General features: G+C 39.7%; 4 protein-coding genes across 5 annotated transcripts; all 4 read right to left on the bottom strand.

The window, feature by feature from the left end:
* Window positions 1–6296: 6296 nt before the first annotated feature.
* On the bottom strand, window positions 6297–29088 carry fnta (farnesyltransferase, CAAX box, alpha). The gene is made up of 9 exons (XM_013132270.3): window positions 28851–29088; window positions 26951–27036; window positions 26587–26701; window positions 26311–26415; window positions 21899–22025; window positions 19080–19228; window positions 18792–18854; window positions 18454–18625; window positions 6297–7751 (listed from the first exon to the last, which is right to left on the bottom strand). Exons 1-9 carry the CDS (start codon window positions 29063–29065, stop codon window positions 7581–7583), a joined length of 1203 nt encoding a protein of 400 aa, XP_012987724.1. The 5' UTR covers window positions 29066–29088; the 3' UTR covers window positions 6297–7580.
* A 1578-nt stretch (window positions 29089–30666) lies between these two features.
* gstp1 (glutathione S-transferase pi 1) lies at window positions 30667–36027 on the bottom strand. Its single transcript, NM_001304128.1, is given in 7 exon segments — window positions 30667–31257; window positions 32632–32733; window positions 32839–32942; window positions 33060–33147; window positions 33684–33790; window positions 34879–34914; window positions 35982–36027. Coding segments are annotated over 7 exon segments (627 nt in total). The 5' UTR covers window positions 35983–36027; the 3' UTR covers window positions 30667–31068.
* Window positions 36028–37981: 1954 nt separating this feature from the next.
* LOC105006793 (glutathione S-transferase pi 1) lies at window positions 37982–49571 on the bottom strand. Its single transcript, NM_001304130.1, is given in 7 exon segments — window positions 37982–38368; window positions 38505–38606; window positions 40040–40143; window positions 40230–40317; window positions 41245–41351; window positions 49166–49201; window positions 49409–49571. Coding segments are annotated over 7 exon segments (627 nt in total). The 5' UTR covers window positions 49410–49571; the 3' UTR covers window positions 37982–38179.
* Window positions 49572–57593: 8022 nt separating this feature from the next.
* On the bottom strand, window positions 57594–112286 carry trpc3 (transient receptor potential cation channel, subfamily C, member 3). Of its 2 annotated transcripts, XM_010865476.4 has the most exons (13): window positions 112013–112286; window positions 98311–99085; window positions 97943–97993; window positions 90769–90954; window positions 82076–82240; window positions 79993–80209; window positions 73461–73694; window positions 71125–71389; window positions 69747–69942; window positions 68812–69021; window positions 61092–61175; window positions 60917–60992; window positions 57594–60187 (listed from the first exon to the last, which is right to left on the bottom strand). In XM_010865476.4, the coding sequence occupies exons 1-13, from the start codon at window positions 112165–112167 to the stop codon at window positions 60039–60041; spliced, it is 2763 nt and encodes a 920-aa protein (XP_010863778.3). In that variant the 5' UTR covers window positions 112168–112286; the 3' UTR covers window positions 57594–60038. The 2 variants fall into 2 exon arrangements, with proteins under 2 accessions (XP_010863778.3, XP_019901713.2); XM_020046154.2 differs by lacking the exon at window positions 97943–97993.
* Between the last annotated feature and the right edge of the window lie 31893 nt (window positions 112287–144179).

The following is a 144179-nucleotide window of genomic DNA, read 5'->3' as shown; positions in this document are numbered from 1 at the left end:
GATCTTATCCTATCAAAAACACTTCAAAATATATACAGTATCTCACAAAAGTGAGTACACCCCTCACATTTATGCAAATATTTGATTTATAACATTTCATGCGACAACACTGAAGAAATAACACTTTTCTACAATGTAAAGTAGTGAGTGTACAGCTTGTATAACAGTGTACATTTGCTGTCCCCTCAAAATAACTCAACACACAGCCATTAATGTCTAAACCACTGGCAACAAAAGTGAGTACACCCCTAAGTGAAAATGTTCTAATTGGGCCTTATTAGCCATTTTCCCTCCCCGGTGTCATGTGACTCGTTAGTGTTACAAGGTCTCAGGTGTGAATGCAGGTGTGTTAAATTAGGTGTTATCGCTCTCACACTCCCTAATACTGGTCACTGGAAATTCAACATGGCACCTCATGGCAAAGAACTCTCTGAGGATCTGAAAAAAAGAATTGTTGCTCACATAAAGATGGTCTAGGCTATAAGATTGCCAATACCCTGAAACTGAGCTGCAGCACGGAGGCCAATGGCTGTCGTCCCAGAAGGAAGCCCCTTCTAAAGATGATGCACAAGAAAGCCCACAAACAGTTTGCTGAAGAAAAGCAGACTAAGGACATGGATTACTGGAACCATGTCCTATGGTCTGATGAGACCAAATAAACTTATTTGGTTCAGATGGTGTCAAGCGTGTGTGGTGGCAACCAGGTGAGGAGTACAAAGACAAGTGTGTCTTGCCTACAGTCAGGCAAGGTGGTAGGAGTGTCATGGTCTGGGGCTGCATGAGTGCTGCCGGCACTGGAGAGCTACAGTTCATTGAGGGAACCATGAATGCCAACATGTACTATGACATACTGAAGCAGAGCATGATCCCCTCACTTCGGAGACTGGGCCGCATGGCAGTATTCCAACATAACGACCCCAAACACACCTCCAAGATGACCACTGTCTTGCTAAAGAAGTTGAGGGTAAAGGTGATGGACTGGCCAAGCATGTCTCCAGACCTAAACCCTATTGAGCATCCGTGAGGCATCCTGAAATGGAAGGTGGAGGAGTGCAAGGTCTCTTTCAAATCCACCAACTCCGTGATGTCGTCAAGGAGGAGTGGAAGAGGACTCCAGTGGCAACCTGTGAAGCTCTGGTGAACTCCATGCCCAAGAGGGTTAAGGCAGTGCTGGAAAATAATGGCACTTTGACACTTTGGGCCCAATTTGGACATTTTCACTTTTGTTGCCAGCAGTTTAGACATTAATAGCGGTGTATTGGGTTATTTTGAGGGGACAGCATATATACACTGTTATACAAGCTGTACACTCACTACTTTAAAAAATGTGAGGGGGTACTCACTTTTGTGAGATTCTGTAGCTAGTGGGTCATTTGCAAATGACATCAGTGACCACTGCCCTACTGCATGTATCAGAGACACTTGGCTAAATTACCCTGACCCCCGTATTATTCTAAAGAGAAACAATAAACATTTCTCAGAGCAAGTCTTTATCCATGACCTTTATCACTCAGACCTTTCATCCACAAACATGACCCAGTTTTAGCGTTCTTCTTTTCATAGATTTTTATCTCCATGGCTGAAAAACACACCACACTAAAGCAACTTTTTTAATTTCCAAAAATCACAGTAGATGAGGTCATATTGGCATATCTGCAGTAGATTCTAAGAAATCGTTAGGCACTGACAATCTAGATGCATATTTTCTCAAGTGTACAGCACCTATCACTGCTAGTGCAGTGACGGACATCTTCAATCAAACACTCGTTGTAGGAAAGAGTCCTAAAGCTTGGAAAACAGCTTTTGTTTTACTACTCCTCAAAGTAGGTGATGGCTGTGAATTGGATAATTATCGCCCCACCTTGTTTGGCAACAATTCTAGAGTAATTGGTGAATAAGCATTAGCAATATAATTGACTACAATAATTTTTACAGTTAACAATACTCTTTCTAGCAATCAATCTGGCTTCAGACCTAAACACAGTACCACTTTAGCCACTGTTTGTGTGGTAAATTATATTGCTAATGACCTATATAATAGAAAGTACCGTGCCACCTTGTTCATAGATTTGTCTACAGCTTTTGACACTGTAGACCATGCAATGCTTTTGGGTACACTGTAGTCAATAGTATTGGGATCAGAGGCCTGTCGTTGTTTCATGACTATGTAAAGGATAGAAGTCAGGCCCTTTGAGTTGACGGCATCCAGTCGGAGCCACTGGAGTTGACTGAAGGTGTCCCACAAGGTTATGTACTTGGTCCATTACTGTTCACTCTCTACATACAAACAATATCGGTGATGAGATAAGAAAGCATAAAATGATTCTGTATGCTGATGAAACTGTCATGTTCTCTATTACTTTAACTGCTGATGACACTGTCATGTTCTCTATTGCTTTAACGGCTGACCAAGCATTATCACAACTGTAGATTTTAAGATACTACAAGGGTATTTTTTTACAGCTTAAACTTGTTTCATATGCAAAGAAAAAAAGTTAATGGATGGTAAGTTGGTTGAAAATACACTTTCACTGCAGAGCTTAGATGCCTCTTTGGGATGTGGCTGGATTATAAACTTTTAAAATGCATGTTCATGAACATTGTAAATGGCAAAAACTCAAGCTAGGCTTCTTATATAGAAACAGGACTTGTTTGTCCTCCACAAATATGAGACCAATTGTGCAAGCTACTTTTGTCTGTTAAAGGTTTTGGGGCTGTTATCTACATGCATGCTATTGCATCCACACAAACCGCTGGATGATACTTATCACTGCACACTTTATTTATCATGGGTGCTAGCTACAGAACTCACCACTGTGTTTTATATCAAAATGTGGGTTGAACTTGACTGTCCATGAGACAAGAAAAACATGCTGTTTTGTTTGTCTATTAAGCACTTCTGAAAAACATACCTTCTTACTTACCATCACTAATCAACATTAAAATTATAACTCATAAAACCAGGTTTCCAGCATGAATTACTTGAGGCCCCTGTGATTTTCACAGAGTTGGGTATGACTGCCTTTTCCTGTACGCCCCTTGCTTATGGAATAGCCTGCAGGCCAAACTTAAATTTGAGACTCTTGTCCCCCCTGCCCATATTTTTATTTTTGCGTTGCTTGTAACTGCTTCGGGTAATGCAAGTTCTTGTCATATCAAGGGAATAAACTTTGTGTAAATATAACAATCTGCTACTGTATTTTTTGGCGCTATCTGTGATCGTTTTATTTTGTCTGTTTTGTTTAATTTCTTAGTCATTGTGCCTAAACTGTATATGTAAACATGTATACGCAGGGCCAAGCTGTATAAGAGACCATGGTCTCAGTCTGTGCTTATTATTGAAATAAAGGTATAATAAAAAGAATACACAATATGCTCACAGGTGCATAAAACCCAGCTCACAGCCATGAAATCTCCATAGGCAAACACTGGCAGTAGAATAGGTTGTATTGAATTGCTCAGTGGAATAAAAAATGGCTTCACAAAATGGGTTTCCATGGTCGAGCAACAGTATGCCAGCCTCACATCAACAAGCACAATGCCAAGCGTCGGATGGAGTGGTGGAAACGTTCTCTGGAGTGATGAATCACACAAAAGACGAAGGTGGGTGTGGGGGATGCCAGGAGAACGCTACCGGAATGCATAATGCCTACTGTAAAGTTTGGTAGAGGAGGGATAATGGTCTGGGGCTGTTTTTCAGGGTTTGAGCTTGGCCCCTGAGTTCCATTGAAGAGTCATCTTAATGCAACAGGATAAAAATACATTTTAGACAATTGGGTGCGTCCAACTTTGTGGCAACAGTTCCCACAGAGACAGTCCAAATCTTGTGGAAAGTCTTCCCAGAAAAGTGGCAGCTGTTATAGCTGCAAAGGTGGGGGGACAACTCCATATTAATGGCCCTGGTTTTGGAATAGGATGTCAAATAAGCTCATGGGTGGGATGGTCGACTGTCCTCATACTTTTGGCCATGTAGTGTATTTTCCTCCAGGAACTTCATATATGTTGCTCCATCTATCTTACTGTCAATCATGACACCTTTCCCAGTTCCTAATGATGACAAGCACTCCCATGACATGATGCTGAATATGACAGTTGTGAAATTAATTGGACTATGTACTGTAAACAGTTATGGTCATAGGCTAAAATTTGTATAAACCATTTTGATATTAATTTGTTTTGTTACTGTCATTTCACACCCTTGTAAACCATTGGCCTGGCTGTGTTGAGTGTACCTAAAAATCACAAATACAATTGACTTGTTTTCTTGGTCTTTACACACTATTAAATCTAAATAACACTGACATTCAGAAAATTATAATGATAAAAATGAAGATTTTTCTGGCCTACAAAGTGATGTCACAAAGTTGATGTGATAGATGAATGTCTTCACACCATTCCACCAGGAAATCAGGGCTGCATATGTAAATAAAATCGGTTTCCTCATGCCCACATGATCAGAGCGAGAATTTTGAGAGCCAAATCTGGCACAATTAAGTAGATTATGAAAAACGATATGTGGCTGCTGGGTTTTCTTTCCCATTAAAAAATGCACACATAGGGAATTATTAGACTAACATTGATGGTATAAAAATAAAAGACCGCAAAGGGACTTGTAGACTAATTAAATCAGTATGAAGTAGAGTGCAGATCATGTAGTTTGAAACACCTGAGATATGTTGGAATCATAGACTGTGTGTCATCAGTGTAGGAAATTAGCCATCCACATGTAACAATGCTGAGTTTATATTTTTAGATCATTCAGCTGGATCAAGGGCGGGTTATAGACCATACTTTCAGCCAATCAGGGCGATATATGTAAATATCTTTATATTAGTTTCCTAACACCTACACTGAGAATCACACACTATCAGACTAATCATCAAGCACCAAATAATTCTACAGAGAGTATACTGTGGAGATACTGTGTATACATGATATACACAAACAAAATGCATTAGTCATACAGTGATTATTAAACAACTATATAAAAAAGAACATGAGGACTTACATTGATCACTAATATCCTGAACTGGTTTTCCATAACAGTTTTAATAAGGTCACATCATTAAATTAGTTATAAAAGGGGATATAAAACATTTATTAAGATAATTTATTAATCCATTGTATACAAGTTATAGACATTTAATAGGAGAATAGGGTTTTTGAATGTGGATCAATACAGATCATGAAACCAACCTATTCTGTTCTGTTGAGTGCCAGTGGATCACAGCCAAAATCCTGAAAGTATTTAAGGTTCAGCTGTATATCCACTGAAAAACCTAATGATGCACAAGGATTTCTCTAATACACATCTGTGTACACAAAGCTCTTGATGAGCTCAATCAAATGCGCTGTATTTCTTAAATGGTTAATAATTTTAGGTTGTATTTCTAAATGGTTAATAACTGGTGGTAGCATTTCTAAATGGTTAATCATTTTAGGTTGTATTTCTAAATGGTTAATAACTGGTGGTAGTATTTCTTAAATGGTTAATTATATTTATTTCGGTAGCACTTTATTTGGCAGGATGGAAATAATGAGGTAATAACTAGGTTAATTCCAGGAATTAACACAGAAACAAAGAGGAAATAACTGGGTAACAACACAGTAACTACACATCAATAGTAAGCATGTTTTTGCAGAAAATAGTGGATAACTGCTATGAAAGTTGTAGAAAAAAATCTTGTAACAGAGACGACAACATTAGGTAAGGGCATGCTAGTCACCCATCATTTGTTTATGCTGAAATAACAAACAAACTGTAAGTAAAGTTCCACAAAACAATACATCAGAATGTGTCAATTACCCATTGACAGTTGATATGTTGCACTCCTGTTCTTCATTTATTTCCTGACATTACTGTTATTTCAGCACAATTCAATTGTTAAATTCCTGTGTACACAGTGTAGTTTTACTGCAATTCTGTTGTAGTATTAACATGCAATTCAGTATTAGCCTTCCCCCTTTTCAAACGTTGTTAAACGTTTATTTCATCTGTATTTCAAATGCACCTACCGGTTCCTTGGATTTTAATTTTTCTTTCTGCACACATTCATATTGTTGCCGTCAGTAATGGTCTGAATTTTACAGTTAATGCCGCTGTAACTATCCCCTTTACTTACCTGTTTTGTCCATATTACCTTGCATAGTTGCAATGCAAATGGAGGTCCTCCAACTACTATGCAATATACCAGTATTAGCCTTCTTTCCACTTAGCACTGTGAAAGCCACACATAACAATGCTTCTGTTCCTACTATGGGTTGTCCTTGGAATCATATTACAGATTGGAAGCATCTGCAGTTAACCATTTCAGAGGCAAATCCTTTATTTCTTGTCATGACTTGATCTTCCTGAGATAGCCTGGTGAAACAGTCCATTTTCAAATCTAGACTTCTTTATTGTTTCACGTTTGACTAGAAAATACAGCTAAACACCAATGTTTGGAGCTCCTAGGTCGAAGTATGAAACAGAGATAATCTAACAACAAAATCACTGTTGGCCAAGTGTGAGTTAATATCCTGATGCAACAGTATTTTAGAGCTTTTGATGCAATGGCTTGGGAATCAATCAACTAGAAAGCCCCGGAAGCTATACACCCCCACCAGCCTCTCCATGTAATTAGACTCTTTAAGCCTGTGATTTATGATATGCCTTTTACCATCCTAACCTCTTAGATATGACAGCTTAGACAAAGTTAAATAAATAACAGTTTACCAGTATGGGGCCTGAATACATTTGTGGAAGCCATTGTGAATGGATCATGCATACGGTGCATACGGTGAAATAGTAGATCAGTGGGGACATTTTAGTCATTCGCTCGCTCGTTAGGAGGAGCGAATCCAAATGAGACATACTGCCTGAACTCCAAACACAGGCCATTACGATAAAATACAGTGAACAATAAATAAAACTGGGAGAGATGAGGAAAAAAAGTGTTTAAGTATGTGTGTTAGGACTGAGAGAAAATAGACACAAGCAACACTTCCTTGTTTACTATCATTATATAATTAGTCCTAGCATACAAAAGACTCTGTAGCCTACAGCAGTGCTGAGTTCGGTTATACAGTGTTTTGGCAATGACAGCAATGTAAATCTACACAGAGATTTGTTAACGGCTTATAGGCAAGAAGAAGCAACAAGTCTTCTTAGCTACAGTGCTCCATACAAATGTCCCTGTGTACTGTGCGGCAGAAGATATCCAAAGCAAACATCGTTCCTTTAGATACAGTATGATCAGATAGCCAACACTGAAGGTAATAACACTCGTGCTACCACTCTCACCCCATTAACACCCAACCTAGCTCACCGATGGCTACCAACGATAATACAACACAACATAAACAGGCATCCATATCTTGAAATCCAGGTGAAGGTCTGACCCTGAGTCGCGACACTTATCTAGAGCAAGATTCCCATCGTTACAGTAAGCTAAGATCGTTTCTTTTGTTGCTTTTTTAATTCTTTTTTTCATACTTTACCAATGTGGTAATGCTGTGCTATTACCAAACTAACTCAGGCTGGATGAAAGCGATTGCTCACTCAACTCCCATAAGGCTGTTTTTGCAGACATTTTTCCTTCTCAGCTGCTGCAGGTGGTGTCCTGGTAAACGGAGCCAGGGGCAGACGCCCGGTCGGTTCCCGGGGCACTACTGGTGGAGCTGGGGCTGTATTTGGCCTGCAGGGACCGGCCCACGTAGCTCCAGTACTCCCTCCGGATGGTGTCCTTCTCCAGGGCCAGGAGCTCACAGAGCTGGGGAGGGAACAGGTGGAGATGGGGAAAAGACAGACAGATGGGGGGGGGGGGGCAGAGTTAGGGCAGTAGCAGGATTAAAGGGCGCGAAGTACTGACAGACATAGACGCTAGAGATCCATTTACACAACAGAGCGGAGTGAGTGGAAAAAAAACCCAGACGTTTTAAGTGTTCACTACACAGACTGTAACCAGAGAACTAGACAGACGCTGATCCTAGATGGAAATTCTTTCAATTCAAGCGTTCTGAACTTAACGGTCAATATCCTGACACTTAGAATAACCTGATCATGGGCTGGGGTGGTCAATCTTCTACAGAACTGGTTTGGAATCTAGGACACTGCTCTACCTTTTGACTTTAATATGTAATAAAATCACAACATGTGAGAATATACAGTATATAAATAGGAATAACCAGGTTATTTTTATCCATTACCAGCTCAACAAGGTAGGCGAACACACCGTTACACCTCATAAGGTTGGTCTAGCGATGAGAAACATACATTTCAAGTATATATATATATATATATATATATATATATATATATAAACTAAACATTCAAGAGAGTACTGGATATTAGCCTTTTAGCAACCAGGTGAAGTGACCTCTTCCTGCTCCATGCCTTTACGATGAGCCGGAATTCAAGTCAAGTATCCCAACTCCTGCAGTCCCTTGTCTCTCTGAGAATGGCACGTTGATTATAATGAGCTTTGAATACTGGTAGATTTCTTTTTCCACAAGTAAAAATAGCAGTAGAAAAAAAAATAAAACTGAAAAAGAAACACCTCCCAAGAAACCTAATTAAATCTGACTCAGTGGACATGCACATCCAAGCATTTAGTTGCCGAAAATAGAAGCGACATACAAGCTGTCCCTCAAACTGCCAGGTAGACTGTCATTTGAGACTTTGACAAGCATGCTGGAAAATCAGTGCGATAACAGAATGCGTTTTCCCGGCACAAGGACTCGTTGAATAATTCCAACTGATTTTCCCTGTTCCTCAGTCTTGAACTTTTGGTGAACGGGTTCCTCTATACTGATTGACTCGGAGTCAATGTTTTATACTCAAGTTGAACAAAGGAAGAAAATGTCTCAGCTATGGTAAATGACTCAATTCCCATTCTACACATGCTGTTGCTAAGTTTTTCAGCGTAGAAACCAGTAGCACAATGTTTTCATGGGAGATCCCCAAGATGAGATGTGCACATTTTGGTTCATAATGAGTAGTAGCGCATTTGATTGAGCTCATCAAGAGCTTTGTGTTCAGATGGATCAAGTGTATTAATGCTGGGCTAGGGGGAAAAGGTGCTCTCCCTTGAGATGGCACAGGAAATGGCTTCAGAAGCACTGATCTAAAGACACTACGCTGAGCGCAGATATCCACTTCGGAAAAACCAAATCTTACTTCTGCCACCATCTGTTTCAAAATATGTTTGTCCATATGCCTGTAAAAAAGAATGTCTTCAGTCAACTTACCAGTTTAATTAAGAGTAAAATAAATACATCACTACTATTGGGAAATCGCAAATATAAAATGTGATTTATCCAAACAGATATAAGGGTAACCCTAAAAAGGGTAACAATAAATAAATAAAAATCATGATAAAAAGAACAACTTTCTTCATGCACTGAAATCAGTGGACACCCATCCTAACTGCACCACATGTTCCTTTTTCCATTACCCAATCGCATCACACATCCCTGGTTAAAAAACCCAGTCAGATGGTTCTCCCAGAGAGACTCTTTTGCTTTACCCCACATGGACATAGACACTCTGGAGGTACATTACCTTTTTTGATAGAAAGACACTTTGTTCATTAATACATCACTTAGTTTAACACCTACATCTCACTTTGTCCTGTTTCATGTGAGTATGTATTGCTGTGGTGTTTTGTTTGGTGTTGTCTAGTCCATTGTTTGCTATTTATTCCTTTTTAAACCAGTGTTTTTTTGTCTCTGTGTCACTTAGCAAGTTGCCCTTGGGCATACACAACCCGTGGGAAAACGTTGTCTAAAACAACAGTTAGAACTGAGCGGACCACCCACTGTATTTTTTGTATTGGTTAGTAGTCAGCTAAGTGGTTCTTGAGGCAGGCAAGTTAAGTTTAGGGGTGTTTGGACTATATTTCATTTCTTGGGTACAGCTCAGCCCCTTTTCCCTAACCCCTTTATTGTGTGTTTTATAATAAATGTTTTATGTTTGATGGTAGCTTTGGTGATCTGTTGGGTTTGTTCTCACTGTGCCTTTACACTACACTAATTTGCATGAGTTTTATGTTACTGGTCTCTGTACCATCCATCCTAGACTGCAAGAGCCACATGGTTCGTAACAGTGAAAAACAGTTACATTTAGATGTATTATTTTAGATCTTTTGACGACTGGAGAGCAGTGCCTTATGAAAACGGTGAAACAATTAGGCTCCAAACTGTCTCCCTGTTTATACAAACTGAAATAGTCACCATCAGTATAAACCGCCAGAAGGCCTAATAACAACACAAGTTAGCAGACAATTTAGGCTGTTAGTTTCCTTCAGTAAATGTCCTTTGTATTGATATATAGTCTACATTTCATATCATTCCATTTTGGCTAATTCATTAATTTGTTCTTTACCTTCATTTGCTTCATCTGTGAAAAAGGCTTTTTTTATGGTTTGCTGCGGATCGAGGCACACTCCCATACCTTTCCAATGTGAGCCAGCGAATCACGGCGACAGCGGTGCTACTCTCTGAGACCAGATCTCCCAGCGACAGTTGAGAAATTTTCAACTTGCTAATTTCCAGCTAGTGGGCAGTGATGGAGTACTGCAACGACCAACGGCAGAGCAGATGTTCTCTACATCTTGAAGTCTGTTCTCTATTCTATTCATTAGCTAAAAAAAAAATGATGAGAAACGTATAATTGAGAGGTCCCGTTTCCCCATTATATATGATGCTCTTCCGGATTCATGCTGAGATATAATTCTAAAAATGGATGCATGGAATGTTTCAGAGATCGTTGGGATCACGGGTGAGTGATACATGCATATCGTAAAATTACGTATATTGCTATTTGAACATTGACAGATCATTGACTTAGCATCGTCGTAATACGTTTTTAGTGGTGGAATCACACAAATACGAAATACTTATATTTGCATAGATTGATGTTTCCCCTATACTGGTTAACTGGTTGTCGCTGGCACAAATTTGAAAGATAAGCCCCGCCCAAGCGGGCAGTGTGCACGCTAGGGAAGGCTCAGCGACAACTCGCCAGAGATTCAGCGACTTGCGAGTTGAGCTAGCGGACAGTTGTTAATATTGAACTGTATAAAGCCATTCATTAAAACATAATGGAGCGCAGTACAAACCAAGCAGTTGTCTGTGTGTTAAGTGCCTGCATGAGGTCTGAACACCCACTACTGAGACATGTGTAGGTAAGATGTGCAGTCAAAAACCTATATAAACCATAATGTATAGCATATATTTTGTGCCGGTACTAAAACAACCTATAAAACTTCAGGTTGAACTACAAACTTCTACAACCCAGTTTCCAAAAAAGATGGGATGCTGTGTGAAATGCAAATAAAAACAAAATGCAATGATAAGCAAATCATTTATCCCTATATTTAATTGAAGATAATACAAAGACAACATGTCAAATGTTGAAACTTGTATTGTTTTTGGAACAATAGATGGCCATTTAGAATTTGATGCCAGCAACACATATCAAAAAAAGTTGGGACAGGGGCATGTTTACCACTGTGCTACAATAAAGAGTATTGTTATTTTTTAATTACTAAGTGTTTGGGACCTGAGGAGACCAACTGCTGTAGTTTAAAGTGAAATATATTCCCATCCTTGTTTGACATATAGGATTTCAGCTGCTCAACAGTTCAGGGTCTCCTTTGTCTTATTTTTCATTTCATAATGTGCAAAATGTTTTCAATGGGTAACATGTCTGGACTGCACGCAAGTCAATTTAGCACCCACACTCTTTTACGACAAAGCCATGCTGTTGAAATATGTGCAGAATGTGGTTTGGTATTTTCTTGCAGAACTAAGCAAAGGCCTTCACTGAAAAATATGTAATCTGGGTTGCATATGTTGCTCCAAAACCTGTATATACACTCACCTAAAAGATAATTAGGAACACCTGTTCAATATCTCATTAATGCAATTATCTAATCAACCAATCACATGGCAGTTGCTTCAATGCATTTAGGAGTGTGGTTCTGGTCAAGACAATCTCCTGAACTCCAAACTGAATGTCAGAATTTTGAGCGTGGCATGGTTGTTGGTGCCAGGCGGGCCGGTCTGAGTATTTCACAATCTGCTCAGTTACTGGGATTTTCACGCACAACCATTTCTAGGGTTTACAAACAATGGTGTGAAAAGGGAAAAACATCCAGTATGCGGCAGTCCTGTGGGCGAAAATGCCTTGTTGATGCTAGAGGTCAGAGGAGAATGGGCCGACTGATTCAAGCTGGTGGAAGAGCAACTTTGACTGAAATAACCACTTGTTACAACCGATGCAGCAAAGCAAACCTTGAGGCTGATGGGCTACAACAGCAGAAGACCCCACCGGGTACCACTCATCTCCACTACAAATAGGAAAAAGAGGCTACAATTTGCACGAGCTCACCAAAATTGGACAGTTGAAGACTGGAAGAATGTTGCCTGGTCTGATGAGTCTCGATTTCTGTTGAGACATTCAGATGGTAGAGTCAGAATTTGGCGTAAACAAAATGAGAACATGGATCCATCATGCCTTGTTACCACTGTGCAGGCTGGTGGTGGTGGTGTAATGGTGTGGGGGATGTTTTCTTGGCACACTTTAGGCCCCTTAGTGCCAATTGGGCATCGTTTAAATGCCACGGCCTACCTGAGCATTGTTTCTGACCATGTCCATCCCTTTATGACCACCATGTACCCATCCTCTGATGGCTACTTCCAGCAGGATAATGCACCATGTCACAAAGCTCGAAACATTTCAAATTGGTTTCTTGAACATGACAATGAGTTCACTGTACGGAAATGGCCCCCACAGTCACCAGATCTCAACCGAATTGAGCATCTTTGGGATGTGGTGGAACGAGAGCTTTGTGCCCTGGATGTGCATCCCACAATTCTCCATCAACTGCAAGATGCTATCCTATCAATATGGGCCAACATTTCTAAAGAATGCTTTCAGCACCTTGTTGAATCAATGTCACGTAGAATTAAGGCAGTTCTGAAGGCGAAAGGGGGTCAAGCACAGTATCAGTATGGTGTTCCTAATAATCCTTTAGGTGAGTGTATTGTCCAGCATTAATAGTTCCTTCGCAGATGTGCAAGTCACCCATGCCATGTGCACTAATGCACCCCCATACCATTATGGATGCTGGCTTTTGAACTGTGCGCTGATAACAAGCCGGAAGATCCCTCTCCTCTTTAGTCTCGAGGACCCAGCGCCCATGGTTCCCAAAAATAATCTCAAACTTTGATTAATCAGACCAGAGGATAGTTTTCCACTTTGCCTCAGTCCATCTTAAATGAGCTCAGACCCAGAGAAGGCATCACCAATTCTGGATCTAGTTTATATGGTTTCTTCTTTGCATGGTAGATTAACTTGCATTTGTGGATGCAGCAATGTACTGTGTTCACACTCAATGGTTTTCGGAAGTGTTCCTGACCCTATGCAGTGATCTCCACTACAGAAACGTTTCTGTTTATAATGCAGTGCCACCTGAGAGCCTGAAGATCATGGCCATCCAATATTGGTGTTCGGTCTTCTCCAGATTCTCTGAATGTTTTAATGATATCATGTACAGTAGATGAGATCCCAAAACACTTTGCAGTTTTATGTTGAGAAATGCTATTCTTAAAAAAAAAAGTCCCAACTTTTTTGGAAACAGGGTTGTATACTTAAACGAACAGTTCAGTGATGAGAACTAATTTAGCACAATCATTCTCCTGACACAAAAATGACGGAGAAAGCAGGGTGGCGTTTTGGTCCGACTGCAGCTGCGGGGAAACCATACTCCTCTCCCAAGTATTCTCTTAGTGAACGTCCAGTCACCAGACAGCAAGCTGGACCAAGGCAGGAGCAGGCTAGCTTTCCAGTGGGACATTAAGAACTGTAACATACTGGTTTTCACTGAAACATGGCTAGAGCCCTCAATCCCAGATGCGGTAATTGTTCCGAAAGGGCTATCCATTCATTGGCAGGACCGAACAGCAGAGTCCGATAAAGGGGGGAGGTTCTGCTTCATGGTAAACAATCTTTGGTGTCGGTATGCGGACTGCATTTCTTCTGAATGCTCTCCTGATCTGGAGCATCTTGCGATTAAATGTCACCCTTACCATCTACCCCGGGAGTTTACATCAGTCATTTAAACAGTTGTATACACCACCCCCACCCCCCGAAGCCAACGCTGGGGCTGCGCTCAACGACCTTTTTCGAGTTATCAATAGGCTTGAATGTTTACACCTGAAAGCTGCCTTTATTGTTATGGGCGATTTTAATGGCGCCAATCTGAGGAAAGTCCTGCCGAAGTTCAAAAACACATCAACTTCCCCACACGCGGGAAAAACACTCGACAATGTATACTCTCCATTTCAACATGGATATAAGGCCCTCCCCCGCCCTGCTTTCCGCAAATCAGACCATGCTTCGATACTGTTGCTCCCCGCTTACAGGCAGAAGCTAAAACAAGAGAAGGCAGTGACAAGGTCCATTCACTGATGGACAGACGAATCGGACGCAGACTTACGTGACCGTTTCCTCACTACCGACTGGGAAATATTCCGATAGGGCGTCTGGAGGCAATATCCACGAATACAGAGGCCGTGACCGGTTTTATTAGCAAATATATCAACAACGTTGTACCACGTACAACTACAAAATCATTTCCCAATCAAAAACCGTGGGTCAACAGGGGTATTTCATACCATGCTAAAGGCTCGGACTGCAGTATTCAGCTTCGGCAGCAAGGACGATTATAAGAAATCCCGGTATGACCTTAGGAAGGCAATAAAAAAAGCCAATACAGAGTCAAATTTGAATCTCTCTACCAGGGCTCCAATACCAGGAACATGTGGAGTGGTCTGAGAACCATCACTGATTATAAAGGCAATACAGGTAGTGTGGGGGAAGTGTTGGCTTCTCTCCCAGATGAACTGAACTCTTTCTACGCTTGCTTTGAGAACATCATCCCTGGCATGGACACTCAAATGGACCGAGGACGGCTGCCCTTTACAAATGACCAGGGCAGACGTTTGCAAAGCCCTAAAAAGGATTAACACCTGCAAGTCTCCTGGACCAGACAACATCTCAGGCCATGTTCTCAAGGTATGTGCAGACCAACTTGCTGATGTCTTTACTGATGTCTTCAACCTATCGCTAAGTCAGTCAGTGGTCCCCACCTGCTTCAAAAAGTCCATAATTGTTCCTGTGCAAAAAAAGCAAAACGTCCTCTGCATGAATGACTACCGCCCTGTACCACTCACACCGATCATCATGAAGTGCTTTGAACGACTAGTTAAAAATCACATCACAGACTCCATGCCTGTAACACTTGACCCACTGCAGTTTGCCTATAGACATAACAGATCTACAGAGGATGCCATTGCTCTGACCCTCCACTCCGCACTCTCTCATCTGGACAGGAGGAACACATATGAGAATGCTGTTCATTGACTACAGCTCAGCCTTCAACACCATTGTGCCCCACAAGCTAGCGGTGAAGCTCAGGGATCTGGGTCTCGACCCCTCTATGTGCAGATGGATCCTGAACTTGCTGATGGGCAGACCCCAGGTGGGGAACACCATCTCCTCCTCCTCACTGACTCTCAGCACTGGCTCCCCCCAGGGCTGTGTGCTGAGCCCGCACCTGTACACTCTCTTCACCCACCACTGCCTGGCAACCCACGTCTCCAAAACCATCTTTAAGTTTGCTGACACCACCATCATAGGCCTGATCTCTGACAATGACGAGTCAGCCTATAGAGACTAGGTAAGGTCACTGACTTTGTGGTGTCAGGATAACAACCTCCAGCTCAATATCAGCAAAACGAAGGAAATTGTTGATCACAGGAAGCAGCGGCAGAGAGGCCACGCCCCCATGCACATCAATGGGTCTGCAGTAGAGAGAGTTCACAACATCTGGTTCCTTGGTGTCAACATCAGTGATGACTTGACCTGGTCTCATCATTCTAACATTGTGGTGAAGGAGGCCAGGAAACGGCTCTTCTTCTTACGCCGATTAAGGAGATTTGGCATGGATTCCAGGATACTTTCCAACTTCTACAGATGCACTATCAAGAGTATCCTGTCCGGCTGTGTCACGGCCTGGTATGGCAGCTGCACCACCTTCGACCGTAAAGCACTTCAGAGGGTGATTAAGACAGCAGAGAGCATCACAAGGTCTGACCTGCCATCCCTGCAGGATCTCTACACAGAGAGGTGTAGGAGGAGGCGCAAACTGATCATTACAGATCCCAGCCACCCATGCCACAGACTGTTTACCAAGCTGCCGTCAGGCAGAAGGTACAGGAGTATTCCGTCCAAAACTAACAGGCTACAGGACAGCTTCTTTCCTCAGGCTGTAAGGCTGCTCAATTCAGGAACCCCTCCTCCCTTCCATCCATAGTCCCATACACACCTGTCACTTTATATCATGTACACCTGTCACTTTATATCATACTCATCTGCCAATCATATCTTGCACACCTGTCACTTTTACATTGCACTATGGTTGTACAGTTGTAGAGTTCTTACTATTGATGCATGTTTTTTGTATAGTGTTATTATTGATGGTTTGTGTTATCTTCTTATTTATATATTATAATTACTGTTCCTTATTAACTTATGTGCATATTCAGTTTGATGTACTGTATATCCGGCAGCGTAGATGTGGTTAGAAGTCACTGCAACTCAACCAACCCATCAGCCCCCAGTATGTGTTTTCCATGGCATGAGCAACATACAAATGGGTGATAAATGGAAGGAAAAACAAATGCTGCTGCTTCCATACAGGTTTACTTCATGGTACAATTAAGCAGTTAACATCACACCTTGCTCTGTGGAATGTATATAAATGAGCATGCCCATTACTTTGATTTTGGATCAAGATGGCAAGAGGAAATGATCTACAGTGACTGACATTGAAAGTGCGTTCATTATGGGGTCTCTTGCAGGATGACAATGTACCCATCCACAGGGCACGAGGGGCCACTGAATGGTTTGATGAGTATTAAATGTGACTCATGCAATGGCATTTGCAGTGAAGAGATCTCAATCCATTTGAACACCAATGGGAGATTTTGGAACAACATGTTAGGCAAACGCTTTCCACCATCAAAACACCACATGGGGGAATATTTTATGGGAAAACTGTGTTTCGCCCCACCAGTGGAGTTCCAGAGACTCGTAGAATCTAGGCCCATTGAAGTTTTTCTGGCAGCTCGTGCTGGCCTTCCAACTTACTGAGACACTTAGATTTTCCTTTCATTTGTTTGAGCGAGAGGTCTGCATGACGTCTCTGAGTGGTCACGTACCACTTTCATGACACAAGGAAAGTGTCTTCAAATACAGGACAATTTTCTTTTCATTTCAAGCTTTACTGTTGAGGAATTGAAACAAGCACACAGTTTCTTGTTCAGAACACAACTTTGCTTCCCCCACCATCGCACAATTACTGTTGCTGTTTACACAATGCAACCGCATTCTATTATACATCTCAATCTGGGTCAGGTGGGCATAATTTGAAAGCTTGTTAAATTCAGAAAAAGATCTCACAGAGTTACGCTAGGGATATATTGGCTCATCAAGACAGTACAGCGGTAGCATCGGTATTTAAAGTGCAACGAACACAAGCTTGAGAAAATAAAAAAATTAATTATTCAAGTCAGTGAAAGTCAGCGAATTTGGATGCATAAATCAATCCACAGTTCTTCGGCAAGAATATATATTAAAAGAAGTGTATTCTGGACAATGAATTAGAATAACAAACAACTGTTTGTATTTTAAGCGCTGCTTTATTGGCTATTGCCACATCATATCAGCCGATTTCATGTTTTCACTAATGTCAATAAGTTTCCGAGGCTCAGAGGTAGAAATTAAAACCCCACATAATTTCACTGTAGTAGAACGTAGCTGCTCTGAGATTATAACGAGACCGATTCCCCTGCCTCTCTATTTTCAACATAACGCTAAATGCTTGACATGCTCTAAATGTATTTCCAGCCTGCCTCAGGCTTTCACAGGGCACTTCAGACAAACGGATTGTAATTCTGGCGAGCACAGAATTATGAAAGTCATGAGTACATTCAAGAGCGTGTTATGCAGCCTATTTTGATCACAATGCGACAAAAATAGACTTATTTTCAGGACAAGCCAGACTTTGACATCGTTGTACCTGTACATTAGACGTTAAAAACGCTGACACTAAACAACACAAGTTTTCAACTATGGAAATGTGCATGCTTTAGAATCACAGGCGGTTCCTTATCAGAAATCAAAGTAGTGCTTATACTAAACGTCAGTGTCTCATGGTCTCTTCACTGGCCACATTCCACTTGGCGGGAGGGGAGCATCTTTTCGTCAGGCTTGGTACACACATTGAGGACAACGGTTTCAAGAGACGTTCTGCTATAAAACGCCTGAGCTCAGACGTCATATGCATATTACTAGACAGGTGAAACCTGGCGTTTAGCTGCCGTTTAGGGCAGACAGGTGCTCACCTCCAGGGCCTTGCTGAGGACCTCCTCCTGGTCTACCGAGGAGTTCTCCAGGGAGTCCTCGTAGCTGTCTACCAGGAAACCCAGCAGATAGGGTGAGCAGTGGGTCTCCTTGAGCTCCAGGATCTGCTCCAGGAGACCTGGGTGGGATGAGAGGCCCCGGTCCTGCAGAATCCTAGGGCGAGACCGGTGTAAAAGCATAAGCAGTTTCTTAATTCAGATTAACTAAACAAAGTGGTGTCTTCTGACATCTGCTGGCAGATGATTGGAACTGCAATGTGCAGGCATTACGTTCCCACAATGTTAACCATAAAACAAAATGAATCTTGTTTGACCCTTACCCTTTCAAATAGTTCCACACACTTTCATTGTGGGGAGCCTTCCTGATCTGTTTCAGACTGTACCTTGAAAAAAAGAGAAGATACATTTTCGTCTGAAGAATTATATTTCTGCCTAGTCCAAAACCCATCCTTGACCTGTTTTTCCAAGCCAAGCATGTTTTCTTATACCAATCAAATCTTTCCGGATCTACCCAAGTGTATGGGCGGTGGCTAGGAGTTTGTATTTTGTATATTCAGCTGTTGTAGCTGTCATTACAAACACCCCATATGCACTTGGCAGGTACTTACTGCACTTCTCTAGCGAGTATTTCCGGGTCCGAGTAGCCTGTCGTGTGGGAGATGACATAGTGCCTCTGGTTCCAGGCGGAGTTGTTCCTTACATCGTCCTCCAACAACTGCTCCACATACTCCAACTCATGGTCCCACAGCTTGTATTCCTGAAGAAAGATACATCGTCCTCTAGTTATGAATTTCCACACACAGTAACAGACCATTGGCTACTCCAACTCGCAAACCAACAGCTTGTACTCTAGGAGAACGATTCAAGGGCCGCAACAAATAATTTATAAAAAACAACAATGTTGATAATAAAATAGTTGGCAACAGATGTAATTATTGATTAGCTGGGACTGTGTTGGACCAAGCCGGAAATAAAACAAAAAAAGATGCTGCTCGTACAGAAGTCAAAAATTTCTCGAATGCTTGTCAATTTGTGCATTAACGCAAAAATATGTGCCACTAAAATCTGTGGGTTACTTGTGTGCATGGAGTTAGTGTACAGTCGAGCAAACTGAGTATTCCCCATATTGCTTATTTGATGGATCATGCCATAACGGTTATAGGAACATAGAGCAAAAATGCATCCACAGTCAACCTCTATTTCTTTTATTCAAGGGATATTGTCTGTTTACTGTCCTTCCGCTTTAAAAAAAGAATCTGCCTTATAATCTATGCAATGTCTTATCTTTTCTTACTATCCTTCCTTACTAAGTGTAATTCTGGGTGAATACCAACACGTTAAAGCATATTAATTGTATTTTAACACAACATTTTATATTGTTTTATATATTGCTCATTATTTATCAAAGCAGTTTAGAAAAGCACCTTTCAAGCCTAAGAGTAAAACAGCTTTGTAAAACTACTTTTGCTATTTGCACTTCATAAAACCCTCTATATTTGTTTTATTAGTAGTATCAAGTTATTAAAAGAACATTGTGCAATATTTTCCTATAAATAAAACACTTGCATTAAATTGTGGAATTTATTTTAATAATAATAATAATTAACTGATTAATTGATTGATTATCAAAACGGTTGTTAGTTGCAGCCCTAAACGATACACAGTAATTAAGTACTTTAGCTCCTGTAGAACAATAAACACTTATTATGCTTCACTTACGACCTAAAAGCTGGTGTGCCTGAAGAACTTTTTTGGAGTGACAGACATTTCTGGCCTTCCCTAACAATAATCCAAGGGCATGTCATGTTACCACCATTCTGATTTAACATTCAATTCCACTCTTCATAAAGATAATTTTTTGGGGAAAACCTCTGAGAATTTCGAGGCAGTGTTTGCAAAAGCAGCTAAAATCTGATGTTTTTTAGTAATTGGTCTTTGATCAGATCACATGGGACATTTTTCAGAGCTGATGGTCTACACAACAGGAATTGGACTGCCATTGTGAAGACAACCCTAGTGACATAGTTCCATCAACAACAAAAAAATCCAAGTAGATAATTTCCAAAACCAGAAATTGATACAATCACAACAGCAGGACAAAACCCTGCACAGTCATATAATCAATGCAGTCCATTTCAGAGTCACAGCTAGTCTGTTCAGCTGCAGAATGCAAATTATACTTCATTTACATAGATATGCAAAATGAAATATGCAAATCAACACCACTGGGTTAAATTACCACAAATCTAGAACTGATAACACATTCAAAACTGGGCCACTGAGTCTTAGTTGTGCCGGGTTCAATGCCTTGCTCATCAAACAGAAGTTTGGGATAAGGCTGTTAATCAAATAACACACAAAAGGCCGGAAGATCTTCGGTGTCTTCCTTTCCGTGAGCGATGGAATGCTACTCCACGTCCACAGCACACGGACACGAAGCCTCTGCTTCATAAGAGGATTCTTTTTATTGCTAGGTTATTGTTCAAGTGTACCAGGGCCAAACTGGGCTCGATCACACCCTTTACACAACAACAATTCACATCAGGACCTCCAGGCCCAGGATGACGACATCAGGACCTCCAGGCCCAGGATGACGACATCAGGACCTCCAGGCCCAGGATGACGACATCAGGACCTCCAGGCCCAGGGGGGACAATGACATCAGGACCTCCAGGCCCAGGGGGACAATGACATCAGGACCTCCAGGCCCAGGGGGACAATGACATCAGGACCTCCAGGCCCAGGGGGACAATGACATCAGGACCTCCAGGCCCAGGGGGACAATGACATCAGGACCTCCAGGCCCGGGATGACGACATCAGGACCTCCAGGCCCAGGATGACGACATCAGGACCTCCAGGCCCAGGGGGACAATGACATCAGGACCTCCAGGCCCAGGGGGACAATGACATCAGGACCTCCAGGCCCAGGGGGACAATGACATCAGGACCTCCAGGCCCAGGGGGACAATGACATCAGGACCTCCAGGCCCAGGGGGACAATGACATCAGAACCTCCAGGCCCAGGGGGACAATGACATCAGGACCTCCAGGCCCAGGGGGACAATGACATCAGGACCTCCAGGCCCAGGGGGACAATGACATCAGGACCTCCAGGCCCAGGGGGACAATGACATCAGGACCTCCAGGCCCAGGATGACGACATCAGGACCTCCAGGCCCAGGGGGACAATGACATCAGGACCTCCAGGCCCAGGGGGACAATGACATCAGAACCTCCAGGCCCGGGACAACGACATCAGACACGTGTAGGTGTAAGACAATAGTACTTCTTCCCTCAATACTTTAAAGCAATGAACCTAGATGTCACTTACACAGTGGCCAATGCATGTGGGTGCGTGCATGCGCACATACACACAAGCAATTCATCATTGGTGACAAATGCAGCCATGTTGTTGAGGCTCGTACCTGGATCACCCACTGTCTGTGCTGCCAGGCATGGTAGTTCTTAGCGTCTTGACTCAAGATCTCGGCAATGAACTCCAGCTCTTCTGATGGGTCATTCAGCCATTCCACCACCATACGTCTATGGTGCCTAGATAAAGGAAATGACAGGAAATGGACTGCTTACGCAGGTTCTGTAGTTCATTATAACAGTCAGGAGGACAAAAGCCACAGAATTGACTGTGTCATTTGGTGGAATAGGGCTTACATGAGGGCAGAAATTATTGACGGGTAAATCATATACTGGAAATAACAGAGAAAAGTACATTTAATTAAGTAATCATGGTGTGCTGGCATGCTTATTTTAGAGAAGTCGTTAAGGGGTACAAAGTGTGCACAGAGTAAAAAATAGTTACAGAGTAAATGTACTAAGACACTTTTGTTGTAAAAATAAATAAATGAAATACAGTTTGTATTAAAGCACAATATTTCCTGTACGTCAGTGGTGCTAACTTTACATATTCAATGTAATGGCAATTTAAGTTGTTATTGTGTGAAAAAAAAAGTAACCCCATATAGTATGTCCCTTTTAAACACTGTCATTATATTGATTTTGGTAATTCTGTTTAAAAATAACAACTAGTTAAAATATACATATGGTAGTAATTTTACTAATTAGCATGAAATTAATATCTATACAACCACCCCAAAGATAATTTGCAAACGCACCCCTAATCTCCTGTCAACTTTCATCACGGCTTGTTCCCAAAGATGAGAACAATGTTTTATTCATGAGCGATGTCAGAATATTAAACCCAAGTCAAAAATCTGTACCAAAATAGAAACCACCTGTTGTGAACATCAACATACAGTATATTATTCTAGAATTAACCAAAATCATTTTGCAAATGTGAAAATAATAAAACAAATCTGTGCAAAGGAGAAAGATGGGTGGATTTTGTATGACTGTTTTGTTTTCTGACTGATGTTTTTTTTTTATTCCACAAAGGAACACTTAGTCTAGGTAGACTGCTTTCTCTTGTCTTGTACTTTAACGTTTTTGTCCCATGAACATTTTCCAACTATGCCCCAATTCTTTTGGGATGTTGTTTAACACTGATCAACAGGAAAGACCAGGAGAAAAGGTGGTTTTCACAGAAAATCGTATACATTTTTTCAGTTTCTATTGTGAAAGAAAAAGGCGAAGTTGTTATTAGTTAACAGCTCACTGTACATTAATAGATTATATACAGTATCTTTGCAAATAAAGCAAACTGATAGCAAAGGCGGACATTTCCAGGCTGGTTCTAGCACTCTAACCTAAACAGTTTAGAACAACAACCATTTTGCTGGTGGGTTATATGCTATTGTACGGCAATTTCATTACCATGATATGATAAATAACATTGTGATAAATAACGTTCAGAAAACGTTAAATGTTTTTCTTTGTTACACAAATTGTTAAAACGTCTAAGTATTAAAGATTTCTATCACTTAATTATTTTGAATAACATCAACCAATTACATTTAACGCCAATTCAAATAAGGGGCAGAAGTGTCAATCACAATCTTTCCCCACATGTTAAAATGGCATTTCCCTTGTATGGTTGAGTTGCACTGAGCTCATGACTGTATCAATGCATTGAAAGATACAGTATTGTAAATGTCATATACAAATAGAGTAAACAGTGCAATTTTTGGAATGGCAAGCTGGCCCCCAAAGGGTATGCTGCAAGCCAGGTTCATGTTTAAATCAACGTAACTGTAAATCGCAATAATGTCAAAATGGTGTTGAACATTGTTTTAATATGCACTAAACAGTACATAAGACTATGGATATAAAAATAGAGTAGAAGCCTTTTAATACATATATATTGTAATATCGAAATACGACCTAAAGAAATTATAATTGCCAATAACCACTGCATACTGTGCAGTTACAGCAAGTGCAAAGATAAACCCAAATGTTAAACTAGACCCTGTGGGTCATCAGATATACAGTGGGGAGAACAAGTATTTGATAACCTGCAAAATCCGCAGTGTATCCCACTTACAAAGCATGTAGAGAGTGATCAGTCATTTTTATCATAGGTACTCTTCAACTCTGAGTGACGGAATCTAAAACAAAAATCCAGAAAATCACATTATGATTTTTAAGTAATTAATTTGCATTTTATTGCATTACATAAGTATTTGATACATCAGAAAAGCAGAACTTAATATTTCAACAGAAACCTTTGTTTGCAATTACAGAGATCATATGTTTCCTGTAGTTCTTGACCAGGTTTGCACACACTGCAGCAGGGATTTTGGCTCACTCCTCCATACAGACCTTCTCCAGATCCTTCAGGTTTTGGGGCTGTCACTGGGCAATACGGACTTTCAGCTCCCTCCAAAGATTTTCTATTGTGATCAGGTCTGGAGACTGGCTAGGCCACTCCTGGACCTTGAGATGCTTCTTACGGAGCCATTCCTTAGTTGCCCTGGCTGTGTGTTTCAGGTCGTTGTCATGCCTGAAGACCCAGCCACGACCCATCTTCAATGCTCTTACTGTGGGAAGGAGGTTGTTGGCCAAGATCTCGCGATACATGGCCTCATCCATCCTCCCTTCAATACGGTGCAGTCGTCCTGTCCCCTTTGCAGAAAAGCATCCCCAAAGAATGATGTTTCCACCTCCATGCTTCACGGTGGGGATGGTGTTCTTGGGGTTGTACTCATCCTTCTTCTTCCTCCAAACACGGAGAGTGGAGTTCAGACCGAAAAGCAAAATTTGTGTCTCATCAGACCACATGACCTTCTCCCATTCCTCCTCTGGATCATCCAGATGGTCATTGGCAAACTTCAGACGGGCCTGGACATGGGTTGGCTTGAGCAAAGAGACCTTACATGCGCTGCAGGATTTTTATCCATGACGGCGTAGTGGGTTACTAATGGTTTTCTATGAGACTGTGGTCCCAGCTCTCTTCAGGTCATTGACCAGGTCCTGCCGTGTAGTTCTGGGCTGATCCCTCATCTTCCTCATGATCATTGATGCCCCACGAGGTGAGATCTTGCATGGAGCCCCAGACCGAGGGATGTAGACCATCATCTTGAACTTCTTCCATTTTCTAATAATTGCACCAACAGTTGTTGCCTTCTCCCCATGCTGCTTGCCTTGTGCAGGTCTACAATTGTATCCCTGATGTCCTTACACAGCTCTCTGGTCTTGGCCATTGTGGAGAGGTTGGAGTCTGTTTGATTGAGTGTGTGGACGGGTGTCTTTTATACAGGTAACGAGTTCAAACAGGTGCAGTTAATACAGGTAGAGTGGAGAACAGGAGGGCTTCTTAAAGAAGAACGAACAGGTCTGTGAGAGACGGAATTCTTACAGGGTTAGAAGGTGATCAAATACTTGTCATGCAATAAAATGCTAATTAATTATTTTAAAAAATCATACAATGTGATTTTCTGGATTCCATCCCTCACAGTTGAAGTGTACCTATGATAGAAATTACAAACCTCTACATGCTTTGTAAGTAGGAAAACCTGCAAAATCAGCAGTGTATCAAATACTTGTTCTCCCCACTGTATCAAAGGGTGACAGTAAAAAGGGGCTTTTAAGCCAAAAGGTGACAAGAGTGAAAATTGCATTTCTAAGGATACAAAACCAGTGGATCTGTCTCAGTTTCCTCTTTGTTGGGCTTCAGTTGCATCAGGGAACAAGGGGTGCCTTTAAACTGCACTTTCTCCAATGTTTTCATGTATTGCAATTCCTACAACCTGAATCTGGTTATGGTCTGCACCAAATTTGTTTTAATATTTGTATGCATTCATTTTATTGAGACAGTAAAGAAATATGTTGTTTTACTAAACAAGCAGGGGGCTGAATTTGAACCCATGCTGCAGTAGAACATATGCTTCGGAGGCAGCGGCCATGGTTTGCACTCAAAGCTTTACCAAAGTCTTGTCAGTGGTGTGTCAAAAGCAACATGGTTGCACTTGTAAAAATGACTGAAAATGTATTACAAGGAACACCAAAAATGTGGAATAACTCACAGCCTTGGATTGGTAAAAAGCTTTATGTCCCTACTTTTCAGAGGAGCCAACTATAACCAACCAAACGTTTCTATAAATTATAAATAAATATGTGAAGCCCTTTTTGCGTGTTTGAATCATTTTTGTACATACTTTCAGTTGAAGCTTGCATTGAAGCCTGTTTAGTAACAAGAGTCAGCAAAGCCTGCATACCAAAAGTACACACTGCACTCTGTTTCACATACAATCATTTGTACTCTAAGGTCAATTGGGCATTGTAGCATGCAATTTGAGAGACAACCAAAAAAACAGTTCCTGAAGAACCATATAGTTTCGTCTGCTTTGTGTTGGAATCCCCCCGCCATATTGTCAGTGGCAGTGGGTGTAGTGACGACACAGAAATCAACGTTTGTGGAACTTACCAGACTTGGTAGTTTTTGGGTTGGTCTTCGATAATGGCTGTGATGTACCTCATTTCCTCCCTCAAGTCTTTTCCTAGGGCCTGCAGTAACACTCGTCGGTAGTGCCTGCAGGTGGAACCGGACACCCACACACCACACGGACGCCACACACAGGCAGAGCAAAAAGAACACCATGGTTGCAGGGACTTGCACTATTTATTTTTGAAGAAGTGCTAAACAATCTCGGAGAAGTAATTTTCCGACAGGTTCTTCCAAATGACAATTGCAGCTACTTACCATACAGTGTAATTTGCGGCATTCAGCTCGATGGCTTCAGCTGTCAATGCGAATGCCCGCTCACTCTTTTCATCATTTTTTAGTAACGCACGGAAATAGTCGTAGACATCCGTGACTGTTGGAGATAAAGTTGACAGGTTTGGCCAAATCAAAAGTGACTGATGCAGAAAACAACGATTTTCAAAACAAATGATAACTTTATTAAGGGTTTAGATCCACTAGACCAAATCTATGACAGTGACAACAGAAGACAATGCAGATGTTTGGTTTTAAAATAGTGAAAAAGCTGTTGATTCACAAGCAAGCAGAGTCAGTGTGTGAGAGTTTCTCTTTTACTACTGGTTTTAAAATTGTAAAATCGTACACTTGTCAGAGTAGGCAATCTTCACAACAGGATTGGGACCATCGTCTTGCGGGACAGGCTCTAAATCAGCCCATTCTTTCCTGTCTCTGTATGAGGGGAGGAGAGAGAGGAAAAGACAACATAATGGTATGGCAATAATGGCACAGGATGGCTGTAATTATACCATGGCATATGCTCTTGAATGATCATTTCAGAATAGCTGCAAGGCAATGCCATAAAGAACTGGCAGATTTTGGCATTGATGGGTTGAATGTTTATTTCACCAGCCACACTGGCAGGTCACAAAGGCCTAGGTTTATTGCAAGACTTCTACCAGTTTTTCAGGACTAAAACTCCAAATCTAGTATGAGCATGCAAGTTGTGATGTACAGCCCATGAAAAAAATATGCTTTCTTAAAGAATTCTGCCATTTCATTTCGTAGTTGGACTTCGAATCCCTCGTAATTGTACCCAACTTTTACAGATAACCATTTAAAAAATGGTCAATATTTAAAAAGCCCTGAGCAAAATTATTTAAAACTGAAAAAACACCTGAAGTGATACTTCCTCATGTTCATGGGCAATTTATGCAAGCTTTGTTTGTGTGCTTGCGGTAGACTGAGTTGAAACTGCAATCCATTGAAAAAACATCAGGTGACAACAACTACATTAAAGATGTTTTTCCCCCAGACACAGCACAGGTGCTGATGGCACTGTTACCATGATAACCTCTGGCCCTGTGAAATGGGATAACCTCTGGCCCTGTGAAATGGGATAACCCCTGGTCCTGTACCATGATAACCTAACATCTGTGAATTTGTTGTTGAAAGAAAGAAAATTAGCAATATATCCAAGTTACCTTTTACAAGCAATACATTTGTTACTCTAAAAAACATTACACATATGCACATTTTAACATTACAGACATACTCATTTGTGGAGTAATTGGAGGGGCAATAAGTGTGAAGAAGTTACTATAGACCACCTGGACTGAAAGTCTGCAAGTTTTAACATTTTAATTAATGCTCTTAGAAGATAATGTACTCTTCTAATCTCCACCTGGCAAAACCAGAAAAGGATTGGCCAACCCCCAGAGCCCAGCTCTGTAGGTTTAAGCCTTTCTACTGAGATTTTCCTTGTCACTGTGCTTGAGCATCATTTTGCTTAGTCTTTGGAGATTAGGCTGGTTCTTTAAAAACACTCAGTGACAACTGCTAAAAAGGGCTATAAAAATAAATAGTATTGACTGACCAATGACAGAGCTTGTGTTGTAAATATAGAGGAACATTAGTGAAAACGATTCTTACTCCCCTTGTGGCTGTCAAAATATCCCTTAAGTCACTGAAAAAAGAGTGAAATTACAGTTATGTCTATTAATTATATCAGTAAAAGCCCAGATAAACTAAGAATTTAAGAATGGGGAAAAAAAACATGTTCTAGCATGGATACTGCTATTAAAGGCATCCGTCATTCAAATATAGTCAACTGGGTGGTACTTCCAATTTAAAAGATGATCACTAAGATGGGTCATTGGCTAATCCCTCCTCATGAACAGGTAGGTCGTGTGATCAAAACTACAACTGGTTATCATGACCCATTTCCAACGCTATGATCAAATCTCCCTTTTATGCCATGGCGAGGCTTGTTACTAGCTACAACAACAATCCTGTTTACCACAACGCCTGTATTGTAGCTATTTCACGTGGGCTAAGTTGCGGTAACTATGCTATCACTCCATAGAGAAGGATCGTAAACACTGTTAAATGATTCTAATCGGATGGATGACTCATTAGTTCATGTTAGCTAGCCCTAACACAATCACAAACTAGTAAGCTAGCTAATACTGAATGTACAGTGTCAATTCGTTACCGAACGTTAAAGAGCCTAATCATCTAGCTAGCCTGGCTACAGTACACAGTACCTGTAAAACACATAATGGTACGGGTCTTCGTAGTCAGTCGGGGGTTCCTCTTCGACATCTTCCGCAGTCCGGTTCTCATCCTGAAATTCTGAGGACACGTTTGAAGTTTCTTCAATACCTGACATTCTGTAATAAGCTGGTCTTGTGGTTGGCTGCGGAAGAATTGTGTTATTCGCCACCTCCGATGTCTGTGTTGTTAGCTTCATGTACGTCATTTCCTCTGATTTGTGCAACACTTATAACCGTCTTACAAGGTACAGTGTACAGTAGCACCTATGATCCGCATAGAAATAATAATTAAATCAATTATTTGTATCTATTATTTTTATTTATTTGTATCTACTCTGTCTAGAAACAACATCTAATAGTGGCTAAGACCATACAATTTGAGAATTTACAGATTTTTGTTGGTTTCTCCAAATACCTGAGGGAAAATGTTACCACATAATAAAATGTTTTAGTTGTTATTAAATCATGTTTTTTACTATATGTAGAATTTCCCATATGGCATCCATATGCTCCACTGTCACTGTTCACATCCATGGTAACCAAGTACACAAACCTTTGAAAAAAACTTTGAGCATGTGATTAGCCTGTAGTGATGGAAATGACAAGCTAATGACACACTATTATGTATTTTAAGTTTTTAAGTTACAAATGGCTTATGAACATCAAATATGTATATAGTTTCCATTTATGTGACTCTTTTTTTAGGCAGGTTCATTAAATATTATATTAAATTCTATACTTTTAAAAGTGTTATATATAGCATATTGTCTTAAGTCTGGGTTAGAGACAGCACAAAAACAGTTAAAGAAAAAAGTTAAATGTTATTTTAGTCTCTACTCAATGTATATAAAATAAAAATAAAATCTAAATAAACATTCTATCTTAAACATCTAACCCAGAGACACAAAGTCCCCTATTTGAAAAATCTCCCTTATATGATGCAAGGTGATTTGTAAATCAATAAGTCATCACACAATCATGAGCACTTGCTTTATCTATATTTTTAAGAATATAAAAATAGGAATACACTACTAACCTTATCCCTAACCCTAAATTAATTACAAAGTATTTTCATTTCATATACTTTTACTATAATATTGTTTATATTGTGTGTGTGATCAGTTTACAATGAGAATACACTGAATACGATATAACAAAAAAATACATTTACAAGCCAAACATAATAAAACAATGTGGTATGTAGATTGAGCAGCCCAAGGGATACAGTGTTATTGTTAACAAATGTGAATTAAGCAATGTCAAACTAAGCTGGTTTGTTGTCTTTCACTTGAACGGTTCAAGAGATACCGTTAGAAAGTCAATTAATAAAGTAATACATTTTAATATCATGTCTGTGTTATAAGTGTATAAAGAGCATTTATTTAAGCCCTTTTGGGCATTGCCCACACTGAAATTATCAATAGATTCTAACTAACGTAAGAAACCCCTCTTGTTGGTAATTAATCATAAAATGTTATATCCAACCCCATATGTAAGATTTGTACTGTACTACTAGCATTAATACAAGCATCATTTACCAAATCATCATTTATCTGCAGTTAATGTTTTAAATATGTTTCTTCAAAATTGAGTGCCTGAGATATTCCCCATTTAAACTTGCCAGTCCATCTATCTTTTTTCATTGACATGTAGTCTCCTCATGCCTGCTTTAGACACTCGCAGTACTACTATGACTGTAGTAATTGAAACCTCTGTGTGGCTCTAATTTAAATTAATGTTTACTTAGGCACATCTAACTTTTATAATCAAAATACAAACATAGTATCATGGTAAACAGTTGATTTCTTGTTGATAGCTTTTATTATTTAGGATGTAGATCTGGCTAAATATATCAAATAATGAGACTGTGAAATAAATCTAGTAGTGCTTTGCCTATGGCAAACACACCTAATATTCACAAAACTACAAGAACATTTCTCAAATGTTTGGGATCAAAAGTGCATCTTCAACAAAGAAAAACACAGTCAGTTGACATTTTTCAACTGTGCATTATTTATTCAACACATGGTAACTACAATAAATCATGTCTTACAAAAGTCAGTACCTAACATCGAACGGTGTGTAAAAAGGTTAACCACATTTTAAGAGCTCTTTGAGTCAAATGGACACATGAAAATGGCTTTTATCCCTACCATTCAGGTTACAGTAGATCTAAAAGTATAAAATCTAGCCTCTCGCTTAGGAGAATTTACTGTTTTCCATTGCCGTTAATGGGCAGTTTTTTGTAGGCCTCGGAGTCCAGGAAGGCCTTGATTTTGGGACGGGCAGACATCTTTTCGACAAAACTCTTCAGGGAAGGGAAGGAATCCAAGCAAGTGGAGCTCAGCACCAGGTGGTTGAGCAGCAGGTCAAACAGATTGTAGTCAGCAAATGAAGACTAGGAAACAGAAATATAAAAACTCATTTTGGCATAATAAACCTGGATAGGGATGCCAGTTCCATTCATTTGTGATCAGTAAGAGGGTTATGTAATTACAAGAGAACTAAATGATTTAATTAAGCCCTTTAGGTAAATAAATTTATTTTGGCCCAACTAGAGATTGCAGTATGAACTGTATTAGAAGTCCACCATTGAATAGCTCTTTTTTCAGTAGAAATACAGTTGTGCTCAGTTTGTATACCCTGGCAGAAATTGTGAAATATTGGCATTGATTATGAAAATGACTGTTCATTCAAAAATTCTTTAGTCTTTTATTTAAGGATAGTGATCATATGAAGCCATTTATCACAGTTGTTTGGCCCGTTTTTAAATCATAATGATAACCCAAATGGCCCTGATCATAGGTTTACACACCCTTGAATGTTTGGCCTTGCTATGGACACACAAGGTGACAAACATCGGTGAAAATGACAATTAAAAGGTGTATTTCTCACACCCATGCCTTTTAAAAAAATGAATGAATAGTCAGTGAGTTTGTTAGCTCTCACATGGATGCACTGAGCAGGCTAGACACTGAGCAGGAAGCAGAAAAGAACTGTAAAAAAACCTGCGTAACGAGGTAATGGAACTTTATAAAGATGGAAAATGATATAAAAAGATATCCAAAGCCTTGCAAATGCCAGTCAGTACTTTTCAATCACTTATTAAGAAGTGGAAAATTCAGTGATCTCTTTAAACTCTACCAAGCCAAGGTCAGGTAGACCAAGAAAGATTTCAGCCAAAACTAGCAGAAGAATTGTTCAGCATACAAAGAAAAACCCACAAGTAACCTCAGGAGAAATAAAGGCTGCAAGTTGACCCTCCAGTGGTTACGGCAGAAAAAGGTGAAGGTTCTGGATCGGCCATGACAGTCTCCTGACCTTAATATCATCGAGCCACTCAGGGGAGATCTCAAAATTGCAGTTCTTGGAAGACAACCAAAGATTTTGCATGACTTGGAGGCATTTTGCCAAGACCAATTGGCAGCTATAACACCTGCTAGAATTTGGGGCCTCATAGACAACAATTACAAAAAACTGCACGCTTTCATTCATGCTAAAGGGGGCAATACACAGTATTAAGAACTGAGGGTATGCAGAATTTTGAACAGGTCAGTTGATTTTTTACTTTGTTGCCATGTTTTGTGTTATGACTGTTCCATTCTATTATATTGAATGGCAACAGTTGAATGTGAATCCCATAAGAAACAAAAGTTTTGCTCACTCATGTTTTCTTTACAAATGGTTCATATATTACCATTCTCCAAGGGTATGCAAACTTTTGTGCACAACTGTATTTCATGTATTTGGGGTGAATTATAAAATTGGTTACCTTGTTGCCAACCAGAAAACCAGTCTTGTTTTTGGCCAAAACAGCTTCAAACTTGTCAAGGTGGTTAGGAAGATCTTTGATGTATGTGTCTTTACCAGTATCCTATGAATAAAAGAATGCAATTATCAAAATACTTTATAAAGATTAATACATTGAGATACATAATCTGTACCCACTGTTAGAATTTCAGCCCTGATGAATACTTACATATTCTTGGTAAATCATTTTAACATATTTAAGACGAAAGTCCTCAACACCATCACACATCATATCAACAAGGGCAGCCTCGTCACCATCTTTCCCATAGGCATCTGTGGGTGTTGGAATTATGTAACAGCATTAATACAATTTCATGCAAACATTTCATTATATTGGCTAAATCTAATAAGCAAAAACAATAAAGCAATGTGATGATTGAGATCATTTACCATGTTTGCGCCCCAAGTGCCTTAGAATGGCATTTGACTGAAACAGGACCAAATCACCATCTTGGAATTTGGGCAACTGACCAAACACCTAAAACCCCCAGAGGCAATTGTTTTATTTCAATTATTCAGTCAGTTGTAAAAACATATAGGCAAATGTGGTTTACAAATGTGGCAGCAGAATAAACCATATAGTTATGACAATAAAGGACAACATAGGCTGATACAGGAATTCAAATTCCGGTAGAAATCCATTTAAATGATCAAACAATGCACTGGCACAAATTCTAGGAACAAAATATAAATGGCAGAAAAGAAAAGGCTGAACAATTTTAATTGGCAACTATAAGTAGCAAAATACCAGTTATTACGAAAGTTAGCAGAATCTTAAGTTATTTTGGTAATTTTTTTATCATAGTATTTATATATGTTTTACAGTTTGTAGTTCCATTTTATAGTTATCATCAAAATGTATATTTATATACACTGTATGTTACAACTAATAACATAACAGAGAGCAATCAGTAAAACACTGCAGTTTAGTGGTAAACTTTGAATGTTTCTAGTTATATACCCTTTCCTTGCAAAACCAAAATAAAAAAGAGACATTATCAATTCTCAACTCACACAAGTAGATTTCAAGGTTCCCTTCATCCATTCTGGGAAGTCCACCACAACCTCCTTCCATTCCTGACCCTGGTCAGCCAACATGATCCTCAAAGCACCACAGCGCCCTGTTGTATATAGGAATATGTTAGTACGGACCTACTGAGACAAATAAATCATAATGCACACGTTTGCCTAGATCCAATAGGTTAATCCAAAACGGTCCAGACAGACAAGCGCCAGTACTTCATACACAAACGTGTTCAGTATATGAACGTTGATCACGGGGGTAGCAAACACATTTTCTGCGATTACAAGTAAAAAGGGATGACTGAGGCTGCAAACTGAATAGCCACTGATTCCATGATGATATTGAAGATTCAATATTGACTTAGATGACTTGGAATTACTTCACCTACAATTCATTTATGATTCAACCTGTTGCAGTAAGCTATTTGGTAATGAATGACAGCGATGAAGACTTCATGGAACTTAAAACGTCACTCCAGCCATTTTCAAGTTGAAGCTGGTGTAGAACTATATCAAGATTAATAAACTTTTCCAGAAAATGTTGGTCAGGTAATTATTACCATAGAATATCCTGTATTCCATTGGAGGATTTGGACAAGGTGAAAGTTAGTCCTCTAAAATTTCAATTTTTGTCTCTCCAATGAATCTACCCTTATTATGGAGGAATGGATATTTGTATTCGGTCTGAATTCATTTTAACATGTCCAGACTATGACAGGAGACAGAAAAGTCAAGATGCACCCCCAAACGTGGCACCTTCCAAAAAAAACCAGCCCGCTCATGTAAGCGCACTTGAGCTGTTTTAAGGGCATGAATGAAAAAGGTTGTTGTAATTTACTCATAACTCATTTGGAATGCCACTATCAGCATTTCATTTTTAATACTTAATTTGCTCAAAATGTAGGTTATGAACAAAAGCACCTGTCAAGCTCACACATGTATCCAAATTGTTCCAACTCGGTTGGCAAGCTCCCAGGCACCACTTTCTGTGCTAGAGCTTTGAGCATTAATAAATGCTTTCGATTATTTATTTTTTTGTTTCAGAAAAATAAGCTTTTTTAAGGGGGGCACTTTTAAAAGATCAGGAAAGATTTAGTAAAACAGTTCAACCAGGAAAAGATTAACTTCAAATCAACAGCCAGGTTCTACCCCGTGATGTTGAACAGGATTGCATGACTGCACATACCTCGGACAGCAAAATAGGTGATGGTGTAGGGTCCCACTAGGACAGAAGACAAAACATTCTCAAGTAATTACAACACGCACGTTGACTTATGACATTTGTCAGATTGTTACTATACATGGATTTATATTTTGCGGCAATTCCAACTAATAAAGCTTGTAAGCAGATAATGTTTACTTCTACTGTGGATACGGTGTATTTGTAAATAGTTGCATTTGAAAGTCTCATGCATCTGGGAATATTCATTTAAACAAATACGTGGCTTTGCCGGGCAGGGATACTTTCAATTGTAAAACCTCTAAAATGGAATCGAATAAAGAACCGTTGTGATTTCTTGTTTTGCGTGAAGCAATATTATGTATAGTTCCAAAACGTAGCTTGTCAGGACGCTTAAATTGTGATAAAACTTAATCACAAGAAAATACGTATACGATCGAATGGGTTCTGCAGATGAAAACATTGCTTGCTGAAATTTTCAGTCAGGAATAACATGCAGATACGCATGACTCCAAGATTTAAGCCAGGAAAATATAACTAGAATAATGCTTCTCAGTTCGGTTGTATTTTTTGTAAATACAGTAGAGGATTACAAACAGAATAGCTACTGTAGTAACCCAACCCACTCTCTTCCTTTTGCGTACATATAACACCGGTTCACACATGTCGTGCTATGCATACGCCAAAGTCCTTTTTTGCGTGCAGTTGAGACGCGATCTCCTCCCATTAATAATAATGGTGGTCAATAAAATCGTTTCATTGACACGCACTAACTGAAACCTATTTGACGTCGCCATCATCGAGGCACGGTTTTCCCGAAGAGTGTTTCTTGAAAGAACGTAAAACTTTAATATCGCATTTATTCACCATTGTTCTTAAAAGTCTGAACTGCAGGCAAAAAAGTACTTTACGAATGCATAGCACGAAATTGTTAAGTGTAAACCCGTGTGTACGCAAAGGGAAGAGAGTGGGTTTGAGTAACCAGTGTTACTAGAGTTAGCTTAATGTAATAGCCTGCCTCGTGCAACGCCGACATAGAAGCTGACCACGATATTTACATTCTAGCCATATACTGAAGATTACGGTTAATAACTGTTGATTTTACTTACTTTTAGTTTCGTGTAGCTGGTCTCTCTGACAATGACAAGTGAAGTGAAGGAGGTCTCTTTATAATCTCCGAGTACCCGCCCCCATCAGACATTTTTAGCGTAGTCATGCTGACTTGCAGCTATTTCTGATATACAAGTAAAGATGTATCAACTGAAATCAAAAGCGTGATATTCATAGTCAAGTCCATTTGTTATCAAAATACTTGAAGGTGCATTTAAACGCGTTTCTGTAATTCGACAAAATCCAATGTAATCTGCAATTCTGCGCTAGTTCCCAAAAACATTAGTGAATACGAAAAAACTGCTTAAAACTCTGTTGATTTCTATGAATCAATTCAGACTCCAGACTCCATTGAGCATGGATCCGTGCATTGAGCATGCTAGAAAAAAATCTTCAAGATTTTAATTTGGGAGATTAAGGGAAATAGTAAACGGAATCGGCATTAATGGAAGGCATGGGTAAAATATTGAATGCTGCTTGCTCGTATTGACTAGTATAGCCTAACAACTAATTTGACTCACATCTACGCTTAAACCCATGACTTCTGCAGCCAGGGTTGACAGATATTATAGACCACAGGTGTCAAACCGGTTCCACAAAGGGCCGAGTGTCTGCAGGTTTTTGGTTTTTCTTATTAATTGGTTCCTAGTTCATACCTACACAACCAGGTGAGGGTAGAAACTAACCAATCAGTGACCTAATTAACCAATCAAGTACAAGGAGAGAGCAAAAACCTGCAGACACTCGGCCCTCCGTGGAACCGGTTTGACACCTCTGTTATAGACAGTAGATTGCACAATCACCCGCAGACTCCACAAAAACTTGCACAAACCCATTTTTCCTGCTCACTGTCCATATAAACAGTCCCTGCGGGAAACCTTCAAATCTGGCAACTATGTCTGCTGCACATCATGTGACAGTCATCCTGAAGCATAACCTCTCAAACCAGATTTTCTGTGGCCAACCCTTCAGTAAATTAAGCAGTCATGGCATTTGTTAATGACCTTTTCTAAGCCAGTCGGGTTTCTTAATGCTGTTAGTAGATGTACAGTTCTGATATTTGCACAAAGATTCTTCGAGACAAATAATAAAATCACACACTTTCTCCCCAGTCATTGAGCCTTATCATGTTCTCACTAATAAACCTCTAGGTTGATAGTAAATGGTCACTAAACACACCTGGTGTGCAAATACCTTACCATCCTTTTGACCAAGTATAGGGGGTATTGTGAAGAGGATGATACGCCAGACCCAACAATGCAGAAGAGCTGAAGGCCACTATCAGACCTGGGCTCTCATAACACCTGAGCTGTGCCACAGACTTATCGACTCCATGCCACGCCGCATTGCTGCAGTAATTAAGGCAAAAGGAGCCCCAACTAAGTATTGAATGCTGTACATGCTTATACTTTTCAGTTGGCCAACATTTCCCAAAAAAATTTTTTTAGATACTCAATTTAGAGTTTAGTTTCATTATAATTATCAAAATTAAAAGAAATAAACACTTGAAATGTATCAGTCTGTGTGGAATGAATGTATACGTTATAGAAGTTTCAGTTTTTGAATTGAATTACTGAAATAAATCAACTTTTTGATGATATTCTAATTTTATGACCAGCACCTGTATACACTGCCGTGCCTGCCTTTTCTTCATTTAACACCTGACAACAACCATGACTAGGCATTTGGCTATCACTGTATGTAAGATGAGCTACCTCATGCTATACTTGGTCAATTGTCTATTCAAGAGATCTAATGTCACTTACGCTAAAACAAAAGGGATATTAGATTAATATATTTAAGTAGTAATCCTCATCAAGTTGTGGAATTGGATATTGCAATTGCAAAGAGAGTTGTTAGGGCTTGAAATCTGTTATTGTTTTTCTGATAGATCACAAACTAAAGAAATATATTATTGCTATTACAAAAAGTTATTTTCCTAACATAAAATGATCAAATGCAAATCTCATATAGTAACATAATTGAAACCATAAAATCTAAAGCAAGTATTATTTTAATAGAAACCATTTAACAAACACATTATGAGCAAGTAGACAGCCGTACACCAGTACAGTAAACAAACAATGAACTAAAGTACCCACTACAAAATCAAAATAATAACTGCAGGTTAATCCTAGTAGAGTTAGCATGGACATTGGACTACTATCAAAGCACAAGGCCTTGGGACACACTGGTTTTATGCCTTCTTTTCAGGCACAATGGGTCTACTCTTAAATTCATCGCTCTGGTGGTAAGCCTGCAGGTTGGGGCGAGCACACATCCTCTTTAGGTAGTCTTGGAGGCTGGGGAAGGCATCCAGAAAGGTTGGGCTCAGGACTTCGTGGTGGATCAACAGTAAGACAAGGGCATAGTCAGCTAAGGAGATCTGCCAATGAGTCAGAAACAGAGCATGAATACATGAGAACTACTAACTCCGTCCAGAACAGACCCTTGTTCTAATCCCATGTACATTAAATACACGTAGACGTCCTTGACAATAACTTGGTAAGAATTGAATATACCTTGTTGCCAACCAGAAAGCCTCCTTCATTGCTTGACAGAGTTTTCTCGAAGGGCATGAAATCTTTCGGCAGTCCCTTAAGGTACCCCTCTTTACCAGTGTCCTTAGGAACCAAAAATAATTATTTAACAATTGAGGGCTTAGTTCAAAGCACATTTTATATCAGCCCACTTTATACAAGCAGTAGTCACAAAACGCGTTTAAAGATACCCAGCCTGGAACCCAAAAGAGCAAGCAACAACAAGATTCAAAGTAGGTAACTTTTTCCTATTGTCAAATACCATCTCAGAATGAATGTGGATACAACTACAGTACTTAACTACTATATATAATTTTTCCACTTTCCTATACTATGCTATAACTTGGGGACTAAGCTATTCTTTTTTGGTTTTCACTACTTTTACATTTGGGCTATACATTACATAAACAATATGTAATGTACACTCACCTAAAGGATTATTAGGAACACCATACCAATACTGTGTTTGACCCCCTTTCACCTTCAGAACTGCCTTAATTCTACGTGGCATTGATTTAACAAGGTGCTGAAAGCCTTCTTTAGAAATGTTGGCCCATATTGATAGGATTGCATCTTGCAGTTGATGGAGATTTGTGGGATGCACATCCAGAGCACGAAGCTCCCGTTCCACCACATCCCAAAGATGCTCTATTGGGTTGAGATCTGGTGACTGTGGGGGCCATTTCAGTACAGTGAACTCATTGTCATGTCCAATTTGAAATGATTCGAGCTTTGTGACATGGTGCATTATCCTGTCTCAACAGAAATCGAGACTCATCAGACCAGGCAACATTCTTCCATTCTTCAACTGTCTAATTTTGGTGAGCTCGTGCAAATTGTAGCCTCTTTTTCCTATTTGTAGTGGAGATGAGTGGTACTCGGTGGGGTCTTCTGCTGTTGTAGCCCATCCGCCTCAAGTTACTTGTGCATGTTGTGGCTTCACAAATGCTTTGCTGCATACCTCAGTTGTAACGAGTGGTTATTTCAGTCAAAGTTGCTCTTCTATCAGCTTGAATCAGTCCGCCCATTCTCCTCTGACCTCTAGCAACAACATGGCATTTTCGCCCACAGGATTGCCGCATACTGGATGTTTTTCCCTTTTCACACCATTGTTTGTAAACCCTAGAAATGGTTGTGCGTGAAAATCCCAGTAACTGAGCAGATTGTGAAATACTCAGACCGGCCCGTCTGGCACCAACAACCATGCCACGCTCAAAATTGCTTAAATCACCTTTCTTTCCCATTCTGACATTCAGTTTGGAGTTCAGGAGATTGTCTTGACCAGGACCACACCCCTAAATGCATTGAAGCAACTGCCATGTGATTGGTTGATTAGATAATTGCATTAATGAGAAATTGAACAGGTGTTCCTAATAATCCTTTAGGTGAGTGTATACGGATCATCATGTATTTGGCATCAAATGATTCTAAATAACCTCAGCTAATATAAGCATGCATGTTCATACAGGGGTAAAATTGTCACCATGGATACATTAACCATACATTCAAACACTTACATCTTTTTCAAACATCAGTTTAATGAATTTGTTCAGGATATCTTGCAGGGCTTCATCCATCATATCAATAAGAGCAGCCTCCCTCTGGTCTTTGCCATAGACCCCTGGAAAATAGTTTATTACACTTTCGCTATCAGGTATTCAAGCAAATTAGGATTCAAACAGTCCTTTCTTTTTGTCCTCCTCCTACCAAGTTTTCGTGCAAGATGTCTCCTTATGGCATTGGTCTGGTACAGAGTGAGGTCACCATCTTGAAACATAGGGAGCTGACCAAACAACTGTGATGAAAAGCAAAGGAAGAATTATCAGAAACTCCTGTCTTATGATTTCAGTCATTTAGCTGATACTCGTAACCACAGTGAGTTGCAGGAGCAATATGGGTTTACATTATTGCTGAAGGACAGAAAAGATTTTTCACCTGGCTCTCAGATTAAATTATTAAGGAACCTTAACGTTACTGATCAGATTCTCTTAACCTTTGGGCAATCTAATCCTCTGTCAAAAATATATATATATATTCTTAAGCTCCTCAATCAGCTAGCATGTAAACCTTCTGGTTTATAATCATAATCTTCAATGATCTTTGGGTAGCACCAATATATACCCTCTTTATAAAGCATTGTACATGGTTGTCATGAAGAAGGCACTTGAAGCAGGTGTTTTTTGTACTGATACACCGCCCTCCCCAAGAGAGCTTATTAAGCGCCTTCCCTGTCTCAGTAAGGCATATCTGGGTATTGTTGTCGAGAAGCTACGGATGCCCACGTCATGTTTGCTCTGTTGCTAACCAAACTGCCTTGTTAGTAAAGAACATTGTCAATGAGCTTTCTGAAAAATATTCAGCACACTCTACACAGAATCTGAGAGGGCAAGCTGAACATGTCAAAGCCCCATGTACCATGTGGGATGTTTTAAATAGCCAAACTAGTATTTTGACAGCGAATAGCAAACACGTAGTACTAACGAAACTCACTGTCATATGACCAGGCTGGTCCTTGTGTAAAACAACAACACTCATTGGTAGGTGCACACATCATAAGGATACACATGTAATCTGTTTTAAAAAGTACTGATTAAGGCTGACCCTCACCAGATACCTGCATTTATGTGTGGCCGCAGGGAAAACAGGGATCTTAAGTGCTATAATATGATTTAGGGTCAATGCTTGTATGGTACACTGTTAACCAAGATAGTTATAGACTTACACAGCTGGCTTTGAGTGTGCCCTCCTTCCACATCTCCATGGTGACAACTTTCTCATCAAAGTCTGCCCCTTGGTCTTTGAGCATTAATCGTATCACCTCTGCACGACCTGTTATAGAACAGGCAATATAATTACAATAATCAAATCAAATCAAAACATTTTTAAAGCTGGGCTTATTTTTCCTTCAGAATGTATTCAGACCCCTTTACTTTCTTGTTGTGTCATAAATATTACTTTTTTCATCAAACCACACACAAAACCCCATAGAAAACCCTTTTAGACATTTATATGAATCTTTTGAAATTCTATGACGAAAGAAATATGGACACATCCAACACTCCTATAAGAGCTTGTTGGAAATCCCTACTAGAAGGGTGTAGGAAAGTTCCTCTAGTCATCTCCAATTCCTCTGGTCATCTCCAGTTCTCGTTTCATTCAGATTTCTGGACATTCTCCATTCAACACCTCAAACGATCAATCCCCACACTGTACTCAGTTCTCCGAACATTCCCAACCAAACACCTTTCTGTTCATCTCCGGATCGTTACACACTAAGTTTCCTTTGTAATCTGTTGGTTTATGTTTCTCTTCAGGCAACTGTACTTTGTCAGCACTTGTGCTACTTGTGGCACTTGTTCCTGTTTAGCGTCCCTTAGGGCGTTGGTGTAGTATTATAAGTCAGCTGTATTAAATGTTTTGCACTTTTTAGCTCTGTGTAGCCATTTTGGGCGATTGTGCTTTTAGTTTTGTTCTTGTGGTATTAATCCTTGTATCAGGCTCTACAACCTGTTTATCTACATGTGCTTGTCATAAAATTAGAATATCATCAATAAGTAGATTTATATCAGTAATTCCATTCAAAAAGAGAAATCTGTATATTATATTCATTCATTGCACACAGACTGATATATTTCAAATGTTTATTTCTTTTAATTGTGATGATTATAACTGACAACTAATGAAAATCCCAAATTCAGTATCTCAGAAAACTAGAATATTTCTTAAGACCAATACAAAAAAAGATTTTTAGAAATGTTGGCCAACTGAAAAGTATGAACATGAAAAGTATGAGCATGTACAGCACTCAATACTTAGTTGGGGCTCCTTTTGCCTGAATTACTGCAGCAATGCGGCGTGGCATGGAGTCGATCAGTCTGTGGCACTTCTCAGGTGTTATGAGAGCCCAGGTTGCTCTGATAGTGGCCTTCAGCTCTTCTGCATTGTTGGGTCTGGTATATCGCATCTTCCTCTTCACAATACCCCATAGATTTTCTATAGGGTTAAGGTCAGGCGAGTTTGCTGGCCAATTAAGAACAGGGATACCATGGTCCTAAAACCAGGTACTGGTAGCTTTGGCACTGTGTGCAGGTACCAAGTCCTGTTGGAAAATGAAATCTGGATCTCCATAATGTTGGTCAGCAGCAGGAAGCATGAAGTGCTCTAAAACTTCCTGGTAGACGGCTGTGTTGACCTTGGACCTCAGAAAACACAGTGGACCAACACCAGCAGATGACATGGCACCCCAAACCATCACTGACTGTGGAAACTTTACACTGGACTTCAAGCAACGTGGATTCTGTGCCACTCCTCTCTTCCTCTAAGGAAATGCAAAATGTACTTTCACCAGAGAACATAACTTTGGACCACTCAGCAGCAGTCCAGTCCTTTTTGTCTTTAGCCCAGGTGAGACGCTTCTGACGCTGGGTCTTGTTCAAGAGTGGCTTAACACAAGGAATGCGACAGCTAAAACCCATGTCTTGCATACGTCTGTGCGTGGTGGTTCTTGAAGCACTGACTCCAGCTGCAGTCCACTCTTTGTGAATCTCCCCCACATTTTTGAATGGGTTTTGTTTCACAATCTTCTCCAGGGTGCGGTTTTCCCTATTGCTTGTACTCTTTTTTCTACCTTTTCCTTCCCTTCGCCTCTCTATTAATGTGCTTGGACACAGAGCTCTGTGAGCAGCCAGCCTCTTTAGCAATGACCTTTTGTGTCTTGCCCTCCTTGTGCAAGGTGTCAATGGTTGTCTTTTGGACAGCTGACAAGTCAGCAGTCTTCCCCATGATTGTGTTGCCTACAGAACTAGACTGAAAGACCATTTAAAGGCCTTTGCAGGTGTTTTGAGTTAATTAGCTGATTAGAGTGTGGCACCAGGTGTCTTCAATATTGAAACTTTTCACAATATTCTAATTTTCTGAGATACTGAATTTGGGGTTTTCATTAGTTGTCAGTTATAATCATCAAAATGAAAAGAAATAAACACGTACAATATATCAGTCTGTGATGAATGAATGTATACATTATACAAGTTTCTCTTTTTGAATGGCATTACTGATATAAATCAACTTTTTGATGATATTCTAATTTTATGACCAGCACCTGTATAATCTCTATTGTCTATTCATTAAATAATCCAGTGTTATCACCTGTGCCTGCTTCCAGTCCATCCTTTAACCATCATTACAGTATCTCAGTGCAGGAGCGTTTTTAGGCAAAGGCAAACTAAGCGGTTGCCTAGGGCGCCAACTGCAGGGGTCAATCAATATATAAAGTTTGAATTATTATAAAAATAAATTACTAATTAAGTCAATGCTTATTTATTTGTGAGACGACATTGACGACTCGAGAGACGGCGAAGGAGGGCGGTGCCAGGTGTGGACAGTGTGGGTGAGTCGAGTGAGAGCGCCAGTTCTTTAGACTACCATGAAAAGCTCAAAGCCATCGGGGGCACAGCAGTGGCGTCATCAGGCCAGGGCGTCGGGGGATAAAGCCCCGGGTGTTTTATGAATAGCCCCAGATATCCTTTATTTTTATTTTGCAAAATATAATAAAACAATAATAATAAAACAATAGTCCCAGATCTATTCATCTTTCATTTCAATCGTGCATTAAAGCCCTCGAAAACGATGTGATATCGCTGATTAAAAACGCAAGTATGATTTGGGTCCACTGCGTGTCATTAAAGCTGCAGATCTACTGTACTTCACACTGCGTGGGACGCGGGGATTTTGTGTAAGGGGGAAAGAGAGACAGCACCGGTTACTGGGCTTGGCTTGTGGTTGTTGGCATCTCGTGGTAGCTATTTCAATAAGGCAATATTTGAATTGAAGGGCGGCTATGGATATGAGAAGCTTTTTCAAAAAGAAAAAGGATCATCAAGGCAAGGAGGCGCAGGCGAGGAGGTGGAGGACGAGCTATTTCTTGTAGATGTAGCAAATGAGTCAGGACGTGAGAGTGCCACTGCCTCATCTCAAGTTACAAGTTCAGGTTGGTAAAAAGAAGGCTCTTAGCTAGCTAGTTTAGCTCAGTGATTCTGAAACGTTTTTGTCACTAGACACACCATTTATGAAAACAAGTATTTCCAAGGCACCCCTTTTAATATGATTATAGCTATCTAAATAATAATAAATACAACTATTTCTAATTAAGACACTGGCCAGCTCCCAAGGCACAACAGTGTGCGACGAGAACCACTGAACTGGTCTAGATAGCATGCACTCACTGTGATATTGTGGAACATGGGCTAAGCATAGAAAGAAAGTGGGATTACCTTTGCCTTTGTAGAAATAAATTGATAAGGCTTCGAGACATAATTCGTTTTCCCTGAAGCACATGTATGACTCATAAGCCTCTCTGCAATTAATTTAGCGATTGAAACATGTGTTTCACTATGATGGATAGAGCATATACCATAGTTCTCTTTCAATAAGCAGAAATGTCAAGATAGCAATATATGGGAAGCGTATATTCACTTATTATGATTATTACTACTGTTATGTTATTATATTACAAATATATATACTTATATATAATTGTTGTTTTGGGTGCTCAGTCTCAAACGGAGGCTCTGCTCTAATTTGCTAGCTTTTTGAAAACTCGACATCAGTACTGCAGACATATCCGCGGTTTTCATTTGGGGTAGCCCACTTTTCAAACAATGTCGCGGTGGGAAATTAATTGGTCGCGGGCATCGGGTTTTTGGGCTACTTCTGAACTGCACTGCGGTCGCACCAGTTCTGTCTTTATATGCTATATCGTGTGTTTCGATGCTGTAATCGCAGTCAGACGTCAGCTACATTAGGATCCGCGGCTTCACTTGCGCATATACCGAATCTTTTGTTCCGGGGGGAGGGAAGTGGGGGTTCACTTGTGAAATAGTATTGTCCACCAACAAAGGTTGGGTTGGTTTTGAGCAGTCGTTGGGTTGACAACTTTGCTTAATGTGGCAACACTGGAAACTGCCCATGCCTGCTATGTTGAATGTGGCGAGGTAGCTAGCTAGCAACAAGCCACTTTGTTTCTGCATCAAAATGAAACCAGCAAAGAAACAAACGGGAGACATTAGGGCGTTTTCCCAAGCAATGTGAGTGCTTATAGCAAGGCGGGATATTTTTTTATTTAATGAAAACATTCGTAGACCAATATCATAAATACACCTGAGTAGATTGTCTGATTGACTATGTATACATTTATAGCAAGCTAGCTAATGTTACTACTGACTGCTGGCTGGAGATTTTTTCAGACCAGTTTCTCTTTCCTGTTTTATTTCAGGAAGCCTGAAATCAAACAGTTCTGGTGGATATTAGGATTTCTTCAGGACACGATTCTCTCATCCCTTCACTTGACGAAAAAGTCAGTTATCGTCACCTGTATTGATAGATACTCTATCAATGTAATTCACGAATGGCTAATTAACTGCAAAGAAGTAATTGTTCAGGATAGACAAAAACTTTGCTGGCTACAACCTTCAGCAGCTACGTTATACAAAAACTAAAATAAAACTGTTTACTGTTTGGAACATTTCTGGTGGATTTTCAAATTATGTATTAGGATTTGTTCAGGATATACAAAAACCTCGCTGCCTTTACGATTCTCTCATCTTTTCACTTGACTATAAAGTCAGTTATCGTCACCTATATTGATAGTTATTGTATCAATGTCATTCACGAATGATTAATAAGCTGTTAAAACAACCAGTGGCAAAAGTCATACAGTTCATAGATGCTATTTCCGGTGGAGGTAAACTTCATAAGAAATGTTAGTCAGTTTAACACAATGCTTAATGGTATCTAGCATAGACTGTAAAAAAAATGGACGACGCCCTTTCGCTCTTTTCCATTGGTGAAAACTAAAGCCACCAGTGTCCCGATACGGCGCTGACATCTTGGACTTGCGCCTGCGCAGATAGCGATCTTGGGACCAGTTCTGCGGAGTAGTTATGCGCAGTAGCGAGCAGAAAAAAAAGCCGTAAAGCCGCGAAATCAATGGCCCCACCCCTGTGCCCCACCCTCACTCTACCTCGCAGAATGCGCATACCGTAATCAATTGCAAGTCCAAGTACAGTACAACCTTTGCTTGTTAAACCTAGACGATATGTTATAGCCTAACTTACATCATGTTTAACCTTAATTTAGAATAGGCCTAATACAAAAATAATTGGTAACTTCTAGCTAACGATCACCTGCTAGCTATTAACATGGCTATTAACGAGGCTTGTTGTCTTTTAGCTAACCCATTACATTTATTTACTAATTAAATAGCTTATAAATTTAACTTACCGGAAAAAATTCAAAGATCGATTGGAAATGCCAGATCGGTTAGCACAATGTACTGCAGAACAACCCATTATGTCCGTGTGAAATTATATCAATTATAGAAATTTAGAGATTAAATGTAAAGCTCCAATCTCCTCAGTCCTCCGAAGATCGCGAAAAAAGCCTGATCCTCGGCTCAGATAGCTGTCAATCACAGCTGTGAATCACAACGTCACACCACCGTATTTAGAGCATTAAATAACTAACTAAAAACCAACTTATTTTAAAAACAAACTCTTGAATTTACATTAGCGTGATACAAACTACAGTAAAGGACAGAAACCAGCTTCGGAAAAAAGATATTTGAAGGGTAATTTAATTGTTTAGTTGGTCTCGCGTCCCATTGAATAACATGGGGAGGGCGGGGTTTATGACCTATACTGGGACCACTCACCAGGGGGCGATCGAGACGTTTTGGCTTCACTTTTCAGGGCTTGTGCGGCACGCTTGGTATCTAGCAACATATTGAAACTTGGCGTTATGTTAATGCGTGACAAAATGATCTAAAGTTGAAACACTATACCAGCTCTCAGGCGATGTATAGCTCTATGCCTCCTACGTGGGTGACCCGGGTTCGAGTCCAGGGAGGGCAATAACGACCATCACTTTTTATTGCGGGCCAACTGAACTACGCTTGCCTGGTTTCTTGTTTCTGGACATTTTTAAAAGCATCTGTCTGTCTCTGGTTTTAGTTATTTGAAACGTAGCACATTAAGCTAGCTAAGCTAGAACTACATAGAGTAGCATTACGTACATTGCATGTACTCAGGCATTGGGCAAAGGGTGTAGTAGAACACTTAAGGCCAGTTCGGATAAAAAAATCGAGAAACAAAGGATTTAGAATGTTGCAGATAAAATTGCAGTGTTGAACTGATTAGTTACATGCTGTCGCACTTGTATTCATTGTGTTTATAATCTTAAAATTAAAGTGTTATTTTCCCTGAAGCTGGCATTTTTTTCTTTTTGGGGCCCGCGACATTTAGAGATCTCGCTTAGGGCGCCAGTTTGACCAGAAACGCCCCTGTCTCAGCGATACTGTTTTAGTGTTAGCTGTTAATATGCAAATTACTTATTATAGTCAATACCAGTTAAATAAGAATGCATTGAGAAAAGTTGTGAGAAAAGTTGATTTAACCCTAATCTGAAACAGTTTAAGAGATAGGCCTACTGTTTAGGGTAAATTAACGCTAATTTTGCAAAGTAGGTAATATAGCTAAAGTTAATGACTATTGAAAAATTGTACACTAGGATTGTCAAACTATGTGAAACAGTGATCGTTTGTAGAACAGTTTTTGAACAGTTTTAAAATTAATTAACGCAATGCATCTAAACTACTATTGTGATGAGGAGTGGGCCCGTGTCGAACTGCACTGTAACATTTACTTTCACTTTATGTTTCATTGCAATGATCGATATGCAACATCAGGTGAGCTAGCAATGTACTGTAGTATCGCCAGAACGGTTCCCTGCATATATACCACATTAATAAAATGACGAGAGGTAGGGAGGAGGGGGGGCCCGGTACGCCAGTGTTGAAGATATATTGTTTTCGGGTTAATTAAAACTAATAATGCAAGAGGTACTGTTTTAGATGAATTAACGTTAACCATACTAACTACACCAATGAGTATAATCATAGTCTATACATTTGGGTTTGGGTACCCTAAACAACCTAAACAAAGTTGGTTTTGTCTCCCTAGCTTGAACAGTTAAAAATATCCTGTTTTAGGATCAATTAACACAATGCACATTATTCTAATAGTCTATCATTTATAAACATTGAATAACAATTCAAGTAAGCTTGTAAGCTTTGAAGTTGGGATTAAAGCTTGATTGGCCAAGAGGCATGACCATTGTGAATTGAAACATCGGAAATACCTGAGGCTCTTATTTAAACCCATGTTTAACGTTTGGTTTATTATTTATAAAAAAATCTCTTTATCTGTTGGAATGTTGTCGATGTACCACAGCAACAAAATGGAAAGGTGATATTAAAGTCATTGCAACATTAATGCAAATAAAACACTGATTGGCCAGCTCATCCTTCTGAATAATTTGATTGGCCAGCTCATCTTCTTTAGAAGTATTAAATCAACTCCATGGCATTTTTAGTCTGAAGTAGGGTTTTATTTGTTTTGCTCCAATACACTATAAATGTCCCATCCTCTGGATCCTCCTTTTGTAGAAATTAAAACAGATCCACTTTTCAGAATGTACTTGGTGCTAACATGATCTAATTACAAGCACCTGTCATAGTCAACCAGATTATGACAGTTTCCCCCCCCCAAGAAGTTACTTTGAAGTCTAAACACTGGTTTGGATCAACATACCTTGGACTGGAAAATATGTGAGTGTAAAACGAGCCACTAAAGACAAAAAAAGATATAAGAAAGACAGAAAAGATCAATACATTAACATTGTTCCAAAGTTTGCTGAACAAAACCTTTCTGAATAGTTAGTGGACTACTTCACCTACATAACGCTGTTTAATTTGTTCTACATATTTTGGAAAGTATGCAAAGCAATAATGACAAAACATGCAAGTCTACATTAAGTTCTATGCCATTACTTACTTTCTGCAAAATGCTGTGGTTTTGTGTCAAGTTATGTTGTACGTTGAGCCACACCTGAAAATGGAGCAGAAAGTTGTTCTCTCTGAAAATGGTCTTTAAAAGAAAAAAAACTATGTGTGGGAGGTTCTCTTATCCACAGTCCTATCTATCCAGTGCGTGTGGTGGAGACTTTGGACTGAGTGTGACCTTGTTAACCGTATCCAAATGCTGCCATACCAGGCATTCTTTTTCAATTTTCCATGAAAACCGGAACTTTCACAATGTTGTCTACTGGGTGTGGTGAGACTTGGTCATACTTTTGATGTGACAATTACATGACTTAAAATGACATACAAGTGGAAGAGAAAAGAGGGTAATAATTTATTGCCCTAGAGTGTCGTTGTCCAATATTGCTAGGCTTTTTTCACTCTGGGTAGATGTTCATATACGTTTTGGTCTGCAAACCCATTTCGACATCTACATTTTGCACCCATACATGAAAATGAATGGTGTAATCAACGAATAATCCTTCCACTTGTCATTATGGCTACAACAGTTTATACATACATTTTTTACCAGTAAATATGATTAAGAACACCTTTTTTTATTTTCAGCAACAACTTGGGAGCAATTTTAGTTAACAATTTTGTGCAGGGACACATTTTTTTACTTAGATCCTCAGGGCTCAGAACTGGTGACATTTTGTTTGCCGGGCTAATCGTCCTGACCATGGAATTTAAAAGATGTCAGGGACAGACTTCCAACTTTCTATTCATTGTAAAAGTAAGCAACTTTGACTGCTTTCCCAACAAGTTAGACAAGTTACAACCTGTTTTAAACTGCACCAAAAAACTTTTCTGTGATTTTCTTTATAAACAAATGACACTTTGGCCACTTCTCCAAATCATTAAACCAAAAATGTGATTGTTTGAAATCTTCCATTTTTATCTTCCACGGGGGCAGAACAAACAATAAAACATATTACAATAAATATGATTAAGAACACCTTTTTTTATTTTCAGCAACAACTTGGGAGCAATTTTAGTTAACAATTTTGTGCAAGGACACTTTTTTTTACTTAGAGCCTCAGGTCTCAGAACTGGTGACCTTTTGTTTGCTGGGCTAATCATCCTGACCATGGAATTTAAAAGATGTCAGGGACAGACTTCCAACTTTATATTCATTGTAAAAGTAAGCAACTTTGACTGCTTTCCCAACAAGTTAGACTAGTTACAACCTGTTTTAAACTGCACCAACAAACTTTTCTGTGATTTTCTTTATAAACAAATGACACTTTGGCCACTTTTCCAAATTATTAAACCAAAATTGAAATCTTCCACTTTTATCTTCCACATGGGCAGAACAAACAATAGACCATATAACAATTTAATAACAAATATCAATAATTAATCTATAATAATCCGATAAACCTATTTGAAACAATCTTTTATGACATGGGCATCATGATTATGAATAACATTGTTAATAGGGCTAGAAAAATATAACAAGTGTTTATGGAAAGGTATGTACAGTGCAAAAGTATAATCAATTCATTGCAGCTTTACTGCAACACTATCAATTAAATAATCTATATTTAAGACTGCTATGCCCTGTACAATTCAAGACAGTTGGGAACATATATTTGATATAACAATACAATAGCATAAAGTTTGTAATCTAATAACAACAATTGACACAGCTATCCATGCCTTTCCATTTGACATTGGGCCATGAACTAGAAGAAACAAAATTAGTATATCATATTTCCTGGTACTATTCATCGGTGGCAAAGTGAAATCAAACAATTGCTTTTAAATCACACTTTCAGGGTGATTTGTAATTTGCTTTGGATAAGGGTGTCTGGTAAAGTAGTAATATTAAAGAAAATGTAATATAAAGAACATGTGTACATGTGCAAAGATTAATATTATAACCAAGGTATTGAAGTGAACTTGGAGTTATTATGAATGTGCTCCTCCCACCATGACTAGGAAAACCAAGTTGTTTATTAGGCTACAGGGTAAAGACAGTGCCTTCAGAAAGTATTCACGTTTCCTCATGTTCTCCATATTTTGGGAAGCTAATCTGCATGCTCATCGTCCTCATTGGGGTCTCGACCTGACTGCAGTTTGTCGTCGTAACAGACATGAGTGGGCAAATGCTCACATTCGATGTTGTCTGGCACTTTGGAGAGGTGTTCTCTTCATGGATGAATCCCGGTTTTCACTATACAGGGCAGATGGCAGACAGTGTGTATGGCGTTGTGTGGGTGAGTGGTTTGCTGATGTCAACGTTGTGGATCGAGTGGCCCATGGTGGCAGTAGGATTATGGTATGGGCAGGCGTGTGTTATGGACAACAAACACATGTGCATTTTATTGATGGCATTTTGAATGCACAGAGATACTGTGACGAGATCCTGAGGTCCATTGTTGTGCCATTCATCCACAACCATCACCTCATGTTGCAGCATGATAATGCACTGCCCCATGTTGCAAGGATCTGTACACAATTCCTGGAAGCTGAAAACATCCCAGCTGAAAACATCCCAGTTCTTACATGGCTAGGATACTCACCCATTGAGCATGTTTGGGATGCTCTGGATTGGTGTATACGACAGCGTGTTCCAGGTCCTGCCAATATCCAGCAACTTCGCACAGCTATTGAAGAGGAGTGGACCAACATTCCACAGGCCAAAATCAACAACCTGATCAACTGTATTTGAAGGAGTTGTGTTGCACTGCATGGGGCAAATGGTGCTCACACCAGATACGGACTGGTTTTTGGACCCCCCCGGATCCCCCAGCCTAAGGCACACCTTTGTGAATTTTGTTCAGTGTATTAAGAAGTGGAAAATTCTGGGATCCCTTGATACCAAGCCAAGGTCAGGTAGACAAAGACAGATTTCAGCCAAAACTGCCAGAAGAATAGTTTGGGATACAAAGAATAACCCACAGGAGAATTGCAAGACTGTGTGATTGTTTCAAGGAGCACAATACAACGATACTTGAACAAAAATGAGCTGCATGGTCGAGTTGCCAGAAAGAAGCCTTTATATCATCCCCACTGTGAAGCATGGTGGCGGCTCACTGATGTTTTGGGAGTGTGTGTGCTCTAAAGGCACAGGGAATCTTGTGAAATTTAATGGCAAGATGAATGCAGCATTTTATCAGAAAATACTGGCAGACAATTTGCATTTTTCTGCACTAAAGCTGGGCATGGGACACTCTTGGACTTTCCAGCATGACAGTGACCCTAAGCACAAGGCCAAGTTGACCCTCCAGTGGTTACAGCAGAAAAAGGTGAATGTTCTGGAGTGGCCATCACAGTCTCCTGACCTTTTGTCATCGAGCCACTCTGGGGAGATCTCAAACGTGCGGTTCCTGCAAGACGACCAAAGACTTTGCATGACCTGGAGGAATTTTGCCAAGACGTTTTCTTTATTGCCATGTTTTGTTTTATGATTGTGCCATTCTGTTATGACCTACAGTTGAATGTGAATCCCATAAGAAATAAAAGACGTGTTGTGCCTGCTCACACATATTTTCTTTACAAATGGTATATATTACCAATTCTCCAAGGGTATGCAAACTTTTGAGCACAACTGTATGTAAATATTCTGACACTGCCATGACTCACCAAACTGAGTTCAGATGCTCCCTGTCTCATTTCATCATCCTTGAGATGTTTCTCGACCTGTGACAAATCGAATTGTACATGATTTAGAAAGTCATAACAATGTCTATGTCCCACTCAGTGCATGTCAGAGCAAGAACCAAGACATGATGTCCAAGAAAAACTCTGTAGATTTCCAAGATAAAGATGTGTTGAGGTATATATCTGTCGAAAGTTATGAAAGAAATTGCTAAATCAATGAAAGTTTCTAGAAGCACACTTGTTTAGGGAGATGACCAAAAACCCAATGATCACTCTAACAGAGCTTCAAATTTAACTGCAGAAATAGAACCTACTAGAAGGGGAACCATCTCCACAGCACTCCATCAGTCAGGCCTCTATGGGAGAGTCACTAGACGGAAACCACTCCAGAGTAAAATACATTTGAAGGACTCTGAGAGCATGAGGAAAATGATTGTCTGGTCAGATGAGAACCAAATCGAAATATTGGGCATGAATGCCAAACACTACATCTGGAGAAATAAGGTACTGCTTGACACCTGGCTAATACCATTCCTATGGTGAAGCATGATGGTGGAAGCATCATGCTATGGTGATGTTTCTCACAGCTTTTGGTTAATGTTTTAAAAGTAACTCATTACAGTTACTAGTTACAGTTCCCATAAAGTAATAACTAGTTATTATACTTCGTTACTTGCTGTAGAAAGTAAGGCGTTAGGTTACTTAGTTACTTAACATAAGTCCTTTGACTTTATATTCACGTGTTGGTCACTTATGCCCAGATGGCACAGATTGAATGGGACGTCATATAATTACGTCGTCAGGGATTGCATAGTCAGTGTCACTCAACAGCACATAACATTATCAATCATTATACAGCAAGAGTGACCAATCCTATTATCTGAAGTAATCATATACTGTAATACCAAATGGTATGTGTTTAGTTCTTTAGTCAATAATCTTAAATGAACAAATTTTTGTATTGGAAGGGCCTCCACATTTTCAGGCCAGGTTTTTTTAACAGCCTATAAGTACAGACTTCGATAGATCCATTGCAGAGAATAATGAAGAACAAAAATAACAGCTGTTGTACACTGATGAACATACCTACTAAAAAGAAAACTGCAATTTAACATCTGTTTGCAATAATGTGCATAATCCATTAATGTTTATTAACGGGTTGAAAGTGTACTCTGATGAAGCCCCGCTGCCCTATGCACTTTGAGTGCTCTCCATTGTAGTTTGTTATTATAACTCTTAAGTGGCAGCTAGATTTGGACATTCATCTGGCTGGAAATAATGGATGATGATTTAGGATCAACTTTGGTTGTCCAACAGATCCCAGCGAAACTTAACAGTAACCCCGGTGATTGGTTATATATGCGAGGCAAGGGTGATAATGAGGTAGTCAAAACATTAAACTCACCAGAGCTCACCCTTCCGCTTCACAATTCGCTAGTTGACGATATATGTCATTTTGAAATGAATGGGAGCTGGGCGCGAGAGCTGGTGCTGCCATCGTTCAGTCTTTTGTTGCTACATGCTGCTAGAGAAAATGAATGCTACGTTACTCGTTAACTTTAAAAGGGGTTACAGTCTGACTACTGTAACCCCTAAACACTGCTGGTAGACTGGATATAATTAAGGGAAGGAGGAACAGAGGCAAATACATGTACAAAAACTGATCTTGAGGCAAATACAAATACAAAACCTGATCCTGAGACAAATACATATACATAACCTGATCTGAGGCAAATACAAAACCGGATCCTGAGACAAATACATATACAAAACCTGATCCATGACACCTCAGACTGGGGAGAAGATTAATCTTGACTCTCAGAAAGATGACATCCTGAAGCACACAGCCAAAACAATATGGAAATGACTTCAGATAATTTCGATTATTGACATGTTTGTGCCCTGAATATAAATTAAATGTGTTATGGCCATTTACACATCAGCTACTTTGACCACAACCTGAGAAATAACTGAATGTGCCGGATGCATATTTACATTGGTGTAGAGAATAAAGTTTATTCCTGGTTCTCGTGGCAACATCTGATTTTGCTGGTCTCTTTCTACACCTTAGCTCTGTTAATTTTTGCTTCCAATAGTCCTATGTTGATAAATTAGATTGTACAAAATATATACTCTATGCTTTCTTTCTAAACTACAATTTTGACCATTTTGATCACATTAAACAAAAGCAAACAATTGTGGCAAGCCTCACATCATCACTTTCATTGCTACTACTAATTAACATCTAGTTGATGTTCTGTTTCCCCTTTTCTGATTTAGCACCTATTTCTTCCACTCTGTTTTAAGGATTTTTGAATGGCTTTTTGTGCATTGAAGTGAAATGACATATACACTTCTCTTCATTCAGTGATGGTATCATATATTTTTTTTTTATATATTAATTAAAAAAAAGATTATATAAAACTCTATATAAAAAATAGAGCCATATGTAGCAAGGAAACAGAAACTGCTCTGTTCAATTCGTTTGTATTCACTGTGGTGGATAACAACAATTCTATAAACCAAGCACTATTTCTTTTCCTTCACAGACCAAATCACATGGGACAGCGAACCATTGTTTGGTAAACACGTTTTTAGGGTGCTTTGAGCAATCTTGTCAACTGTAAAACTGATATGACAATGACAAAGGACTAAACGGGGCATACAAAAACAACTGCAGCTAAGCCAGGTAGCCATAACCACAGTTTAACTGCAGACAAGCAAAAACATGATAGGATCAGGTTCGTGCATTTCATGCTTGATGTTGAACTGGTTCTTCCAGCCTATGCAACACATGTTGTTTTGGCTGAGTCATTCACAGGTCTACTAGGTTCCTAACCAGGGGTACTAGGACCTCTGGGTGTACCTGGCCTATCGACTGGGGGGTACATTTGAAGACTCATGAGATTGTGGGCTTACTGGAAAAGGGGGGGCTTGTGGAAGAGCAATGTGTAATGAGCAATACCACAAATTGCTAGAGAAATCTTGAATGAAATGTTGAATATAGGTATCTGACCACATACAATTGTTGAATGCAAGCACTATCTACTGCCATACAGCTTATTCCACTGTAATTACTTAAGTGAATGGACATGGTAATAGATTGGCAGAACAATATGGTCAATTACTTGCAGTAATAGATTGTTATGCTAACAGTTCAATCAATTACTAAAACTACACACATTTAATTCAAAAGACTCAGCTTGCGAGTTTCATTGTCTATGCTGTATTGGATGTTTTAACCCAAATCTGTTCTACTTTCCCCTCCTCTTTTCATGCATAAATTGGCCCTTTTCAAGAGGATCAAAATGACTGCAGGCCGTTGCATCATAATTAACATCATTATTAATTTGTTTTCACTCAGTCAGTCACAATTAACCATGATACATTATGGTTTTGCCCCCTTAAACACAGCTGTTATGATTGGATATTAGTATTAAATTACAACTATCTTATGTAAACAGTCATGTGAAACGGCTGCGATGTGGTTTGGCCGATCTTCAGTTGAGGACCCAATTCAATCTCGTGTAGAACATTGCTGCCCCCTAGTTGGGAAATACATTATGCGCAGATCACAAGTGAACGCTAGTGAAAGGTACTACGTTTCTTGACTTTGTCCCTTCTTGACTTTGACTCCCTGCTACCACATTATTACTCTGAAATTATACATTCTGAAAGGATTGTCAAACGTATATCTTAAAAATTAATTATGTTTGATTCTTTACATACAGTGTGTGTTTACTTAATATGATTTGCATACTGTGCCAAATAAGGAAGAGAGTGACATATGTTATTGGGCTCATTTAATTTAGTGAAGTGAGTGCTATGGTACTACCTAATATTTTAGCATTTATCAAAGGAAATGACTAAGCATCCCCTCATTGAGATTTCAGGAAAAAAAAGGAAGGATTTACAAGATCTGATTGGATTACAAAGAAATCACACATTTTTCCAAAGGCATTTTATATAGAAAACAAGTTAAAAATATGCATTACCATATAATATCTAGATTTTACGATTGTAAAATTATGTAATTATGTCCATCAAACTGTCATATATATATATGAAAATGCATAGCTTATGTGAAAAATACCCTACTGTAACTCAAACATTATGACACAAGCTATACCTCAATAAATAGTTGGTACATGTATCCAAAACTAGTAGAGACCTACCTCAACATTCTCTTCAACAACATAGCACATCTGAAATATAACATTATATTACATTATATAACATATGAGTTTCCCAAAAAGTTAGGATGCTGAGAAAAGCGCACAGCTTTCTATTAGCGCACAGTTCAAAAGCCAGCATCCATGATGGTACGGGGGTACATTAGAGCACATGGCATGGGTGACTGCACATCTGTGACGGCACCATTAATACTGAACAATATATACTGGTTTTGGAACAACATGCTGCCATCCAGACGAGTCTGGGTGCTAAACTGGCCTGCCTGCCGTCTGTTATGTTGTCTTTATGCTATTTTCAATTAAATATAGGGATAAATGATTTGCACATCATTGCATTCTGCTTTTCTTTACATTTTACACAGCATCCCACCTTTTTTGGAAATGGGGTTTTATATATATTTTATATGGTTGTCCATTTCAAGCTTTTGCAACACAGTAGCTATGGATTTTCATATAATGTATGCATAAAAATATTATTTCAACTATTTTTGTTTTCCTTAAAAAGAGAGAAAAAAAGAATTCCCACCATTATTGAACCAGAATAAATATTATTTACAGTGTAAGAACAACCAATGGAAAATCTTTCTATCAAATACAATATGTAATCAAATGCATGTTTTTGTTCCCAAGAATAATTACAATATAGATATCAGACATAGGGAATAAAATATATCCTGCATAGATAATTGATAGAGGAAATGTAGAGCTATATATTATACCAATAAATAGTTAAGTGGGTGTGTAAACCAACCCTGGTCCCGAAGAGGTGATTTTCAACTTTCTAATGAAAATAGGTTGACCCACACAAGGACCTCTTTAAATGATGTGGTGCACTTCATAGTATTCATTATGAAGAATGAGATCATTAAAAGTAATGAAGAGACCCAAAGACTTACCAAGTATAATAAGAATTATATTGTGGAATACAAGAAGCAAGCATAGTATAGACTTGCCACATTATGCCAAGTCCCATTTAAGTCAACACGAGGTCTACTGTAACCTGAGATGGCTGGTACATGTTATTTATCTTATAGACGTCTCACAATTGCACAGATTGAGTTTGAATAAAATGAAGTATGCAATCTTAACACTCTGCTTGCCTATTGGCATTTCTGAATCTTAATCTAGAGCTTGTCAATGTGTTACAAGCTTCAGGATATCATCCTGTACTGCATAGCCATTGCATGTGCATTAACACAATCCAGGACCAGAGCTGGACACTTCTAAAACACAATATTGACCCCGAAATAGCCAAAGCACTAGGAATAACAAAGGCAGTGTTTAAAATACAGGTGCTTCGCAACCAGGTGCACATTGACCAGAAAAAGAAACATAATATGTCAATATAATAAAAGAAAATTCCCCCTAGGTGAAAACCACTGGCTGAAGTATACAGATTTCTGAGTCTTAATACTTAAACATGTACTGGAGGCAGATCTGCCCTGGGACAAATGTAGAAATTAATGTGATAAGTTGAGTCAGTTGAGAGGACGGCGGTGACACAGTTGTGACACAGTTGAAGTTAATGTTTACAATGGTCAAAAGTGCTCAGCACATTCAGCTTGTTTCAAATGCAAACTCGTCCACTAAGTCAGAGCAGGTCTGCCTCCAGTACGTTTAATTAATACTCAAAAATGCAAAGTATATAATGGGTTAGAAAGGTTTGTACGCTGATGAAAAAACAAAAATGACTGAAAGTAATTAAAATACAATAATTATGATATTTTATACTCTTGCTCAGCAGAGGCAGCATTGAAAACAGTTTGTCTTTCCCTCAGAAGGGTAGATGTCAAAATCATGTACACCTGTAGTGGAAGCAAAATATCCCACGTCATATCAAAGATCCACCACTATATTTGGCAGTAAGTGGTTAATTTCTAATCAGGCATTCTCATTACAAAACCATACATAGAACTGGTGGGCATGGCCAAATAACTTTTTTTATGTCACCTAAGCACCTTCTCCCAAACCCAGTGGTAATGCTGTTTAGTAAATTAGAGACATTTACATTTACTGGATGACATGGCAATTTTGCTTTTTGACAGCTCACAGGGTTGGCTTCAAGATGTGTGCAGAACGTGCAGAAAGCAGATGCATATTCTGTATACTGTAAAATATGGAGGTGGATCTTCCGTGTTATGGGGCTACTTTGCATCCACATGTCCTGGACCCCTTAGGTCAACGGCATTATGTGGTATTAGAATATTTTAACCAAACGCTTGCTTGACTCTGTCAGAAAGCTGCTACATGCAACAAGCGGATTTTCCGATATTTCTGTCAGGTGAGGTATTGATAAAAGAGGTGTAAATGATCTTGACCTCTTCTGGTTTAATAAAAAAAATATATGTATATGTTATAGTCATTTTTGTTCCAACTTTTATAACCGTACAAACTTTCCCCATCATATTAAATCATACAAATATATAAAAAATTATAACACAATATTTTTGTCCTAATAATGACCTGGGGTAGAAGTCTCCCCCAGGTACAGATCTAGGATCAGCTTACCCTTGCCTAATTCAAACCTTTTACATTAACAGGGAAAATTAAGTCTGACCCAAGATCTCCCCACACCAAATAAGCAACAATACTTTTTTACTCTTTTCTTGAGCTGTGTATGTGTTTAAACTGCTTTCAACAGTCCAAGAAACATACAGTTATAAGATGGGTTATTAAGTACACATACTGTTTTATTAAATAGTTTTACCAGGTGTTTTTTGTGGTGTGTGGAGAAAATACTTTGACACTGCCCACTTTGGGGGACTCTCCTTGTATCTGTTGAACTGTGGGGATGCAGTGGTGTTAATCACAGGGCAAGTGTGTAGGGCCTATGTTAATTTTGTCACTCAGCTTCTGAATAAGCAAGGACAGCTCATCTGTGGCCTGAGACTTGTCTTCCAGGAGTTCGTAGCGTAAACTGGAGATGTCCTGCTTGATTTCTTTAAGTTCACCTGCGAAGGGACCCAAGGAGAAACAATATGAAGTCATTTATTTTGAAGTTGTTTTGTATTGAAGAATTCCATTCTCAAAGGCAATCCACCACATGCCAATTTTGAACTGATGTACTTTCCATTATGAAATATTTATTATCTACGCAATACAGTTGACGGTTTATTTTAACTTCAAACGCCAAGGACAACCCTGAGGAATTTGCGAAATTTGCAGTCCTCTGTCTACCCTAGAGAACGATTTCTTGTTTCTTTGTAACAATACTGCAAAAGTTCCTCAAAGACAATTTCAGATGAGGTATTTCAAAGTAAAATTACAGAGAGACAAGAAGACAGATCGCCCACTGGATGCAATCCTTCCCATAGGGATCTCAATACAGTATTCTGATCCCAAAAGTAGAATGTTTTTGTTTTTAAATATAAAAAAAACATTAGCATTTTTTATTTTTTACCTTTTCCAAAGTTTCTTGAAGAAAACATTGTTAAGACGGAGGCCAGGTTGAATTTAGGTATTGCAAACACAACCCATAGTAGACATTTACAAATACAGAAAGATGTAAGAAAGTGCCAATATTGCTAAATGGGATTTCATCAGGTCGTGCTTGGCTCTGCCCACCTCCTTTCATAGGTTCTCTGCAATCTTCATTAGCCTTCCATTGAAAAACATCTTGTTTTGGGGTATTCTTGGTTTAAATATATACATATCTGGTAAATGTTTAAATGCAACTTTACCTTCATTGACTTCATCATTTTCTTTGTCCACTTGGGCTTTCAACACATAGCGTTTGATGAGCCTCTTCATGATTTGCTTTAACAAGAAAAAAAAGGTCCACATTTCCTATATGCTAATTATGTTTATGTGACATTTTGGCTGAACATGATATTTCATACCGAGATGTCACCGTACCTGATAGCGAGTGGGTTGGTTCAGGATGCTGTTAAAACTGTGGGAATCTGCAATGCGCAGGTTGGACTGGGTGAAGAGATTGAGCTGCAAACCCAGAACAAACAAACATTTGATTATTTGATTGTAAACTGGATACTCAACCATCATGACAATCCAGTAAGGGTTATGTGAGTTGTTAATACCTGTACGCACACAAAATACACTGCTCAAAAAAAATTAAGGGAATGTGTAATCATCACAGTATAACACCAAGTCAGTTAAACCTCAGGGATATCAATCTGTCCAGTTAGGAAGCATAAGCGATTATGAATCAATGTCACCTGTTTTGGTACAAATGAAAGTGACAACAGGTTAGGGTGACCAGATTCAATAGGGTGAAATACGGGACAGTCAAACTATTACACCACCATCCCCACCCCACAGACACACACACCACCTACACAACAAAAAGTAGGGCCTACTATTTTAATGTACATAAAATTGTATAAACAAACAAAAATACAGTATCTTTGTGTGTACAGTAATTGTCTAGATACAGTATCCAGACAATCACTTAGACTGAAGCAACAAAAGAGTGTTTCACTCAGAACAAAACATTAGCGTAGATGTTTCTAAGAAAAAGGCCAAGATGAACAGTTTCCACTGTAAAAGCTATACTATAATAAAATATTGCATATGTAACCAATTCATGAATTGGATTGAAACCACAAAAGACTGTTTGCATTCCGGATAATGTGAACTCATTAAGCTCTGAAAAAGTAACACAGCAACAACTGTAATAACATAACAGAATTATATCTACTCACTAATTTGATTTGGTGAGTGTGGAGTCCGTAGGCCTGTACTTTTCGCATAAGGCAGTCTTCCTCAGAGTACGCTTGTTGTTAATGACTTTGTCATATAAATCTGTGCACTTTTATATAAATTTAGGCTGTTACACAAGGAGAGCTGGACAGGGCCGTAGAAGGGCATCAACCCTGCAGCAGGACCGGTATCTGCTCCTTTGTGTGAGGAGGAACAGGAGTTGTACTGCCAAAGCCCTACAAAATGACCTCCAGTGGGCTACTGTGGTTTCTGACCAAACTCAACAAACAAACATATTACACTCATATGTATCCATAATATTAAATACTTCTAACATACTGTTCATACTCCACTTCCTACTCTTTCTAAAATTGATGCTAATTTACATAGTTATATATATTATTATATGGCCATACTTGCCATATCTATAATATTCAATACTACTACCAATATTTCTGCTAGTTTACAGTACTCTTCTGTTATGTACAGTGTTATGTATATTATTGCTATATTTTTTTGCTGTATATATTTTTTTCTTCTTAATTCTCACTATGTAGTTGTAGTGTGCTATGCCACCATTCATAAGGTTATTACACTCATATGTATCTATAATATTCTGTAATATACAATAATTCTAACAAATTACATTATGTATATTATTGCCATATCTATAATGTTCAATATTACTCCATAGATTGCTGCTAGTTTACGGTACTCCTCTGCTAGTGTACAGTCGAACACTGAATCTGCCATAACATTATGACCACCTGCCTAATATTGTGTAATTCACCCTTTTGCCGCCAAAACAGCCCTGACCAATCGAGGCATGGACTCCACTAGACCTCTGAAGGTGTGCTGTGGTATCTGGCACCAAGACATTAGCAGCAGATCCTTTAAGTCCTGTATGTTGCGAGGTGGGGCCTCCATGGATCAGACCTGTTTGTCCAGCACATCCCACAGATGCTCGATTGAATTGAGATCTGGGGAATTTAAAGGCCAAGTCAACACCTTGAACTTCTTGTTGTGTTCCTCAAACCATTCTTGAACCATTTTTGCTTTGTGGCAGGGCGCATTATCCTGCTGAAAGAGGCCAGTGCCATCAGGGAATACCGTTGCCATGAAAGGGTGCACATGGTCTGCAACAATGCTTAGGTATGTGATACATGTTAAAGTAACATCCACATGAATGGCAGGACCCAAGGTATCCCAGCAGAACATTGCCCAAAGCAACACACTGCCTCTGCCGGCTTACCTCCTTCCCGTAGTTCATCCTGGTGCCATGTGTTCTCCAGGTAAGCGACGCACACGCACCCAGCCATAGATGTGATGTAAAAGAAATGTGATTCACCAGACCAGACCACCTTCTTCCATTGCTCCATGGTTCAGTTCTGATGCTCACATGGCCATTTGTAGGCGCTTTCGGATATGGACTCCCTAATATATCCCACCCATTGACAGGTGCCATGATAACAAGATTATCAGTGTTATTCACTTCACCTGTCAGTGGTCGTAATGTTATGGCTGATTGATGTATAGTATTGCTATATTTTTTTTTGGCTATATTTTTGCTTAAATATTTATCTTCTCAATTCTCACTACATAATTGTCGGATGCCATGTCACAAGAAATTAATTGTGCAAGATGATGCTATGTTGTTCGGTGCATTTGACAAATAAACCTTGAAACTTGCCAGAGAACACCAGAATTGGCAGGTCTGCCATTGGAGCCCCATTTTCATCACAGATAAGAGCAGGTTCACACTGAGCACATGTGACAGACATGAAAGAGTCTGGAGACGCTGTGGTGAACGTTATGCTGCCTGCAACATCAACCAGCATGACCGGTTTGGCGGTGGGTCAGTGATGGTCTGAGGAGGCATATCCTTGGAGGATCGCACAGACCTCTACGTGCTTGCCAACGGTGCCCAGCCTCATGTGGCCAGTGTGTAGACAGTTCCTGGATGACAAAGGCATTGAGGCCATTGACTGGCCCTCATGTTCCCCAAACCTGAGTCAAATTGAGAACTTCTGAGACGTTATGTAGCGGTTCATCTGACGCCACCAAGTAGCGTCAAAGCCTGTTCAGGAGCTCACTGATGCCCTGATCCAGGTCTGGGAGGAGATCCCCCAGGACACCATCCACTGTCTCATCAGGAGCATGCCCAGACATTGTCGGGAGTGTATACAGGCATGCAGGGGCCATACACACTACTGAGTCACATTACGAGTTGCCGTGATGAAATTCAGGCAAGTTGGAACTGCCTGTGATTTCAGTTGTTTACCTTGATTTTTGGTGAGTTTAAATCCAGCCCTCAATCGGTGATTTGTTGATTTTGGTTTCCTGGTTTCCAGATTTACAGTGAACATTTTGATCTTTATTATATTTTGTTAATCGAGACCCGATGTGCGATTTAGATCTTCTCTTCATTTTTTTGAGCAGTGTATTAAAAAGCTATTACCAATCAGTTCTGGAATATTTGCTGACAAAAAAAACCTGCTTATGAGGTCAGTGTCTTCCCAGTGAGCACCATAAAAATACATTTTTTGGTTCTGCCTGGAATGGTCTTTTTGTCGAGCACATCCAAACAAATCACAGACGTCACACCACGAACAAATCTAGTCCAAACATTTAGTAGATGTGCATACCTGGTTAGGATTCAGTATGGATATTTAATGTGTAATGGTCAAGGCAGAGCCGATGAGCTGGCTCATTTGGCGCCAAAATGCTCTTTATTCAAAATGCTTATAAACAGAACCATGAACCAAGTGCAAATCTCCCATTAAAATTGAGGGAGTAGGCTAGAATTAGGTAGGAGCATGAAATGTATGTCGAAATAGGTTGCATATATCTGCGAGTAATCACTGAGCCAAATAAAGAAAGACACATTTCACTAGCCAGAATCACCACCCATGCCTCAGTGGTATATGTGCAGCAGAAGAAGCAGTTAAGACCACTGGAGCACCATAAGTCAGTGGTTCCCAACCCTGGCCCTTAAGCACCCCCAACAGGTCACATTTTTGTTGTAGGCCTGGACAAGCACCCACAATTCAAGTCAATGAGGCCCTGATAATTATTTGAGAAATTGAATCAGCTGTGCTTGGCTGGGCTATATTTTGATGAATTAAAACCAAAACAACCCCACAGCTTATGCTTCCATGACCGTTTGCTAGTGAAGACCACATTGTACACTACCTACGATCGCTCTTCATTTTACCTTGGGGCTCGTCTGTTAAGATAACAACGCTTCTTTTCACTTGTCAGATTTTCAATTGAATCAGGCCTTGGAGAAGAAATCAATGAGTTCAAACAACATTAACGTAAGGGTGGCGGGGGAGAAAGAGCAGTGAGGGAGAGAGAAGGAGAGACCCTTGCCAAGTCCAGAATGATACATCTCAGGCCAGGATGGCGCGGTGGCAAAGTCACTTGCCTCACAATCAACCGCTTCATTGCGAGACCAAGGGTCAAACCTTGCTGGCGAATTAACCCAGGGGTCCTGAAGTGGTCGGTGTTCTTGGCCATCACTGTCTGGGTTTTGTGGTGGGGTGTATTAATACACAGTTAGTGATGTGGTTGCCTTTCCTCGCTCTAGCGACTCCCTGCGAGCTTGTTTAAGGTTGAGGAGCGGAGAGTGTCTTCCTTCTTGCTCGAAAGGATTCCGCTCTAGACTTGTTTGAGCCAGCATCCTGATAAGGACGTGAGCGTCGTTGTAGAAGATATTTCTTGACATTGACTGTCCTGAGTTCGCAGGGAGTTGATATTATGAAGCAGGGCCTTAATCATAAATTGGATATCACAAAACTAGTTTGAAAGAAGTGTAAATCCTCTTGATACTGGTTTTCTGTAAGCCCCATGGAGGTCTGTTGATTGAATTTGTGCCGGTGGTATCTGAGATATTGCTTTAGTTAGTGAGATTTATCCCATGAGCATGTGTTTATCAAATGTCATTCCTTTTAGTGAATTACATCAATACTATAGTGAACACATCAATAGTAAAAACATGTGCCAGTTATTGTTTCATCATATGGGTTCTTGAGGAAGATTTGCTCCCTGTAGAAGAGGGACCCATTACAGTTCATGAATGTTATCATTTTGAACTGCTTATTACAAAATCTATTTTACAGTCATTTTGTAAATGCTGTATCTCTTTGTAACAAGACACAACATTTATAATAGTTGTATAAAATTTAGGCCAGTGTTTTCTGTGCTATTGCATGTGACTTCAGGGTTGAGAAGAACACATTAAGTCTGCTAAAGTATATTATAATAAAAATAATAATAATCCTCTAAACTACATTGGCTGAAACCAGCCAATTGTCATGTTGAAGTCAGACTTGATAAATAGTCTCTGCTCTTACTAAATCCTGGTAATCCAGAGACTACAATTCACACAAAGAGCCTATGCATCCCTTTAGGTGTATTGCATTCATCATTTTTGCATTGTTAACATAGCTAGCTACAGATATTGCTGATGCCAATGATCCTCTCTAGGCCCATAAAGAGATGAGTACAAATGAACATGGAGACAGCTCTGCATTAGGAAATGTATGATGAATAATAACATACAGTGGCAATCATAACCTACAGAGATCTCCCCAATAAATGTATGCCATGTTGAATCCACTTAGATTGGTTTTGCTGTATTCTTCCTGTACTCGGATCTCCTTTATTTGACCACTGGTAAATGGTTGCCGCTGAAGGGCCTTTCCTTTGCTCTGAGGCATAATATTTAATAAAAGCCATGAATGGGCTGTGGATTATTGTTTTTTTCTCCACTGAGATTAGACCTGTGTGGCTCATTGTGTAGTGTCTGTTCCAGACACTTGCTCAATGGTTTCTCTTTTTTCAAGGTCATTGTCACTGTCCTCATTTGTCAATTGAAGTTATATCAGTCTACAATCTGAGCCACCACCTCCAGAACACATACAGTGGGGAGAGCAAGTATTTGATACACTGCTGATTTTGCAGGTTTTCCTACTTACAAAGCATGTAGAGGTCTGTAGTTTTTATCATAGGTACACTTCAACTGTGAGAGTTGAAGTGTACCAGAAAATCACATTGTATGATTTTTAAATAATTAATTTGCCTTTTATTGCATGACATAAATATTTGATCACCTACCAACCAGTAAGAATTCCGGCTCTCACAGACCTGTTAGTTTTCTTTAAGAAGCCCTCCTGTTCTCCACTCATTACCTGTATTAACTGCACCTGTTTGAACTCGTTACCTGTATAAAAGACACCTGTACACACACTCAATCAAACAGACTCCAACCTCTCCACAATGGCCAAGACCAAAGAGCTGTGTAAGGACATCAGGGATAAAATTGTAGACCTGCACAAGGCTGGGATGGGGTACAGGACAATAGGCAAGCAGCTTAGTGAGAAGGCAACAACTGTTGGCACAATTATTAGAAAATGGAAGAAGTTGAAGATGACGGTCAATCTCCCTCTGTCTGGGGCTCCATGCAAGAGCTCACCTCGTGGGGCATCAATGATCACGAGGAAGATGAGGGATCAGCCCAGAACTACACGGCAGGACCTGGTCAATGACCTGAAGAGAGCTGGGTCTCAAAGAAAACCATTAGTAACACACTACGCCGTCATAGATTAAAATCCTGCAGCGCATGTCAAGGCCCGTCTGAAGTTTTCCAATGACCATCTGGATGATCCAGAGAAGGAATGGGAGAAGGTCATGTGGTCTGATGAGGCAAAAATAGAGCTTTTTGGTCTAAACTCCACTCGCTGTGTTTGGAAGAAGAAGAAGGATGAGTACAACCCCAAGAACACCATCCCAACCGTGAAGCATGGAGGTGGAAACATTCTTTGGGGATGCTTTTCTGCAAAGGGGACAGGACGACTGCACCGTATTGAGGGGAGGATGGATGGGGCCATGTATCGCAAGATCTTGGCCAACAACCTCCTTCCCTCAGTAAGAGCATTGAAGATGGGTCGTGGCTGGGTCTTCCAGCATGACAACGACCCGAAACACACAGCCAGGGCAACTAAGGAGTGGCTCCGTAAGAAGCATCTCAAGGTCCTGGAGTGGCCTAGCCAGTCTCCAGACCTGAACTCAATAGAAAATCTTTGGAGGGAGCTGAAAGTCCATATTGCCCAGTGACAGCCCCGAAACCTGAAGGCTCTGGAGAAGGTCTGTATGGAGGAGTGGGCCAAAATCCCTGCTGCAGTGTGTGCAAACCTGGTCAAGAACTACAGGAAACGTATGATCTCTTTGCAAACCTAGGTTTCTGTACCAAATGTTAGATGTATCAAATACTTATGTCATGCAATAAAATCCAAATTGATTTTTTTTTTAGATTCATTCACTCATAGTTGAAGAATACCTATGATAAAAATTACAGATTTCTACATGCTTTGTAAGTGGGAAAACCTGCAAAATCGACAGTGTATCAAATACTTGTTCTCCCCACTGTAATACTAGTGCGTGAGTGGGAGAATCTGATCCACTGCGGTTCTAGCTCACGCCTCAGCCAGAAAAATGGAGACCATGGACAAAAAACCTATTTCGATAGTGAGGGACACATTTACCTGGGGGATTGGTATTGTTTCTAGATATTACATAAATGCATCTGTTGATGGGAATCTTTTTTCTTACAAACAGTAAGTGTAAAAGTCCAACTATTTATAAAAATGGCTAAATTGTCGGAAGAAGCTAGAAAGTGCCCGTAAATATAAAAGGTGGCATTTCTTGCTCAAATAATGAAATATGATGTGCTAAAGAGTATAGAGTTGCATGTATTAACAAACAACACTGTGGGGACCTAAAACCCCCAGATCTGTGATGCCTATCCCCTTTCCTGAAACCCAACCCTAATCCTAACCCAATTCTAACCTATACCTCAATAACCTCATCTAAATGCCTAAAATGAACTGCCCACACACAGAGAAATCCGCCATACCCTGGACTTTGAACTGTCCATCCCCAGCTCCACATCCTTCTTCAGTCTCCGTCGTTTGCAATGCAGCAAGCCAACTATCCACCTGATCAGGTGGTAGAGGGACTTGGGAGTGGGAACTACGCTGAAGGGGGGAGGTAGCGTCTTGCCGTTGTCAAAGTAGGACAGCCACAGCTTCGAGCGTGCAAATTTCCACTCCACATCTGCATCATCCTGAGAGATAAGCAGAGTTATTTCTCTCTCCAAGCATATGGCCCCTGGAAATCAAGAGATTGAGTGGACTGAGGAGAGCTTGGTTAATGTTTCAAACACAGCAAACCTACTTTGCTGTTGGTCTAATCTATGAGAAACACCAGTAGTTCATGACTAATACATTAGACACCACTGTTAGCCTAATATTAGCATCCAAAAGTATCCGAATTGTTCTGCCTCACAGGAAATTACTGCAGAGGCCTCATGTCACCTCTTCTAGCTTGTTTTGTGGATTAGCAAAGTAAATTCCCCCAACACATAACAAGGATCACCTAAAAAGGATTGATAAAAGCACTAACACAATAGGAGCGCATTTCACTGTGGCTTCAGCACAGCCGTGTGAAGTGAGAGCTAAAAATATTCCCATAACACATACCGAGGATAATCTTGAAATGATTGATTTCAGAGCTATTCGTAGCTGACCCCCCAATGTCCCACAATTAGAGACATCTGAAAATAATTGCATAGGGGCATCTTGTGCAAAACGTTACATAAAAAACCCCACTACCAAAAAAACTAAAAAACAAATTGCCCCAAAAAACACCGTAATGGATGCCACAGATTCACCACAAGTCAGGGGTCTCCTTCAGCTCACCCAGTGTTAACCCTAACAATTTGTTTTGAAAAAGACAATCTGACCCAGGATCAGCGATTATAAGCAACTTCACCTCAGATCAGTGACTCACCTCGATCTCCTGATAAGAGCTGTTGATCATGGCGATGAGCATATTAAGCAGCACCACCACCATTGTCACGTTGTAGATTCCGTAGAGCACGTAACCAATGTTCTCGATGAACTTGTGGTTGTACTTGAGCACCACGGAGGAAACCTCGGACAGTCCAAATATAGACCAGAACAGCGTCTTGAAGCTCTCCTCCACCCTGTGGTGTCCAAGGGGACAATAAGGTCACAGGAAAGATTGATCAGATTTATGGGTTTACAGTATGTGGCTGTGCCCAAGAAACATCATACATTACATATGGCCAGTAAGTGACAGGAGATAATGAAGTGCAACTTCCAAAAGCTGTATGTAATTATGTCAAACACCTTGTATGTAGACTAGGCATTAAGGGACAGAAGTAGCAATATGATTTCATCCTGTGGCAGTCATATACAGCTATATGAAGTCAGCTTGTATTGTAGCCTTTTGAGTGCCCAAATCTCTGAGGAAAATGTAAGAAAAATATGTAAGTATAGTTTAACATTCTCTTTTTATAGTGTCTGTTGCTGTATTATATATTTTCTGTAAAGCGAATTGCACAATTGTCCTTGGTAAGGGAATACATTACCATTGGGACACTTGGCAATCTTAAGTGGTGTGTGTGTTCCATTTGAGTGTGTGTGTGTGTGTTTGTGTGTTCCATTTTTGGCAGCTTGGGCCATAAAAATACAATTCAGACATTGGAGACAAAACACTAACGATAACAATGGGGAGGATTAGATTTTCTCAGCCTCACTTTGAAATGAGTAACCTTGGTAGGAATCTATTCCGGTGTGAAATGAGTTATTCTCGCTGAGCTGCCACAAGGTTTCAACCTTTTCCAATTCAGTTTTGTGGAACTCTCCATTTTCAACTGAGCTGATAGATTGAATGAACAAGCACTGAATAGCGCCAACATGCTGCTTGTAACTCCAGCATTGTGGGTTTGATTCCCACAGTTATCCAGTACCGTATTGATTGTATACACTCACGTCTGCTTAAATACACAGCAAATGCATTTCTGTTTGTAGATTGTTGGCATTCCTAATACTGTTTGTGTATCAACCTTATATACTTGTCTCACTGCTTTTGGTTTGTATTCATTTTAGGGGCTTTGGGAACAAAAAAAGCATTATTAAATTTGTACAAAGCCTAATGACAAGTAACAGCACACAAAGAAGTTCCTGGCCCTGACTGCAGACCCCCTTGAGTGACCATCAATAACAGTATTTTATGGTTTTACACAGCAACAGAGCCAGATCATCCTATCCCCATATAATAACCCAGTCCCATCAGGGTCTCCCCATGTCAGTTCCAATAAGTGTCCCCATAAAGGGGCCACAGTGTTTTCTGTATCACTCACGTGGTAAAAGCCGGGTTGACTTTGGCACCTAAGTAGTAGGAGTAGAGGATGAACATGCCAATCATGAAAGCCAGGAACACCATGATGAACAGGACCATGAACTTGAAGATGTCTTTGACCGTGCGCCCGAGGGAGATCTGAAGCGGTCCGAAGCTCTCGTTAGCCGGCAGAATGTAGGCAATGCGTGAGAAGCTCAGCACCACTGCGATGGCGTAAAGTCCTTCAGAGATCAGCTGGGGATCTGACGGCAGCCATTTGTCCCTCGCTGCACAGAGGAAGCAGTGACACTAGTAGTTCTCGCTTATAGGAACATGACCAATGTTTTCAATGTTTTTACCAAATGTGTTGCAAGATCCACATTGATGGACCTGATACAGTATGTTCCTAAAGAAAGGGTTTCACATTTCTGGACTTCCAGACACACAGTGGGAGGGGCAAAGTTTTCCTTCTAAATCATTTGGTTTAGCGACATCACCTAGCCTATCTGTGTTATAACCAAATGTACAAATCTCTAAGGCAAGACGCAAAACACACCCATGTTAAATTAAAATGTAGCCAGTGTTGTCTGAGATATTACATGTGAGGTATGCGCAAACAGGTAAATCAGATAAAACAAAATGAAACAAGAATAAAAATAAAGGGCCACCATTTGCATAGGCTCTCATTATCAATTAACAAGGGTTTATATAATCTGAAATGCTGGACTTTTGTTGACTGTTAGCATGTTCAATTATGTACAATAATAATTTTTTCCTGTATGCAGTGTACCCAATGGAAAAAAATTCAATTAAACAGTTATGTACAGATTGGCCAATTTGAGCCTATAGCATGAACAGTGATAATCATGCATTCATTTTCTAAGTGATTAGTACAGCTGCAATGATACTTTAAGCTTAATCTTCATTAACAGTGTTAAACATCCTGCAGGGTACGTGCCATGGAATGATGAGTATAGACATTTCAAAATGCATGTAACACGCTTACAGTAAGCAGAGGTGGGCTACAGGGCAACGTTAGTATTCTAAAATAAAACTTGGCCCGCACAAATCGTTTTATTCAGATTTATTTTAGAGAGAAAAAAGGGGAGTTATAATATCATTATGTCTAAATACTGGGAGGGGAAAAATACACTGAAGTAACTATTTGAGTTTTCAAATCAAAAGAAAAGAGACCAAACTAGTCGGTGTCTGAATTGCAGGTGTATCAGTCTCAAAAAACGCAGAATTATTCAATGTGTCATTAGGAGAGAGTCTCATATATCATAATAACATAAGCCAAACACGGGTAAATCGCATCGTCAAAGAGGAACAGTGGTCTTAAGTCAATGATGACCGACTGGGATACACGGACACTTAACAGGTTAGTTGCTCAGTGCCACAAAAGCTCAGCCTCATAAATTACCACATAATTGAATCAGCACCTCTGTGACCCAGTCTCAACAAATACTGCTGAGAGCTTCACAAAGCTGGAATTTATGGCAGGATTGCCTTTCGGAAACCATTTTTATCCCAGGCCAACGCACGAAGACACGTAACTTGGTGGAAAGAGGACAAAACCTGGACCCCTGAGCAATTGGAAAAAATGTATATGGTGTGATGAGTCATCTTACACCCTATTTCATAAGTCTGGACGGCTTTAGGTTTTGAGAAAGCCAAAGGATTTATTTAACCCAAAATGTTGGCTGCCAATTGCTAAACATGGTGGGGGATCTGGAATGGAATGAGGTGCCATGTTGTGGGAGTCATTGCGTCCAATGGTTGCTCTGCGTGTTTGTTTAAAGACCAGGGAATAAGAGTCCTTTTACAGGACCAGGTGCACCCTGTGGTGTAAACACTGTTCCAATGTACCATGATGATAATACCCCCATAAACGCTCCTAAACAAATTCAAGAGTGGTTTTATGAACACCTGGATGACGTCAAGCGGCTTCCACAGCCTTCCCGATCAGCCGATTCTGAACATCACTGAACCTAGTTGGTAATGTCTGAAGCGCAGAGTGTGACGCAGATTTATACCTCATTCATCCCTTAATGAACCGAAGGCTTTTCTTCTTAAAGAACGGTGCAATACCCCACTAAACACCGTTCAGGACCATTTCTGAATACAACGGGTGTCCCTACTCTTTATTAGGTAATTGATATTAATATATAGTTAGATGTTTGTTATTTCGTCCACCCCTATATATTAGATCTAGGTCTAGTAGTCTGGAGTGTTTATAACCAATTAATATTATAGGTCACATTAATGTACTGCCACAGGCCATACTTTGCCCACCCATGTGCTAAAGTAAAGCCTACTTGTCTTCTCTGCAAGTCCATACAAGAGGTCTTCACTCACCATATGTGAAGTATTTAACCTCTGGGGGTAAGGTTACTTGGGAGAGGTCAGTGGCGTGGACCTTTTCGTTGACATACTGCTGGGCTCTGTTGGCCTGTAGGAACGCGAAGAACCGGGCAGTGAAAGCGGCAATGAAGATGGAGAGCATGCCGAAATCCAGAACATTCCACAGCTGCTGGATGTATTCCCTGGGCCCCTCAGTCCAGAGCTCCTTACACTCAGACCACATCATTCCTGTAGAAAACAAATATATAAAAAAATGCTTGTTAGAGGCATTTACTGAATCCCTACAGATTAGTCTTTAAAATGTCAAAAGATGGAATGCAGGCATTGTCACTGCATTCATTTGTTTACTCAAACTGAGGAGAGTGAAAGAGGATGACGTTTGCTCTTTAGAAATCATTAATCTTGCATTTAGATGCTTGGTATACCTCTTGGGTCATGTCAAAGTGACTCATGATTACATTTTGGTTACTGTTGACGGTTGTGTTCAATGTGGCATGCAACAAAAAAACAATGTAAAAAAATGGAACAAATAAAAGATAACCTGGTTGTTTTCAGTTGAACTAGTCCAGGATGATTCAACCTGTTTCTATCAATTTTCAAACATACACAACCAATATACCTTCCCATGCTGAGAACTGAATGGAGACTACTGGGTAGAAGAGAGGAAGGAGAGGGCCCATTTGCAGATGTACCCAAAATTGGTATTTCAATCAAGTGAGAGCAACAGGGGGGACTGAAGATTCCTCCATGCCAAAATCTCATAATATTTCGCTCTCCCTGGAGTTATCCAATCCTCTTGCTAGCAAGTTTGCACTGTCGCTTGCTTTTTCCAATTTAGATCAGTCTGGCTGCTAAGCCTTAAGTAATACTGCAACAATGTGCAATGGAAAACCAACAGAATTTATTTTTCCTTTGAAGATGTAATTTATGTCACTGTTCACATCTGTTTTTTAAATTTGCAAAGGTCCAGACTGTCCATTCATGACTGCACTATATGGCAAATGATTTGACAATGACCTGTTCTTAAGAGCACATTGAGAAGATATATGGCTGGGCCAAAAAAAAAAAGCATGTTTAATTTTGTTATTAAAATTCTCTAGAGTAACAGACAGGGTAAAAATATAACCACTTTCTAGGGAGTCCTGGAAAGGAAAATAATGTATATACGGTATCTCACAAAAGTGAGTACATCCCTCACCCTGCACATATTTGATTATATCTTTTCATGTGACAACATGACAAGGTCTCACAAAAATGTAAGGGGTGTATTCACTTTTGTGAGATACTGTATGTACATTTTATATCAGGATTATTACACTAATTCACATCATTTAAAAGTTTATTTTCTAACCAATGAAATACTACTCATTGGACTTTTCCACATGTTGTGAAATCAATATGGATTTGATTAGGAATTTCTGTGTGCAATCAAGGTGTTTCATTTGTTTTCAGATTAAATGCACCTGTCTTTAGAGACTTGAAAGGTCCCAAAGTTGGTTTGTACAATTCCTAAACAAAAAAAGCATCACGTAGATGGAATATCAAAAGCAAATCTGGAATAAGTTTCTTCAGAAGCAGAAATCGGTGGTAGGATTTGAGGCATTGAATATCCCTCCAGGGTTCAGAAAAGCCCATTAAACTTAAAGAATCTGGCATAACCAAACATGTCTAGAACAGGTCGTCCTCACAAAGGGCACTAGTCAGTAGCCACCACTTACTGGAACCATACTTACTGGAAGACAGTTAGTCTTCCAATGCAGTGTTTTGCATACTGCAAAAATAGCCTGGGTGCTTCACAAAAGTGGCCTTTATGGGAGTGTGAAAAACTCACATCAAATCTCGACTAGAGATTGCCAGAAGGCAGGTGGGATACTCTGAGACCTAATCAGAAGACTGATGAGACCAAAATAAAGATTTTTGGCTAAGCACGATTATCCTGAGAATAAAGTAGAAGTTCAACGCTAAGCACTATCATCCTGAGAACATTATCTATACAGTGAAGCATGGTGGTGGCAGAATCATTTAATTTACTGCATATTAGCTTATTCCACAAAGAAATCCTAAATTGTCCTGGACAATATTATTGGCACCTTCTGAAAGTAGTAAAACAAAAACTAGTTTTCAAGCAAAGGAATCTCCTCTACTTTACTTTGGAATTTAACTAATTCAACAGGTTTGATTATAGAAAAGGAGTCATTCTCCTGTTTTGTGTTACTATATGTACCTCACTAAAAATGGAGAACTGAAAGAAAACCAGAGAATTGTCTGAGGAGGCCAGACAAGATTGTAGCCATGCATGGACTATCTCAAAGCTACAAATCCATCTTTGTAGCACACCTACATTTACTTCAAAATGCACCCAGGAATGGTTTAAGACTGAGTGCTGACAGTTCTAAACTGGCCAACAACTGAAGCAGTTGAACCGTCATCATCCCATGTAACGGGAAAGAAGCACAGGGAACGGACACGCGATGTGTTCAGAAACCTGGAGGGTGTTCTATAAACAAAAGGGGAAGTGCAAAGTACAAAGAAGAAATTAAACCCCTTTTCTGGGTAGACTCCGAGGCAGCCTCCTGTTGATTGTTTGTGAGGAATGGGTACTGGCAGTTGTATGTGCGATGGCTTTCTTTCTCCGTCTCCTGGCTTTCTTCCTCCACCTCCATTGTGCAGCCTTGCCTGATGTATCTTCTGTCGCCTCTTTGCTTTTGGCCTCGGCTCCAGAGCTGCTCTCTGGGAGCCCTTACATACCTCCCCTGACGAGGTTCCAATAGGAGGCAGGTGTGCCAGGGGGGGCCCTGCTGGCTGCCTTTGGGAGGTTTCGGAAGCCACCAGCTTTGTCTCTGTTGTTGCGATGCTGAATCATGGGGTGAACCTAGCAGCAATATGTGATAATGCTTCTTTTCCCAATTTACCGTTCATTTAGCCCAGAAGGAATTTTTTAATTGATTCAAATAAGGTATGTGTTTCATTCAGATTATTTATACAAAATGTATAAAAGTTAATTAGTACTAGTAACTAGACAACTATCAGGCTTACACGAAACACAGACCTTATTTGAAGTGGATCTAAAAATACCCTTTGAAGAAAAAAATACAGTGTAAGAAAGCAAAGAGTTGCTTTTACAGTTTTGTTTCTATAAGGTTTTATGGGGATAATGAATCATACTATAGGGGCGTCCACACCGTCTGCTTGCTTGAGCTACAAAGATGCACATTAATTTCCAACCAGAGCCAGCGAATAACGGCGATAGCGGGCGGAGCTACTGTCGGAGACAAAATCTACCAGCGACAGTTGAGATATGTTCAACTTTATGCTAATTTCCAGCCAGTTCAGCGACTACCAATGGCTGAACAGATGTTCTCTGCATCTTGAGATCCATTCTCTTTTCTACTCGCTAGCTAAAAACTCATTCGCTAACTAAAAACCATTGACAAAACAGAAACTTATATTTGCGGTGTCCGGTTTCCTCATTATTTATGATGCTTTTCTGGCTTCATAAGGAAATATAATTAAAAAAAAATAGATGCATGGAATGTTTCAGAGATCGTTGGGATCACGGTTGATACATGCATAACGTAAAACGAAGTAAATTGCTATTTAAACATTAACAAATAATTGACTTGGCATCGTCTTAATAATTTTTTAGTCGTCGAGATACGCAATTACAAAATACTGCCCCAGCGGTCAGTGTGCACACTAGGGAACAGACTTGACTTGACTCGAGTCTGACTCGAGTCACAATTTTCAGGACTTGTGACTTGCTTGATTAAAGTATGAAAATGACTTGACTTGACTTTGACTTGAGAACAAGTTACTTGAGACTTGACTTGACTTGAAGTGGAAGACTCGACAATGACTTGAACTTATAATAAACAAACAGCAATACAATTATTTTATATGTTCTGACATCAGCACCACTAATCAGCGTATGTGCTTTTAACGCTGCACATTTCAAACCGCGCCAAACATGGCAGACAGTAACGTTAGTTGAGCTCCACAAATAGTATCGTTTGGATACAAGGACTTTGAACTGGACCGTGTGAATAAAAAAAGATTTGCCAGATGCAAAATATGCAACAACGTCAAATTTCAATCGTTATTTTAAGAACCACAAGGAAATAAGAAAGTAATCTCTTTATATTCAGTTTCACTAAGATCTATAACGATTAAGTTACTAATGTAATTAATTAATCTTTTGTTTGTCATAATTTGGCCTTGGTTGCATATTATGTATGTTTTTTTTTTTCTTGTTAGAAATGTTTCTTTTTTTCTTGTTAGAAATGTGACCATTATCATTACTGAATACGTCTGGTAAATAGATGTAAGGGAATTTGACTATATGTGGCATAGCCTGAATTTTAATGTTGATGGGCAACTTAAAATGAGCGGGCATGTATATTATTACACGTAGGCTATAATGTCTGTATTAAATGTGGGCATTTTCAAGTGTTTGTGGACTGCGTGTGGAAACTAAAAAGCATTGTGCTTACACCATAAAGTTAACTTTACTGCATGAAAGGCTAACATGGAGGCGCCGATGTGATTATGAGCACCTAAACATTTCAAATAGTTTTTTTTTTTACAGACAAGAATAATTACAGCGTAATTACATATTAGGCAGTTTTTCAGTCACAAGAATTAGTTCATAAGGTTATTATTAGCCCTTAATACATGTATTGGCTGAATTCCAGTGCAGAATGCGTGTTATTTCTTGATAACAGACCGTTGCCATGAAAAACAGCGCGTTGCTATGGACACAGCAGGAAAATATTTGATTTTGAAATCGAGCTTCGCACCGAGCACACGTCAGAAACAGAGGACAGTGTGTGTGTTCATCTCTTTAATACTGTGACTTGACTTGACTATAAGGACTCGACTTGACTTGCTTAGGGTGAACCCTTGACTTGACTTGCTTGATTTATCTGAACTGTGACTTGAGACTTGAGTCGAGACTTGATGGTTAAGACTTGAGACTTGCTTGGACTTGACCATGTGTGACTTGTCCCCATCTCTGCTAGGGAAGTCTCAGCGACAGTTCGCCAGAGATTGAGCGATTTGCAAATTGAACGAACAGTGTGCACGTAGGGTACTACAGTCAATGATTCCAGATAAACTCGTACTATTTCAGTGAGAGTCCAGTAAATCATATTGAAAATGTATGGAGAGATCTGAAAACAGCAACTGGGAAGCACCCTTCCAATCTCGAAGACCTGGAACAGTTTGCACAAAAAGACTGGACCAAAGTGCAAGTGTAAACATACAGGAAGCTCATCCCTGTAAGTGTAGACGTACAGGAAGCTCAACGCTTGAATGAGGTTTTAATACTTTATTCTAATTTTAGCCATTTTATCTGATGGTAAAGGTAGGATTGTACTACCCATATTCCATTTTGTTTGTTTTCATTGCATAAATGGTTATCAAAAAGTTATATTTTGTGTGATTTGTTACCTTTGTGTTACTTTATCAATGAATGCGGGAGGAATTTAGCTGGATATCCATGTGTCTAAATGTGTAAACAAAAGACAACCTTTTCAAAATGTTTTTACATTCGGTGTGTAATGAATACAAGGGAATACAGAGCGTCGGCTTTAAGTGCAGAGAACAGCAGAGGTTTATTTAAGTAATCCGCAGGAGGAGGTAGGAAACGTGGTCACGGGACAGACAGAAGGCCATACACTGGGAATCCAAAAGGCAGGCAAAAGTACAGACAAAGGTCAAAGGTAAACTAGGCAAAAACAGGTCGGTACACAAATATCCAATAACTGTAGAAAATCGAGAAAGGGCTTAGTATAGTTGCAGTGAATACAAACAGTACCTCACAAAGGAAACCACAAACGGAACTCTATAGAGGGTGCTAAGGAGACAGGGGTGTAAACAATGACTAAAGGATAGTCTCCGTTCAAAAACAAAGGAAAAATACTAACAGAACAGGCGACATTCAAGAACAAACGCAGAACATGACAAGGTGTACTCATTCACATAACTGTGTATTAGGTTCTGAATCAAAAAGGAAAGTTTGATAAAGAATAATGAAGACAAAATACTTTGGTCAACTCAGCGTATTTGTAGGGACCTTGTCAGTTATTAGCAGAAAGTGTAAAGTAACCAATATTTGTGCCAGTGTTTCTCAACCCTGCTCCTGGGAGTGGTGTGTTTTAGGTCTCTCCCTGCTCTTTCACAACTGATTCAAATGATCAGCTCATTATCAAGTCCTTCATGAGCTACACCAGTTATGTTAGGGCAGGGAGAGATCTAAAACATGCAGGGCAGGGGGGTGTACAGGAGCAAGGTTGAGAAATACTGATTTATGGCAACAACTATACTGATTCCCTATGGGGGTGAATGGAGCTGCATTTTGTACAGTTTCTGGGTGAAAAGCTAGCTTCAGCATCATAACCAGTATTGAAATGTATTTCAGAATTGCTTCCTTAAATCAGTATGGAATCTTTTAACACCATACATTTTATGTATCTTGTGAACGTGACCTCCAAGGTACAGCTAAATATTGAACAAAATAAATCCTCACCTGTGACCCAGACCATGATGAGTATCTCCGTCCAGCTGAATTCTGTGGTCTTGACCCTGTAGATTTGCATTGGGTGGTCCGTAACGGTCACATTGGGCATGGTGCTTATGCCCTCAAAGCGGTCCGATGCATTGAACAGCAGCAGGCAGAGGAAGATGATGAAGGAGGCAGCGTGGGCCACAAACTTCATGAAGGGACTGCGCAGTGCGTTGCCCAGCTACAGAAAGCAGTAAGGATTACATTAACATCTCAAGTAATTCAGCAAATACTTTTATCCAAAGTGACTTACAATCAGAACATTCAACTTAAGTTGTCAAAAGGATCACATATTAAAGTACATACTTCAGTTTGATCAATAGATAAGTAACCCCGTATATGATGTGGCCCTAACTGCTATGTAACTAATACAGTAATTAATGAAATAACTATGTTTAATCAACAAATGTTTATTTATAGGGACTTTATTATAAATTGTTTTTCCCCACAGTAAATTGATATTGCAAGGCCACGCCCCTCAGCTAGTGAAATAAAGACATTTATTTCCGTATATAGATTCCTCCTATTAAAAGCAATGCAGTTCCAGGTTTCCAGAAAAATACTTGAAATGCTACTCCTCTGGTCATTGATATGCACAAAATGTTATATGCTAAATGTTCTATGGGCAGAGGTTGGCCAGTGACCAATTATTCACCAATAAACACTCAAATTGACCAATTAACATGTACAGTACATTCATCAGTCTTGTAAATTGGCAAATATGTTATCGACTTGCGTCAGTATTTGTTTCAAACAAATGTAAACGCCAAATCAACCTGAAACTGATCAGATCTTAATTGCTCAACAAATCTAAGTGCTCTCACGATTGCCATCGCTGAATCCAAATGTTGCTAGCAGCAGTGGCGATGCCAATCACCCAGACTGGCATTATGCCCACACCCCTAATCCATTAAAATGCCCAGCTCTCACTCTGCTCCTTTTGGTTGCTCCGAAGCCCTCAATAATTACATTTGTTATAGCCTCAGAGTTATGGGAAGCTAAAAAAATGTCCCAGAAGAAATAAAAGTAAAACTGACATCAATTGAAGTAAGACCCTTGTTGTATTACTGGCATTTAAACCACCAAGATAAGTGAATATAACTGAACAAGAACAATACACCCTCACACTTTTTATCATACAAAGTCAGCTGAACATCACTTTGTTTTACTTACAAGTGGAAAGTGGATCTTTACACTACTATCCTAGAGTGTAATTATTTGGGCTAGATACAGAAGTCTTTCGTACATGCTCTAGTTTGAGTTGCGATAATGGCTGGGAACACAATTGGTACAGTTTGTCTAAATTTCATACTTTACTATGAAATGTACCCTGGACATGCTCCAGGCAAAAATAATTGAAATAGGTCTCATCTTTCTATCTGTGGACAATGGCACCATTGAAGCCATCTCCATTCCACTTCAGCTTAATTCAGTGACTGATCTGCCTTACTCGATGACCGAACTGGAGATTTTTTTCACCAAATGTAGCTGGCTTCATGATTTAATCTAGCTACCTTCTGGTTAATGACCAGATGCCCTAACCACTAGGCTATGGACTATGTGCTAAAGTAAAAACCTCACCACAAAAACAAATAAAAAAAGGACAAAAAGCCTAAGACATATTTGAACCTTTGTTTTTGATAGTGCATTTACATTGTGAATTGGTTCTGATTTTCAGGAATAATGGCTCCCATATCATACTTACAGTATGTCTATGCTTGCTAGGCAGATACCGCTTTTCACAGAGCAAAACAATCATCCATATTGGTTTGAACTGGAGCAAGGGTGTGTATCGCCGTTTAAAATTCAACCGTAAAATTTCATCAAAAATAATGCTCAGTCCAGCACACCTGAGTCCAACCACAAACTGTGCACGTGCGGGAGTGTGCAAATGCATGTGAGCATCCCTGTCCGTCTGTCTGTGCAAGCATTCGAGCGCTCATGCGACTTTTCAAGTGAGCGCACTCCATCAATGTTCCTCCGACCACAAAACAAATCCCGACGGACGCTTCATTCCGGTCGACGCCACTCAACGTGTCCCTCTTACCCGACTGCAGGGGGCGATCCAGTAGGCCACAGCCAGCAGGGGCAGGCCCAGGGCTACCGCTACCACCACCAGGCACTTCACAGCGATCGTCTGCTCCCTTAGGCCTGACAGGTTCTCGTACCAGATGGTCAGAAGCTGCTGCTGGCAGTTGGGGTGGGCCACAAACTGGGGGGGACAAGGGCAGTGTTGTTAAGGCATTTGGAAAACAGAGTAGGGAAGCTAAGATGGGGGGGGGGGGGGGGGGGGGGGGGGGCTGAATAAGCTTGACCAAATCTGTGAGAAATATATCAGACTCTCTCCTTGTTCATCTGGTCATGCTTCTGACCTGGACTAGGGTTAATAGACTCTAGACTCAGTCCAGATTTATTAATTATAACAACTTGTATTCTTAAAATGTTCACCCGGCACAGCTAGAAGAGGACTGGTCACCCTTCTGAGCCTGGTTCCTCTCTAGGTTTCTTCCTAAATTTCAACCTTCTTAGGGAGTTTTTCCTAGCCGCTGAAATTCAGCAATGTTGTCGCTTGCTCCTTGGGGTTACAGTGTTTTGTAAAACCACTTTGTGACAACTGCTGATTTAAAAAGGAGTAAAAACAACTGCTGATGTAAAAAGGAGTAAAAACAACTGCTGATGTAAAAATACTTTATAAATACATTTGATTGATTGATTGATGTTTTGCCATTCTTGCTTGATATAGGATTGCAGCTCTTCAACAGTTGGGGGTCTACTTTGTCGTATCTGTCATTTCATAATGCACCAAATGTTTCCAATTGGGGACAGGTCTGGACTGCAGGCAGGCCAGTTTAGCACCAATACTATTTTACTGACTCTTTTACATGCTGTTGTGATTCAGTTGTGCTCAAAAGTTTACATACCCTTAGAGAAGTGGCAATATACAGTGGGGAGAACAAGTATTTGATACACTGCCGATTTTGCAGGTTTTCCTACTTACAAAGCATGTATCCAAATTAATTACTTAAAAATCATACAATGTGATTTTCTGGATTTTTGTTTTAGATTCCGTCACTCACAGTTGAAGAGTACCTATGATAATAATTACAGAATTCTACATGCTTTGTAAGTGGGAAAACCTGCAAAATCGGCAGTGTATCAAATACTTATTCTCCCCACTGTATGTACCATTTGTAAAGATAACATGAGTGAGCAGGCAAAACACGTCTTTTATTGCTTATGGGATTCACATTAAACTGTAGGTCATAACAGAATGGCACAATCTTAAAACAAAACATGACAACAAAGAAAAAAAATTGACTGACCCCTGTTCAAAAGTCGGCATACCCTTTTTTCTTAATACTGTCTATTGCCCCCTTTAGCATCAATGAGATTGTGCAGTCTTATGTAATAGTTGTCTATGTGCGCCCTGAATTCTTAGCTGTCCATTCATCTTGGCAAAATGCCTCAAAGTCATGCAAAGTCTTTGGTTTTCTTACATGAACCACACGTTTGATATCTCCCCAGAGTGGCTCAATAGTATTAAAGTCAGGAGACTGTGATGGCCACTCCAGAACCTTTACCTTTTTCTGCTGTAACCACTGGAGGGTCAACTTGGCCTTAGGGTGCTTAGGGTCATTGACCTGCTGGAAAGTCCAAGAGCGCCCGTCTTGGACAATTTGTCTTGTCGTGCAGAAGAATGCATATTGTCTGCAAGTAATGTATGATTACATGCTTCATCTTGACATCAATTTTCACAAGTGCCTTTAGAGCTCACACGCCCCCAAACCATCTGTGAGCCACCGCCATGCTTCACAGTGGGGATGATATTCTGTTCACTATAGGCCTTGTTGATACCTCTCCAAACAGCGCTTATGGTTGTGACCGGGTATATTGTTGTTGTCGGGCATATTGTAACCAGGCTTTTTTTTTGTGGCATTTTTTTGTGGCATTGGCACAGCAAAGGCTTCTTACTGGCATCTCGAACATGCAGCTAATTTTTGTAAGTATCGTCGTATTGTGCTCCTTGAAGCAGCCACACCATCTTTTTCCAGGTTAGCTGTAGGTTTTTCTTCTGGGAACAATTCTTCTGGCAGTTTTGGCTGAAATCTTCCTTGGTCTACCTGACCTTGGCTTGGTATCAAGAGATCCCAGAAATGTCCACTTCTTAATAAGTGATTGAACAGTACTGACTGGCATTTGTATGGCTTTTCATATCTTTTAATATAATTTTCCATCTTTATAAAGTTCCATTACCTTGTTACGCAGGTCTTTTGACAGTTATTTTCTGCTCCCCATGGTTCAGAATCTAACCTGCTCAGTGCAGCCACGTGAGATCTGATAATACACATCGACTATTTATACACAGACAAAAATTGCAATTTAAAAAGCCACAGGTTTTTCAGGGTAAACATTAAAGGCTATGTAAACATTTATCATCAGGGCCATTTCTGTGATTTCCGTTATCATTCTGATTTAAAAAGGAGCCAAACAACAATGTGATAATAAATGGCTTCATATGATCTCAATCCTTAAAGATCTTTGCATGATCAGTCATATTTTCAAAATCAATGCAAATATTTCACAATTTCTACCAGGGTATGCAAACCTATGAGCACAACTGTACATGCAGAATGTGTTTTGGCATTATCTTGCTGAAATATGCAAGGCCTCAAAAAAGACATTGAAAAAGACATTGTCCATTGTCCATCAAAAAGACATTGTCTGGATGGCAGCATATGTTGCTGCAAAAACTGTACATATTGTTCAGCATTAATGGTGCCTTCCCAGATGTGCAAGTCTCCCATGTCATGTGCACTAATGCATCCCCACACCACCACAGATGCTGGCTTTTGCACTATGTGCCCTTAACAAGCCAGATTGTCTCTCTCCTATTTTGTCAGGATGATGCGGCATTCACCATCGTCAAGTTCGCAGACAACACCTCGTTGGTAGGCCTGATTAGTGACAACGACGAGTTATGCGCCTGGTGGCATGGTGCGCTGACAACAACCTGGCCCTCAACGAAAAGAAAACCAGGGAACTCATTGTGGATTACAGGTAGTCTAAAAGCTGCAGCCACACCCCAGTCATCATCGATAGTACTGAGGTAGGGTGTGACCACAGGACAGTTTTCCACTTTGCCTCAGTCCATCTGAAATTAGCTCGGGCCCAGAGAAGGCGCTGGCATTTCTGGATGTTGTTTATTTATGGTGTTTATGTATGTTGTCTTCTTTGCATAGTAGAGTTTTAACATCCAATCCAACTTTATTTGTAAAGCACATTTAAAACAACCAAGTTGACCAAAGTGCTGGACATTAACATGATTTAGGTCAGATTATAAACACACGAGTTACAAAACAAACATTCAAAAACAAGTAAAAAAAACTAGAAAATGAAAATGCAGAATACAACTCTCAAGCAGGTTTAAAGGCCAATTAATAAAAGTGAGATTTGAAGTCGTGATTTAAAAATGTGGAGGCTGGGGGCCAATCTGATACGCAGAGGCAATTCATTCCAACTTGCATCTGTGGATTCTGCGACGTACTGTGTTCACAGACAATGGTTTTCGGAAGTCTTCTTCGGCCCATGCAGTGATGTCCATTAGAGAATTTTGTCTGTTTTAATGCAGTGCCGCCTGAGGGCATGAAGATCACAGCCATCCAATATTGGTTTTTGGTCTAGTCCCTTGCGTACAGAGATTATATCATGTACCATAGATGAGATCCCCAAACTCTTTGCAATTCTACATTGTGATACAATATTCTTGAATTGTGGCACTATTTGCCCACGCAGTCTTTCACAGAGTGGGGAACCCATCCTCTCTGGAATGATCTTTTAATACCCAATCATGCTACTGACCTGTTGCCAACTGACCTCATTAGTTGTTTGATACAGTGCCTTGCGAAAGTATTCGGCCCCCTTGAACTTTTCAACCTTTTGCCACATTTCAGGCTTCAAACATAAAGATATAAAACTGTAATTTTTTGTGAAGAATCAACAACAAGTGGGACACAATCATGAAGTGGAACAACATTTATTGTATATTTCAAACCTTTTTAACAAATAAAAAACTGAAAAATTGGGCGTGCAAAATTACTCAGCCCCTTTACTTTCAGTGCAGCAAACTCTCTCCAGAAGTTCAGTGAGGATCTCTGAATGATCCAATGTTGACCTAAATGACTAATGATGATAAACAGAATCCACCTGTGTGTAATCAAGTATCCGTATAAATGCACCTGCTCTGTGATAGTCCCAGAGGTCCGTTGAGAGCATCATGAAGAACAGGGAACACACTAGGCAGGTCCGAGATACTGTTTTGGATACAAAAAGATTTCCCAAGCCTTAAACATCCCAATGAGCACTGTGCAAGCGATAATATTGAAATGGAAGGAGTATCAGACCAATGCAAATCTACGAAGACCCGGCCGTCCCTCTAAACTTTCAGCTCATACAAGGAGAAGACTGATCAGAGATGCAGTCAAGAGGCCCATGATCACTCTGGATGAACTGCAGAGATCTACAGCTGAGGTCGTATACTGCACAAATCTGGCCTTTATGGAAGAGTGGCAAGAAGAAAGCCATTTCTCAAAGATATCCATAAAAAGTGTTGTTTAAAGTTTGCCACAGGCCACCTGGGAGACACACCAAACATGTGGAAGAAGGTGCTCTGGTCAGATGAAACCAAAATCTAACTTTTTAGCAACAATGCAAAACATTGTTTGGCGTAAAACCAACACAGCTCATCACCCTGAACACACCATCCCCACTGTCAAACATGGTGGTGGCAGCATCATGGTTTGGGCCTGTTTTTCTTCAGCAGGGACAGGGAAGATGGTTAGAAACCCAATATTCAGAGAAATATAATAATTTCTCTGTTTCAACATTTTATTTGTTATCTTGATATTATTTTCTATTGAATATTGGGTTTAAATGATTTGCGCATCATTGCATTATGTTTTTACATAGCATCCCAACATTTTTGGAAACGGGGTTGTAAAACATTGCACTTTTTTCCCCTGATGAACTCCTTGCTTGTGTTGGCTGTTGGTGTGTTTTGGATCATTGTGAAGTGCCGACCGATGAGTCTGGTGGTATTTTCTTGTACATGGGTAAAGGTTCAGCTTCGTCTCATCAGTCCATAAAACTTGTTACAAAACTATACTCGCTAATCTCTGTACTTTTTAGCAAATGCTAATCTGGCCTTTCTGTTTTTGGTGTTGATCAGAGGTTTGCAGCTTGCAGTGTAAGTCTATTTAAAGAGACTTCTGTGGACTGTAGAATAAAACACTTTTACTCAAGCATTCTGGAGGTTGTGGTGATGTTACTGACACTTATTTTAAGGTTGTATTTCACAGTTTCTGTCATCAACCGCTGTTATTTTCCTGGCCGATGTGGTCGTTGTCGATTGCTTGAGAAACCAGTAGTTTATTTTTTAGGACATTCCAAACTGTTAGTTTGTCTGGTCCCAACGTTTGTGCTATGGTTCGAATTGACTTCCTCTTTTCTTTTAGCATCCAAATTCCAGCTCCCTAGTCTTCATGTTGGATAATGCCCACTGACACCAGACACAGACTCCAAAGGCAAAAGCAAAGGACAGAACGTAGTCTACACATTAACATAGACCATAAGGAATTACAGGCAAATTTTGGGGTGCTTTAATTTTATGCAGCACTTGTAAAGGTGGCAATTACCAAATTAGTTTGTAGGTGTATTATGCACTTCTATGGTAAAATAATTTGGCCAACTAATTAGTTAATTCAGTAGTCAGGGATGTTGAGTGTTATGAAATTCAGAAACTCTAATTTGCTTAAATAAAACAAAACTTTTCATGACAGACTCTTAGAATCCTGTTCTCTTGTTACTTTTACATTAAATCTAGGTTCATATGTTATTTGGGTTTAACTCCTCATCAATGAATTCCTGAAATCCATTATTTATGAATGAATACCATTAGTTGCTTTTAAGCATAGACTATACAGTTATACATTGGTAATATTAAATAAACTCTTTCTCACCCTATTCCTTGGCATAGTGAATGAGTTTTCATAAATATATTTCATATATGACTAAGATGCTCATTGAATTTCCTTTAAATATTGAAGGTTGTATTCACTAGGTGAAAAACAGAAGAAAATGGACTTGATTACTGAATGAGGGATTACTATAAGAAACACACACACACACACACACACACACACATATATGTGTGTATGTGTGTGTTTTACTAAAGGGTAAAATGCTCTGGATTATTCATCAGTGGTGATTGTGGATCTGGCAGGTCTGTTCCGGACTGGGAATTACATGTACAGCACAACCTTTCTCACTGTTGGAGAGGGAAGTGTGATTTCAGCCCTGGACTTTCACTTAGACTAAAGAAATCTAGCTAAATGTAGCACAACCTCAACTCGACAAGCAACAATGGGAATTGTCAAGATCGGAATTACCATTACGAATAACTCCCAAAATCCCATTGGTGGGGCCAAGGCATCTACTGCATATATTATACATCTGTAGCTCTGCGACAACATCTTGCTAGATAAAATATATATCTCTGTGTTCAGTCAATCAGGGTATTCTACTGCATGTGGTCCCAGCACAGTGCAGGTCACAGCCACGGGGAGTTGGACCGAGATGACTCGATGGCCCTGAGGGAAAATGTGGCAAAATCAATCAGGGTTCCAGTCCATGTGTTACCAGACAGTGTGAAGATCCCCAACTGAAGTTTGCATCTCTGCTGCTGGTGAGGGAAAACTCCTTTGAGGGTTCGCCAAATGGCAAAGCTCTGCCTCAGGCAGAATGTATTGGGTGTTGTTCGAAAATGTTTCTGTCAAGTGGCAGGCTGAGATCACACTGTTAATGCACTATGTTGCTTCGGGTATCGTGAGATTTGGCTCTGCCTCAAATGCTCTCCTATCCTTCTTTGTTGTTAACCAATGAATACTATTTCCAAACAGATACTTAATACATGTAAGGTGCTTTCTTGGCCATAGGGCTTACTTATTAGGAGTTGGAGCGCTGTGTGCAGATTTAGGATCAGTTTTGCCTTTCAGATCACAATAAGACTAAATGGACAGGAAGCTTGATGGTAAACTGTGATCAAAACGCTGAGGCTTGATACTGTACATCAGCCCCCTAAACAAGAAAGCCCTCTCATGTGAAGTCATGACAGATATATCCCAAGGCTCACATAAAAAATTATTCCTTGGTTGAAAAAATTATATATAACAAGCACAAAATGCTGCTATATTACCCTGTTCTTTCAATAGTAGAATTGTAACTGAATTACACACAGATTGATCTGAATTAAAAGGTCAGATGTGACCGTGGCACCCAATTTATCAATTCCACCAGATCCACTAATGTCGGTTTCAATTCCATCATCCGTTTTCACCTCAATCAACCTCACACATTATGGCAAGAAAAAGGCTGTAGTGGGTTTTAACAACGTTGTCCAAATATAATCATTTATATTGCATGAAGTTCAGCCCTGCATAGTGACCGTTAGCTTGATTAACATCTCATCAATGGGCGACCTTGAGTGCAGGAAATCCCAGAGAGTATGCAAAGCTCACCCAGTCATGTGATTGAACTGCGCTAAGAAGTTGTCTGCCTGGCTGGCTGACTGGATGACTAATGCCTAGGATATCTGTAAGCCTCCAAATCAGGGTTATTTAACTTCACTAAAAAGCTGCCTTGCTGGCTTTCTGGTTGTATGACATTTTCTCTAGCCTCAAACTTAGGGTCATTTTGTTGCTTAATATACAGGTACATGTGACGTGGCTAGCTCGCAGGCTGGTTAACAAGATGGCAGGCAGGTTAACTAGGAGGCTGGGGCTTCACCAACCCGTGCTCCACTGCCTCCAGGCCTCCGCCGGCTCAGGTTCATGTCCGTTTTTGCTGGAATGACAGCTTGGCAGGTGCATATTGGCAGGGCAGGGGAGAGGGGTTAAGAGGTCGGCGGTGGGCAGCGATGCAGCTGTGATGATGAGACAGACTACAGTGGGGAGGTCAGAGACCTAGAAATGTGCAGTGACAGTGTGCCAGCCAGGACTCACACAAACAAACGCCTATGTGACTCCACACACACACACACACACACACACACACACACACACACACAAACACTCACAGAAGCTGGTGATAATATTTATTATTTATCCTGTACAGTCACCTTACCCCACCCATATGCTCATAAACCTAAATTACTTCATATCCCCACACATCGAGTCAGTATTTGTACTCCCTGTTTTTAGTCAAGATATTGACCCCCAACAATAAAATCACAATGGGTTTGATCTGTTTGCTTGTACTGTGTCTAGAGCAATTCTTCTGGCCCTATTACAAATTTTTTGACAAAATGTGGATGAATGACATGTCTGACAGTTGAGAACTGCACAATTACATACTGAGAGATGTAATTAATCCAAGTGTGTTTGCATGTTTGTACAGGGACAATTCCCTTGTTGCACCAAGCTGCTGCATAGTCCAGTGGTCAGGGCAACTCTGTATAACTCAGAGATCTAAATACATACCCCCATGAAGCTGACTGAGATCAACGGTTAGGCAAGTACTATGGGTAAAACAGCAAAAGTTGGGAACATGTTTACTGACGCCATGTTGACATTTGCAATTCCTCTTCAAGTAAGAAATTGTGTACTTATAGTTAGCATTAATGTTGAAGTATTGAAATGCCAACTAAAAGTCAAGTAGAGAGGATGAAGGAAAACTTTACCTATTTACCTTTTTCACCTCGTACTTGATGGCGAGTTTGACCCTGCTCAAGAGAGAGCGAAGGCCTTGACCTGCCTCCTTCTCAGCAGTGACATCCCCATTCAAAATGGCCTCCACCTCCTCCGTGTCTCGACAGAGGTCCAGCACTCCCACTACAAAGTCCTTACACTGCATAGACAGCTTGCGATAGTCATTCTGGACAGGGAAAATAAACAGATTAGAAACAAGCTGTCGATAGAGAAAGGCAAGTGGGTCGACGTTACTGTAATTGACCTCCCAAACCTAGACATTGCCAGCCAACTGCACCCTCAGCAAGCAGTATTGGAAACTTGTTCTCGCAATGACAGTGCAAACAAGAGACAGTTACTGTACCATTGAGTCCGTTTTAGCATTTATGAGTTATTCATCACTTGGCAGGACTAAAAAAAGAGACAACCGGTAGTTGTGACCCCTTGGGGATGTACGCTATATGTGGTGTTTGATCTTGCCAAAAGCTGTACAAGAGAAGCATTGCACAGAATAGTGTCTGGTAATTAAGCCATCATTCTTTCCAGCAAACGGGTCCTCTGATACTAGTCAAGTCATTTGTAAAATGACGGCTCTGTGATTGGTTTAAATTACTGTGGTTGACAGATATTCGGCACCGTATTAAAGTGTTTAATAACATTCTCTCTATTTTTATTGCTCTCTGGTTTTCATAAAACTGGCCTCATTATTGCTTTTGGTTTAATGGGTAATGTAACATTTGATCAGCCAATCTTACCGTGGCAATCGAAAAAACATCAAATATAAAGCTAGGTAGGAACCAGCCATGCGTGACTTATTGGTAACATTCAAATACAGAGAAAAGTAAGCAGTTTTGGAAATGTTTAAAAGTTTACATAAAAGATGCATAAAAAGTATTGATATCCAAGAACATTAGCACATTTAAATGAATGCAGTCTTATGATAAAACATTATTTTTGATTGCATTTGACAAAAATAAATTTGGCAGTTATGATTAACTTTGGCAGCTGACTTTTACATGCTTATAAAACACTACCAAATCAGTAACCAATCCCTTTTAGCTTGCCATGATTATTTATTGAATAACCTATACTCCAGAGATGGCACTTTTACTTGAGTTTAGCAAAGCACATTCATTATTTAAATAAGAAGAATATTATCTTTGAAAAGCACTTCATAACTTTCATTGCTGTAGCTTGTAGTGAAACAAAATCATGCCACATTTGAGATTCAATCCTGCTATATGAAAAATATAAGAAGTGTTAAAGAAAATGTGATTGCATGTCTTTAAAAACAAAAAATATTGTTAACATGCAACAATGCTAATAATAAATCTTATTGTTTGTAATCATCAAGCATTGTTTAAAAAAAATTATTCACGTATTTATGAACATTATTTAAATGACTACCTAATGATTTATAAGGTAATGACTATGGTGTTTTCTGTACTATTATAAACCATTTATAAAGGCATAGTTGTAAACTCAATATTATTTATAAGGCATTTGGTGGATTAATATTTTGACTCACGATTTATATACATTGCATACTGTTATTGTTCATTAGCCAGTGTGTATGTGGGCACATGCACACAATCCCATTTAAAACCAGGGAACTTTCTGAGGGGCTCATAAAAGAAGAGCAGTGATTTGTAGATAGTTAGCAATTACCAATCAGATATGGAATACCTCTTTAAACAAGTTAATATTTATGCTGTGGTTGAAGTATTAAATGAACCAATAAATCACCCATGTTCCTATGTATGTGGATATGTTTATATATAGTCAAAACTTTAGACACACTTAGCATTTCACTTGAATGTACATATATATTTTACACACACATACATATATATATACACACATATATACAGTATCTCACAAAAGTGAGTACACCCCTCACATTTTTGCAAATATTTGATTATATCTTTTCATGTGACAACACTGAAGAGATGACACTTTGCTACAATGTAAAGTAGTGAGTGTACAGCTTGTATAACAGTGTACATTTGCTGTCCCCTCAAAATAACTCAACACACATGATGCCATGATGTTAGAGACCTTGCGCTCCTCCACTTTCAATTTGAGGATGCCCCACAGATGCTCAATAGGGTTGAGGTCTGGCGAAATGCTTTCCATCACCTTTACCCTCAGCTTCACCTTGCAAGGCAGTGGTCGTCTTGGAGGTGTGTTTGGGGTCGTTATCATGTTGCAATACTGCCCTGTGGCCCAGTCTCCGAAAGGGAGTGGATCATGCTCTGCTTCAGTAAATGTTGGCATTCATGGTTCCCTCAATGAACTGTAGCTCCCCAGAGCTGGCAGCACTCATGCAGCCCCAGACCATGACACTCCCACCACCATGCTTGACTGTAGGCAAGACACACTTGTCTTTGTATTCCTCACCTGGTTGCCACCACACACGCTTGACACCATCTGAACCAAACAAGTTTATCTTGGTCTCATCAGACCACAGGACATGGTTCCAGTAATCAATGTCCTCAGTCTGCTTGTCTTCAGCAAACTGTTTGCGGCCTTTCTTGTGCATCATCTTTAGAAGAGGCTTCCTTCTGGGACGACAGTCATGCAGACCGATTTGATGCAGTGTGCAGCGTATGGTCTGAGCACTGACAGGCTGACCCCCCCCCACCCCTTCAACCTCTGCAGCAATGCTGGCAGCACTCATACATCTATTTCTCAAAGACAACCTATGGATATGATGCTGAGCACGTGCACTAAATTTCTTTGGTCGACCATGGTGAGGCCTGTTCTGAGTGGAACCTGTCCTGTTAGACTGCTATATGGTCTTGGCCACCGTGCTGCAGCTCAGTTTCAGGGTCTTGGCAATCTTCTTATAGCTTAGGCCATCTTTATGTAGAGCAACAATTCTTTTTTTCAGATCCTCAGAGAGTTCTTTGCCATGAAGTGCCATGTTGAACTTCCAGTCACCAGTATTAGGGAGTGTGAGAGCAATAACACCAAATTTAACACACCTGCTCCCCATTCACACCTGAAACCTTGTAACACTAACGAGTCACATGACACCAGGGAGGGAAAATTTGCTAATTGGGCCCAATTTGGACATTTTCACTTAGGGGTGTACTCACTTTTGTTGCCGGTGGTTTAGACATTATTGGCTGTGTGTTATTTTGAGGGGACAGCTAATTTACACTGTTATACAAGCTGTACACTCACTACTTTACCTTGTAGCAAAGTGTCACTTCTGCAGTGTTTTCACATGAAAGGATATAATCAAATATTTGCAAAAATGAGAGGGGTGTACTCACTTTTGTGTGATACTGTATATACAGTGAGGGAAAACTTTTTGATCTCCTGCTTATTAGACAGAATATAAATGTATTTGCATTTTAATGAGTGAAATAAGTATTCAACCCCTCTGCAAAACATGACTTGGTACTTGTTGGCAATCACAAATGTCAGAGGTTTCTTGTAGTTGGCCACCAGGTTTGCACACATCTCAGGAGGGATTTTGTATGGGATTGAGGTCTGGAGACTAGCTAGGCCACTCCAGGACCTTAATGTGCTTCTTCTTGAGCCACTCCTTTGTTGCCTTGGCTGTGTGTTTTGGGTCATTGTCATGCTGGAATACCCATTCACTACCTCTTTTCAATGCCCTGGCTGAGGGAAGGAGGTACTCACCCAAGATTTGACGGTACATGTCCCCGTCCATCGTTCCCTTGATGCAGTGAAGTTGTCTTGTCCCCTTAGCAGAAAAACACCCCCAAAGCATAAATGTTTCCACCTCAGAAAAACTTGATCAGGGGGACCTTGCGGGCGCTGCAGGATTTCAGTCCTTCACGGCGTAGTGTGTTACCAAATGTTTTCTTGGTGACTATGGTCCCAGCTTCCTTGAGATCATTGACAAGATCCTCCCATGTAGTTCTGGGCTGATTCCTCACCGTTCTCATGATCATTGCAACTCCACAAGGTGAGATCTTGCATGGAGCCCCAGACTGATGGAGATTGACAGTTCTTTTGTGTTTCTTCCATTTGCGAATAATCGCACCAACTGTTGTCACCTTCTCACCAAACTGCTTGACGATGGTCTTGTACCCCATTCCAGCATTGTGTAGGTCTACAATTTTGTCCCTGACATCTTTGGACAGCACTTTGGTCTTGACCATGGTGGAGAGTTTGGAATCTGATTGATTGATTGCTTCTGTGGACAGGTGTCTTATATATAAGTTATACAGGTACTACTTTTAAGATTGTGCTCCTAATATCAGCTTGTTACCTGTATAAAAGACACCTGGGAGCCAGAAATCTTTCTGATTGAGAGGGGATCAAATACTTAATTCACTCATTAAAATGCAAATCAATTTATAACATTTTTGACATGCGTTTTTCTGGATTTTGTTGTTGTGATTCTGTCTCTCACTGTTCAAATAAACCTACCATTAAAATTATGACTGATCATTACTTATCAGTGGGAAAACATACAAAATCAGCAGAGGATCTATTATTTTTTTCCCTCACTGTATATATTTAAACAAAACTACCCTCTAGTCTTTGTGTGGCTGCATCATGATGTGGAAATGTTGTCTCACATTGCCAAAGATTAGTTTGTAAGGCTGAGTGCTTTGCTCAACGAAATATAAATTGTTGTTCCTTGTCCGCTTGTGTGTTTTAACCTGTGACCTTTCAGTTACAAGCGCAGCAGTAAAGGAAGTGATGTCAGAATTGGGTATGGTTTGAGCATCAGTTTTCACAAATGTTACTCTTAACCACTGGTGGGCATAAGGTCCTGTCTATTTATATAAACAGTTTGGAGAGTAAAATGAAAATAACTTCATACAAATTATATATTGTGCAAACATTAGGGGATGCAAAATATTTGAATGAAAATTAGTAAATGGGTATCAGGACGGTGTGAGGAAGAACACTCCCAACAAGTGTTCTAGCCACATTATGATCTTAATTTCAACACTTGTAACATTGGGTGACAAATTAATGAGGGGTTTATGCACTGCAACCTAACTATAATATCCCTCTCTGTGTAGTTCTTGACGGACTGTTCTTACTGACAGTCTGATCCTGTCCTGCGTTGACATTCTCCGTCACCCGGGAAAGAGTTGCGCTTCTGTTCCTTACATATTGCAGCAGTGCACGAGCATCACGGTCATTGAATGAGCGCATTCGACCACCATTTTCTGACCTATTAACCGATGTCTTTCCCATAGATGTAAATGCAGATGTAACTTTAGTAATAGTTCCTATTGAAACACTAGCCAATTGAGCAGTGTTTGTGACTGATGCAGCCAGCCAACCATGTCTCAATAATAAATCCTCCTTCATATTCACTTATATCCTTTCTTGCAATCTTAATATAAAATCTAGGTCAACTGGGACTGCTCAGCATTTTTATACTTGCCACAGAGCATGATAGATTAACTGCTTAAATAACCTGAATTAAAACATCTGTATTTGTTTAGTTTCCACTAACTCTTTTAGGCTCTTCCTTTGGATAGTAACTTTGATCACTTGGTTCCATCCTTTCCTGGAGATAATTTGCTTGGTTTGGTTTTATATTCACCATTCAGTTGTGTGATAGCTCTGAAAGTTGTGGAACAAAGATTATTAATTTGACAAATGTCACTGGAAGGGGTAAAACAACAATTTCCATGTAATTTAATGCCTATATTTCTACCGTCCAATAGATTAATTTAGAGAGAACTGGCAATCCATTTAGACCTCCTACCAATCCCAGGGTAACAATGTAATGACAAAATGTATGGGTCAACTGTCAAAGACATCAGAAATTTAGCCTAGATGGAAGGTAAGAAATAATGTATTTCATGACATGTATGACAAGTCATACACAACTTGTGCCTGATCTTCTTTTAACCACATCTTGCTTTTTTTCAATTAAATAATTTTTAACAAATTGTCACAGCTAAAATAAAAAAGTATAAATTAGTCATGAAATACATCACATCACTATTATTGTCTGTTGTGTACTCTGATCTGTATTTGATGTATTATGACAATAGGAAGGATACCTGCAGCATCTGCAAAAATTGATTCCTCCTGTAGCTAGCTAGCTTGCTAACTTAAGTAGCTTTGGCTTTACAGTATCTAGCTAGTCATGCATCAATGGGGCCAAAGCAATGATGTTTCCAGACAATTCTTTCCAAATTCACAGAAGTTCTGGTGAAATCGTGTGTCAAATGTTATGGAGGACCAGAACTGGTCCTAAATAAATAAATGTCTCAATAAATACATTTATACATATAAATATTTTAATTGCATTATGCAATACATATATATGCAACTAAATGTAGTGGGAAGATAGTGGCACATAATCGTTAAAAGCTTTGCTGACGTTTTGTAAAAGCATCTACCAAAGGTACGCAGTCAATAAAACAATTTGCAATCATCCTAGCTCTCAGTCCATAATGGCTGCAGAGGGCTGCCGGTCTACCAATTGCTCATTGCTATCTGTGATTGTATTAAATTAATCAAATTGTCAGTCAGAGCCTAAACACAACAAAGTCAATAATCAGCCCTAGCATTTTCAGCTAGGTTAGCCAAGTCTCAAATCTATTAGCTTTATGTAGCCATTTGTTTACTACATGTAAAGTCGACCGATCAACCAGTTGGGGGACACGGTGACATACTTTAATTGACAACCCTTCATTAGCTTAAGGACAAGGAAATACATACATAAAATAATATGGACATTAATGAATAAGGAAGCAAATGAATATAAAAATGAATACATGCCGAAAAGAATGATCACGGGAAATAATATTGATTACTACATTTATTATTAGATTTTTATATTTTTATATACACATATTTATTGATACATTTATTTATAGATTTTTGATTTTGGCAGTTCTAGATCTCATTAGCAAATTATAAACTTAAGAGAAATTCTAGGAGTGTTCTCCCAAAACCATTTCTTGCCCGTGTCTTGTTCACCCAACCCCCAATCACTAGGTTCTTCATGTTGTTCTGAAATGCTGAGCTGTCTAAATACTTGTAAATACTGCACTGACTTGGAGCAGAACAAAGCACTGCTTGCTTCATAAAACCTTGATTCTTTAAATAAAATGATTCTACTGCAATAGGTAGCTAGCCAACTGAAGTAATTAAATGCAACTCTGCAGTTTTTTATATATCAATGTCAATGAATTCATGCAGTTAAACATATTTACCAGGGAGAAGCAATTGTGCTGCGTGGTCTCTTTTTTATGGCTCTTTTTATCCTGTCGGCGACAGCAGCATAACACATATACACATGAACAGATTGAAGACTCAGTACATGACAGAACATTGGTGTTGAATAAAACAGGCAGAAATTAAGAGCACTAGAAATGCCGACCTCAGCATTAACACATTGCCATTGTGCAAAACTTTGCCAATAACAATCATCAGTCTTGTTAATTCTATGCTATATTAGAATTTTAAGCATTAAAACCAGAAAAACACGGTCACACCATAAATAAATGCGGAAAATCTGCAAATTTCTAAAAGTTTTTCTCAAACGCCAACACTTTGTAAGAGTGGCTCATTAGTGTCCTACCTTAAACTCCTTCTCAATGTTGGCCAACTTGGTGAGTTCATTGCTCAGTTCCAGGGCAGTGAGCACTGGGTCCTCGCTAGACAGTGACAAGTACGCCGGGCTGGCCAGGCCTCGGTAGGCATTGATGCGTGAGCGTGAGTGGCTGAAAGCGTCTTTGTCCTGCTTCTCCACGCAATCCGCACACTTGCAGAAGTAGTCGTGAGGCCGTTCGATGCGCGCACCTTTCAGCAACAGCATGTGCACCACCTCGTACTTCTGGCAGTGGGCAGCAAGAATAATGGGGGTTATATCGGGGGAGAAACGCGTACCGTCTTCGTCGTACGAGTAGAAGTCGTCGTCCTGCAGCTCGCACGGGCTTCGTGTCAAACGCTCTCTGGTTTGGAAGGACGAATGGGCCAAGATGGCTTCTACAATCCTCACGTAGCCTTTCGATATAGCCAGGAGCAGAGCATCACCGATGCGTGCCAGGTTGTCCCTTCGCAGGAGCAATTCTGTCACCTCTAGGTGCTCATTGCCCACTGCCAGCTGCAGTGCATTCTGGCCCATGTAGTCCACGCAGTTGACATTGAGGGTGGTGGACTCCTCTAGCATCTTGCGCACCACAGGGATGTTGCCATACTCAGCAGCATCGAGGAAGCGCTCCTCCTCGGCGGTCATGCTTGTGGTGCGGTCGTTGAACATGAAGGCCGGCCCGCGCATAGCTGGCCGACGACCCTTGTCCCGCGCCGCTGTCATCCGGCGCTGGACAGGGAGCTCACGTTCCATCGCCGCTTTCCTTTCAGAGACGGAGAAAACAACATCATGGTTACTTCCCCTGTGAAGAGCTCTCACTTTTGACAACATACTTACTCCTAAGTTAAACTGACTACCAGCTATAAAGGAATGAAAGAGAACTGAATTGACAGTTTCTGTGTACGGATAACTTCAGTTCTAGGCTTACTCAAAGAAAGCTCAGAGTTTGCAAGGCATGCCTTTCATGCATTCAGGCGGTGAGAGCTTATCTGGGACATTTGGTGTCTGCACAGTTTGCGGTTCCTTGACCTGCGGCCACGTCATTCGACCAACGCGTGACACCTTTGAGTTTACAACCGGGTGGAGACTGGCACTCAGGAAGCATCTTATTCATTAGAGCCCAGTCGGCCTAGCCGTCTCAGTGAGAGGTAAGCCTGACACTGAGCTCCCCACAGACTGTGAGATGTCTCCCTGGCGATAACAGCATTTTAATGAAACACAACAGATGGTCAGGTGATACAACTGCAGATTGCGCTTACAGATCACAGGTTTCTGTGCAAGGTTTCAAACTGAGCTGCTCTTGCCCGAGATGAGAACCAACATCATATAGCACATTTTTAATGGTGCTTATGTGTTTTTAGTGGCTACCTCATTTGTTTTACACAAATGGTAATTGAGTAACAGGAGTTGGTCCCTAAAACATGCAATTGTTATTAAACCAGTCAATATCAATTAACCTATTAATGCTTTATATGGACATACACAATTACATACAATGAAATGATTACCCAGACATTTAGTAGTAAATACATCTAGTTGAATTCCTTCTCCATTCATATCCAACCAATTCAATCCCATGTCGAGCTTTGATTAAAAATGACAAACCCTGTCTAGATGAGCTCATTCTACTTTCCTTGATTGACAGATGGGTAATGGGTAACATTCAGTATGGCAAAAAAGATAGATTCCCCATCTCCCTCTCTGCAGATGTATATGGAAATAAAAGTCCTCAAACTAATATCCACAACTGCAAGTACTCTTAAACCCAGGAAGCAAAACATTGTTAAACACTCAAGTCTTCCTCACAATCATCTTTAAGCAGAACATCATATCTGAGAGCTGGGTCTCCACAAGAGACCTGTTACATTTTAATGTAGCTTTCCTTGAAACACTAGTATGTCAACTTAGTGTAACTTTGGAGAAAGTAAAATGAGATATGACATACTGTATATACCTGTATTATTCAGTGATCTGTCATGATTGCCTGAGGAAGTACAATGAAATATATCATTAATGCATGTGCACATTATGAATATGCGTGGTGTGTCACTCAAGTACATTAATGTGCAAGAGTAAAGTAATCTTTCTGATTGTACCTATTTAGAAAAAAAAATAAAAATACAATTAGTTTGAAAGAGAAATCAACTGAGCCATAATGTACAACAATAAAAACACAAACAAATGGAAATAAAACACGCATTAAGAAAAAATCAATCACAATGGACAATGAAAACATATGGAGATAATTTACAAGACATACATGTTGTCTTATACGCGCTAAAATCTGTTGGGTATTGCCAGACAACCAAATGGCAACATGACTGACAGAGAAGATACTAAAGGTATGGAACTGGGTGATGGCTTGTTGGGTTGATATAAGCACAAGTGTGAATTAAAGTACTCCTTTATTGGCTACAGTATATCATTCAAAAAACGAAATAGAAGAAAATATAACAATGAAATAACTTCTTAGGACTTCACTTTGAGTAAAAAGTATACTCCCATAATGGTCCTTGGGATATTGTGCTCGGAGAGGACATTCGTTTTACAGACATGAACAGTTGAAGACTCTTAGGACTTGCTACCCCAATAACATGTTGAAAGACATGAAGGGGAAACGACATCCTCCAGGGTTTTTTACACCACTATAGTACTGCGGGGGTCCACCACTGCTGAATCTAGGCCGACACAGAAGATAAATTGTATATTTGGGCTGAAGTGCGAGGATGCAGTCCAAGTTCAACTCTGTGTTATCGTCGGCATTCACTACTTTACAGACGTTTGTGGTTGCCAGGCAACCTAGGATCCACTCTAACGTTACTAGTTTTTACTGAACAGGCAGGCTGTTCCTATGCCTAAACTTAAGTTTTTATGTGAATCTTTGACAGAGGATTTTATAAGAAAGTTTGAGTTGAAAACGAACTGTACATTAAAACTTCATCAGAGAAAGGATAGTGATTACACCTACTTACATATCGTTTTTCCACCACATGGGAGATGAGAGGATGGATGATAATGCTGATAGACATGCAGTGAGTCCAGGGACTGTATATCAAGTTCTTTAACTCTACAGAAAGAAGAAATGGACTTCTCCCCTGTGGACCGCTCTGGAAAGGCCAAGACTTACTTATAGATTAACAGTTTAATAAAAAGGCCAAAATCCCAGGACGATGCTATCAGAGACATGAAAAGACCCAAGGACATCTGCAATATGGTCAACTGCCTAAGTAGAGCCAAGGATTGAAAGGTGGCAGTATCCATTGTGTACTCTTACTTTAAATGTAAGTAGTTCTGTCTTTGTACTTCACTTGTCTTTTCATGTTTTTTTGGCCATGTTTGATCATTTATGTGAACCCCAGTAAAATTGCTGTTTTTTTCTGCTTAAATTGAGATACAAACAAATTCCAAAATGTATTAACAATGCTAACTTCCACTATATATTTGCTTTAAATTCCTATACTGCACACACTGCAAGTTATAATCCGTTACAAACTACAAATAGTCCCCAGACTACTTTCACCCCGTGTTGAGACTCCTCTCTGCACCATACTATCCTGGATGGTGGGATATATTTCACAATGCAACCACATGTGAAAATGGAAAGAGAGACGTCCCTCTGATTAGCATTCAATCAAAAGACATCCTGAATATTTACAGTAGGTGTTATTGCTTTACGACCTGGGAACGCAGACCCTTTTGTCTTAAAAGCAAACTGTATCCAGACAAATGCATCTTCAATGTATATTTTGTTAATTTTACATAACAAAACCCTCCTGGTTTATTCATTCAGGGCCCTATTCAGGCATAACATGGACTTAAGTTAAACATGTATTTGACAAAATATTTATGGTTTGCCTACTCATCTCAAGCCTTGAATTGAGCCCAAAGAGTACAGACATAACCCTTGCATTGTACTACACCACAATGTAGTACACCACACTTTAGTGTACCCTGAAAACATAACCAAGAACAATCTAGTAGAAGATGGAACAATCCATCATATTTTCAACTGCATTCTGAATGCAACCTTTTGAGGGACAAGCTACAGTGAGGGAAAAGATTATTTGATCCCCTGCTGATTTTGTACTTTTGCCCACTGACAAAGAAATTATCAGTTTATAATTTTAATGGTAGGTTTATTTGAACAGTGAGAGACAGAATAACAACAAAAATAATGAGTGAAATAAGTATTTGATCCCCTCTTGGTGCGATTATTTGTAAATGGAAGAAACACAAAAGAACTGTCAATCTCCCTCAGTCTGGGGCTCCATGCAAGATCTCAACTCGTGGAGTTGCAATGATCATGAGAATGGTGAGGAATCAGCCCAGAACTACATGGGAGGATCTTGTCAATGATCTTAAGGCAGCTGGAACTATAGTCACCAAGAAAACAATTGGTAACACACTACGCCGTGAAGGACTGAAATCCTGCAGCGCCCGCAAGGTCCCCCTGCTTAAGAAAGCACATGTACAGGCTCATCTGAAGTTTGTCAATGAACATCTGAATGATTCAGAGGAGAACTGGGTGAAAGTGTTGTGTTAAGATGAGACCAAAATAGAGCTCTTTGGCATCAACTCAACTTGCTGTGTTTAGAGGAGGAGGAATGCTGCCTATGACCCCAAGAACACCATCCCCACCGTCAAACATGGAGGTGGAAACATTATGCTTTGGGGGTGTTTTTCTGCTAAGGGGACAAGACAACTTCACCGCATCAAGGGAACGATGGACGGGGACATGTACCGTCAAATCTTGGGTGAGTACCTCCTTCCCTCAGCCAGGGCATTGAAAAAGAGGTTGTGGATGGGTATTCCAGCATGACAATGACCCAAAACACACAGCCAAGGCAACAAAGGAGTGGCTCAAGAAGAAGCACATTAAGGTCCTGGAGTGGCCTAGCTAGTCTCCAGACCTTAATCCCATAGAACATCTGTGAAGGGAGCAGCCTCAAAACCTTAATGACTTGGAAAAGATCTGCAAAGAGGAGTGGGACAAAATCCCTCCTGAGATGTGTGCAAACCTGGTGGCCAACTACAAGAAACCTCTGACCTTTGTGATTGCCAAGAAGTACTAAGTCATGTTCTGCAGAGGGGTTGAATACTTATTTCACTCATTAAAATGCAAATCAACTTATAACATTTTTGACATGCGTTTTTATGGATTTTTTGGTTGTTATTCTGTCTCTTTAGTGTTCAAATAAACCTACCATTAAAATAATAGACTCATTTCTTTGTCAGGGGGCAAAAGGCAGGGGATCAAATAATGGTTTCCTTCATTGTAAGTAAAGGCAAAAATGTGCTTCTATTCCTGAACAGGTTGAGGGTGGTAGAGACCTCACCCTTTTTTTTCAAATATTTGAGGCCATTGCAAGGCTTTATTCAACAGAGACACTTAAAGAGCAATGAACCGAATTCAAACCCATGTTGCAGCAGCACATGTTCACCAAAAGGTAGCAGGTTAGACCACTCAAACAGTAAGCCACAAGTTATACCTTTCTGCGTTACAGTATAAATAAATAAAAAAAATCTAATTCCAACAAAAAAACTATGTCAAATACACCTTTCTGGTGTTGAACCAAAGGAAACACATTTCCAAATATGTGAAGATGGTTTTGAGTCTATATAATCTATTGGTGGTTTCCTGTCAGTGGTGCAATAGCATACATTATGTTCACAACCACTGACATTTTTGAATAAGGTCTGTGGTTGTGTAAGGCCGTATCTCACCAAAGAAGTAGGGGTCAGTTGGTCCTGACAGAGGCAATAATCATTGCTTCCGCTAGCCGCCTATTGGGCGTAAAAAAAAAAGCCAGTAACATTATTGGCTAATTGTCCAAATAAACTTCCAAACTGCCCTCACAGTCCTCATAAGGGGCTTCAGTGATGTGTACTCTAACTGGACAAAACTAACAAATAATTGTCAGTGTGCCCGAGAAGCGGAGATTCTCTCTAGAACCGAATAAAGACCGCCTCAAGGAGTTGGGATGTTTTGATTGCCCAATAGTAAAAAATATCTGAGGCTAGAGCCTCGAAAGTCTCTGGTGACGCCCCTAGTTTGGAGGCAAATGTTGGGTTGATTTTCGACTGGGCAAAATGACTGCCTCTGCAGTTCTGCATAAAATGTATTACATATGCGAGAACAAATATCTTTGTTTTGTTGTTTTTTTGGCTGATTTAAATGTTCAAACTGTCAGTATTATTACTGTGTAGGCTATAGGCTTTAGTTCAGGGTGCTGTAGAGTAGGCTCTGCCCTGGTATATTTCTCAAATGTCACAGAAAGTAAATGCTGTTGGTCAAAAATGTACGGCAACAAATTTTCAAAATGGAAGACCTGGCAATAATGTAAAGTAATATAATCCAAGGCAACATATTGTTGACAATTTTACAGGGATCAGATTTGGGGGCATCTATTGATGGAGAGGCGTTTTAACCACCACCTCTGGTTCAGACTGTCCTGGATTCAATCCAAATGTTTACAGCCTGTTCAAAACCTTATCCCCTATGTTTTTGTTTCAAAATTCAAGACCACATGGCATACTAAATATGTCAAGCCATGGCACCACAAGCAGCGGGGTAACTCTGTTTATGTAGGTCAGCCACAAGCGTTGCATTTTATTTAGAGAATGGTTGTTTTTTGTAAATGAGCAACAAAGAAACACAAGCAGAATCAGTTAAATCTCACTTTAATCGAGGTCGATTGCAAGGTTGAGACAGGATTTAACAAGCCTATTCATCACAAGCTAGCCAGCCATGCTATCAAACATGACTCCTAGCCTGTGCAGTTAGTTTAACAAAATGCACTCTCCAAAAAGAATTTAAGCCCAAGCTGAAGATAAAGAAAAACAAAGATATTCTGTTATCTTTAGCCCCTGAGCTCAGAAAAAGTCAATACTGCTCTCGCTACTAATTCAGCCACAGTTAACATGAACTACTCAATGTTGTATTTTAGCAGAGTAGTGCTAGATAGATAGTGAACCACTTATCAGATTCGGTCAAAAAATCTCTGTATGAATTTGATGAAACATTAAAATAAAATGTGCATGATACGCACTTTGTCTCCTCAGATACATCCAAAATGAAGGAGGCCTCACAAAACATACCAACTGACAGGAATACCTTTAATTCTGATCAAATCACTCTTCTCAATGCGGAATTGGAACTGTTTTCAGCCAAGAAATTCTAGGCATATGTGGGAACTCCTTCAAGACTTTTGAATAGCATTCCAAGTCACTACCTCATGAAGCTAGTTGAGAGAATGCCAAAAGTGAAAAAGGTAAAAGGTGGCTACTTTGAAGAATCTAAAATGTAAATGTAGTGTAAACACTTGTTTGGTCACTTCATGATTCAATGTGTTATTTCATAGTTTTCATGTCTTCACTATTATTCTACAATGTGGAAAATTGTAGAAATAAAGAAATGCTCCTTGAATGATTGACTGGTACTGCATATTTATTGCCATAGGTGAGCTTCACAAGACACACAAGAACACATCTTTTTCACCCAATTTAACCCTGAAAGTGGGTAAATATGTTGTTTACAAATGAATGGTGGACACTTTCAGTGACCAGCAGCACTCTGACTGCACTGATGTTGAACCACCAAATCAGAAGCAAACTGCTAGCATAGTCAGCTAATAGTGGAATGCCACCCAATAAGCTTTTATGATATTGACAGAAACAAGAGCGGAGGACAAGGCATGTCAACAGATCAAGTAAACCAACAGAATGCACAAACCGGCATAGTGAAAATGTCCTGATTCCTGCTTTAACAGTAGCCTAAACAACATACTGGCAGGAAAGGGGAACTTTTGTTCCAGAGAGAAATTTGGAAAGAGCATCAAACACTATTCTTTTGTCAAGTTTAGGACTCAGCCACAGCCAGTGGGGAGACTGGACAGAGCATGCAACAACATTGAAAAAGTGCACGGGACAAAAACGCTCATTTAGTCACAGACTCAGCCCCAACAATACATACAATACAAAGGCCTTGTTATGCATACTGAAACCATGCATCTGCTTTTCTAAATGTAGCAATGTAGTTTGTTACAATTCCAATTTTAGAGTGGCCTTTTATTGTGTCCAGCCTAAGGCACACCTGTGCAATAATCATGCTGTCTAATCAGCATCTTGAAATGCCACACCTGTGAGGTGGACAGATTATCTCGGCAAAGGAGAAGTGCTCACTAATACAGATTTAGACAGATTTGTGAACTATATTTGAGAGAAATAGGCCTTCTGTGTACATAGAGAAAGTCTTAGATCTTTGAGTTCAGCTCATGATAAATGGGGGCAAAAAGAAAAGTGTTGCGTTTAGAATTTTGGTCAGTGTATATATATTGATAAAATCCAGTATGGAATATACATCATGCTTACAAATTAAATTCTAAAAAGCAATGGTAAATTGTTGTCACAGGCAATTAACAAGTGTGAATGGAAAGATATGAACAGTACAAAAGTATAATCAACTCAATCCAGCCCTACCACAACGCTAACAGTTAAACAAAAAACAAAGGAGGGATTTAGTCTGCCACTAATCAAAAACAAGGCATGGCAAAATAATTACTGTAATCATAAAATCATTTTAAACAGTTTGCCAGCTATGCTGTAGAAAATTCTAATCAGTTGGGACAGATCTTTGAATTTCCAATACCATGGGACCAGGCTTACGATCTGATATATTAAACTGCAAATGAAACATTCTTATGTGCATTTCAAGTGACAATATTAAAAAACTGTATCTTGCTATAAATAGAATGTTCAGCTTATTGTGTCTTAAACAGTTTTGCCACATAGCAACATTTTATTTCTTCTGGTATTTTACATGCGGTGGCTAATTTCTAGCAATAGCTATCAAATGCTGAAATCTGGGTAACGATTGGACCTTCAGACTGTACTATTGGTGGACCTGGGGGAGCACTGTCAGGTAATAGGAAACATTATTTGAATATTATTATGATACTTTTTTTTACTGGATTCATGGAAAGTGGGGAAAAATAGTAGTCAGCAAGTATTTTATTTTTAAAAGGAAATGTTTTTGTTATATCCCAATTTTAATTTTGATAAAAAAAATTATGTAAATAACATCAACTTAATTTATTGTTTGTAGGAAAAATCCACCATAAAATCCCATTATTTTGTATACCAAGAAGTAGTGTAGTATGATACATGATAAAAATGTGATGTTTATTCATGTAGGAATAAGACTTTATAAGTGGTTTAAGGAATAACTGTCAATACATGGAGTTCTTAGACAAAACCATTACAGGAAGTTCTGGGAAAAACCCTTCACTGATAAAGGTGTTCCTTGCAGCACTCTATATATAGGGTTCTACGAAGAACCATTAATTGATAGAGAGGTTTATGGTAGTTTCCTTTATAGGTGGTTCCAGGAAGTACCCTTCATATACAGTTCTACATACAGTGTAATCCTTTCAAGAATAAAGGCATTCTTGGTAGCACTCATTATACAACATACTAGGCTGAAACATTTATAGGGGGTTCTTTGCAGAACCCTACATCAAGTAGGCTACTATACTAAGAAATCTCTCTGGAAAGTTTCCCTAAAAAGGGTTCCGGTATGGGGACAAATGAAAGAACCCTCTAGGGTCCTACTTTGCTCCTTTTTTCAGAGTGTAGCAAATCACAGATCCCACAGAAAAAATAACAATATGCAAATGTTAGAATTTTGCCTATTCTGTCAGGTAAGGGAAACAGAGATTTTTTTTTTCAATGTAATGTTTTATTTTGATCAATTGCAGCTCTTGGAAGAGCAAAGATTTTCTTCTCAAATTACAACTTTCACAGCCTGGAGGAATACCTGACCTTTAGTTGTCTAACAAGACTTATTTTTCTCTGTCAGCAGAAATATTTTGCATAAGAATGGTATCCAAAATCTGTGCCTCTCTCAATTCCACACAAAAGTTACTATTGTGTTGCCTTGTTTAGCAGACCACTAAGAAAACCCATTGATTGAAGAATTGTATCATAGTCATGCCCAAAACCGAGCAATCGAGTTGGTAAAACACCAAACAGCTGGGACCAAGTATTGTCCAACTGGGGCACAGTTTACATGACTGCAAGGCAGGCGGGATGATGTGGCATTAAATGCAACTCAATACACACCTAAGGAATATTCACTTCTAAGTTGTTTAGCATATTTCTTTATCCAATTCTGGACATTTTGCTTATGGTCTAAAAACTTTTATAGCAGCCTAGTTCATTTTACAGACATACCCTTACCTTAGTGTAACAATGAGGGACACCAGCCTGCCAATCATAAATCATCATAAAGAAATGGTCTTAGTCAATAGTAAGGTTTAGGATTTTAAAGCCTGAACAACATACCTTAACCACATCCTCTATGTATTAGGCAAAAGTAGCCAATTATTAAGATACTATAATATGAAGTCAAGCAATCATCTAGGCCAGCTTCTATAAAGTGTTTGTATGGTATACCCACTGAATTTCAGCCTAGTTGTGAAGCATTTAATAGCCATGTTAGTTATGTTAGTATTTGGCATTGTCCACAAAGGTATAAAATCCAATTATTTGATGCCACCACCTGCCCTTCATCTAAAAGCTATGTTACAAACATATTTTGTCTTGCTTACCGTGCACACCATAAGAATCATTTAATACATATGGTTACCATTCAATGTGATACATGTGTAAAGGGTAATGGCACTTTGAAATAGGTTACACCTAATCTTACATGTCCTAATTATTAGATTTTGTTTTTTGTTTTTTACACTGGACATACTTTGTGGAACCCAAATCTCTGATATTTTTAAAGTGCAGATACACAATGTTTAATGAATAACTGTATATCAAGTGTACCCAGTCCCGAAAAACTGTTTATTTTAACTGTTATGAGCATGAACATTAAAAAGAGAAAAGATACACCAAAGAGCACTCTAAATAGAAAAAGTTGCAAAATGCATTTTAAGTATGTAAAATGCTACTTATCTGATGAAATTCCACAGTACACATGTCAATTACATTGTTTTTGCAAATTTTAATTTAATTTGTCTCAGTCTCTTTCTTTTGTTTCTGAGCTGATCATTCCTGACAAGAAATTAATCTAAAGAGAACCATCTAATTGAAGATACAACACTAAACTTACACCTTCCACACACACAGGTGTGGTAGCACAGAACTAAACTCATACACAAATATTCACACACTTTTTAATATATTTTTTTATTACTTTGAAAGGCCTTATGGTATGAGGGTTTGTAGATGGGTGCTGTATATTTCCAAATGTTTGCATTTTGTACCTATGTACAATTCAACAGTTTTACATTTTACTACAGTTGACTATTCTGATGCCTTTTAGATCATGTCTCCTGCTCCTATTTCTTTACAGTCTAGCTTCTGTAGCATTAGTGACAAAGTCTTTTTTTCAGTTCAACTAAAAGAGCTGTCTCATTTTGGCTCCCAATGGCTTTGTTCAAAATATTTAAAAATAACCCCGAACCATGAAATCTTGAACCATGAAATCGCCAATTGTAATGCTGAAAATGTAGTCTTTAATTATGTTAGAGCATGAAATGCACTTTAAAATAGGTTAAATCTTATCTTACATATCCTAATTATTAGACAGTTTTTTTTACCAGATTTTACAACGAACATAATTTGTGGAACCCAAAATCTCTGATCTTTTTAAGTGCAGATACACAATATTTAATGAAAAACTGTGCAACGTATCTACAAATAATAATTTGAGCAAGAAAAGTAAGTAAATCATGGAGCTAAATTATCACCAATGCGATTCAGTTCCCAACGTTCACTAAAAACGTTTGCTAATGACCTATTACTGGCAACCAGTACTCCTAGCACAGACGAAGCAACATGGTCTCTGGACACTACATAGACTATCTTACAAAAATCCGTGGCACCCAATTTCGTATGATATGTGACGTTACATTAGGTTATATTACAATGCGCTACCAAAATTTATTTTATTAAAATACATTATTAAAACGCAACATATCTTATGAACGCTATTACAAATCCATGATATTTACCAACACTATGAAAATGTATAAATAATGAAAAAAAAATTACAAAACTTTTGACCTGTTTCGAACTGGCAACATTCAGATGAGTAGACAGTCACCCTACCCATTGCCCCATACTGGACATTTAGATTTAAGATGAGTAACAGCAACACCAAGGTCACTAGAATTTGTTATAAAAGCATTTTATCGTTAAAGTTAGGTTAACGTTAGGCATCACAGCACTGGGGTAAAGGTTAGGTTAAGGTTTGGTTAAGTCTCACAGATCTGGGGTTTAGGTTATGGTTTGGGTTATGGTTAGGTATCACAGCACTGGGGTAAGTCTGTCTGAAACATGGTTTTCTATTTTTTTTTCTTTATTCCGACTCTAACGTTATTTTACTGAACTTAATATATCTTACAAAATCCCTTGGCTAAATTTACATAAAATAGTCTGCGTTATCCTTCTGAGACCAGGTTGGACCAAGGAGTGTGGTGTACACTAGCATGGTGGCTAATTTTGCTACACAATTACTCTGACACAGAGTAGGTGCATTATAGTGTGCCATCTCCATCTAGAAGCTGGGCTAAGCAATCCCCTATTAGCACCCTTTATGCAACACTACATGCATGACACGATAACACAAATGTTCATTATTGGGTAAGATCCCTTTGAAGACCAGTCGATATATTCACATGCAGAGACCCCTGTCCAGATAACAATTGTGGATGTATGACCAATGCAAAATAGATTAGGAATCTAGTACCTTATGGTAATTTATTAATTATGGCGACTGTTCACATAAAATTCAAAGGGATGCCTGCAAATGAGAGACACATGAATATTGCTAGTGCTGATCTCAGTAGAGACTGAATTGCAGAGGCTGAGGAAACTCTCTGTTGTTCTTATAGCTCAAGGATAAGATATGATCTGTATGGGGAATGTATTAAGGAATAGTGGCCTGTAAAAAATATGTAATGAGGGTGAGAGCCCATATAGAATGTACATTTCCAATTAACAAACAAGTAGCATTTGTAGAGCAAAGAATGATTCTGAACATGAAAAAACAATCTGTAAACAGGTAGGCTGTCTGTTTGTTTACAGAGCGTATCATACCAAAAGAGGAACAGGCTCAAGCACTTTTTCTCACGTCACGAACTGAAAAAAACACAAGGTGGCGCCAGTATAATCACAAACGTAGCCCATACACAAAGAATCTGTTTAAGGTGCTAAAACGTTTTACATTTTGGATTTGGGCCAAAAAACATTAAATTGCACTAGAATACTAGGTGAAATGCCAACTACTGGATGACTTGTGATAGATGTGCAACAGATGTAGACTAAATAGGCTGGATCTTTGAGGAATGTGATAAATTATAAATGGAAGGGTACCAAATGCTGAAAACAATCCCTTTTAACTGTACTTCATATTACAACCTTTTAATTTAGGTTTTCTAGCCACTGAAAGATACAGTTGCCCACTTACAGTCTAATGAGTTTCACCGTGACAAAAAAGGTCGCGGTCAGAACATTACAGGACTGAAACTGCAGTTCGAATGTAATGTAACTGCAGTATGTGGCAAATATTGCGTCCAAAATAATACAGCTGACTGCAGTTACTACACTTTTACTGCAGTTTGAAACTGTTATCTGTTTTACGGTGGTGGTGCCGACAGCAGGCTCTTATGCTACTCACATATTGTACGCATAATATCCTGACGACTCGCGGACAGTTTGGACGGATTTGAGATAATGAGCATCCACACCGCCGTTTTCTTCCTTCCAATTCTGTTCATCCTCTTCTTCGGAGAACGATACTCGCTTATGATACTTTCTGCCCTTCGTTGACATATGGACAGTATATTCTCGGTGTCAAACCTAAGTCACTCAGCACGTCTTCTTGTTCTTCGCAATAGCCGGACGTCCGCTCGCGTTCTCCACATGTATAGCCTACTATTTCCCCGAGTCTGGATAGGCTACAACACTGGGCAAGTTTACACAAGTGAACTGAAAGAGAGGTTGTAGTGGCCCAGCCCATTTCTATCAAATGAAAGCTCAGCATCGTTTCCAAGACCATTATTGCCACCATCACTCTACACATAACAGGTGCAATGTTATACTTGAGCGAATCACCCAAACTTTGGAAGATGCTTAAATTATTTAGATTATAAATCAGGAATTTGTGGATTTCACTGAACTCTCTTGCCAGCTGAACAACCTCCAGTGCGTCACTCATTCACAAATCTGATCTGCAAGAATAGCTGTGAGAGCTGAAATTGTTACAGTAGCTAGGCTACTGAAATACACGTTGAATGACTAAACGACGATGGAAATGATAATGTAATTATGAGTCAAGAATTCCCAACTATGATATGAGATAAGAAATGTTATACTGGAGTTGGTTAGCATACATTTATCAACCCTGGTGAATTTTCACAACTCTCAGTATAAATATCTTAAAACATCTTCAACATTTTCAACACTAAGCATAATTTCAATTGAATTGACTACAACCTAACTTCAATTGCAACTAATATAAGCTCAACTTTAGTTGAAGATTTTTTGATAAAGCTCAGTTGCTCTTCAGCAAATGTATGTGTATCTCTATGGAATCGACTTATGATACAACGTTTTGCCTTTGGTCCTCGCTATCATATATTTTCTTTTTCTCAGGTAGTAAACCACCAAGAAAACTGTCATCCATCTTTTTCATTACGTTTCATGACGTCATCTGCACGGAGTTTGACAAAATATGGATAACTATGTTGTCTTAGTCCTTTGGTGACAAAAAAGCAAGTCAGGACTGAGACTGTAGCAATAATGAACACTTAATGCCTCTTGGAATGTAATTCTGTTGAGTCTTGTGAATAAAAATGGCTTTCATTGTCTTTCCCAGGGTGAGTTTCCTGGACTTCGCTCCTTTCCTATTTGCTCCTGACACACTCTACATTTCCGGCCAACAGGAAACATCCATTAACAGGAAGCATCCATTAAAGAACATTAAAATACTACAGATTTTCAAATACATCTCTTTCTTTGACTTTAAAGGGCAGATGGGGCTGTTTTATAATTGTGACCAGTTTACAGTTTTGAAAATGAAAAGTTTATATGTAAAATAGCATATAAAAGAAAACTGTAAACAACATTTTCTTAACTGTACATGAAATATGCACTTAGAAAAACATCGACTTTAGACACAGCCAGTTTCCGTCTATTTTTACTTTAAATTGTGTATGTGTGTGTGTGTGTGTGTGTGTGTATGTGTGTGTGTGTGTGTGTGTGTGTGTTTGTGCATGTTGTGTGTGAGTGTCTGTGATGTGTGCTTTCAGGGGAGCTCATTTCCCATCATTTGCTTAACCTGTAATAAATACGTTTATTACATCCACGACATGCCGTCTTTTGACCCAGTGCCATGGCTACTCTTATCAACATGGCCACCTAATCATCCCTACTTTCAATTGGCTCATCCATCACCTGTACTGTCCACTGTACCTGTTCCCCCGGTTGTTGCTGTAAAACAGAATGGGTTCTGAGTAGACATACCGGATAAAATAAGGTTACAATTAAAATGGAATGAAACACTACATTTTAAGAGAAACAAAATGGCTTTATGTGGCTTGGTAAGTTACAGAACACTGCTTTTTTTTAAGGTCCCATTTCAGCACCAAGGTCAGATCCTCTCAATTCAATTCAGTGCTGGCCCTGCCATTTCAACACCCCAGATAGCTTTGTGTTGTATTGTACAGCGCTATTTCTTGACTCCAGACCTGGGAACTTGGTACACGGTTGGGTTTCTATCTAGCCCCTCCATTTCAGCACCATGGACAGCACGACTCATCACAAGTAGGCTCTTCAGAACCCTGGACAGAGTCACTCACCATGGTAGTATGTGCCACAAGGATAGCCTTTTGTAGATCCATCTTCACTTTATAGAATTACAAAACGAAATTATTACCAAAAATGACAGATTAAAGCAATCCAAAGGGTTTTCTCTGGAGGATAAAACACTAATCACCATTCACCTTCAGCACAATCGAGTTTGATCGGCCAGACAACAACTCTGCATTGCTGACCCAGCACACCTGTGCAGCACTTTCAGATAAAATTCAACAGAAAGCTGCCAAAAAAAGCAGAAGAGGGGCCATGGAAATAAAGAGCTGACACTCAAACCTCATGTTCCCCTCTGAAATTGAATTGAACCATCTTTCCTCTAGGCCCTTCGAATATGTCGATGTGACAACCTATTTGTAATGATGAGGAACACAACAGGCTGAGAATGCAACAGGGTAAAGGAGAAGTTGGGTTGAAATGGGACTATTGACATCCTGTCTACCTCTGACAGAATGTATTTCGGGTGTTCCAGATTTTTATATTAACATATTGACTATAGTCAGAAAAAAATATTGGGCAGAATGATTCTATTTTATTGCAACTTAATCAAATGCCAAACTATGTAAATGGGGTGTTTTACCCATCTATCAGGAAAAAATGCCTCTCCCTATGGAGAGAATTGCCCAGATTTTTTTTTACCTCCAATTATGATTTATTCCATATTTAGGTGTCAAAATCATTCTATCAATGTAATCTATACAATCATGATAGCAGTATTTAAGTGAGTTAACAAAACCAGTTGTAACCGTTATTTTGCAAATTCTAATATCCCAAAGGCAAAAGCTATGTATAACATTATTACAATTTCAAATAACTTTTGATGACTATCTTTAAATACGTTTTGTTAAAAGTGCAAAAGTATTAGGTTAAAAATACCATACCATACCATACCATCTTCTTCCGCTTCATCCGGGGCCGGGTCGCGGGGGCAGCAGTCTAAGCAGGGATGCCCAGACCTCCCTCTCCCCAGACACTTCCTGTAGCTCTTCCGGGGGGACACCGAGGCGTTCCCAGGCCAGCCGGGAGACATAGTCCCTCCAGCGTGTCCTAGGTCTTCCCCGGGGTCTCCTCCCGGTGGGACGGGCCCGGAACACCTTCCCGGGAAGGCGTTCAGGAGGCATCCGGAACAGATGCCCAAGCCACTTCAGCTGACCCCTCTCGATGTGGAGGAGCAGCGGCTCTACTCTGAGCTCCTCCCGGGTGACCGAGCTTCTCACCCTATCTCTAAGGGATCGCCCGGCCACCCTGCGGAGAAAGCTCATTTCGGCCGCCTGTATCCGGGATCTTGTCCTTTCGGTCATGACCCAAAGCTTATGACCATAGGTGAGAGTAGGAACGTAGATTGACTGGTAAATCGAGAGCTTCGCCTTGCGGCTCAGCTCTTTCTTCACCACGACAGACCGATACATCGACTGCATTACTGCAGAAGCTGCACAGATCCGTCTGTCAATCTCCCGTTCCATCCTTCCCTCACTCGTGAACAAGACCCCTAGATACTTAAACTCCTCCACTTGAGGCAGGCACTCTGCCCACCAACCTGAAGTGGGCAAGCCACCCTTTTCCGACTGAGGACCATGGCCTCGGATTTGGAGGTACTGATTTTCATCCCCACCGCTTCACACTCGGCTGCAAACCGTCCCAGCGCATGCTGAAGGTCCTGGTTAGAAGGGGCTAACACGACAACATCATCTGCAAAGAGCAGAGACGAAATTGTGTGGTCCCCAAACCTGACACCCTCCGGCCCCTGGCTGCGCCTAGAAATTCTGTCCATAAAAATTACGAACAGAACCGGTGACAAAGGGCAGCCCTGCCGGAGTCCAACATGCACTGGGAACAAGTCTGACTTACTGCCGGCAATGCGGACCAAGCTCCTGCTTCGGTTGTACAGGGACCTGACAGCCCTTAGCAAAGGACCCAGGACCCCATATTCCTCAAACGTAGGCGTTGAAGTCCCCCAGTAGAACAATAGAGTCCCCAGTCGGAGCACTTTCCAGCACCCCTCCCAGAGACTCCAAGAAGGTCGGGTACTCTGCACTGCCGTTCGGCCCGTAGGCACAAACAACAGTGAGAGACCTATCCCCGACCCGTAGGCGCAGGGAAACGACCCTCTCGTTCACCGGGGTAAACTCCAACACATGGCGGCAGAGCTGGGGAGCTATAAGCAAACCCACACCAGCCCGCCGCCTCTCACCATGGGCAACTCCAGAGTGGTGAAGAGTCCATCCTCTCTCAAGGAGTGTGGTTCCAGAGCCCAAGCCGTGCGTAGAGGTGATCCCGACTACCTCTAATCGGAACCTCTCAACCTCACGCACTAACTCAGGTTCCCCGCCAGCGAGGTGACATTCCACGTCCCTAGAGCTAGTTTCCGTGTCCAGAGATCGGGTTGCCTAGGCCCCTGCCTTCGACTGCCGCCCGATCCTCTTCGCACCGGCCCCTTATGGTCCCTCCTGTGGGTGGTGAGCCCACGGGAGGGCGGCCCCACGTCGCCCGTTCGGGCTGAGCCCGGCCGGGCCCCATGGGGGAAGGCCCGGCCACCAGGCGCTCGCATACGAGCCCCAACCCCGGACCTGGCTCCAGGGTGGGGCCCCGGCTGCGCCAAACCGGGCGACGTCACGGTACTCATAATGTTGTTCTTCATTAAGGGGGGTTTGAACCGCTCTTAGTCTGACCCGTCGCCTAAGACCTGTTTGCCTTGGGAGACCCTACCAGGGGCATATAGCCCCAGACAACATAGCTCCTAGGGTCACTCGGGTACTCAAACCCCTCCACCACGTTAAGGTGGCAGTTCTTGGAGGGGGTTAAAAATATTTAATCAATAATATTGAGCAATTCATTCAATATCAGTGCCAATTGATAGGCCTATTAGATTAGATGTTGATATATGCTCGTGGGGAGTCGTTTAACCCAGGGAGGTGTTTAACCCCAAGCCACCCTACTGTCTACAGAATGAACGGAAACCAGAAACTGATGTTTCAAACAGTTTAATGCTTAGTTGTTAATAGTGTTGCTAAATGCTGATAACTTGAAGATACCGGTTGGAAGATATCCTATTAAAGACAGGAACAACCAGAAAACCTTTCTAGAAATCCTTCGACCAGGGTTTCTAAATAAAGTTTCCTGAATTTTGCATCCCAGCTTCAAACAGAATCATTGAGCTCAGGTCTATTGATGGTGAGTTGTTGTCTCACACTTTTTTATTTCATGAAGGGTCGCTGGTCCAAAAGGCATCAGAACGACATTTTTTATGTGCTTCAAGAGAATAACCTTAACAGTGGCAATCATTATCAATAATATGAGCCTTGGAAGACTAAACTAAAGTATCACTTCCCACATTGGTCGCAAGTCTTGCCCAGACCATGTGAACGTGAGAACACAATGTTACCTAGGAACCCAGTTACCAGGCTCTCCTTGGGGTTTTAGTTCCCATTAAGATAATTAGCACCTTTCCCTCTGTGTGCCCTCTAAAAATAGGGGCCACTAGCCAATAAACAGACAGACCCCCTCCAGCATAATCAGACCTCTATTGAGCGATGTGCAGAGGAGGAGTTGGCCTGGGGCACTGAATGGTACAGTTCGACTGTCAATACCTATCGCTGTGTGTGGCCCACTTAGAACAAGAAGCTCTGTGTGTCTTCACTTCAGATGTGGAAGACATCTCGTCAGATGGAACATTCTTTTTCGGCTCTGCAACACTCCGGCATTAACCCCTGACAGTACTGTCCTCTATTTGGCAGGTAGTGATACAATAATTTTGAGTCATAGTCTGGAGATAAGTCATATCTCAGTACTATTATTATAGTGTTCCATTAGAGAAAGACTTGGCACATGCTTTAGATCTAAGCCCCTTGTTCTGCAAGATTTGTGACATAAACATTGTGGCATTTAAATAAAAATGGTCTTACTATTCATCATTAAGCTATTTGATGTTGAATTTTAGAATGCTTGTATATAAAGCAAATCATGTAGTTGTTCAACAATATTTTACCAATTACCCTGAAATTGGACTGCCATGGCATAACACATTTGTATGCAGAGCAAATTAGATGGTGAAATAAATAAATATTAAGGAATAAGATTTTGAAGTATATTTTCTTTATCTGAGTGGTAAATAAAAAAGTATGTGAAGGTGGGAATTGGGCTAAAGACTTGACTGAGCATTATGATTTGTTTCTGGAGTCATGTATTCAGGAGGAACATTTCTAGGTTGCAGGACATCAAAAGTGGTGAGTAACATCAAACTCCCGCCATTCGGATGAGATAATTCTCAGTGCCTATTTTACTGTTGATTGGCATTGTTCAATCAAAGTTTATACGGCAGGCGAGACCAACCTGGCTTTGCACCCAGTTCTCCTTTGAAGAGACTGTGTTAGCCTGCTTACCCCAAGACTGGGGAGTTCATTAGTCTACTGCATTATAAGGCCTCAAGCAAGGCTGCTCGTCTAATGGGCATGTTTAATCAAAGACAACTAAGAATAATACTCATGCAAATAAATTAATTTGGCTTTTTGTTGTTCACATCCATCGATACAACTCATTTTAAAGTCATTATCTGCTTGTCTGCATTGCAAAGGCAAATTCATGCAAGCCATGCACATGCAGCTGGAAGCTTTAAAGGGATTACAACAGCTATTGATAAGCTTTCCTCATTGGTCTATTTAAAGGAGTAAAATGCTTAAAAAGTTTAGACCCAACCATAAATTTTACCCCTGAGTACATGTTTGTCTCTCAACTCTTTCCTACAATGATAAGTGTAACGTTTAGAGAGAGAGAATGAGGCATTTTAACAATTGTCTACTGGGTGAAAACATGTTGGGTGTATTTGTTCTCAGGATGACCTCTAGGTACAACAATCCTATTTGTAATTTTGTTTGTCTGTTTAGTAGATGGAGACTGATAATTGGATTATTCATCTGAAAAGCTATTATCATGATATACATACTGTTTGCTTGCATGTACTTAACCAAATGAGTTCATTCATAAATGTGCTCTAGTCCAATATTGCGTATGCCTAAATTGTTAACACACGTAGAAAACCAAATTGTTTCTTTGTTCAGCACTGTATGAGACTTTTATTCAAAAAACAATTCATATGAAAAACTTTGGGTTTTATATGTGAGCAATATTACCTTGCCTATACCTTTACCATTGTAGCCTTTACATATTTCTTAAACCTTTTTCTACCTTCTACTTAGACAATTGTCTCACAATATCAGATGACGTTGTGTGAGGGTGAAATTAGCATAGAAGGTGCCCCCGCCACTTTTAAATCGTTTGTGTGGCAGCACTATGGGTACCCGGTGGCAACAATAAACGGCGACAGTGCCAGACAAGACAACAAACAATATGGAAGCACTGTAAGAAAATAGTGCCGTACACTTTGGCTAACACGAGAACTAAAATCAACCGCCCCTGTGAAGAAAACACTGAAAGGCCAGACAACACTAATGCCTTTGCATCTCAACTTCCACAGTCAGGTGCTTGACAATAACGAGAGACATCAACAGTTTAATTGCAGTTGATATGAGGCCATTTTCAGTGGTGGTATATCTGGGATTTCGGCGACTCCTCCACATATTGGTATCGAAGTACACCATCCTGTCAAGCGAGGATTTTACTGGCACGTTGGTCCCAAACCTCTACAAAGAGTCCAAGGCCAAGGTTGTACAGACCCTGAAAATGCATCAAAAGATGATTTGGTCAAACATTTCAAATGCACCTGCATTGTTTTGCATTTTGTGACTTGGAGTCTAACAAAAGAAAATTTTTCCAGTCATATATTTTGTCATTGAAGATTCCTTAAAATAGTGTTAATATCGTCTCATTCTTGAGAACCCAACATTGTGTGTTGTCTCGTCTCGTGAGCTAGGTGTATCGTCATACCCCTATTCATTTCTATCAGTGTGTTTGCAAGAAAAAAAATCAGACCCTCTTTGACATAGTTAGAAGAGACACCCAGTGGAATGGGAGAGTTAAGCTAATTGGAGGTGATGATAATAGAACAATACTCCTGGGTGTCTACACATTTCTGTATCTTCATATGCCATTCTTAAAAGAGTCCATGTCATTCTCTCTCGGGGAAGAGGTATTCTGACCTCAATGAGACCACCCACTGAAGCAAAAGCTACTGTTCCAAGGACAAATCTACTCATTGGAGAGCTGTAAACATTTTAAAAGGCTTAACTTTTCACATTTTTAAGTCAAGCTCTATGGTGGTTCTGTATATCAATGAGATGGTAAAGATGAACCCATTAACCTCCACTTTTATATATTAAGGCTTTCAGGGCAAAACTAATGGTTCAGTATTGATATCTGCTGTTTCTCATGGCATACAAATTAGGGCAAACATTTGATTTTATTGAATCCTTATTTTCCTTAAATTGAATTTTTGCCCTTGTGGATTGTGCGCTACAACAAAAATAACCCTCTCAACTCAAGACACTGTTTGATTAGGGCAAGCAGCACGTTTGGGATCTAGAGTTTTCATGTTTAAAAGTCCCTCAGTTGTGTCGGGAGGCACTGATAAATGGAGAGTGTAAAATGGCCCATACAATTTACACATCTCTGTATCTTTATCCTTCTGTCTCTTATTTTTTTCTCTCTTCTACCTTACTATGAAATGGAAATGTGGATGTAATCTATTGTGAAGTGCAAATGAGACTCTTTCAGTTTTCATAAAAGAGGTAACTGTTTACTCGGACACGTTCATGCCATTGATTTCTCCTCAGGATCTCACTCTTTCCTTACTGCACCTATCCCATATCTGTAATCTACAGTATACGTGCAATATCTCCACCTGCTACTGCTTTGGGGCATTTTACATTACCTGCACATGCAGACTCTGCAAACAACACCCACACACACACACACACACACACACACACCCAAACACACACACAGGCAGAGTCTTTAACCAATGACGTAGTACCCCTGCACCATGCTGTATGAACATCAGCACCTGGCAGCCCAAACTGTTAGGCTCCAGGGTGTCTAGCTGTTATGAAATATCCCCACGCCGTCTCTCCCTGAGCCAGGCTGTGCTTCAGCCACTTCTTGTGATGCTGAGTGGCAGGAGGACGTGGCAGCGGGTCAGAGACTACTTCCCCAATGGCCTCTTGTCACCACATTGTGCCGATTAGGCCCCGGTCAAAAGTGGAGCACTATACAGAAAATAGGGTGCCATTGAGTATTTCCTGAGACGGGTCACAGCTGCAGGTTCTGCCGTGCGGCCTACATTATCATGTAAATCGGTTTATTTATGTCTGCTCTATACGGCTCTGGGCCGAGCACTCTGTGGTTAGTGTTTGTATCACAGAAGCCTTTGGTGGTCAGCGATGCAACACAAAACTGATAATATTGAACAGTGAGTGAACCGATAATATTGTCAACAAACACCTTACCTATACCTTGCTATCCAAATGTATAGGTAAAGTTTCAGTTAAAGCTGCCCCTAACCTTGCTATCCAAAATGAAGTTGTTTGTTTGCTATCTGTCAGTATAGATATGTTTAAAAAAAAATGCTTTTGTGAGCAAAAAACACTGCTCAAGAAAATTAAGGGAACGTGTAATCATCACAGTATAACACAACTCAGTTAAACTTCAGGGATATCAATCTGTCCAGTTAGGAAGCATAAGCGATTATGAATCAATGTCACCTGTAATGGTGCATATGAAAGTGACAACCGGTGCACTGGAGGACAGTAAGACAGTAAGACAACCCCAAAAAAGAGAATGGTTTTGCTGGTGGTGGCCACAGACAATTGCTTTCTCCTTATTCTTCCTGACTGATTCTTCTCTAATTTTGCTAGTGTCCTTGTCACTACTGATAGCATTAGGCAGTACCTGCAGCCCATTCAGGTTGCACAAGTAGTACCCTAACCCTATCCTCCAGGATGGCACATCCATACACACCGTCGCAAGAAGGTTAGCTGTGTCTCCCAATATAGTCTCAAGAGCATGGAGGAGATACTGGGTGACGGGCCGTTACACAAGGACAGTTGGATAGGGCCATAGAAGGGCATCAACCCAGCAGCAGGACCGGTATCTGCTCCTTTGTGCAAGGAGGAACAGGAGGTGCCAAAGCCCTACAAAAGGACCACCAGTGGGCTACTGGTGTGCATGTTTCTGACCAAACTGTAATAAACAGACTCCATGAGGCATGGGGGCCCAACATCCTCTAGTGGGACCTGTGCTTGCAGCCCAGCATCATGCAGCTCATTTGGCATTTGCCAGAAAACACCTGGATTGGCAGGTCCGCCATTGGCGCCCCATTCTCTTCACAGATGAGAGCAGGTCCACACTGAGCACGTGACAGACGTGAAAGAGTCTAGAGACGTTGTGGTGCTGCCTAGAACATCATCCAGCATGACCGATTTAGCGGTTGGGTCAGTGATGGTCTGGGGAGGCATATCCTTGGATGGTCAAACAGACCTTGACGTGCTAGCCAACGGTACCCTGACTGCTGTTAGGTACCGAGATGAAATCCACAGACCCATCATCAGTCCTTATGCTGGTGCAGTGGGCACTGGGTTCCTCCTGGTTCAGGAGAATGCCCGGCCTCATGTGGCCAGAGTGTGTAGGCAGTTTCTGGATGACGGAGGCGCTGATGCCATTGACTGGCCTTCACGTTCCCCAGACCTGAATCCAACTGAAAACCTCCGGGACGTTATGTATTGGTGCATCCGACGCCACCAAGTAGCGCCACAGAATGTCGAAGAGCTCACCGATGCCATGATCCAGGTCTGGGAGGAGATCCCCCAGGTCACCATCAACCATCTCATCAGGATCATGCCCAGACATTGTTGGGAGCACAACATTCCAAGTGAACTAAGATTAAGTGTTCCCTTAATCTTAGTTCACCTGGACAGCTGCATCTGTGTCACCGGGCCATGCTCTATGGTTAATAGTGTGTTTATGGTAAGTTCATTTATGAGGCAAAGGCTGTTGGGAGTGCACTGTAAGAAATTTGAAACGTAAAAAAACTGATTTTGAAATTATTCACTTTCGTTTCCGTTATCCAAACCTCCCAATCTGTGTGACTGCCCCAACTGATTCAGATAAATGTCAGCTAACTCGATTACACATGAGTGGTATTGATGCTGGCACAGACATGAAGTTAATCATCATTCATAGTCCATGCACAGAACCAAAACCAGCTAACCATATCCGGAGACATAGAACCGCTTAATCACCTGCAACCTGCATTAAGAATGACTGCCAGGGTAGGGAAGATTGATGGCAGAGACTGCCTAAATCATATAAACTGGAAGAGCAGTTTGCTACAGCTAACAGATTGGATTTATTTAAAAATAATGTTTTTATTTGTGTAGCATATGATTAATCAACTAATCATTGTACATGCAGAAATGCTGGAATTTAAACATTGGTTTGATTTGGTTTTGAGTCGTTTTTTAACAAACAAGCATTTTTCATTTTACTCAATTTTTTTCAGATTCTTCTCACTTTCGAGCGGTCTTAATTAATCTTAATTCAATACACAATTGTCAGATAACCAACTACAAAAGGATTGTGAGCTTACTCAGCACTGGGGTACAGTAGATATACAGTAGACATCACAAGAACCTGTTAAAATGCCAGATTCTTGTGATGTAAAAGAATGAGACAAAAATAAATCATGTCAGAACTTTTTCCACCTTTAATGTGACCTATAATGTGAAGATTTCAATTGAAAAACAAACTGAAATCTTTGAGGGGGAAAAATTTAAAACTCACAATAACCTGGTTGCATAAATGTGCACACCTTTAAACTAATACTTTGTTGAAGCACCTTTTGATTTTATTACAGCACTCATTCTTTTTGGGTAGGAGTCTATAAGCATGCCACATCTTGACATAGCAATATTTGCCCACTCTTCTTTGCAAAAGCACTCCAAATCTGTCAGATTGCGAGGACATCTCCTGTGCATAGCCCTCTTCAGATAACCCCACAGATATTCCATTGGATTCAGGTCTGGGCTCTGGCTGAGCCATTCCAAAACGTTTATCTTCTTCTGGTGAATCCATGCTTTTGTGGATTTGGATGTGTGCTTTAGGTCGTTGTCTTGCTGAAAGGTGAACTTCCTCTTCATCTTCAACTTTCTAACAGACGCCTGAAGGTTTTGTGCCAACATTGCCTGGTATTTGGAACTGTTCATAATTCCCTCCACCTTGACTAAGGTCCTGGTTCCAGTTGAAGAAAAACAACCCCAAAGCATGATGCTGCCACCACCATGCTTCACTGTGGGTATGGTGTTCTTTGGGTGATGTGCAGTGTTGTTTTTGCGCCAAACATACCTTTTGGATTTATGGCCAAAAAGTTCAACCTTGGTTTCATCAGACCATAACACATTTTCCCACATTCTTTTAGGGGACTTTATGTTTGTTTTTACAAACTTCAGCCAGGCTTGGATGTTTTTCTTTGTAAGAAAAGGCTTCCGTCTTGCCACCCTTCCCCATAGCCCATTCATATGAAGAATATGGGAGATTGTTATCACATGTAGCACATAGCCAGTACTTGCCAGAAATTCCTGCAGTTCCTTTAATGTTGCTGTAGGCCTTTTGGAAGCCTCCCTGATCAGTTTTCTTCTCGTCTTTTTATACATTTTGGAGGGATGTCCAGTTCTTGGTAATATCTCTGTTGTGCCATATTTTCTCCACCTGATGATGACTGTCTTCACTGTGTTCCATGGTATATCTATTGCTTTGAATATTTTTTTTTACCTTCTCCTGACTGATATCTTTCAAGAATGAGATCCCTCTGATGCTTTGGAATGCTTTAGAACAGCTGAACTTTTTTTTTTTTATTTGTGATTAATCAGAGTCACTTTAAATGATGGCAGGTGTGTAATGGCTTCTAATTAACATGACTTTGAATGTGATTGGTTAATTCTGAACACAGCCACATCCCCAGTTATGAGTGTGTACACACTTATGCAACTAGGTTATTGTAAGGTTTTTATTTTTCATTTTTCCCCCTCGAAGATTGTTCACATTATAGGTCACATTAAAAGTGAAAAAAGTTCTGACAATCTATCTTTGTCTCATTCTTTTATATCACAAAAACCTGGTATTTTCACAGGGTTGTGTATACTTTTTATATCCACTGTATATAGCTGACCCAACATGTGTAAAGTGATTATATTTTGGCAAAATTATTAAACTAACAAAATGTTTTGAGTGTACAAACATTCATACATTAGCTAAATTCCTTGTCTTTCTAAAGTCAACTCAATTCAGAGAGTAACACTGATTAAGCTGGCACACACACACAAAAACACATATACACACCACACACAAGAAAATAACATACAGTATAGTAGTTCTAGTCAAATCTTTCTGGACACACACAAACACACATAAATTGATTCCACAGTATTCTATTTCCCTGTGTAATGATGCTTTTGCTTAGTTCATATGATATTGCTGGGTCCATGGTGAATGTTTTCTCATTGCTTGGAGTGGGTTTTGTCAAGTTTGACAAGTCAGCTGAATCCAAGCTGAGAGAGGAAGACTGTCAGATATTCAAAGCATTTTTTTTAAGAGTGTATGTGTCAGAGTATCACAGATTTAATAAGCCTGAAAGCTAAAAGGCAGTTCTGTCAAAAACCTCTATGAAATTATGCAAATTGTTCAATGCAAATCCTCTGATATAAAAATGTAGTAATATCATAAAATGTAAAGGTTCTTGAGAGACAGTGTTCTAGCACTCTAAAGACACTTTGTGTATTTAATCACATATGATGGACGTTTTGAGGAGACATATTGTGGACTCATTTTTGGTTTGCATTTACTGTATATAAAGAAATATACTACATACTGCTTACATACATACTGCTTAATCCAACAGAATAAACTTTATACAGTCACTATACTGGATGTGACAAAAGTATAAGCTAAGGATGTGGAGTACTTTATCTACAACTAAATGTAATGAGTCATTCATAAGTGATTAGTACATTGTTCATTCATCATGTATTCATGTTTATTCTCACAGTAACCTAACTAATCACAATGCACCAGACCTAGTGGCTTAGAACTCTGGACTAGCCTAGAACACACAACTCCTTATGTTTATATTTATTCATGTTTTTTTAGGATTGATCAACACTGGTTTCGAATGACAAAATAATGACAAAATAAACCTATTACAGCCCATTGAAACGGATGCAGCAGTGTTTGAAGGTAAATCACTTACATAAAGATGTGCATGTGTAAAATAGATTTGCAGTTGTAATTCCAATTTGCAAGTGTGTAACTGATGATTCGTAAACATGGAAAAATAATAATATTTGTGAACACAGTCTAAGGCATATAGATAATGAGTTTTGTCATTTTCCAATGCCCTAATATTTGGCAGTGATTTAACGCACCACCGTGAGAAAAAGATTTGCAGATGTGTCGACAGGGATTTGCAAACAAGGGGAGAGAGAAAGAGAGCCAGAATGAGCACCAGAAGGCGGGACCTCTTTCAAAACAATCAGATCAAGTTTTATTAGACCAGTATGTTCAACACTGGTGGATTGGCGACACTGACAGCTTTGAGAGTGCCTTTTTGTTAACATAGCAAACCGACGTCAATCCAATCACTTTGAAAGTGAGCACAACTTGTAATCACTGTAATTTCACGCTATTCTAAGGGTTTTCACAAGGAAAACCTTTTGGAATTAGTTAATTACCTAGCAAGCCAACTCCCCTACTGCTCACAAGTTACTGTTAAATTATGTTCCAGTAGTATCCAGTTCATGGTAAGAAACCATCCACTAACAAACAAAACATATAAACTACCAAATATCAACTTTCAAAGATAATTTTTGTGATTTTCAATAAACCTAAGCGTTTAAATGATTTAATCCAAAATTCTAGGGGGATCTTTTTGGCATTTTTTGGCCTGCCCTGTTTTTGAAGTCAGCTGGTATGTAATGCCTTGCAGTAAAGCCATTGTAGTAGAGCTGGTGAAATGTGTACTTTAACCACATCCTCATTGTATAATTTAATATCCAAAGTGCTGGAGTACATAACCAAAATAATATAGCCTTTTATGACTGAGCCAAGTGCAGAGGTGGAGATCATGGAGTTTGCCAAACATTTCAACGTTAAGTTTGACATGATCGACGTGAACGGAATCAATGCTCACCCCCCCATTAATTGGATGAAGTAACAGCCCAAGGGCAGGTAAACTCTCAGAAAGTGAGATATTTTCCCTTGATTGGTCTGTTGGGCCGGATCTTTTCTCAAATCAAATCTGATTTGATCTATTCTCCATGTCTTACCCCAGAACATTGTAGTAACAGCTATTTTTCTCCATCAATGATTATGAAAGGGATAACTGTTAGGGCATGTTTAAACTGTTTAAGACTTTCTTCTAAATGACAGAAATGTAAAACAAAATACTTTTGGACTACACTGCAAATGTTTTGCTTGTAACTCACAGTAACACATTATAGAGGTGATACGTTTGGTTAAACGGATTAGATATTTCCAGAAAGTTGTATTACATCTACAATGACTTTATTAAAGACATCCTTTAATCGTAAACATGTACAGCAGAGACACAAGAACCACATAAACAGACAACAAACACACAAGCAGCAGCAAAATGTTACTTTACTTCTTCATGTCTATTCCCTACTAGGTCTCCAGCACCAACATAAAATTGTACAACCGGTATGTTTCAAGTTACCAGGTATTGATCACATGGGCATCCGAGCCCTTACTGGTGTAGTATGGTGTAGTTTGCCCAGAAAATGAAGCCATTTTAATATTGGAAAACCAAGATAAAGGCATGCATTGTCATGCATTGACAGAAACAGTTTCCCCCTCTCTAGACGAGTTCCCCGTTTGAAACTCGACTTCACCAGAATTAAACTCATTATAGCCACTATTGTCTCCAACTGGGTATTATTCACATTAATGAATTTAAAATTACCTGACCTACTAAATTGATTGTGGCAGCATAATAATAACATAAAGAAGTGATGTTCTGATTAGGTGCATTTCTCATGCATTTGTTATGTTGATGCAGCTACTGTTTCTTTTAGACTGAATATTACCCAACAACTCAGAGAAACATTGTCGTTATTAAACTGGATGAATAATTGAACATTAAATAAAAGGTGATTGAAAGACATATATGAGATATAATAACACATTTTATGATAAATGTGAAACAAACAACCAATAAGGCCAAAAGGTAATCACTGGGCATATTAACTGAGTGATTATGAATGAATGACAATAGCATCCAAATACCGGAAAGAAACACCTCTAAACAACAAACAAAGCTATATGAGGCATTGCCATTTCAAGTGTTTTGGATGGGTATGGTCCAGGCCCGGCGACAGGATGAAGTGACTGAGGGGGCTGTTATTGTGGCCAGCCTAAGGCACACCTGTGCAATAATCATGCTGTCTAATAAGCATCTTGATATGCCACACCTGTGAGGTGGATGGATTATCTCGGCAAAGGAGTAGTGCTCAGTAACACAGATTTAGACAGATTTGTGAACAATAATAGAGAGAAATAGGCATTTTGTGTACATAGAGGAAGTCTTAGATCTTTGAGTTCAGCTCATGATAAATGGGGGCAAAAACAAGTGTTGCGTTTAGAATTTTGTTCAGTGTACATGAATTAGCACTTTTATGGGTAGCCTTCAGCAATCAGTAGGCTAAAATCACTGACTGTATCTTTAACAAACCATCCAGCCTTATAGGTAATAAGGAATGTTTTAAATGTATTGTTGCTATTTGATATTTTGTGTTTGTTAGTGGATGGTTCTCATTAATTGGATGCTACTGGAATCCGTTATAATGTTAGCTTGTGAGCAGCAGTAGAGTTGCAATAGGCAGCTTACAAATTAGCTTGTTTTCCACATCTTCCAGGCAAAAAGCAACAGATCGGTGTGAAATTACAATTAATACATGTTTTGCACTTCCAAAGTGATTGCATTAACATGCAAACTGGGTTTATGACTGTAAATCTCTTATACGACTTTTTGCAAAAATAACAGTGGCCTGGATTTGAACCCATGCAGCAGTAATACATGTACACAGATCCAGCAGCATTGGTCACTAACCACCCTAGACGGGTAGATGACACTTGACTGTTCATCTTCATGTTTTATTATTTGTTTCTGAGAAAAATGAACAACACATTTACATTACAGCACATCCTCAGGTTCTTGCAACAGTTGCTTCACAACAGCGTTTGTGAATAAGATGTTTAATATTTCCTTTAAAATCTTTAGTGTGCCTATTGTTTAGCCAATGATATTTAAAAAAAAAATAATTGCCTGAAGTTTACTTTAGTTTGTGCTAGGCCAGGGTTGTTGGTTCAGTTCCAACAGAGGGCCAGTATTAAAAGCATCTGCTTAATGAATTAAATGTAATTGCCAGGGAAGAACAAATCCACTCCTCTGGGGCCTGATTGATGTCCCACTTTCTCCCAATCCTAAGGCTGACCCAGCAGACCGTAATTGTATTGTAGCAGAAGACCATTAGTAGTTGCTTTCCAGAGTCAGGTATGTTGGCTGGGACAAAAGCTTGACACCAAGGCTGGATTTTCCTGTTCCACACTATGCTAAGATCTTAGGGACATCAAAAACTCTACCCATTGTCTACCCATTGCATGGGGGAAAAACTACTCAAAATATGTTTACAATATTTGTAAAGTACTAATAGCCAACACTTATATAATACCACAAATAACGACATAATAATTACCTATAATTATTTCGAGCTTTAACATTTGCAATCAAACCTGTATAGCTTTATATTCTAATTTAAGAAATCTGAGAACCTAGACTATGCAATTGCCGTGTTGAGATGCGGGTAGTCCCTTTATCGGTAATTTCGGACAAAGTGCTTACGTATGTCCTGCATACTCGCTGTAGATGAACCCGCGTTATTTGGTGATGCGGGCAAGCGTCATCGTGGGTTCGATATCTGCGATATCAGCATGCACAAAACATTTCCCGCGGCCATAAACTAAGCCCGATATTCAACTGGGAATTTCTCGCCAATTTCTTATTGGCTAATGAAGACAAAGTCTGACGCATTTTCAATAGACCTACTGTGCATTTGGGCGGAAAATTTGGAAATGAGATCAGGTCTGTCAAGGTTGGTAGATTGTATTTCAGTGAGAGTATAATTCCAAGTTCACATGTAGCCTCGGGGGAAACCAAGTTTTTTTTAGGTGCTATTTGTGAAAACGGCTAAAAAGCTTTGAATGGATTAGAAGACAAAGGAACAATGACAGGTGCACCTCTTTCATTTTATATGATGGAGTTTCCTGCCAATGGAAAGTCACATTGAAGATATCTGTAGGTAGAACATATCATATATAATCAAAACTTATTTAAATGTTGTGGCAAATAAATTGTGATTTCCGTGTTCCTACACCAAACCCATTGAATTATAAAGAGTTGCTGCACACAGTTATAAAATAACATTTTAGGAACCTCTGCCAGACCCCTCTAGCAGAGTACAAAAGTGCTTAGTTGTGATTGTCTACCTGCTTGTTGGATTTATGCTTGGCTGGTTGGCTGTTTCTGCTGGTGTCAGCCGTGGCAGCTTCAGCTGTTTGCGTGTACAATCATTCTTAGCTCTTTGTCAACCATGACAGACGCTACACTGATGTGGACATGCAGGAGAGGTGAGCAGTGGAGCGACACTTATTATAGAACAAAGTGTGTGAGGCACTGGTGAAAAGAAGCAGAGCTCATCTTTCTGAAGAACTATTAAGGCAGGTATTGTTGGCATTTTACTTTGTCTATATGACGTGGGCTGTGAACTACACTCTTGGTTCTTTTTTTTTTTTACCAATGTTATGAAGAAAAATACACAGCAAGATTTTTTTATTGCTTAATTTATTACCGCACATTTCAATTTGTTCAGACACTATATGCACAATAACAATGATTGAGAAAATGTCTAAATGAATCTTTCAATAAGCTATGGAAGACCATTCTTAGACTGAACCTGTCAAGCGCCAAGCAACCCTGTAAGTGGGTTTATTTTTCAAAGCTGTCAAACTGACCTTTAAATACACGTTGTGCTGTGTTCCTTAGGGCTAACAACAGAAAAGGAGTACTGACTTTAACTGCCAAAGAAACCAGTTTGTTGTGCTGTGCTATGAACAACAAGAAGAATGTATAAAACCAAAGGATATTTCTTTGTGGCTTTAACATAGAAACCAGTTTGAAGGAAATTCTCTGTTAAAATGCACAGTGTGTTTTTGTAATTGCCTCTCATAAATAATTCAATATGTTATAGAATATCAGGCAGTGCTGCAGTGTTTGTAATGTTCCGCATTCAACAGAACGTTATTGGGTGTGATTCATTAGTAGAATTGAATCCACAGAGCATTATCTGAAAAAACAAACGTAGGACAGTCAATCTTCACAAGCCTTGTATGTCTCTGAAAAATGTTTGTTCTTAAATGTTTTGAAATTCCTGAAGGTCTACACTGTCTCTCCAGATTTGGAAAAAGTGTGAAAGAAGTGCAGCAATGGTAGCTTTTTGTGTGTTATTCCTTTTTCTGTTATCATCTGTCCCTTTCAATTTTCCCATAGCGATTTTACCCTATGACGAACAATGTCAGTTTCTAACAACTTATTTTGACCTGATTACATATTCATTGACTTGAGATTAATTCACTCCATATCCACTTTGTGTACCCACAAGGGACATTATTTACAAGGACATATGGTGTGACGTGCCTTCATCAGAGCTATGTCATCATACCGTCGGCATTCTAGAACAGTTCTTCTCAGACCCTTTCTAATTAGGAAGAGACATTGGAGTGATAATTATACTTATGTTAAAGGCCATTCCTAGACCAAACTCGTGTGTGTGTGTGTCAAATACTTTATCCAATATTACAGTAACAATTGGCTTCTTAAAGAAAACTCCTGATCCATTTAAAACTCTTCAACGGATGGTTAAAAGGTCATGAAATTATTGCAAATCCATGTCTATTATTTACCCATTTCTCATTTGTATTATTTGATATGCTCACCATCCAGTCTATATAATTTGGGTGTTAACTTTGCACACATTTTGGGTATTTTTCTTTACAAAGACCTATTGAAGGTGTTTCTGATATGATGATATTGGAAATGGGAGAGGTGTTAAAAAAAAAAAAAGAGGTGGGTAAAAAAGACTGAAAACTCCCATCTGACTGCTGTAATGCTATCACACATTCTCCCAGAAACATAGACCTTTAAGAATCATTATGAGACACAGTTTATTTGCCATCCCAAGCTGTGTTGTTTTTTTCTCCACTCTGCTCGTTCAACCGGGAAATCAGGTGAAATCCAAAGCGCTGTGAGGAGAGCTTGCCCTCCTTTCAACCTCAGAGAGCTTGCAGGCACCCTACCTGCCGCAGAAGTTGCTGGATGGGGATGAGACAAGGAGAGCCACGCTGGCTCTAACTCCCCAACCCAGTTAGTATAATAATGCTGGCTGATGTTCATGGCCCTTCTGGGACACCCGGGCACAGACAGCTTTATGGCACAGCAAAGGCTTCATTAACGACAGAAGACATACGTTTCATAAAGCTTGTCAGACGTTGAGCAGGGATCTGCTCTGAAGAGACTCCTTCGCTGAAAACAGCTGCACAGCCGCTGAGGATGCTAGATTTGCTAGGTACTTTTGGTAGCAACTGGGCTCTGTGTGGATTTGTGGTGACATGTTTAGTCTGTCCTCCGATGCATGAAAGTATGTAGCTGGCTGTGAAAATGTTGGATCCTCACACTCAATCTGTGGCCACCTCAAAGGGGGTTAGGATGGTAACAGCTTCAGCGAGAACATACTTCTCCTGCTTGGATGGCTTTGTGACAGGCAATGTGTTAAGCTAAATAACTTCATGCTAATTTTTTTCAGTTCAGAGATGTATTAGAATTGTGTTTAAACATTTGCCTTTTACTGAACTTTTGGAGAGGTATTGATGTGGGTATTTAAAAATTGTTTGGTGGGAAGACGTGGAAATAGCATTCAAATTCCAATGAAATTGTTGTTTTTGTGACAGAAAAAGAGCCATGATCATTAGAATAACCATATAGCCATTCTCTCAAGATATGTCAGGATAGTAACACAAGCTATTGTAACATGATTTGTAATCAGAAATGGTCTGTTAGCTAGTTATGATAAATGGCCAGCTGAAGTAAATGTAATGAAATGGATAGGTAGATGGCTAGTACTACAATGCAACATATTTCTTTTACCAAGAAGGAATCAGTAAGCAAAAGTGCTTTACCAAATGCACTTAGAAACATGGTCTCCCTCCTGCTAGTCCGGCCATCACCACCAGCTAAAACCTTGTTAAATTAATTCAGACATTGCAACTGGAAAATGACCCTGTTCCGATGAGCGTCTGAAGGTAATAGTTGGTAGAACACGGTGCTTGAAACACTAGGGTTGTGGGTTCCTTCCAATGGATGTAAATACATCTTTACATTCAATAATGCACGTTGCTGTAGGTAACTGTCCGCTAAATGACTTAAATGTATTCTTTTGATTAAAAAAATATAAAAAATTTATAATAATAATAATGGTTAGATACCTTTGCTACTGTATATGGCTGTAGCCCAGAGGAATTTCATACCACAAACATTGTTGGATGGTCTTTACACAAACAGTTCAGTTTAATTTGGTTTTAATGTTGTCAACAAAATTGTTATGTTAATGAGACTGATGGCAGTGCTATCAACTTTGCAAGTTCAATTACTGTGGACACCCTCTCGAGGCCATTCTGCTGGGGAAAGTCTAAATGGGCAATTAATCAGTTATCCATCTAATTCTGCTTAAGCCACAACATGGTACCTGTCTAGAGACTCAGTGGGAAAGATGATAGATTGATAGGTATGGTGTAGGTTGTAGAACATTTGCTGGAGATCTACAATGAGCTTGCACTAATTAGAATAGGTCAAATTGTTCCACATTAAAAGACCATATAAAAACAAGGTATTCTACTGCTTTAATGTGACTACCTTGTGATGTTTGGATCTTTATAATCAAATGTATTTGTTTGTTTTCACCACAAAAAAATCAATCAATCAAAAAAAAGGATTTTGTTAGGATTAAATAAATGTTATAATTAGATATTAATGAGTAAAACACTGTTGAGGTTTTATTTTTAAACAATGTGTTGGTCAGTAAGTAGCTCAAAACACTCCTGGAAGTTGCGATGAATTAGAGGTTACCCTAAATTGGCATACTGTCAGTGTGGGCTGAAGGAAAGCTGGTTACCTGGTGCACCCTCGATAAAAGCATAATTAAAGCACAGTTGAGAAAAAGCTTAAATGTCAAGTGCCTTTGCTTAGTTAGCCCTTGGGGGCCACAGTGGATTTCACCCCTTTTCAGTACTTGTACATTTGGGCTTATAAACAATATGTAATGTTTATGGACCATCATGAATATGGCATCAAATCATGCTATATAACCTCAACTAACATAAACATGCATGAAAATGTATGTATTAGCTATTATTTGAGTGATTATGCACAATAAACAAATAATTTCATGAGCAAAATCTTTTTTTTTTTTTTTTAAATATCATTGAATTCTGACCACAACAACCATGGCGAATCGGTTTTCCAACACAAATGTTTTCTGCAAACCCTTTTCTTACACAAATAGGCATTGTATAAAAATAAATGTGAACAGAACAATGAAATAATTCACCTTTTGTGCAAACGGTCCAATATGTTTTTGACACCCATTCTTCTACAGTGGGGAGAACGAGTAATTGATACACTGCCGATTCTGCAGGTTTTTCCACTCACAAAGCATGTACAGGTCTGTAAAAAAATCCAGATAATCACATTGGATGACTTTTAAATAATTAATTAGCATTTTATTGCATGACATAAGTATTTGATCACCTACCAACCAGTAAGAATTCCAGCTCTCACAGACCTGTTAGTTTTTCTTTAAGAACCCCTCCTGTTCTCCACTCATTACCTGTATTAACTGCACCTCTTTGAACTTGTTACCTGTATAAAAGACACCTGTCCACACACTCAATTAAACAGACTCCAACTTCTCCACAATGGCCAAGACCAGAGAGCTGTGTAAGGACATCAGGGATTAAATTGTAGACTTGCACAAGGCTGGGATGGGTTACAGGACAATAGGCAAGCAGCTTGGTGAGAAGGCAACAACTGTATGCGCAATTATTAGAAAATGGAAGAAGTTCAAGATGACGGTCTATCTCCATCGGTCTGGGGCTCCAGGCAAGATCTCACCTTGTGGGGCATCAATTATCACGAGGAAGGTGAGGGATCAGCCCAGAACTACACGGCAGGACCTGGTCAATGACATGAAGAGAGCCGGGAACACAGTCTCAAAGAAAACCATTAGTAACTACGCCGTCATGGACAAGTTCTGCAGCGCACGTAAGGTACCCCTGCTCAGGCCAGCGCATGTCAAGGCCCGTCTGAAGTTTGCCAATGACCATCTGGATGATCCAGAGGAGGAATGGGAGAAGGTCATGTGGTCTGATGAGACAAAAATAGAGCTTTTTGGTCTAAACCCCACTCGCCGTGTTTGGAGGAAGAAGAAGGATGAGTACAACCCCAAGAACACCATCCCAACCGTGAAGCATGGCGAAAAAGCAAGGTGGAAAAATCATTCTTTGGGGATGCTTTTCTGCAAAGGGGACAGGAGGACTTCACCGTATCGAGGGGAGGATGGATGGGGCCATGTATTGCGATATCTTGGCCAACAACCTCCTTCCCTCAGTAAGAGCATTGAAGATGGATCGTGGCTGGGTCTTCCAGCATGACAACGACCCGAAACACACAGCCAGGGCAACTAAGGAGTGGCTCCGTAAGAAGCATCTCAAGGTCCTGGAGTGGCCTAGCCAGTCTCCAGACCTGAACACAATAGAAAATCTTTGGAGGGAGCTGAAAGTCCGTATTGCCCAGCGACAGCCCCGAAACCTGAAGGATCTGGAGAAGGTCTGTATGGAGGAGTGAGCCAAAATCCCTGCTGCAGTGTGTGCAAACCTGGTCAAGAACTACAGGAAACATATGATCTCTGTAATTGCAAACAAAGGTTTCTGTACCAAATATTAAGTTCTGCTTTTCTGATATATCAAATACTTTACACAAATGAATTACTTAAAAATCATCCAATATGATTTTCTGGATTTTTCTTTTAGATTCTGTCACTCACAGTTGAAGAGTACCTATGATAAAAATGACAGACATGCTTTGTAAGTGGGAAAACCTGTAAAATCGGCAGTGTATCAAATACTTGTTTTCCCCACTGTATATATCTCCATGCCATGCTAATGCAGTGCTGTATGTGACATCTGTGATTGCTTTGACTGCAGCTTCTGAAGATCAAAATGGAGTGAGAGGGTTTTCATTGAAGTCAGTCTGCTTTGATTTCCTGACCACACAATGGGCCAGCAAAAACTGATAAAAGCAGACAGTTGCAGTAGCATGACCTGCACTAGCGTTCAAAAGCTTGGGGTCACTTTGAAATTTGCTTGTTTTGGATAGAAAAGCAAATTCTTTGATGATTAAAAATGACTATTGTAGCTGGAAACAGCTCACTGCGGACCATGGCTTTTGCTCTGCGATGCAACTAAGAAAATGTCAGGTTTTTATTTTTCATTTTTTCCCCTCAAAGATTTCAGTTTGTTTTTCAATTGAATTGTTCACGTTATAGGTCACATTAGAGCTGGAAAAAGTTCTGACATGATTTATCTTTGTCTCATTCTTAAACATCACAAGAACCTGGCATTTTAACAGGGGTGTGTAGACTTTTTATATCCACTGTACCTCAGACTGGCCAGTAAAAGGAGAAGATTAAAATGGGCAAAAGGACATAGACACTGGACAGAGGAAGATTGGAAAAAAGTATTATGGACAGCCAACTTTATGTTTGGGATGTTTGGATCAAATAAAAAAAAACATTGGTGAGATGCAGACCAAATGAAAACATATTAGAGGAGTGCTTGACACCATCTGTCATGCATGGTGGAGGCAATGTGATGGTCTGGTGGTGCTTTGGTGGTGGTTAAGTGGGAGATTTGTACACGGTATAAGAGATCTTGAAGAAGGAAGGCAATCTTTCCATTTTGCAACACCATGCCATACCCTGTGGACGGTGCTTGATTGGAGTACATTTTCTCCTACAACAGGACAATGACCCGAAACAGTGCTCCAAACTATGCAAGAAGGATGTCAACACTGTTGAGCTGTTGTGGAAGCAGCTTGACTGTATGGTATGTATCAAGTGCCCATCAAGTCCATCCAACTTGTGGGAGGTGCATCGGGAAGCATGGGGTGAAATCTCTTTAGATTACTTCAACAAATTCACAGCTAGAATGCCAAAGGTCTGCAAGACTGTAATTGCTGCAAATGGAGGATTCTTTGACGAAAGAAAAGTTTGAAGGACACAATTATTTATTATAAAAATAATGATATCCAACCTTGTCAGTTCAAACTCATATCATGTTTTCAAGGGAAGTTTCAAAGTGTCCCCAAACTTTTGAATGGAAGTGTATTTCAAATATTAATTTACAGAGCATATTAGTAGCTACTGGGTGTAATAGAGAATCCTCTGAGGTAATTATTTAAATAACTACACATTAATCTTTTTCATATATCTTCCTACAAGTCTGTTTCAGACCAACCAAAACAAACCAGATTACTCATTCAATCGTACTAGCATGCTGGTTAAAATCCACCCACCACCCCTGCCCCCACCTGTTTGTTTCTGTTTCCGTTTGTGGGGTGGGGGTTGGTACTGCATACCTTACTGGATACCTTGCTCATTGCCTGTGAGCAGGGACGTCGCTAGGCCAATTTTAGGGGGGCTTTAGCCCCCAACTTAACTTGCTCATCTGAAGCCAGATGTCTTCTGTAAATAATAGCTAAAACTTCTAGTAGTCAGAGAAGTTAATCCTCTCAAGTTCAAAATATAATAGCACTGGAAAGCAACTGTACCTTTTGCTAATCAGTATAACCTTTCAGCTAGCCTTCCACCATTTTATAGAAATGTATGGAGGTTAAAACGTTTGTTGGAGATTGTAATCATTTAATGTATGGAAATTGTTGCAGTTCGTAAAATTTGACTTGCACGACAGACCAGATATCATGTAATATCAAAGTAATCAGTCTTTTTTTCTTTACCGGAAGGCAAGAAAGCTAGCTACAACTTTCTACATTTGTCAGGAACACAGTTGCAAAACTGTGCGTTTCACAGATTCATGTTTGTTTGCGTTTGAAGTTTTGCAACGTATTCTGTTCACATGAAGCGAGAGCCAGTTGTTAAATGTTTCTTTTTTTAAATATGATAAATTTTTTATGACTTTATTCCGAGATTAATGGGGTAATGACTAAAGCTTTTTTTGAAATGATTCAGAATGATTCTGAAAAATCTCGCTTTATTAGAAACAGAATATATGTTCATTTACTACAAACTATAGTTGACAACAGTATTTTGGCTACATAGGACAGCCAATTTTGTCACTTTTGTTGGTGTTGGATGGATTAAGACAAATTGGACTTTAATTTCTTTATTTAGATAGAATTTAAGTCATGTTAGATCAGTGTCTAACACAAACTATGAGACGGGTATATTTTTAGCCAACCTTGACCAAAAATAACCTTATTTTGATACATTATACACCCATTGTTACTCTAAAAATACATGGTGAAAAGACATTTTAGTGAGTATGCCCTCACCCCCCAAAACGAGGCTTAGCCCCCAATCCATGATTTTCTAGTGATGTCCCTGCCTATGGGGATTGCTATTAATAATATTACAGTGATGTTATTGTTGGTAGTATCGTATAAATGATCATGTGATGGCAATGAGTAACCCCAGAGGAACAGAACCTAATGCCCAAAAGACATTGCTTGTACATTGGTGTAAGTTCTCTAATAAATGGTTAAACTAATACGCAGTGTTTTCTGTCAGAACATATTTAAATGCATAATGGTTGCTGGAAGTCAAAGACACAACATAATGTCACTCTGCTGGGCTGGCAAGAAGCAACGTACGTGGTTGCACACTGACTGCCCATATTTTTGTTCTGTGACCCCATTTAGATATTACTACTGTCATAATAAAAAAATAAAAAATATATATATATATATTCAACCCTCAATGTTTGCTTTCTTCTTTGACAGCTTGACAGTCTGTTAAAAAAAAACAGATGAGGGGACCGATTAGTATTCATATTTCAATCCGAAGGAACGTTTGAAAATGACTACATCAAGGAAGATCAGTAGGCAACAACTGTATGATCTTCTGTGTAGAAAACAACATTATTATGATGATATTCTTTCTCCAGTCTAATTTGCCCATCATGTCAACTCTTCTAAGGGGAAGACAGATCACTTCTTCCTGGCCAATGTTAGTTTCTTTTATCTCCATTGCAAGGCAAAACAGGTAGAATTACAGGACTTTAACTGTAAAATATTTTGTTTATACTTCTTCATAATAAAACGTATACAATCCCATTGAATGTGTAAGGAAAGCTAACACAGGTTATCAAGTAATTATAAGGAAATGTGAGGTTGTTCTCCAGTTCTGGTCCTATTTCAGTTGAATTCCCTTCCTATGTGTTATTCGGGGACGTGATTTAACAGGCTCCTATGTCAAAGCACTTTTGACATGGTGTCAGCATGCTACACTCTTGCTCTCTTCATATGTCTATCATAAACATGGAATTCACCAATTATTTTGAACATAAGTTCATGTCTTGGTGCGGTGAGCAGCAGCGCCACCGTGCCATATATTCTCAAGTTCCCATATCTCACGAACACATCCCGGACTGTCACGTTTCCAATCTTCCACACCAGGTCCCAATCTAGCTAATTTGTATGTGTATGAATGTTTCCCCTCTGCTCCCCACATTGTGGCTCATTGTTCTTGTCGTGTGTGTTGCCGTTGTTGTAAGTACTTGTGCCATTTCATATTGTCGTTTTTTGCTGCTTTAGTCAGCCCTTTGCTTTGTGCGTTTTGTGCTCGGTGTTTGTTTATTTCTTGTCAATTAAAGAATCCACACCGACTACCCCTGCCTGCACCTGGTTCCTTGTTCAAGCAACACATCACTACACCACCTATTGTGACAGTTCAATTTGGATTTAAACTATACTGTATATTTATACTGCATTCAAAAGTTTGGAGTCACTTATAAATTTCCCTGTCTTCCATGAAAATATATATGAAATCAATTTGAACAGGAAATATTATGGAAGAGGATTAGTGCCAAGCAATAATAAAAAGAAAAAAAAAACATCTTGAGATTAAAGTCATTATAATGCGAGATTAAACTCGTTAAATTTTGAGAAAAAAGTCGAAATACAAATATCGGATGCGTTATTCTCGATATTTAATGAGTTTATTCTCAAGATTGTATTTCGACTTTTTTCTCGAAACACAACAAATTTATTCTCGATATTTAATGAGTTTATTCTCAAGATTGTATTTTGACTTTTTTCTCAAAATTTAACGAGTTAAATCTTGCATTATAATGACTTTAATGTCGAGATGGTTTTATTCTTTTATTATTGCTTGGCACTAATCCTCTTCCGTAAAATATAGTCATTAACAAGGTTAGAAAAAAATATTTTTAATTGAAACTTTGCCTCCTCTATTTGCAGCAATTACAGCCCTGTAGACCGATCTAGTGGTCTATTTGTTGAGATAATCTTAAGAGATTTCACCCCACGCTTCCTGAAGCACCTACCAGTTGAATTGGCTGGATGGGCACTTCTTACCTACCATGCGATCAAGCTGGGACAACATCTCAATAGGGTGGAGATCTGGTGATTGTGCTGACCACTCCTTTATAGACAAAATTCCAGCTGACTGCTTCTTCCCTAAATATTTCTTGCATAGTTTGGAGCTGTGATTTGGGTCACTATCCTGTTGTAGGAGCAGATTGTCTCCAGTCAAGTGCCGTCCACAGTGTATGGTGTGGTGTTGCGAAATTGGGTGATAGCCTTCTTTCTCTTTTACTATGTACAAATCTTCCACTTATCCACCACCAAAGCACCCCCATACCATCACATTGCCAGTGTCTGTGTTCTTTTGCCCATTAAAATTGTTTAATGTTATTGGCCAGTCTGAGATATGCCTTTTTTTTGCAACTAGAAGGCCAGCATCCCGGAGTCGCCTCTTCGCTGTTAACATTTAGATTAGTGTTTTGTGGGTACTTTTTATGATGCTGCCAGTTGAGGATTTGTTTCCCAAACTACAGTGAGGGAAAAAAGTATTTGATCCCCTGCTGATTTCCTATGTTTGCCCACTGACAAAGAAGTTATCAGTCTATCATTTTAATGGTAGATTTATTTGAACAGTGAAAGACAGAATAACAACAAAAAAATCATAAAATTGATTTGCATTTTAATGAGTGAATTAAGTATTTGATCCCCTCTCAATCAGAAAGATTTCTGACTCCCATGTGTCTTTTATACAGGTAACGAGCTGAGATTAGGAGCACACTCTTAAAGGGAGTGTTCCTAATCTCAGCTTGTTAGCTGTATAAAAGACACCTGTCCACAGAAGCAATCAATCAATCAGATTCCAAACTCTCCATCATGGCAAAGTGCAGTCCAAGGATGTCAGGGACAAGATTGGAGACCTACACAAGGTTGGAATGGGCTACAAGACCAACAGTTGGTGAGATTATTCGCAAATGGAAGAAATACAAAAGAACTGTCAATCTCCCTCAGTCTGGGGCTCCATGCAAGATCTCACCTCTTGGAGTTGCAATGATCATGAGAACAGTGAGGAATCAGCCCAGAACTACACGGGAGGATCTTGTCAATGATCTTAAGGCAGCTGGGACCATAGTCACCAAGAAAACAATTGGTAACACACTATGCCGTGAAGGACTGAAATCCTGCAGCGCTCGCAAGTTCCCCCTGCTCAAGAAAGCACATGTACAGGCCCATCTGAATTTTGACAATTAAAATCTGAATGATTCAGAGGAGAACTGGATGAAAGTGTTGTGGTCAGATGAGACCAAAATCAAGCTAGTTGGCATCAACTCAACTCACCGTGTTTGGAGGAGGAGGAATGCTGCCTATGACCCCAAGAACACCATCCCCACCGTCAAACATGGAGGTGGAAACATTATGCTTTGGGGGTGTTTTTCTGCTAAGAGGACAAGACAACTTCACCGCTTCAAAGGGACCGATGGACGGGGCCATGTACCGTCAAATCTTGGGTGAGTACCTCCTTCCCTCTGCCAGGGCATTGAAAAGAGGTTGTGGATGGATATTCCAGCATGACAATGACCCAAAACACACAGCCAAGGCAACAAAGGAGTGGCTCAAGAAGAAGCTCATTAAGGTCCTGTAGTGGCCTAGCTAGTCTCCAGACCTTAATCCCATAGAAAATCTGTGGAGGGAGCTGAAGGTTCGAGTTGCTAAATGTCAGCCTCAAAACCTTAATGATTTGGAGAAGATCTGCAAGATGTGTGCAAACCTGGTGACCGACTACAAGAACCGTCTGACCTCTGTGATTGCCAACAAGTGTTTTGCCACCAAGTACTAAGTCATGTTTTGCAGAGGGGTCGAATACTTATTTCACTAATTAAAATGCAAATCAATTTATAAAAATGTTGGTATATTTATATAATTTTTGTTAATATGTCTCTCACTGTTCAAATATATCTACCATTAAAATTATAGACTTATCATTTCTTTTTCAGTGGACAAACATACAAAATCAGCAGGGGATCAAATACTTTTTCCTCTCACTGTATATTATACATATATATACAATGTATTTGTCCTCTTGCTCAGTTGTGCACCAGGGCCTCCCACTCCTTCTGGTTAGAGCCAGGTAGCGCTGTTTTGTGAAGGGAATAGTACAGAGCATTGTACGAGATCTTCCGTTTCTTGGCAATTTCTCACATGGAACAGCCTTCATTTCTCAGAACAAGAATAGACTGACACGTTTTAGAATAAAGTTATTTGTTTCTCGCCATTTTGATCCTGTATTTGAACGCACAATTGCTGATACTCCGGACACTCATCTAGTCTAAAGAATGTCAGTTTTATTGCTTCTTTAATCAGCACAACAGTTTTCAGCTGTGCTAACATTATTGCAATAATAATTTACAAAAATATTAATTCATTATTAATTAATTGTTAACATTAACAATTTCTCAACTATAATTATGATCAATTTAATTTTAATGGACAATGCACTTCTTTCGATAACAAAGAAATTTGTAGGTATCCCCAAACATTTGAATGGTAGTGTACATATAATAGACATTTATGGTATATATAATGACTGGTGCAATTGCTTCAGATAGGAATAGTCACACAAAGTAATATCAACCCCAAGTCAACAGCAGTGAATCATTGCATATTTTATAACACGCTTATTTGGGTGCAGTGGACAAAAACATAAAACAAGTCTAGTCAACATCCAACCTCTTGAGAGCCAGCTCTAAGCTCTTGAGGACAAGCTCATCCCACTTCTTCCAAACCAGATTCAAATCCCTGCTATTAAAAAAGGCAATTTTGTTAATTTACCAAAACCAAAACCATGCTTGTTTGATTTCATGTGCTGTACTATGTCAACTACCAAAACACTCTGTCTGGAAAACAATTAATAGTAAAAAAATCAACAATGCAGTAAATACATTTGATTGACAACAATGGTCCCTTCTGTGGCCGCCTGATCATCGCACATCTGTCTTCAGGGTCCATCTCCACAGCCATGCAGATGCAAACCGCTGCCGTCCTCCGCTCACCGGAGTGTCTGTCCAATCATCAAAAGCATTAACAACATATGGTCCCGTTGGGGACGCCTTTATCATGTGCGCCCTCATTTCCTGAGTGTGATTTCCTGTCATCCAAGGAGTCAAAGGGCAATTAATCCATCTTCCATGAGACTCTGCTGTACAGCAGGCTCACCCATTCTGCCCCATAGACACCAGTGTGGCTGGGTTAGGATATAATTATTTACCTTTATAGACAGCCTTCTGATGAG

The sequence above is a fragment of the Esox lucius genome, chromosome 4 (genome assembly GCF_011004845.1).
Source record: "Esox lucius isolate fEsoLuc1 chromosome 4, fEsoLuc1.pri, whole genome shotgun sequence".
NCBI classification, from domain to species: domain Eukaryota; kingdom Metazoa; phylum Chordata; class Actinopteri; order Esociformes; family Esocidae; genus Esox; species Esox lucius.
This window is presented reverse-complemented; position numbering and strand designations above follow the sequence as displayed.

Coding starts and splice junctions, on each gene's coding strand:
- fnta (XM_013132270.3), bottom strand. CDS start 29,065: ATGACGTACATGAAGCTAACAACACAGACATCGGAGGTGGCGAATAAC. Junction 27,037..28,850: donor TACCATTATGTGTTTTACAG/GTACTGTGTACT, acceptor CCCCTCATACAG/AGACAGGAAAGAATGGGCTG. Junction 19,229..21,898: donor ACAGACAGTGGGTGATCCAG/GTACGAGCCTCA, acceptor ATCTTTCTTCAG/GAATACAAGCTGTGGGACCA.
- trpc3 (XM_010865476.4), bottom strand. CDS start 112,167: ATGTCAACGAAGGGCAGAAAGTATCATAAGCGAGTATCGTTCTCCGAA. Junction 90,955..97,942: donor AGCACAATTGCTTCTCCCTG/GTAAATATGTTT, acceptor TTCCCTGTCCAG/AATGACTATCGCAAGCTGTC. Junction 69,943..71,124: donor GTCAACCCGGCTTTTACCAC/GTGAGTGATACA, acceptor TGGACACCACAG/GGTGGAGGAGAGCTTCAAGA.